The 115,251-nt window shown below is 44.5% G+C and overlaps 22 protein-coding genes across 29 annotated transcripts; 13 read left to right on the top strand and 9 right to left on the bottom strand.

Annotated features, from left to right (window-relative positions):
• The first annotated feature begins 12,021 nt into the window (after positions 1–12,021).
• On the top strand, positions 12,022–27,644 carry LOC128300719 (organic cation transporter protein). Its single transcript, XM_053036884.1, has 7 exons — positions 12,022–13,022; positions 20,139–20,373; positions 20,453–20,711; positions 25,095–25,287; positions 25,366–25,799; positions 25,879–26,227; positions 26,290–27,644. The coding sequence occupies exons 1-7, from the start codon at positions 12,559–12,561 to the stop codon at positions 26,492–26,494; spliced, it is 2,139 nt and encodes a 712-aa protein (XP_052892844.1). The 5' UTR covers positions 12,022–12,558; the 3' UTR covers positions 26,495–27,644.
• A 3,731-nt stretch (positions 27,645–31,375) lies between these two features.
• Positions 31,376–33,544, top strand: LOC128303999 (glutaminyl-peptide cyclotransferase-like). The gene is made up of 3 exons (XM_053041112.1): positions 31,376–31,550; positions 32,421–33,210; positions 33,278–33,544. Exons 1-3 carry the CDS (start codon positions 31,467–31,469, stop codon positions 33,463–33,465), a joined length of 1,062 nt encoding a protein of 353 aa, XP_052897072.1. The 5' UTR covers positions 31,376–31,466; the 3' UTR covers positions 33,466–33,544.
• A 642-nt stretch (positions 33,545–34,186) lies between these two features.
• LOC128301098 (E3 ubiquitin-protein ligase TRAIP) lies at positions 34,187–35,928 on the top strand. The gene is made up of 2 exons (XM_053037418.1): positions 34,187–34,580; positions 34,652–35,928. Exons 1-2 carry the CDS (start codon positions 34,468–34,470, stop codon positions 35,874–35,876), a joined length of 1,338 nt encoding a protein of 445 aa, XP_052893378.1. The 5' UTR covers positions 34,187–34,467; the 3' UTR covers positions 35,877–35,928.
• On the bottom strand, positions 35,917–36,601 carry LOC128301099 (60S ribosomal protein L29). The gene is made up of 4 exons (XM_053037419.1): positions 36,529–36,601; positions 36,395–36,454; positions 36,232–36,296; positions 35,917–36,156 (listed from the first exon to the last, which is right to left on the bottom strand). The coding sequence occupies exons 2-4, from the start codon at positions 36,429–36,431 to the stop codon at positions 36,028–36,030; spliced, it is 231 nt and encodes a 76-aa protein (XP_052893379.1). The 5' UTR covers positions 36,432–36,454; positions 36,529–36,601; the 3' UTR covers positions 35,917–36,027.
• Positions 36,602–36,941: 340 nt separating this feature from the next.
• On the top strand, positions 36,942–39,046 carry LOC128302306 (eukaryotic translation initiation factor 3 subunit J). Of its 2 annotated transcripts, none has more exons than XM_053039101.1 (6): positions 36,942–37,083; positions 37,304–37,389; positions 37,614–37,715; positions 37,779–38,085; positions 38,170–38,309; positions 38,386–39,046. In XM_053039101.1, the coding sequence occupies exons 1-6, from the start codon at positions 37,068–37,070 to the stop codon at positions 38,446–38,448; spliced, it is 714 nt and encodes a 237-aa protein (XP_052895061.1). In that variant the 5' UTR covers positions 36,942–37,067; the 3' UTR covers positions 38,449–39,046. The 2 variants fall into 2 exon arrangements, with proteins under 2 accessions (XP_052895061.1, XP_052895062.1); XM_053039102.1 differs by having other exon boundaries at positions 37,614–37,721.
• A 1,176-nt stretch (positions 39,047–40,222) lies between these two features.
• Positions 40,223–41,183, bottom strand: LOC128305415 (transcription factor BTF3 homolog 4). The gene is made up of 2 exons (XM_053042849.1): positions 41,154–41,183; positions 40,223–41,069 (listed from the first exon to the last, which is right to left on the bottom strand). The coding sequence occupies exon 2, from the start codon at positions 41,032–41,034 to the stop codon at positions 40,543–40,545; it is 492 nt and encodes a 163-aa protein (XP_052898809.1). The 5' UTR covers positions 41,035–41,069; positions 41,154–41,183; the 3' UTR covers positions 40,223–40,542.
• Positions 41,184–41,540: 357 nt separating this feature from the next.
• On the top strand, positions 41,541–44,247 carry LOC128305414 (peptidyl-prolyl cis-trans isomerase FKBP8). 3 transcript variants are annotated; one of them, XM_053042848.1, is made up of 7 exons: positions 41,541–41,572; positions 41,951–42,342; positions 42,432–42,812; positions 42,930–43,097; positions 43,166–43,255; positions 43,336–43,476; positions 43,549–44,247. In XM_053042848.1, exons 2-7 carry the CDS (start codon positions 41,971–41,973, stop codon positions 43,627–43,629), a joined length of 1,233 nt encoding a protein of 410 aa, XP_052898808.1. In that variant the 5' UTR covers positions 41,541–41,572; positions 41,951–41,970; the 3' UTR covers positions 43,630–44,247. The 3 variants fall into 3 exon arrangements, with proteins under 3 accessions (XP_052898808.1, XP_052898806.1, XP_052898807.1); XM_053042846.1 differs by having other exon boundaries at positions 43,336–44,247; XM_053042847.1 differs by lacking the exon at positions 41,541–41,572 and having other exon boundaries at positions 41,830–42,342; positions 43,336–44,247.
• Positions 44,248–44,770: 523 nt separating this feature from the next.
• On the bottom strand, positions 44,771–47,872 carry LOC128305412 (presequence protease, mitochondrial). The gene has a single exon (XM_053042844.1). The coding sequence runs from the start codon at positions 47,870–47,872 to the stop codon at positions 44,828–44,830; it is 3,045 nt and encodes a 1,014-aa protein (XP_052898804.1). The 3' UTR covers positions 44,771–44,827.
• Positions 47,873–48,386: 514 nt separating this feature from the next.
• On the top strand, positions 48,387–50,353 carry LOC128305413 (armadillo repeat-containing protein 6 homolog). Its single transcript, XM_053042845.1, has 3 exons — positions 48,387–48,937; positions 49,004–49,475; positions 49,533–50,353. Exons 1-3 carry the CDS (start codon positions 48,653–48,655, stop codon positions 50,165–50,167), a joined length of 1,392 nt encoding a protein of 463 aa, XP_052898805.1. The 5' UTR covers positions 48,387–48,652; the 3' UTR covers positions 50,168–50,353.
• A 314-nt stretch (positions 50,354–50,667) lies between these two features.
• Positions 50,668–52,132, top strand: LOC128301283 (uncharacterized). The gene is made up of 5 exons (XM_053037680.1): positions 50,668–50,705; positions 50,766–50,884; positions 50,944–51,131; positions 51,204–51,868; positions 51,928–52,132. Exons 1-5 carry the CDS (start codon positions 50,668–50,670, stop codon positions 52,106–52,108), a joined length of 1,191 nt encoding a protein of 396 aa, XP_052893640.1. The 3' UTR covers positions 52,109–52,132.
• Positions 52,129–52,979, bottom strand: LOC128301285 (ribosome biogenesis protein SLX9 homolog). The gene has a single exon (XM_053037683.1). It carries the CDS (start codon positions 52,898–52,900, stop codon positions 52,193–52,195), a length of 708 nt encoding a protein of 235 aa, XP_052893643.1. The 5' UTR covers positions 52,901–52,979; the 3' UTR covers positions 52,129–52,192.
• A 144-nt stretch (positions 52,980–53,123) lies between these two features.
• Positions 53,124–54,790, top strand: LOC128301284 (splicing factor C9orf78). Of its 2 annotated transcripts, none has more exons than XM_053037682.1 (4): positions 53,124–53,329; positions 53,426–53,532; positions 54,001–54,158; positions 54,232–54,790. In XM_053037682.1, the coding sequence occupies exons 1-4, from the start codon at positions 53,218–53,220 to the stop codon at positions 54,719–54,721; spliced, it is 867 nt and encodes a 288-aa protein (XP_052893642.1). In that variant the 5' UTR covers positions 53,124–53,217; the 3' UTR covers positions 54,722–54,790. The 2 variants fall into 2 exon arrangements, with proteins under 2 accessions (XP_052893642.1, XP_052893641.1); XM_053037681.1 differs by having other exon boundaries at positions 53,124–53,348; positions 53,418–53,532.
• Positions 54,744–61,059, bottom strand: LOC128301282 (serine-rich adhesin for platelets-like). The gene is made up of 2 exons (XM_053037679.1): positions 60,754–61,059; positions 54,744–60,672 (listed from the first exon to the last, which is right to left on the bottom strand). The coding sequence occupies exons 1-2, from the start codon at positions 60,857–60,859 to the stop codon at positions 56,984–56,986; spliced, it is 3,795 nt and encodes a 1,264-aa protein (XP_052893639.1). The 5' UTR covers positions 60,860–61,059; the 3' UTR covers positions 54,744–56,983.
• A 2,837-nt stretch (positions 61,060–63,896) lies between these two features.
• On the top strand, positions 63,897–64,349 carry LOC128301876 (calmodulin-beta-like). The gene has a single exon (XM_053038538.1). The coding sequence runs from the start codon at positions 63,897–63,899 to the stop codon at positions 64,347–64,349; it is 453 nt and encodes a 150-aa protein (XP_052894498.1).
• A 28-nt stretch (positions 64,350–64,377) lies between these two features.
• Positions 64,378–67,412, bottom strand: LOC128301875 (vacuolar protein sorting-associated protein 53 homolog). 2 transcript variants are annotated; one of them, XM_053038537.1, is made up of 5 exons: positions 66,582–67,412; positions 65,992–66,502; positions 65,629–65,907; positions 65,141–65,568; positions 64,378–65,059 (listed from the first exon to the last, which is right to left on the bottom strand). In XM_053038537.1, exons 1-5 carry the CDS (start codon positions 67,369–67,371, stop codon positions 64,464–64,466), a joined length of 2,604 nt encoding a protein of 867 aa, XP_052894497.1. In that variant the 5' UTR covers positions 67,372–67,412; the 3' UTR covers positions 64,378–64,463. The 2 variants fall into 2 exon arrangements, with proteins under 2 accessions (XP_052894497.1, XP_052894496.1); XM_053038536.1 differs by having other exon boundaries at positions 64,378–65,568.
• Positions 67,413–67,848: 436 nt separating this feature from the next.
• Positions 67,849–71,121, top strand: LOC128301831 (valine--tRNA ligase). Its single transcript, XM_053038468.1, has 4 exons — positions 67,849–67,942; positions 68,015–70,176; positions 70,245–70,895; positions 70,977–71,121. The coding sequence occupies exons 1-4, from the start codon at positions 67,849–67,851 to the stop codon at positions 71,025–71,027; spliced, it is 2,958 nt and encodes a 985-aa protein (XP_052894428.1). The 3' UTR covers positions 71,028–71,121.
• On the bottom strand, positions 70,932–72,391 carry LOC128301832 (coatomer subunit epsilon). The gene is made up of 4 exons (XM_053038470.1): positions 72,211–72,391; positions 71,850–72,124; positions 71,616–71,781; positions 70,932–71,544 (listed from the first exon to the last, which is right to left on the bottom strand). Exons 1-4 carry the CDS (start codon positions 72,307–72,309, stop codon positions 71,170–71,172), a joined length of 915 nt encoding a protein of 304 aa, XP_052894430.1. The 5' UTR covers positions 72,310–72,391; the 3' UTR covers positions 70,932–71,169.
• A 474-nt stretch (positions 72,392–72,865) lies between these two features.
• LOC128300371 (armadillo repeat-containing protein 8-like) lies at positions 72,866–77,956 on the top strand. The gene is made up of 9 exons (XM_053036399.1): positions 72,866–73,057; positions 73,503–73,923; positions 73,995–74,680; positions 74,748–74,819; positions 74,889–75,116; positions 75,193–75,375; positions 75,475–75,618; positions 75,683–75,840; positions 75,923–77,956. Exons 1-9 carry the CDS (start codon positions 73,034–73,036, stop codon positions 75,966–75,968), a joined length of 1,962 nt encoding a protein of 653 aa, XP_052892359.1. The 5' UTR covers positions 72,866–73,033; the 3' UTR covers positions 75,969–77,956.
• On the bottom strand, positions 77,434–79,332 carry LOC128300372 (islet cell autoantigen 1). Its single transcript, XM_053036400.1, has 4 exons — positions 79,229–79,332; positions 78,605–79,122; positions 78,251–78,529; positions 77,434–78,163 (listed from the first exon to the last, which is right to left on the bottom strand). The coding sequence occupies exons 1-4, from the start codon at positions 79,290–79,292 to the stop codon at positions 77,513–77,515; spliced, it is 1,512 nt and encodes a 503-aa protein (XP_052892360.1). The 5' UTR covers positions 79,293–79,332; the 3' UTR covers positions 77,434–77,512.
• Positions 79,333–80,970: 1,638 nt separating this feature from the next.
• Positions 80,971–89,670, top strand: LOC128300260 (regulator of G-protein signaling 7-like). Of its 3 annotated transcripts, XM_053036264.1 has the most exons (7): positions 80,971–81,762; positions 81,831–82,082; positions 86,096–86,692; positions 86,760–87,478; positions 87,756–87,869; positions 87,956–88,081; positions 88,158–89,670. In XM_053036264.1, the coding sequence occupies exons 3-7, from the start codon at positions 86,276–86,278 to the stop codon at positions 88,483–88,485; spliced, it is 1,704 nt and encodes a 567-aa protein (XP_052892224.1). In that variant the 5' UTR covers positions 80,971–81,762; positions 81,831–82,082; positions 86,096–86,275; the 3' UTR covers positions 88,486–89,670. The 3 variants fall into 3 exon arrangements, with proteins under 3 accessions (XP_052892224.1, XP_052892225.1, XP_052892223.1); XM_053036265.1 differs by lacking the exon at positions 81,831–82,082; XM_053036263.1 differs by having other exon boundaries at positions 80,971–82,082.
• A 291-nt stretch (positions 89,671–89,961) lies between these two features.
• LOC128304400 (uncharacterized) lies at positions 89,962–90,591 on the top strand. The gene is made up of 3 exons (XM_053041587.1): positions 89,962–90,127; positions 90,301–90,387; positions 90,465–90,591. Exons 1-3 carry the CDS (start codon positions 90,029–90,031, stop codon positions 90,489–90,491), a joined length of 213 nt encoding a protein of 70 aa, XP_052897547.1. The 5' UTR covers positions 89,962–90,028; the 3' UTR covers positions 90,492–90,591.
• A 10,568-nt stretch (positions 90,592–101,159) lies between these two features.
• Positions 101,160–107,762, bottom strand: LOC128304263 (uncharacterized). The gene is made up of 11 exons (XM_053041422.1): positions 107,656–107,762; positions 105,499–107,566; positions 104,981–105,436; positions 104,779–104,911; positions 104,337–104,708; positions 103,944–104,267; positions 103,684–103,870; positions 103,399–103,558; positions 103,194–103,320; positions 101,492–101,646; positions 101,160–101,360 (listed from the first exon to the last, which is right to left on the bottom strand). The coding sequence occupies exons 1-11, from the start codon at positions 107,760–107,762 to the stop codon at positions 101,160–101,162; spliced, it is 4,290 nt and encodes a 1,429-aa protein (XP_052897382.1).
• Between the last annotated feature and the right edge of the window lie 7,489 nt (positions 107,763–115,251).

Below are 115,251 nucleotides of genomic sequence, written 5' to 3'. Positions count from 1 at the left end.
AGTAGTGGTGCGACGAACAAACGAACAAAATATATCAAACAAATAACAAAGCGCGTATTGCAAGCTGTTGTGTCGTACCGAATATCGAATTTCAACACTTCAGATAGGACTGAATCAAATGAATCAAACTTGTAAACGAGCAACAACAAAAAAACCGGAATGGGTAGAAACCCGGCGTAGTTCGATAGGCGATAGGCAATGGAAAGTATTTTATGCTGAGCCGTAAATGTGCGGACCAGAGAGAGGGTGGTTTTGTGTAAGAGGGTCGGTATACCGCTGCGGGTATACAAGATATCTTACGGGGTTGGGTGGGTGCGGAAGTAATAAAGACGTTGAAAAAATAACATTAAAACGAACAAAGAAAGTTTGTGTTTTCGTATCCTACTGATGTCAAGCGTATTTTGCAGTATTGAAACATTGTTGTACAGGTAAGGATCGACGATCTAGATTTCTTTATAATGGCGTCTAATACTTTTTTGTTTAAACACTTTCCGAAGTACGTTACCAGTTGCAGGTAGTGTCTGGTGAAGAGGCGCCATTAGCCTGGTGCCGTGGAAGATTTTGGCGCGACGAAAGTAAACCACGAACATCCCGAGCTCGTTTTAGGCTTGGGATTTCTTTTCCACGAGAAATCATCGTTATGTTGCGATGTAATCGGCTCTCTTTTTTCTATAAATTTCTGTTCTGGCAACAATAACTCAAACAATACGAACGCCTAAAGACAATAAGCACTTCCGTTTGCCAGCATGAGACACATTTCCGTAGCCGTGATGTATAAACCGGTACGCGACAAGTGACTTAACACCTGTCGTGGCGAGAGTGTTGGCAGGAAATCGTTTTAACACTCAGGCGCTCAACGGAACCTAATTAAGCTTTTCGCACATTTCGCCTCAAGCAATTTCAGTGTGTCTTTGTTGCCGGCGATGTTGTGGCGATCGTGAACGCAAATGTTTAATGTTACTTTCCGTTTAAGATTGGATTGAGAAAAAAATCAAGTACAATAAACTAAACACATCGCCTAATCAACCATGACCAATCGCGACTAATTGTCTGGTAATTGACCCGCGGAGGAATATCATTAGCATCGAACATAGTGGTGCTATCCGATACACCCGACCTGATCGTGTCTATTATAAACACGACCAGACATCGTGTTAACGATCGAATTTCATACATCGAAGCTCTAGAACGGTATAGCTGATGATTCCTCGCCACATTCCAACCAATCGGCACGCCGGTCAACCGAAACGGAATCGGTAGGAAGAATATGTGTATACACCATTTGGGGTATTGGCTTTAATTAATGCCACACCGAAGAGCTCTCCCACAACAACGGGTTCGTCTGCTTGCGTCCGTTGACATAACGACCGGGCTATTAAGCAATAGCGTTGATAGCAATAGCGCACACTTTTAGGCTGTTCGATTTTATAGACTTACAACGGCAGTTTACATTCACCTCAAATAGTTGGGGGTGTTGCATATAACATTCAAGCAGTACGCACACGCCGTTCAATTAGTGCTCAATAGTTGCAATCAATGTTAATGGTCCTAACATGAATCACAACAAGCCATGGGTTTTGGGGATTTCCTAGCATTGGCTGACTGGTATAAGTTCGTCGGAGATTGTTGGAAGAAGCGGATTAACGGTAAAGTATTAATTCGGAGATCGATATAGCTCCACTGCACGTTTCATCCTCATCTGCATATTAATGGTGCACACGAGAGATGGTTAAGATAAATCCTACCTTTACCGCTACCAACCTTGACAGTGCTTCCTGCTTTAAGTCCGGGTGTCGCAATGGGCCTGATTTAACCCGAAATGGATTGTGCAGTTGCGAAACAAAAAACCACACACAATCTTGCCGAAATTCGTGAGTAATCAAATCCAAACTATCGCGGACCTTCGCCCACAGGGTCCCACGAGGGAGCTATACTAATGAACTTACCGCTTCTTGGTGAGCTGGACCTTGTATGGGTTGGGGGCCTGTTTGTAATAAACCGGAAGTAGGAAATGCGTATCGGAGAATAGTGGAGATCACGTCCCGTCCGGGAGAATAGAGTCATTGTCGTGTGAACTTGTCAGTTTTCCCACTGATCACGAAATTCACTAGAATAGGCACTTCGACGTGTAATATCTCTAGACGCTAAATGTTTGCGTACAAGGTCACTACCAACGGTATTAACGGTGGTAAAAGGTAAAACACGAAAGAATGATTAAAAATACAAGAACACAACGACTGACTGTGCGGGACGGGTGCGCGGTTAGGAGAAAAGCAGAAGGGAAAGGAGGCTAGTGATGCAGTGATTGGCACTCGGACGAGGAACAGGTCGATCATTTGTGATTTATTTCATCCAGATTAACTGCTTAGCCCATTATATACAGAGCGTATGAAATTGCATGCGCAAAAATACTCCCTTTTAAAACAGCTGCATTTCTGAAATTAATTAACTCAGCTTGTTTGATTAATGGTATCAGATAATAATTTAACATTGGCTTCGTGTGCTAATTATGGTCCTTTACGTAGTGTTTTCAAGTGTCCAAAGATTGGGAAAAATCTAATCGAAAACATAAGCATACAAAATGTCAATAATTCGATAGTTTACTTATTCTAAAATGATTGATTTATTTATTTTTTGTTTCGTTAGAACGGTCAAGTCGTATTGACTTATTTTTACCACGTAGTCGGATAGTCAGTCCTTGCTACGGATGTTTGGTCCGGATGGGAATCTAAATCGATTTGATTGGCGATAAAAAGATAACAAGCAAGCTATACAATATATTCTTGAACAAAAATCGAAGAAAATAAAGAACGTAACGTAATTTTTTATGCAAAAATTGAATTTTTGTTCTTCATGTATTAATAGCACTGAAGATGGCCAATTTGGGGCGGTCCGCTGGTACGCAGGACTGACTATCCCGCTACGGATAAATATAAAGACAGATAAAGTCAGAAATGGCAGGCCTCTAGACCTCTTCTTGATGTTATTTTGCTTTTCTAAAAGGACTAAAGTTTCATGCCATTTGGATGAAAAGATTTTGTTCGCTTGATATGTATTGAGTTAATAATTTTGTACTCGATAAATCTTCTTATTTTTTAAACATTTATTGAATAACTAAATACTAAATATTGAACAACTTCTCGTACATTTATGCAATGTTCATATGTTCCCTTTTGTGCATTGGACAACTGTTTAACCTTCCGGTTGTCAGGTTAAGCTCGTTCCGATTTAGATTCTCGCGTGTGTCTTATTTTTTACTTGAACTCTGTTCTAGCAAGCACTGCCAAAGGTGACAGTTTGAACGTAAGCGACATTCACGTTCAGTTCTATTCTTAACGGCATCCAAGTAAGACGTGTTTTATGTGTTAGAGAATAAAGGTTATAAGACGTAACAAATTGGCGACGAGGATCATCGAAACAACGAGTGCAGTTTGAAAATGACCGAACCAAACGAAATGTTGATGCGTATGATGACGCAATTTGCGGATATGATGCGGTCACAACAGGAAGCAAACCAACTGTTGGTGCAGCAGTTCACCACGGAGAAAGGAGGAGAATTTCTGTTAAAAACGCTTTTGGAATCGATCACGGAGTTTTCATACCAACCCGAGGAAGGTTTGACCTTCGATAAGTGGTATGCTCGTCACCGTGAGGTCATTGAAAAGGGTGGTGAAAAATTGAAAAGCAGCGAAAAAGTAAGGTTACTCACGCAGAAGCTAAGTGTTTTAGATCACGATAAGTATGTTAATTACATCCTTCCTAAAACACCCGAAGAGCTTAGTTTTCGACGAAACGATGAAAATACTGCAAACAATGTTCAATCGCACATCGTCCGTGTTTTTCAAAAGGTTTAGCTGCTGGCAAACTAAGAAAAAAGACGAAGAAGATATCGCGTCGTATGCAAGTGCAGTGAACAAAGCATGCGAAGAGTTCGATATTCGCAAAATCACACCCGACCAGTTCAAATGTCTTGTTTTTGTTGCTGGGTTAAAATCGGAAAAAGATAAAGACCTGCGAACAAGATTACTTTCCAAACTGGAGAATGAAAAAACCACAGATCCGATTACTCTCAATAAACTCCTGACAGAATGTCAGACTCTGCACAACTTAAAGCATGACACGGAAATAATAGAGAAGCCGAAGACGTTCGTCAAAGCTGTGCAAAAGGCGAACAACGAAAAAAAAGAAAGAGCTGAGACCTCAAATAAAATACTGCCACGACGACCATGCTGGCAGTGCGGAGGTATTCATTTTGTAAAAGATTGCCCATACAACTCGCACACTTGCCGAGTATGCGGGGCAGTGGGACACAAGGATGGGTACTGCAAATGTTGCCAGAAGCCTAACGAGCCTAGCGCCGCGACGCCTAGGAAAAAGGCTCAAACATTTGTTCGAAACAACGCTAACAGACAACGGTATGGAGCAACTAAAGGAGTGTTTGCGGTACAGAAGGATGATTTTCCGAGCACGCGAAAATACATCCGAATTTTGGTTAACGGAACATCGTTTGTTATGCAGTTAGATTGTGGATCTGATTTTACGATAATATCAGAAGACTCCTTAAAGGTGTTAGGTAACCCTAATACAACACCGACAGGACTACGAGTGCTAACCGCCGCAGGAACGCCCCTTCCACTTGTGAAAGAATTCGTAGCCGAGGTTACTATTCAGGGGTTAAAGAAGGAAGTCCTGTGTTATGTAACGTCCGTGCGAAAATTTAATGTACTAGGCAGCGATTGGATGCAAATTTTCGGGTTATATGACAAGCCTATAAGTTCTTACTGTATGCAGGTGAGAGGATCGGAAAATGAAATGGAGTCATGGAAATCGAAATGTCCAAAGGTATTCATGGACGGTCTTGGTTTGTGCACGAAAACGAAAGTGAAATTGTGTCTAAAAAAAGGAGCTACTCCGATTTTTAAGCAAAAACGTCCAGTTCCGTTTCACTCACAACGGCTGATCGAAAAGGAGCTCTCACGACTGGTACGTATGGAAGTTCTGGAGCCGGTTGATTTTTCTGAATGGGCGGCACCCATCGTTGCGGTGCGTAAAGCTCAAAAAGATGCTGACGGAGATCCAATAGTTCGCATCTGTGCGGACTACTCGACTGGACTCAATGCAGCATTAGAAATGAATAGCTATCCAATTCCCACACCGGAAGACATATTTGCAAAGATAGCTGGTAGCCAACGATTCTCAGTAATTGACCTCTCTGATGCGTATCTTCAAATGGAGGTGGATCAAGACTCGCAAAAGCTCTTGACTATAAACACCCACAAGGGATTGTTTCGATATAAACGGCTACCACCCGGAGTGAAAACCGCGCCAGGTGTGTTCCAGAGAGTTATCGACAGCATGCTCGGTGATTTGGAAGGTGCAGAAGCTTTTCTAGACGATATTCTGGTGTTTGGTCGAACGCAATTAGAACATGATAGGAATCTGGAAAACACACTAAAACGCATCGAGGACTATGGTTTCCGCATTAAAATAGAAAAGTGCAAGTTCAACATGTCGCATGTGAAATATTTGGGACATATTATCGACGAAAATGGATTACGCACAGACCCCGCTAAGGTAGCAGCCATTTCTCAAATGCCAGCACCGCGAAACATATCAGAGTTACGATCATTCCTGGGTGCAGTAAATTATTACTCCCGGTTTATAAAGGAAATGCACAATTTACGCCAGCCGCTAGATCAACTGTTACGTAAAGACGCAAGTTGGGTATGGTCTGACAAGTGCCAACAATCATTCGAACGCTTTAAGCAGGCTCTGAAATCAGACTTAATGTTAACTCACTACAACCCTAATCTACCAATCGTTGTAGCGGCTGATGCATCGAGCACGGGCATTGGAGCGAATATTCGACATATATTTCCAAATGGTGTCGAAAAGGTAATTCAACACGCGTCACGATCGTTAACTCAAGCAGAACGGAAGTATAGTCAAATTGATAAGGAGGCAGTGGCATTGGTTTACGCGGTAACCAAATTCCATCGTATGCTGCTAGGAAGGCATTTCATCCTAGAAACAGATCACAAGCCTCTGCTGCGCATATTTGGCTCGCAAAACGGTATTCCATCAACGACATCTAACAGGCTTCAGCGGCTAGGGCTCACACTGCTATGCTATGATTTTAGTGTCGAATACGTACCGACAGCAAAATTTGGATACGTAGATGTGTTGTCGAGGATGATAAATTCATCAGCAAGAACTGACGAAGAATATGTTATTGCTTCCGTCAAGTTAGAAGAAGACATACATGCTATCCTGGAAAGTGCAGTTGATCATACGCCGGTCACATCTAAAAAGATAGCCGCAGCTACTGCAACGGATAGTGTACTGAAGCAAGTGATGCATTGCTTGAAAACAGAGTGGCCTGCAACGGGAAAAACGATTACAGAAAAGGAATTCAAATCATTTTTCAACCGCAAAGAAAGTTTATCTGTAGAAGACGGATGTATTCTGTACGGGCAAAGAGTAGTAGTACCCAAGTGTTTCCAAAGACAGGTATTGCAGCAGTTACACTGGGGACACCCCGGTATAGGTCGCATGAAAAATCTCGCCAGAAGTTATGTATATTGGCCTAACATAGACTGCCAAATAGAGGAAAAAGTACGAGAATGTGGAAGTTGTGCAAGAGCCGCAAAATCACCACCACACTCACCTCCCGTAGACTGGCCAGCACCAGATGGTCCATGGCAACGCGTGCATGTGGATTATGCGGGACCAATCCAAGGGAAATATTTCCTCATCATAGTGGACGCGTACTCCCGATGGCCGGAGATTTTTGAAACATCGACTACCACTTCTACAAAAACTCTTCAATTGCTAAGGAGCTGTTTTGCACGGTTGGGTATTCCGGTAACAATCGTGACTGATAACGGAACTCATTTTACTAGCAGTGAATTCGACAATTTCTGCAAGGAAGTGGGTATCACCCCCATCCGTACGGCGCCATATCACCCACGATCGAACGGTCAGGCGGAGCGTTTTGTGGATTCTATGAAACGAGCGTTCAAGAAAATTAACATGGGGGAACCTCTACAAGAAACTCTAGATGTGTTCCTGGCCACTTATCGCTCAACACCAAGTGACACGACAAAAGGAAAGTCTCCAAGTGAACTCATGTTTGGAAGGAAGATACGAACAAGTCTCGATCTACTTCGACCAGTATTAGTGCACACTAATAACAGTATGCAGAACGGGCCATTAAAGCGACGATTTGTAGCAGGTGACACAGTGTTCGCTAAATTACACCACGGTAACAAATGGTCTTGGGAGCCTGGAACGATCATTGAAAAAATCGGAAATGTGATGTACAACGTATGGCTGGAAACATCGCGAGCTAGGTTGATACGGGTACATATCAATCAACTACAAAGTCGTAGTGAAGCATCAGAGGCTGGAACATACGATAAGGCTGGAGGAACATATCAACTGCCTTTGTCTGTTCTGATCGACGAATTCGGACTTCCACAGCAGCAGACGACAGACGAGGGCGCTGACAGTGGAAACGCCTTGGATAACGTACAGGCGCAACCCGAACGTGTTACAGCGGAAGAAACTACCAGCCGCATACCAGTAGCAGTAAGGACATCGAGTAGACGACCGATACGGCTGCCACCGCGTTTCGAACCCTACGTAATGTTTTAAAGGGGGAGATGTTCTAGCAAGCACTGCCAAAGGTGACAGTTTGAACGTAAGCGACATTCACGTTCAGTTCTATTCTTAACGGCATCCAAGTAAGACGTGTTTTATGTGTTAGAGAATAAAGGTTATAAGACGTAACAAACTCCCTTTCCACATCAAAATACGCGTCAAAAGCAGGTGCTTTCGGACGATTAGTTGCAAGGCAGCTTCGAATGAAAAGAGGAGAGCAAAAAACAAAAAACGCACACAAGATCAACTTATAATAATGTCAGGACCGTGTCCTCCCACATGGTCACCGAATGCCGGATGAAACGAGGAACGTGAGAAACGGTGGTAGCCGCATTGCCGGAACGGAACCGAACGGAAGCAAAGCATTCCACCAGAGCTTGAGACGATCAGACGTGAGGACGTTGGTGCGGTAGAGACCGGAAGGAGCAGCCGGACAATCTTGCGCGACCCGAACGGGGCATGACGGCAATTTCGTTCTGTCCTCGGGTAAGATCACCACTTTGACTTTGGCAGCTTTGGCGGCCCGGGCACACCACTGGTGCGTCGTTAATGAGACGATTGCGGATGCTTTAGGGGCAGCAGCAATTGGCACAATCGGGTGGGGGAGAACTAGTTAGATCGCGATGTTGTTTTCTTTCTTTGCGGTCGTGTTCGTTTCTCCGGTGAGAGAGCGCACTGTGAGTGTGATTATGGGTCGCAAGCACCAATCACATGGCGCAACCGCACGGGATGACCATCAGCACCGTTTGGAAGGTGCAATGGAACTAAAGTAAAACAATGCTACCATCATGTATCAATGAGTATCGCATGTACAAACGGGGGTTCAATCAAAGTGTGTCCCTCTGTCGGGTCATTTGGGCAGACCTTCCGGACCGTAAGCGGGAAGGACATTTACAATTAATGTTCATTATGGATTCGTCGAGAGCGTCGAGAGAGAGGAAAGTACATTTAGTAGCACTTGGTAGCACAAAAAAGGATATAAAAATTTAGCAGTCATTACAGACAGGCAATCTATACAATATGAGCATTTAGGAAGGAAGGAAGGTCCTTGATTTTCGTTTATATGTTGCTATTACTTTCCATTGAAGAAGAATGATCCATCATTGGTGCGAAAGAATAACCAATGATGGTGGGTAATTTTAGTAGACTTTGAAGGAGATGTTTTTTCGCCACTTGATTAACTTACTGAATGATCCAATAATTAAATAATTTATTTATTTCGTTGCGATCTTGAATATTTGTTCATACTGCTCGTAGTGAAGATGTTGGGGAAGATGTGTTTTCGGCAGACATTTAATTACATGTGGATGATAGGCGATCCAACTCCAAATTACAACTGAATATCTTCGTGGCTTTTAAGATTTATCTCACAAGTTCAGATTCATTGTGGAAGTTTGGAGAAGGTTTCGGAGCATATTCCATTAGCAGATGTTGTAAGTTGAATGTCGATAAAACATTTGAGTCCCAACACTCCAACACGCTCTTAGAGTATGAACCCCAATTAGTCACGATCGACATGAGTAATGTAGCAGGACTTTTGATTCAATATTTGTTGAAGGACAATGGAGAATCCACTATCTTGAAAAGCTTATTACGAGTCTGGATGACCTAACAACTGTACTGTAACTAATTGGACAGGCGAGCACCCGAGAGACTAGACATGTCAAGACAAAAATAAAAGGTGATCTACTCTTTTTTATTAAATGATTGAAAGAGATATCGTCGTATGCTCCGAATTATTGTTGTATGGTATGACTAAGGTAGTGAACGATGGAAATTAGGATATGATAACTTCAGGAGGATATGGATACTGAATAATCATCAATTCTAAATCTAGAATCGTAGTATTGGCTGCATGTACTACATGAAGTTTGGCAATATCGTTATGGTCATTTCAGTCCAGTACTTCCATTGACAAATAAATTGTTGCTCTCATGATCATGGAATAACCATCTTGGTGTCTGGATACATAGCAGGTAGCATATGCACCAGCTTTACCGTATATCTTGGGTCATTATCTGCTCATCTCAGGTATGCTGAGTGTTTATTAAACGGTTTACAATTTTAAGATGATTAGCTTCTCTTGCGATGAACGGTCTACGGCAGATCGTGGAGGTGATCTTCACTCCTTTTAGCCATTAAATCTGTCACTAAAAAATAAACAAGATGGTGATGAATGCAGTACTAACTAGAACATTATGCGTTTCTTGTAAATTGCTTGTAAAAGTGACCGAAACGCTAACATAAACAAATATGAAACAAATTTTTCATTAATGTCTAAATGTTCTGAAGAATTTTGTCTTCCATTCTTCTTCCTACAAACTATAATGGTACAGAAAAACTGTGTTTCTTTTCAAACCTGGCATGAAATGGGTATGTAACAGCCTACCCCCGTTGGCAAAAAAAAGCACGTACACGGGTAGACGCAATGGAAATCGAACCATAAAAAATACAGAACTCCGACCGTTCTCTTCCAGCTAGGCAAACAAGGAAATTGCAACCGAACAACGCTCATCCGTGCATAACACGGCGTAAAGTTCTCTTTGTTCCAACGGACGGAATCCGAAAAGCAAGATCCGAACCGTTTCGGAGATTGCGAGAAGAGGTTGTGTTGTTTGAAAAGGTAAAACACAGAGATGAACAGAAAAAAAAACAGACTGTGCAGTAAACTGTGCTAGACGCGTGTAGTTCAGGATTTTAAAAGGGATTTTTTGTATCGTTGCAACAGCACAACAAAAAACCCATTTTACCAAACGAGCTGACGGTTGGTCAGCATTTTCAAAAAATGTATATTTATACGGATGCAGTCACGGAATAATGGATCGTACCTGCGTGCTTAGTGGGTAACTCAGGGTGGTCTAAATATTATACACAATTTAACATTCACCAACCTTGTTTGAAAAGCATGGCTACATCCAAGAAGCCCGGTTAAATTAGTAATCATTTACCTGCAGCTCTGTATTCAATACGAGACGAATCAATAAAGCACGATCGGTGTTTGTATCCGTTGGCAACCACCGTGTGCACAACGTTACGGACACGGCCTACTAATAGCTAATTTCAATGTTTTCGACCCATTACGGGCCACGTGCGTGAGAGATGTTCGGGTTCTAATCGAACACAGATTTACTCGACAACACACAGCAGGGGGTTTTAATGCGTTCTGCTCCGGGATGGGAAATTTGCAGCCAAATCAAAACAATGAATGTAACAACACTTATGTGCTGTTTTTCCGATGTTCACAGCCCGCGATACATGTGCGCACGTGCATCAATCAAGCGCATGTGTTAAACTACGTGAAACCGAAATCACTTAAGAATGTAATTCAAAAACACTTTTGGAAATTAGCAGAACGTTTCTGAGAGACCGCCGTGCCAATATTTTGGCTCTATGTGCGCACCCGAGTACCGGCGGGAATTTACCGAGGGAAACATTTTTGCACGAATTGTTCGCTAGACATGTTGCTTTCAGAAGCGAAACTACTGAAAGACCCGATTTTCCCGAGGCAGATCGCGATCGCACCGGGGGTGAGTCATGTGTATACGGCAGCTCACACACAGCTAAGCCCATTATGTACACTTTAAACCGATTCCCAACCCGTGAGATCAGTTGTACAGGCTGGGAAATTCCAGCCATAAAGCAAGTCTCCGTTTTGGGTCATGCCTGCGAGGAAGTGTCCGTACAGACGACCCCCGACCAACCGATCCTCCGCTAGGATTAACCGTCTGGCACGGTTTGAGTGGTGCGCATTCACGATCGAGAGAGTGAGAGACGGTTCAGTAGCAAACGTTCTCCAAATAGACAACAGTGCGTGCTCGTGGAGGCATAAGCCGGATTGAACCGAACGCTAGGGGTACATATCGCCCATCGTGGTTTTATGTTGGTAGGGGTACGAAGGTACACGAAGCCACCTACAAATGCGCGGTAGAAGAATGTACCTCTTATTAGGTTGTAGCTACCTGCAACAACACAATAAGGTAAGCTCGGCAAAGGTGCTAAAAACCACCGGCAGACGAGCCTACGCATTGCTGGCAAGCGGAGAGTTCCGTAACACATCTGCGCGTTAACCTGCGTTCTGCTGCGGCCAGACCGAGACGGCGTACCGCTACGGATAGTCTCGGAAAAGCGTATCCTTCGGAGCGAGATCGAGGGTTGTCTAGACGCAGGGGGACAACATTCGAGAGATCATCGGACTGTCGTACAAACGCGCGCGCGCGTCTCTCACGCATCTACGACAAAACCCATTGCTCTCGGGCTCGGAGATCTCACGCTCTCCCGGCCAAACCCCGGCCAACTAAAGCCTATATATCCTCGGTGCGGCATCGAACCAGACTTCAATTAAACGTCCGATCCGCAGACTACCGTGTCGTCCGTGCAAGAGCGCTTTGAGTTGGGGGGCCGCTATAGATCCAGCCAGACACACTTGCGTGGTGCAGGAAAGAACAAGGAGACACCGATTTTCGCACTTATCGCGTACGGAGGGTTTTAGCGCGCAAAACTCCGTACTGGATAACGTTGCTAGAGCATTAAGAGAAAGCAAGAGGTGTCCAAAGCCACCACGAAAAGTGTGCCCGCTGTACGAGATCGCGTGCCGTTGCAAGCAAATCGTTGATTAGATGATCCTGTTAAGCGGCCAATAAATTTGCACCAACAGTAGTAAAGCCCCCAAAAAAACGTGACAGTTTTCGAGAAAGTGTTAGCAAAAAAGAGCGTTAACCTCTTTGCTACTAGTTCTTCTTGGGTGTATATCAAGTGAAAGTGAATATCCCATGTGTCTTGGGTGTGCGTGAGTGAATGAGTGTGCAACAAAACTATTAATTACTTGAAGAAAAGCGGGAAAAAAACATTACCAGTGATCTATCTATACAAGCAAATAAGCTATACACACAAAACAAAATGACGCCCAAACCAGAGGAAAGCATCCCTGTCGTCCATGTGGGCGACGAACGTGAGCTTGGCGAACCGGGACTAAACAACAGCACCAGTTTGAGCAACCTTAGCGCCAACCTAAAGCTAAACGCGTTCATCAACAATGGTTTCGTGACCGATTGTGCCCAGGCGGAAAAGTTGGCCGCAATGGAGCAGCACCACGAAGCGAAAAACACCAACCAGCAGCATGGCGTCCTGATGACCACCAACGGTAGTGCGGCAACAGTGGCCGAAAAACCGGTGGTAGACTTTGACGATCTGCTACCGCACGTCGGCGAATTCGGCCGTTACCAGAAGATACTGTTCCTGCTGATGATACCGTTCGCGTTTTTCGTGGCGTTCGTGTACTTTTCGCAGATATTCATCACCCTCGTGCCGGAGGAGCATTGGTGTTACGTGCCGGAACTGCAACACCTGTCCGTGGAGGAAAGGTACGTACGCGTATGCGAGGGTGTATGGGTGTGGCCTCCGCGGCAACCAACTAGTAGCACCGTTGCAGTGGGTTTAGTGGATGTTTCCTTCGTAAGGGGGTACTAGTGATCGTACCACAACCACACACGAAGGGAAGGTTATGGTTCGATGAAATCCGGGCCCAGCGCGTCCATCATATTTGCAGAGATGCGGTTTTTTTGTGTGTTGGTGGCAACTGCTTCACGTGAGCTAAAGCCATTTTGATACACTTCGTAAGTACCCGGTGGTTAAACACACCAACACGTAAGTGTGATACGGAGGTGCCTTATGTAGCCGCGATCGCAATCTGCCCCGATATGACGATCGGTTGTTTTGACCATAAAATTGTGGCGTCTTTGAACCAAGCCGCTAGAGCGTGGCACCAAACGCTTGGAGGGACGAAGAAAAACGATCGACGAAACGGTGGGCAGTGGCCGTAGTAGTAGTAGTAGTAGTAGTAGTACGCGATGACTCTGTCAAGGTTTTTTGGACGCTATGACGATGTTTGGAGTTTTTTATTCCACCTGTTTTCGTAAAAAAAAACCACAACCGTAATGCACCAATACGCGCCACATATCGTTGCATATTCGCTTTCCATTGATTTCGATCGATGAAGGATGCACGTACCGCTGGCTTGCAACGCATTAGACGAGTTCGACGAACAAACCTCAAAATAAAAAAAAAATCTCCAGCATGTTTAGGCCCTTTCAGGAATTCCTCGCTACGAAAACCGGCATTGGAAATTAGGTATCAAATTTTCCTGATTCAAACCTCTTCCGGGTAATGATATGACTTACCATTGAGCGGAGCGGGAATCACCTCGATCGTAGACGTCTGTAAAACACCAACCAGATGCTTGATGTTACTTCCTCGTTCCTCGTGAGTGAGACAAGGACCACGTTGCATTAAATGCAACCTTTTCTTCAAGAAATGCAATCCGCACTAGAGAACAGGGCAGACAGAGTAGAGAATTAATATTACATCGCAGTTTAACAACAACAAGAACAACAATTAAAAAAAACCCTCATATGCTTGGCACACAAAACGATGCATTGATTCCCCTCGTAGTAACATGCTGGCCCTCTCCTCTTCTCAGCGGTGTGTTGGAGCTCAGTGTACTTCCTTTTTGCCAATTCACATCGCATTTAGTATCGCTTTACACCATCGCACACACGATGAGCAATGCCATTCGGCAAAAAGGTACAACACACACGCGTCCGCGCTGTACTTACAAATAGCTGACCCGTGTAAAGTAGCCAACGAGCCGCCAAGTAGTACAAGATGGGTACACTATATGCCATATGCCGTGACATGATACAAATGTTGGTGGTTTTGGCCAACTTGATGCAATTTCGATTCGCAGCTTTAAAAGTCAAGCTGAACTAACGCAACACATAACCCTGAAGTGTCAATAGCGCACAGATGAACCCGCAATTATTCCCCAATTAGTGATGTTATTTGCTTCATGTATATTTAACAAACAATTGCAATATTTCGGGGTGTCGTGCCGTTATGCAACTACGTGGCGTCGCACTTTTCCACGGCCAGAGATCCCCTGTGGGGGGAGGCATTTGATTTTGCGTTCATCCACAACACAGTGTAATTATCTCTTCATTGGTCTTCTCTATCGATTAATCGCTCGATCGGCAACCGTACAGACTTTTTTTTTCTGTATTCCAAGGCACATGCGGTGGCTCTTCTATTTCCTAACATAAAATCGTCAACAACAAGAGAAAAAAAATAGCGCAGCATAGTGTGCGCGTGCTACTGCTTGAAAAGTTTCAACTTCAACTTGACCCAAATTCGAGGTAACGCACCGCCACCAAGCGACTCCACCGCGAACAACGTTCGCGACGCTTGCACGGTGGTCAAAGAATCGCAACGGATCACGCTAATTAAGCTGCAGCAGAATTGAAGTTCAAAGACGCAGTAGGCGAGAGCGACATGCCGGGAAATGAAGCCGGGCACACACTCACACTCTCTTTTTCCCAAGGTTTTGACAGATGTGAGTTTTTTTTCCTCCTCCTTCATCAAAGTGTCGAATCATCTTAACTAATATTGCCCATTTAGATGTGCTTTTCTAGTGCGTCGCACTATAAGGTCAACACGGAGTAGTTGGTGGCTCTGATGGTGGCCACTGTGCTGTGCCGCGCTCAAGCCTGTTTGACAGGTGCGTCATCGACTTCTAGCGCAGGTGTGCGTTCTGGAGAAAAATTGTACTCCGTACACCGAGAGAATTGCGTGCGCGAATTAGCGGAATCCACCACACCCAGGTTAAGGCCAGAATGATCGATAGACGAGCCGGAGTTTGCGCACCATCACCGGAGTAACCCGCCCGCTTTTTATCGCGCCTATATAGATAAAAGCGCATGCTGGCGCGACACTCCTGGTCAACGGCTGGAACTACTACTACATATTGGCTGGCTGTAGTAGGACGGTCCCCACCAGAAACAAGATGGCCTCATTTATCTATGCTCGTTGTGAAATAGTCATTTCGCAAGCACTACAAACCAAGTAGTAGCGACTCTCCCTCCAATGCGACTTCGGGCAGTATTGGCAGAAAACCCACCGCATTAGAGTGATTAGCGCAGCTTGCTGGCACGAATCATTGCGAAATTCGACGGAAAATAATTCATATATTGTACGAGCAGCATCTGCAGTACTGAAAGGGTAAGAACGCTCAACCTATGTTGATGATAAGGTGGATGCCGTTTTTCTCAAGCAGATGTTCCAACTCGCTACTGATCACGCGCGCATAACTTTGTTAACTTCTAATCCTTTCAAGTGATGGAATGCCTCCGATCGTGTGCCATGTTGAATGTGTTTATGCTGCAGCGCATGGCGCGCTCCGCCTTCGGCATTGTTTGCATTGGTTGCATTTTTTTTCTTCTGTTTGCTTCTTGCCACAGTAACCACAATGTTCGTCCAATATGCGCTCACCTGTGCGCGGGCATACGCCTCAGAAATGGATGAGCTTGCGTTGGTAGAATAAGACGAAAAATTGAGAACGGCTTGACGTGCGCCAGGCCTGAAGGTCGCAATTAAATTGTACCCCTCTCCCCCTCCCCCCCCCTCCCCCGAGTTTGGGTGTGTATGTTCGTGTGTTTGTCTGTTAAGCGAATGTTTGCAATGTTTGCAAAGAACTTGCCGCACACCTTTGTATCAACGCGTGCACGTGAAGTATGCGCGATGTTTTATGGAGTAGAAAAACCGGCCACACCATGCATCTATACCCACCTGCTGGAAATCCGGACCATTGTCAGGTGTGTGTGTATGCTTTGAGGGTCAAGCCACCACACAAGCATATTGGGTACGCGCGAGTGAAAGTCCGAGGTGAGTAAGTCAAGTCCAGCAGCTCGGCTAGAACTGGAACCCTTCTACCGCTATTACGGTGACTCCACCTAGCATTGCCACACGGGTTAGGCCAATTTGCTGTAATCGAACATTGATGCATTGTTACGCGCAGAGTGACGTAACGCGGGCGCGTGGAATTCCGGTCACACAAGGAAGTCCAGCACTGTGCAACGACCTATTTATCTTGACCCGCCGAAGTCATGGCCGGTCACGTGGTAAAAGGTAACGGCAATGCCGATTGGCTCATCGGCAGCACTAGGAAGTGTGTCAAGAATTGGTTCACGACATTTGACATCACCATTTTTTTGGTCACCCAATTGAGTTATCAAGATCCATTAAGGTGTGCGGTGTTGGTTTTCCGTACATCAACCCGCTGATCACCTGTCCCGGAAACTATAACAGGAAACACATCGACCGTATTAAGTTGAGAGTTACGGAGTTCCAATCGATTGACGGCAAATGTCTGTCATCGATGTAATACCTTCGTAACTCGGATGTTTCATGTGTGTGTGTGGATTGGATAATACGTTTTCTTCGTAAAACAGAAAAAAACGACTCTTATATTCGTGATTTCGGCATCCAACTGACGTCATTCTTCGACGTATTATTCCCAAAATGATGGAGTACAATTACAGGATACCTTTGGAGGAAATGTCCGAGATTTCTGTTGCTTGCGTCAAAGAAACCGTGCCCTAAAGCTGGTAAGGATGCTTGCCATGATCGCTCTTTGCTTGTCTGGAGATGATGTTACAGATTCGTGAACTTCGTGATTTCCTTAATCATTCTCAAGGTCAGGAGTGAGTACCTTTATTGCTATATTTAGACATACACGCCAATAGAAAATGAATTCCCTTTCCTTTAATTCTGATTAGAACATGAGTTTAAAGACTGAAGATTACTAGCCTACAAATTTTTAATGTTATGCCTAATGGCGCGAATTGTCTAATGACGATCTTCGATCGAATCTCAACTTAATCCGTTCCGATGTTGACAAAAAAGCCTGATGTAGAAATAAGAAAATATTTTAAACAGAAAGTACTTTGCCTATCATTTACTAAACATTGCGTTTATTAAAACATAATATTGCTATTCGTGGAACAAACAATTTCAACAGATAAATCCTGTTTGCCACCAAACATTGTCAACTACACGCTGGGGTCGCTTTTGACTGGCATGGCAACAAATCATACTGAACCTTACAAAACGAAAAAAAAGCCTTTTATGTGTCTTTTTTCCTTCCATCGCATTCTACCGGATTTAACCTACCCGAAAACCAACCAAACAAGTTACGAGGTGCGAGGTTTTTGGCTATCTTTAACGGTTTTGCGGTGGTCCAAACACGTCATCGTCGCTTTATCTCTTTGAATGCCTGCCTGAAAGATGCAAATTTATTGAGTCTCTTGAACGAAAGCTTGGCAACAACACAATGGCTTTGATGTCGAAACATTCGCCAAAAGGTGGGATGAGATAACATCAGTTGCTCGACCTGATCTTGCGTTGATAATAAATCATTCATATCTAGAAATATATCCATCAGGATCTAATAAAGTATAATCATGTGCCGAAAGAATGGTTTCATGAAACCGAAACGGTAGCATAACATTTATTGTACAGAACAAACCTAGCAAAAAAAATACTCCAAATGCCTTACTCCACTCCCCACACACCGCTCACAAAGGAACAACGCGTCTCAGAACACATGGACATGGCACGCAACAGATGCGGAAATGAACGATCGCCAGCAACAAAAAAAATGCGCCAACCGCGAACCTCCAACCAGCTCTCCTAACAGTTCGACCATAGCCGTGAAAAAGGGTTTCCCTTCAAATGGTTGTTCCGCGGTGCTCTGCGGGTACATCGACGGCAATCGACGCCGATTCTGTTAATAAACCTTGAAATTCGATTAAAATCCATTCCTCTGAGACGCGCGTTTTAATAAACCGAGCCGGGCTTTAAGTAGGCAAGAACAAGGGACTAACTCAGGTGGCTGAAGCGTTGGGCGATTCGGTTTTCTTGCGTGCAAAGCGACGTATCGTTTGCCTCGGAAGTTGTCCATGCTTGACGCCGACACTTCACCGCCATGACTAAACAGGTCGAGAATCCGGTTATTGTTGTAATTCAATTTCCGTCTTTAATGTGTCCAATGAGTTCTAGGATCTTGGATGAAGCATGATTTGCCATGAAGTGGACAGATGTCTGTAGATGGACCGCACGCTCATATCTCAATCGCCAGATCACGATCATCTGGCTATTAGATCGTGGGGGGATTTTGAGCAAAATATTGATTTTTCTTTTTCAATCAGTCATTTTAAAGCAATCTATTTATGGTGATCTTTAGTCACGAATTTGGGTAATTTGAATTAGGGGTTGAAAAAATAAAGTCATTTGATAAATATCCACAAACCCGTCCGGCGTTGGGTGAACTGGTTAATTGGAAGAACAATTGCCAAGCCTATAATTTATGCTGCCTTTCAGCATTTGTCTTTCAGCAAGTATGACATTTGTCATACAGCAGAGTTTTCAGTTTCCTGACTTCCTCTTGCTTACCATTTGACGAAGATTAAGGATTAATAACGTGTTTCCAAACACGAAAATGACAAACAAAACACTTTGCGCTAAACCTGTTTAACGGCCCTCCCAACCCAACAACATTCCCGCACATTGGGTACTAAATCTATAAAGGTTTTTTTCTTTGTTTTCTCTCGCGTCAATCTTTTATCAATGCCGACATTTCTGGCACTGCAGTCAAACGGCACGAGACGGGAACATTAATTATCCTCGTTGCTAATAAACCTCGTTGCTAAGCCAAACCCAATTCGCCATAGCCTTAAAACCGCATCTGGGTTAACTTAATGATGTCGGTTTCTACGGATCCGCTGCCGGTTTTTGTGAAGAATTCTTCCGAAACTTCCGGGTGCTACCGTCTAGCCGTCATGGCAAAACGGAACACGGTCACGCGCAGTGAGGTGAGCAGTGGCGAAGCAGTTGATTGATTTGCGATTCGTTCCATTTGTGGTTTATGGAGTGGCGATTTGAATGTTACTGCGGCCTGCAGAAAAAAAAAAAAGACAAACGAAGCGATTTGAGTCATCCCGGATCAGTGGAGTGTCCAATTACTGCAAATGAAAAGCACAACCTAATCAAACCCGATTATCGACCAGCTTTAAATTACTATAATTTGCCATTCTTCTCAATAACCTGTGAGAGTTCCCTCGTTTTTGGTCTAATCGGGGGAAGGTTTTGTGATCTAATAATAAATCTGCCTCCTTCCTGTCGATTTTGAAGAGCAAATATAGGGTGAACTTGAAAAAAAAGACCTGCCAACAATCGTACTCCCAACTATTCCTGGAACAACGTTCATGGTTCACTGACTGGTTTGGAGTGAAGGGAAACGAAATCCCGCCGGGAGCCACCGATACCCATTGGATCAATGACTTTCATAGCATCTCAAGGATGCCAGGCCATGGCAAACGATCGGGTTTCTTTGTTCGGTGCTGTAAGTGAACGTTTCTTGCAATGTTGATCATCATCTTCCATCGAATGGCTGGCTCGTGTTCCTAAACCGTATCATGATGACGGGGGGGAAAATGGCCGCACAAGGAGCAGCACGCCGCAACCTAGCCAATCACAGGAAGGTGTGATTAGCGCTAGTAAAGGTGGCCCAGCAATTCCCCTCTCGAACGCTAGCATCCCGTTTTTGCTAACCTGTATGTCTTCGCTTGTTTCGCTTTCCTTATCCACAGGCGTGCATTGGCCATTCCCGTCGAGGAATCGTTTGGAGCACACCTGGACGCGGGTGGTATCGGCGATGGGAGCTTACCGGTCAGCTACAGCAAATGCACGATGTATGCCGTTAACTTCACGGAGGTGCTCGCTAACAACATACGCAAGCCGGATCCATCCTGGCCAACGCAACCCTGCCGGCACGGTTGGGAGTACAACTTTACGGACGTACCGTACCAAACGGCAGCAACTGATGTAAGAACATCTCTCCGCAGCATGATGTCCGGAGCCGTATATCTAAGTGTATCTCTCTCTCTCCGTTTTCATCCAACAGTTCGAATGGGTCTGCGACCATGCGTACCTTCCAACGTTGGCGCAGTCTATCTTCTTCCTGGGTGCGATCGTCGGTGGACTGTTGTTCGGTTGGATTGCAGATCGATACGGACGCATTCCCGCACTCGCTGGTTGCAATATCGTCGGTTTTGCGGCCGGTGTCGCTACGGCATTCGTAGGCAACTTCTGGCAGTTTAGCCTGTGCCGGTTTCTGGTCGGATTTGCCTTCGATAACTGCTTCACCATGATGTACATCTTAGGTAAGTTGTTTCAAATACACAGTTTTTGTATTATGCATCAAATAGTATGCCGTCAAACTACCTCGGTACAAGACAATTCCAAAGTCCGCGTTTCCTAGCTAGTACTAGAACTAATTCTAAGCTATACACCATACCGTCCTGACACGACGCACAGTGTGAAACTGACGGACAGCGGTCAGCACCTGTACAACACATCATGCATACACAGTTTGCACGTTGATGCGACCTTATTATATGTATTTAGCTTCCACTGCCCCTGATTCTTGCGGGGCCTATAAATGCACATCCGAGCGGTTGGCGGTACATGGCTGTGTTGCAGCGGTTGGCGTTCGAAGGTGATCGCCTTGGAATGGGGAGGATTTATGGAAACGCAAACTTCAAACTGCAATCGGCGCCTTTTGTCGCAGTTTGCAATAGTAATTGGTGGCTGTGAACATAAAAATGCATGCACTGGGCCGCCCGCTACCGTTCCTATCCCGATTGTGTTGACCCGTGCTTGTAAACACGGGCAATAAATATCTTGATAAAAATGTCACGATTTAATTCAGATTGCAATACTTTAACAAGTCTTGGGGTTAATTGGTTCGCGTATCGGACATAGAGCTTTGACCGCTACTAGAACAACGTGTACTGATCATGTCGAAGAATGCGATCGGAAGTACGCGTTTAACCTGATTCCGTCACCTCGCGCCTTTACGAATCTACCGCATTATTGGGATCAAACAACAAACGGCTGTGGTCAGCATGATCGTGCTAGTGACTAATTAATTACACCACAGGTTTGTAATTTTACACCTAAACGCTACCAACGATACGAATCGAAATCGTGAGCGACTTTTTGATTGTAATGCAGCTCACTACCCAGAGCACGATCGCGTGGAATTGCTAATGAACAGGTGATAATCTCAGTGAGGTAACGAATCTATTTAGCTACGCTTAACGATAACCTAATTGACCATTTGTAAGGCAGCAAACAGGTGACTTATTGTACTGCAACTCGCGATGTTGCATATTGCTAACTGAAGCAAGTAATAAATATTGCCTACACCTGGTTCTGTACCTTTTGAACAAAGGGGAGAGCATTAAATTAATGCCTCAGCAGCAATTAGTAGGGCCATTTTTCGCTCCGGTGCGGGAAGTTACATCGTTTGACAGATTTATGATAACGGCAAACATAAAAAGGCCACCTATAATGAAAAAATTGAGTGGATCTCACGGTATGCCACACGCTGGCACCACACAACCCGTTAACGATGCTAATAAAAGAAAACGAAACTTTATACCGTTCCCCCGTTCCCGGCGTCGGAAGCCCTTGTCCAAGAACTCAGGAAGATTGCAGGATAAGGTGCAAAACTTTTATTGGCGAATGGTTCCTTCACTTACATTCATGTTTTCTTAAAAGCGTATGACTTCATCATACGCTGAGATAAGTTGGCGTTAATTACAATGCCAAGAATGGTCCCAACAACTCCACTATCATACCGCCACTTTAACAGATGCTGAGAGCTCGGATGCACCGTTGCAACGCTACGTAATGGTCGTCACGATTGTATAATCGTTTCCATGCGTCGGTTTTATGATCTCTTTATTAACATCAGTGCTCAATGGAACGCTGCCTCACTAGACGTCTCTCTCATTCCTCATTATCTAGCGGTTCGTCTCGGGTACGTTGGTCGACGTTTCCGGTGGTTATGGGTACACCTATCCAACGTCAACCGTTTGGAGTACGGCTCCATCATGTATCCGCTGTATCTGCACGCTAACCTGCGGTCACTAACCTAAACCCCCGCACCAAGTTCAAGTACGTTCGGCAACAGTTACATATGCCCCGGTTAAGGAATGTCAACACCGTAACTTAACCTAGGTTCGCGCAAGGTTATCTGCCCGCCGTGGCTACTTCTGCAGCGCTTTACTCCGAAGGGCACACCACTGCCATACGTGCCCGCTCAAGACGGGAAAGGTCTCCATTCCCTGAAGGTAGCACCTTTTCCTTTGATGTACTACACTTGTCCAAAAATTGTTCTTCACCTCGTTCCGTTTATGGCAAGTTTTTTTTTATTTTCGAAGCAGCCCGGACTTTTTTTCCTGAGTAGCTGATTTTCGTTCCGGTTTTATGGTTTCCGCTCCAATTTCGAATGTGAACGTTTCGGTGACCGCGAATTTTTTAAATCACTCATGCCCACCACTGCCTCTGAGCGACGACACGGCACTGTCCAAGGCCATCCGGAGCGTTTGGTGGTGGCTTGATGGGCAACTTGGCACTTGTAGTCGGTAAGGCTTCCAGTTTCAAGTGCAAAACTTGGCTGTGATTGTGCTTTGTAAGGCTAGACTTTGCAGCGGCCCACACAGATTCTTATGGACTACCACGAATATGCTTTTTAGCTTCTTCGATTCCGGCGCCCAAGGCTCCACCGTAAAGATAGGGGAGGTTGTTTGGTTACTTTGGGCAGCATCTTAATGGTCATTTGAATGTTTGGCTCTCCTCATTCCGTTTTCCTTTCACTTATACTTAGGCTTGATCTCCTCCCCCTCCGGCTTGATCTAGCATTCACTGGCATTGGTTCTTGCAAAGATCGTTCTCGCCGATTACACGAAGCGACCTCATTATTTTAGTTGGCGTGGTGAAGAAAAAGGCCGCTACTGTTCGGTACTGGACTGCAGACTGTTAAATTCTTGGTACCCGTACGAAGGTCACGCAAGAAAGGATCCCCAACGATTCATGCGGCAGACAAAGAACATTCAGCGATTGGAGGCAATTTGGATGAAGTAACGTTCTAATTTATGGTGTAAAAATCGGAAAAAAAAACTTGTCGAGTTTTGGAGCGGAATTTTTAAGCTTCAAATTAATGGTATTAAGTTTAAAAAATCGACCATCCAATACTCCACCCATACAGCGCGCATGTAAAGGTAGCAAAACAGATAAAATCAGACACTCGATGGTATTTGTCGTAAATTTGATCAACGTTCTAAGAGCTGTTTGCGTGTAACCGTTATTGGCAGTCGTTATTTATCGTCGATCATCTAGACAGCAGGGAACTTCGTCCTTCGTGCCTTTCACTGCTTGTCATGCAAATGTTACGATTTTGCCTACTTCTTATGGCACCTCTGTGTAGCAGCCCCCTTGCAAAATACTGATCTTCGACTACCTTCAGATCAATATCTAGCCTCATCCTTATGCGCCCCCCAATCAATAAACCCATTCGTGGTGTCAAACTGTGAACAAGTTCTGTTCTTGATTGAGGTCACTTGAGCAGTCCGTTGGGTTAGCAACAGAACTGAAACCGGCATTTCGCAGTCATCCATAATTCTGTCACTTTACAAAACGTGCGTTTGAATAGCCAATTGCCAATACGAAACCAGTTCGTTCGTAAAACGCATACCCAGTCGTCGAGGAAATTGAAAACGTACGCGGAATCTATTATAGCGACTGTAACTAATCATTATCTTGATGATCTACTGAGCATCAGCAACAGGTGTGCAGTTCCGGATTGCCATATTATTCTGGCGCTCTAATGGCACTTGCTGTTTCTAATTCTAATGGTGTTGTTCTTGCTCCAATTAGCATACCGTCTGGACGTTGCTTTTGCCAACGTTGCTCCCCGTAAGTATACGCTTTGCCCCCTGCCAGTCGGTGTATGCATTGGAACAAATCCGTCAGTACGCGTTAATAACGCTGAATGAACATTTAAGTAACACGGACACTGGGCACACATACACAAAAAAACAACAACAAAAATGTATATATAAGTGCAATCAAAACCGACCTTCCATCGTATGATGTGATGGAATAAATAAACATGTTAATTAATGGAGCAATGCGTGCGAGTGCAAAATAACATTTCCTCAAGCATTTTAATTCACACTGCCCACGCAAAGTGCCGCTTCAGTTTTTATCGGCAGAGCTCATATACAGGACAGTAGGAGCTGTTTGTCACTCTAAATGCTAGCATATAGGAACAAAAAAGCCCACCGTTGCTGCCGGTGAAAAGGTTTAAAGTTGTGATCGGTTACACCTTTGTCGATCGTAATAAATGTCCGGTGTGTATGATGTATATGCATTTGCTCCAGATGTGGGACTGTGTTGCGTGCCGTTATACAGGTTACACCTGTTGCCCTCAATCAATCATACACCTTTAAATGTAGTCTTATGAATATTTCATGCCCTCTGGTTTGCCGTACTTGTCTCGATGATTAAATTTGTCATCCAGAGCAAATAATAGGTAGTGTACATTAATCTTATCCGCCGCAAGGTGTAGGTCGTTCTAATGGAACACCTTCACACTATTTGAGCGCGCATGTTATTCAACTATGTTAGAGCAAAAAGACAGATCTTACTTTTATGTAGCAAACTAACATTTCTTTTCGCTGCCACTATCATTACAGTTTTGGAATACGTTGGCCCAAAATGGCGCACATTTGTCGCAAACATGTCGATCGCGCTGTTTTTCACCACCGCGTCCTGCGCATTGCCCTGGATTGCGTACTATCTGGCGGACTGGAAAACGTTCGCTATTGTCACATCGGCACCGCTAGCTTTGGCCATCCTTACCCCACTGTTGGTACCGGAATCGGCAAGGTAAGTTTTTGCAATGTGCACCCACTGTTCCGGTAAAGTGATACTAACTTATGTTTCCCTTGCACCTATTTTCCGCAGATGGCTCGTTTCGCAGGGTAAGATTGACAAAGCCATCGGAATCCTTAAGAAGTTCGAAACGATCAACAAGAAGACGATCGATGCCAAGGTGTATCAGGAATTCAGTGACAGCTGCGTGAGGCTTCAGGAGGAAGAGGCTGCCAATAGCAACTACTCTGTACTGGATCTGTTCAAGACGCCACGCCTGCGCAACATCACCATCCTGCTGATCGTCATCTGGATGGCCATTTCGCTCGTCTTCGATGGTCACGTGCGAAACGTGGGCTCGCTGGGGCTGGATCTCTTCTTCACCTTTACGGTTGCTGCTGCCACGGAGCTGCCGGCCGATACCTTCCTCACTCTGACGCTGGATCGTTGGGGACGGCGATGGTTAGCCTGCGGAACGATGGTTGCCAGCGGGCTGTTCAGTCTGTTCGCCACCATGGTACCGATGGGTAGGTGTCCCCCGTGAAGCTCTTTTTCTCACCGCGTCAACTGTGCTAACACCTCGCTTCCGTTACGTACCATTTCTAGGTGCCTACTCAGCGACATTGGCAATTTTGGGACGTTTCAGTGTGAACATTTCGTACAACATTGGTTTGCAGTACGCGGCCGAGCTGCTTCCCACGGTCGTCCGGGCACAAGGTGTCGCGTTCATCCACATCATGGGGTACGTGGCGAGCATTGTGGCCCCGTTCGTCGTTTATCTGGCCAACATCTCGCCCTCCCTGCCACTGATCGTGCTTGGCATTTTGGGTATCATCGGGGGATTGCTGTCCCTGCTGCTGCCTGAAACACTTGGACACGACCTGCCGCAAACGCTTGCCGATGGTGAAGATTTCGGACGAGGGCAAAAGATTTGGGACTTCCCCTGCCTAACGAAGTAAGTGCTTGGTTAGTGTGCGGATCCAACGTTACAGCGTGCTAACGCCGTTTCTTTTACAGGAAAGTGGATGACGTTGAAACCTGCGATGATCTGCCCGTAGAGCGGTTTACCCGTGCCACATCTAAGTCCTCAATCGGTGCTTCCCTTCGGGCTTCGACCCGAGGAGAGCTTCGGTCGAGCATGCTCAACCGTTCGATACGATCGCGCGTATCGGTCCGCTCGCTAGCGCAATGCAAGGAGGAACAGATTTCGGGCGGCGTATAGAGGTCTACCGACATATGTGAAGGTAGCGGAAGGAAGGCTAATCCAATCAGCTCAGCGCAGTTTTGGAGTATGCGGATCACTAAATTGTAGTTTGTCTGAGCGACAGCGGCATTGTAACATGTGTAGCTTTTAATGTGTTTTGTTTTAAACTCGTCAGCGTCGTGGTACAATTCTAGTCAACCGTATCGGATGATTTTCAGAGAGAAGTAACACACACTTGACATGATAGTAGTTTTATGCGTTGTCCAGGTGTGGCACCAACAGCGGCGGGAGATGCTGTTGTGCTGCAGTGCTAAAGCATTAAAGGGACTGAACATCTCCGCTGGCGTCATTTACGCAATAGAAACATCACGCGACCACAAGTTCCTAAATCCAGGAAATCGAACAAACCATTCGTCTTCTATTGTGAGCACAAATGCCATCATAAATGATACAAATCGTAGTGGCCAAAATCGTTGCATCGGAAAGTATTACGTTTCAATCGCACAGCATGCGCAGCAGCACTATCAAACAACCGGACGTACGGGAAGGCTGCAGCATCTCTCCATCAGAGCACGAAATCGGCACCACGGCATATCAAACTGGGGCGGAAACGATTGTTTCAGCAAACGAAAAGTATTACGAGTTCCCGGCAGCAAGATCGCGATCAGTGCTATATTTAATGATAGGAGTACTCACTATCACTAGGGAATAGAAGCTAATTTATGATACAGATACGTGTTAGGGTTAGCATGGGAGAAAGTATGGCAAAAAAGGTGTTAGTTGTTTGTAAGGCTGTTGGATCCAACAGCAAACTAATCCTTGTCGATTACGAGGAAGCTAGACGTTAAGAAGAAGCTATCAACTATCTACATACGAACGCAAAACGGTGGACGTGATCAAAAAGGAAAAGAGATTTCACTAAATGAAGCTCCAACAGGTGCGGGAGCTCCCACAACGATGGACAGGCATTAATGTTACGAAAAGTTTTATTTATTCGCTAATCCTTACCAAACGTCGCAACAGTTCGCAAGCGCAATCGCTTCGAAAGTGGAACGGCGCTTTATGTGATACGTAGGATTCGGGCAAATGAAAGGTTGTGAGTGGTAAAATTGTTGTAATTTATCCAATGTAGTCTCACCGTATCAAAAGAAAATACAATTTGAGCAAAGAAGAACCTATTGCGTTGCGTACTTTTTGTGTTGTGGGAAATTTATACACTTTACTTGTTCCGTTCCCAAAATTTCTTTCTTGATCGGTTAGTGTTACGGTTTCGTTTAAATTGTACCATCGCTACTGGAGTGCAGGTGTGTCAAACCTTTTTAACGCCAAAAAATCTTTTCACGAATCGCACGCTACGGAGCAAAAAGGGGGTAAGGTATTTACATAAATTTACAGTTCGTTGCACACAGTCTCGCTGCAAATAACGGATTATTCGGACAGCGGTCATTCCAGCGAGGGGAGATTTGCACTGTTATTGATGTAAAGGTAGGCATGTTATGCTGTTAAAACATAGCTTTTGTTTTACAAATTCCATACGCAAAACATACGCCCTGATGCATCCGGTTCGGTTCGGAGTTCGGAGTTTTGATTGGGGTGTTGTTTTTTCCGCTCTTGTATGTTTTACTTTTAGCCAAATTTTGTGACGGTCCGTGAGTATTTAGGGCGAGGTCTGCGAGAATGTCTACAAAAGTTCATTATTACGGTGCGGCAATTTTCACTAAGTAAGCAAATTCTAGTAACAAATCCGTAGCCATTTCTGAATTGTTTTTAAGTTAATGTGCAATGTGTTGATGTAAAGATATAGATATAGAAGATCTTTCACACCTGTTCACATGAGTTTGATGCCGTTAAAAACTGTTTGAGCCATTTGAAATATATTAAAGTGTTAAGTGAGAATTTGAATTCGCACAGTAACGAATAAACCTTGCAAAAACATAAAAATGTGAAATATTTTCAAAAATACATATAACAGTTCTACTCGAATATAATCCAGTTAGTGTTCCAATTGCATGCAAAGTTGAGGCCATTTTTGGGTTAGGTGCAAGTTGAATTGTAAAGTGTCGTGGGAGAACTGTAATTCTTCCCACTTCCTGGAACTTTCCCAAATTGAAACCCATGAAACGTGTGAAGGATTCTAAAATGTACCCCGATACATTCTACTCAAACTTGAACAAAATTCGGACATGGAGACAAACTTTGATAATCTGTTGGGGTATTACAAGGTTTTCGAGTTCAAGCACTATAAGTCATTGCTGGTCCAAATAGACGTTGACTTTGCCTGGCGTAATCTTAATTTTCTCACTTGCATATGAAATGCATAGATGACTGTAGACATAATGCCATTCATTCAAAACTGTTCCACTACACTCTAATTAAAAATGCACATGCATAAGAGTAATTTTAATTACGATAAGAATTTAATTTAAATTAATAATTAATTATAAGAGCGATATTGATTACGTGATACTTGACTAATATTAATAATTGCATTAAGAGACAGAAAACTTTATAATTTTTATCGTTTTTGGAATTGTTAATGACCTGTTGATTTTTGGTTTATGAGAAAGTTTAAAATTTGTTGGTGTTATTGTTAGGAAGTAGCCGGTTGATCTGATCATTTTATTTATGTACCACAGGGAAAGTGCTTACTCTCACTAATATCTAGAGAAAAATACCAAAAACGCTTGGAGGAGAGACCAAATACGCCACAGCATGTTGCGGATGCCTATTTCAGGATTAATTTCTCTAATGTAATACACGGTAGCATCTCTACCAACCAACGACAACATTTAGCGTCTGTATAAGTACAAAAATCCCTCATAGCATTGCATTCTCGTTCCGGATTTGGCGATTTAAACTGACCCTTGATATGAAATCTTTATGAGACCATGATGCTAGCGATCACATCTTGTCCATCTAATCGTCAAACACAGGAATCTTCAGAAACATTTTCAAAACCAACGGGTGCTATTAATACGTCTGGAATTAGGTTGTACGGATAATATTTCAACAAATGTTCCCATTTCCATGTTCTCGACAGGCCATATTAATAAAACGTAATGGATTTGACATTTAATTTGAAGTAAAACGGTGGGTGGTCGTTTGATTGAGGTCCACGAACACAGCGGATATCAACCACTCTACATCTTGTGCCATTATCATTATCGACGCACAAAACCGATAACGACGTTATCTTAAAAGCAATACAAAACAATTGCAGTTGATTGTGAATCAACAAACATAATTAAGTAATTGTTTTGACACCATCAACAAATAACTTCATTCAAGACCTTATGAATGCAAAACTTTGGAAATAAAAACAAAACGTCCTGCAGGGAGCGACTACGGTACCCTTGTGTACGTCCTATGTGACGTGCTTTACTTGTTAAGCCAATGTATGGCGGATAAGTTTGATTATTAAATAAAATAAATAAAATAAAACAAAAACTCGCCCCACAAGAGCGACCACTTTGCGTACATGAATATTTAACAAACTTCGTAATCGAATCCTTTGTATTATTAATCGTGTGACACAAAAACTGGCTCATTTTCCAGCATCAATAACAGATGATTTGCTAGGATTACCCGCAGCATGCGGTAGTTGAGCGTGGGATGAGCAAACGAAACTCTGCTCCAAACACCGATTACCGTCTATCATAAGCAAGACCACAGCTCTCCCTGTCTCCAAGGGACACAACATTCCACAACGCCCGATGCGCACTGCCACAACGGTTGGGTGCTTCTGTATCCTTGAATCGTCCTTTAATCTGTTTTCCTTCGTTCCATGCCACGACGCATCCTTTCCGGTTTGTCTCACAGTTCGGTAGCACAACTATCGGTCCTTGCTCCAGTTCATCGCCTAGCGAAATAGGTCCCACTGTTGTTTGTTCGATTTTAAGACGATGATATCGTCCCTTACTTTACACCCAGCCGTACTGCTCATCATCCCCTAAAACGGTGGCGTCTTGATTTGCGATTCATTCTGCCGTCTGTTCCTGTTTTAGCCGGCCTTTCTTCGTGTCTTTTTTTACTCATTTCGCTCTCTTTTCGCCCTGATGGGTGTGCTTTATTTGTCACGGTCGCTCTACTCTTCTCGTTATCAGTTTCTAGTCCTTAAAATGTGATAACGCATGGGTGAGCACCCACGTGCCAAATGAAACGACAGTGCGTAACCAAGACAACATAACAGCCAGCCATCCATCCATCAGTTCTTGCAAGTCGGGTTTGGTAATTACGCTAAATTTTGTACCCATTTTATAATGTTTTGTTTGGTAATAATTTTTTATAATGTTTGCTGTTTACAGTAAATTATTTATTTTAAAAATACGTAATGCTCGCTATTAATATTGCTTTTAATAAAACTAATAAGATACTACAACGAAAAAATACTGCATAGAAAAATTATTCTGCACTGTTTTAACGAAGGAGGCTGTGTTTGGTGAAGCGGCTGGAAATTCCTCGTATGCATCGTACGCCGGCAGCTCCAAAGCGATGGAGCAAGACATAAAACTGTCCTCCCCCCCCTGTGTTAGTGGGGATGGGGAGCAGTATACCCCCGTCAAGTCAGCATGCCAGCACGACTTACATGCAGTGAGTGCGTTGTTCGTGTTTCCCATTCAATGTTTGCACGTCATCGCGCTCGGTCGGTCGTGTTGGGTAACTTTCACTCGAGTCTCAAACTCGATCGTTGGTGTGATTTTTGCGTAGTTTTGTAACCTGTCGCTACTGTAGCTCACATACTACTAATCGATGTCTTATTACCACGGTATCTGAATGGTAGAAAGAGTCTCGAATAGTGTGGTGTACTAGAAGTTTAGTTAATAATACTCACTAGAATACAACACTACAATGAGCAGCGTAGATTAGCAGTGATTCGTGTGTTTCGCATAAAAGATTCGGGGCCGGTTTGTTATCAATTGCGTGAACAACCTACTGTGATACTTACTCTTTCCATAAAGTACGAACAACACACGCAAATCGTACAGCGAAAATGTTCAACACCAGCAGAATGGAGTGGTTGCTGCGATTCGTTTCCTGCCTTCTACTGACCTTCACAATATTACCGATTCAACAGGTAGGAATGCTTCTAACGCTTGTTGTTGTTGGTGGGAAATGGAGCCTGTTTGCTACTCGCAGTGTGGTTATGCGATCCGTTTCACTTTCATCGTCTGTTAACGGCGCTAGGCTGTTCTTTTTCCAATCAAGCAGCAAACAATTATATCATTTTTATAGACTTTCTTTTATAAAAGTTAAAATCTTTTTTTCCGTTTTAAAGATGAATTATTTGCATATTAAACAGCTTCAATTTTAGAAACTGATCCTTTTTTATTTCCTCCTTTCCCTTGTTGTGAAAAATAAACATACTACCATTAGCCAGACTTCCAGCTGATACGTCGTACATACGCAAAATGATCCGTACCCAACACTTGCATTATCATTAAGGCTCCACTGGGGGTGGGTCGGACATGAACATGTTTAAAGCGTAGACTAGAAGGAAAGACTGAATACTTGTTTTGTTGAAATGTTACAAAATCAAACAACACAAAAACATGATGATATTTAACATATTGCATAGAGAAGAGAAAGTAGACTTTGCCGGTCATGATGTAATCTACTACTTCCCAGTACACTTTTTATGCATAAAAGAACGGCCACTTCCTGGTACCATTTGCATAGAATAAAAAAGCATAAAATGAATAGCTACTGCCTACAATTGTTTAACGCATTTGTTAATTTCCGCAATGAGTTCAATGTACCCAGAATGTTGTTGCGATACCATATTGTCATAGTGCAACAAATTTCCATCGTTTGGTCGCCTGATGTTGTTATTCCATCTTTTCATCAAAATAATAATAAGAAATAAGATGTAAATAGTTTATTCATAACATGAGCTCGAGTATAACGTTCAATTGAATAATTTGTCCTGTTTTTTTTTATTTTTCAGTCTAATGCACAATTAACACTTGAACAAATGCGTATAGTGTCGACGCGAACGAATGAATCACATTTCGAAAGTATGCTAAAAAGCATCCTCAAGCCCCGTATCGTTGGCACCGCCACGCATAGTGAAGTTAAGCGAAGCATCATCAACGAACTTCAAACCCTTGGCTTCACCGTGGAACTGGACGAGTTTAACCAAAAGGCACCACATTTTGGAACGCTAAAGTTTACCAACATCGTTGGCAAACTGAATCCCGCGGCAGATAAGTATCTTGCCCTGGCCTGCCATTACGATAGCAAATACTTTCGCGAGCATGCCTTCGTCGGTGCCGTCGATTCGGCCGTCCCCTGTGCGATGATGCTGAATTTGGCAAAAACGACCGATTCGGCGCTGAAGCTTTTGCGCAACAATACGGACCTGAGTCTGATGCTGTTGTTCTTCGATGGTGAGGAAGCGTTCCGGAAGTGGTCGGCAACGGACTCGCTGTACGGTTCGAAGCATTTGGCAACCAAATGGACTACGGCTCCGTACGTTTCGAAAGCATTGGGTAAATCGATGCGTGAAATTGATCGTGTCCAGCTGCTCGTGCTGTTGGATTTGATTGGAAGTGAAGAACCCAAGTTTTACAACTTTTTCCCCAACACGCGTAACTACCACCGACGGTTGAGCAAAATCGAGAATAGTCTGCGGCAGAACAAGCTTCTTGTGAAAGATCCCAAAAGTGGTACTATGTTCCTCGATCAAACCCTTTACAACCGGATCGAAGATGATCATCTACCTTTTCTGAAAAGAAGTATGATGTTCTTTGCATATGATTTAAGGAAAACGATGCTCATCTTTTTTCCCTCTCCTTCTTTCAGATATTCCAGTGCTGCATTTAATTCCAGTACCATTCCCAAAATACTGGCACAAACCGGAAGACAACGAGGCAAATCTGAGTCGACCAACGATCAAGAACATTAATGCTATCTTACGGATATTTATGCTCGAGCATTTAACGTTTTGCAACAGTAAATATGGCCGATCGGTGCAAACTTGCTTACAGTAATGCAAAGCATAGTAGTTCGTAATTTTGCTGAGAGACGTACAAGAAACTTGATCTCATCGTGTCCAGCAGTATTGTTTTACAGTACATTTGTATTTAAGAAGTGAAATATACTAAACTGTTAATTTTGTGTGCTTGTCCAAAACTTCATGGGTTCATGGGTTACTTATTACGGGTCGTTTTATGTTGCTATGGCAATCCGAAGAATGGTTTAAGATTCTAATGTTGGGGGTATTTTTTGAAATAGATTAGCCTTTACCTAGCCGCATCATATTTCCGTCATTCGCCTAGTTTACCTTAGTTTACGCTTGGTTTATAATGTTCTTTAAAACCCGTACTACTACTTTATAATATCTAGTTTTCATTTCCAAGAAACACATACCTCTGCTATGACGGTCTGAGGCCGAACTTGCACTCGGTCCATTGTTCATTTGTTTCCATTCTCCTGACGATAGCTATTTATCATTTCACAACCGATGGCCAACCACAATCAATATGTCGTTCGTACGCTATAGTTTCACTAACTTTTACTTTTCATCAGCATCTCTTGCCTAAAACTCATAGCCTAATACCAAAACGAATGAGAAGCACTGGCTTTCCGGTAAAAACACGAATCTGTTTTGACCGCCGTGTGATTGCCAAGTAATCAACAGAACCTTCTCAACAAACGTTTGACAGTTAATGCAGTATCAAAATTAAACTGCCAGTTTTCCAAAACATTGGCCGCTGGTGCGTTCCGCAAATTGGGTTTTCCAAACCATGCAAAGCCATTTAAAGTCACAAATCACCAAAAATAATGTGCAATATAAATAGATCTTTGCATTCAAGCTGTTAAACCTATCGCTCTCATCGAAAATATGATAAGCAGGCTGTAATTTTCGATACTTCGCTGACGGTCATTCGAGAAGAAGCTCACGAAGAAGAAGTCTTGTCTTGGAACGAAGCGGACGCGCGCGAATCCCGTGTTTATTAGTTGTATTTTTTTACCGTGGTATTAGGATTAATATGAATTTAGTTTGTCCCATTTGTTCGGATCTATTTGTACCATCGGCCGAAGTAAATATTACGCCATGTGGTCACATGTTCCACCACCTGTGCCTGTTGCAATGGCTAGAACGGTAAGATTATGTTCATACAGCTGCTCGGAAGAAAGATACAAAACATTTTGTAACCGGACTATCGCTTCCAGGTCCAAAACATGTCCGCAGTGTCGTGACCGATGCATCGCAACACGGCTCATCAAAGTGTATTTCAATGTAACGACGAATCTAGACACGACCGAAGATAATGCTGCGTTGCTGGACAAACTGGACAATCTTACGTTAAAAGTTCGCGAGCAGGAAAAACAGTTGAAATCATTTGAAACCAGTTCAGCCGAACATAAAAATGAGCAGAAAAAAATGCGGAAAACTTTATTGGGTTTGGAAGAGGAGGTGCGGTCCAAAAATTCAGCAATGTTTGCCCTCAGACATGAAATGGACATGATGCGAGGCGATCGGAAAACATTGACCAAGGTGCAGGAAGAGTTGGAAAGCGTGCGAACGAAGCTACAGTTGTATATGTTGGTTAAGCAGGCGCTGGATGATACCGTGCAGGAAGTGGAACAGATGCTCAGCAATAATACAAGTCGGGAAGCGGCCATTACGTTAGCCGTGGCTTTGAAACGTGAGCTACAAGCGCAAGAGATAAAGCGAAAGAAGCAATCGGATCGGATCACGCATCTTCAAAATGATCTGATCGAATATCGAAGAAAAATCAAAACATTGGAAGACACTCTGTCGACGTGTGAAAGCGAAATTTTTCGACAGGAGCTACTTATCGCGCAACAGGCAAAAGAGAAAAGCACCAATACGTCAACCGAAAGCTATGGTTCTCCGGATGAAATTGTGCCCAACACTCCTGACCAACGTCCAACAGCAGGTCGGAAACGTCCAATAACAGACCTCAACAAAAGTACACCTTTATCGGAAAAGGTTCGTAAAATTATAGACTCAAATTCGCCCTATCTTCGAGTAAAGACGAGCAGCATTGGACTTGCGCCACTCATGCGCGGTGGTTTAAGTGCAAATCCACAAATGATCTTACCCACTGCAAATGTGAAGGAAAAGCCAAAAGCAAACGGCTTTTCTGCCGAATATTCCATCTTTTCGAAAAAAGCAATATCTGAGTCAGTAGCTGGATTTTCAACGATGTGGAAAACTTCCTCCAACGCACAGGATGAGAACAAGCGCAAAAATAACGAAGAGGAGGAAAGCACTTTGGCTGGACCACGATTTAAGCTAACGTCCTCTACCGTAACGGCTCGTCTTAAGGCTGGCAAACTAACCAGGCATCCTTCTACGACGATCAGTCCCAAGAAAGCAGAGGATTTCAATTTAGATGATTTTACCGAATTAGAAAATGTTATTGAATAAGCACCTGTGTGCGGCAGCCTTCGAGAGTACTTTTAATAAACACTTTGTTATACTTTTAGACGTAGCTTTATTCTTTCACATCCATCCTCACTCTGCCCGTGTTGTACGCACATTCATGGAAATTTGTACGGTAACCTTTTCGCCGTACTTTCTACAGCTTGACGGGAGCGGGCTGTCCAGCGTATTTCGCCTTACGTGCCTCGGCGCGCTTCAGGGATTCCTCGTGCGAAACGTTTCCCTTCTTCGAGAACCGAAGATTACGCAGGAACTTCTGGCACATCTGTTAACATGAAAGAAAACAAACCGGTACGATTAACCACCCGGAACACACCTGTGCCCGTGAAGGTTTACTTACACCACGCTTCGATTCATGACGCTTGCGCTTGGGCTTCTTGATACCGTTCTTGTGAGCCTTTTGGTCTGGAATGAAAATAAAACATCAATACGCTGTTAAGTGGCGTTTTCCGGCACCATCACCAACATCACATCGAGTTTAAATCTGTGGTGTCTCAACTTACTCTGATTGTGATTGGTGTGATTCTTGGACTTGGCCATCTCGGCTGGTTATTCGTTTACACCTGTAAGGATATGGACAAGTGATCAGTCACTGAATAGCACAGAAGAATGAAGAAAATAATTCTTTCAGACCTACCTGAATCAAAAAATCCTTTTTGATCGTACCGAAAACAACCTTCCAAGCGAAAGTTGGCAACCGGAAAGAGAGCCAAGAACTATTGACATTGTTAACGTCAGATTACGGAAATCGAACTGTCAAGCTCTACTTCCAAACCTGGTATAAAATATCAGTGTAGCGAATTTGGTCGCCTGGAAGATGAATCACGTATGGTTATTCAAATATTTTTTAGCAGAAAAATGCAAAAGATAGTTGATACTTGTTGAAAATAGATGCAAATCTTTTGCATAAAAACGGGAATTATTTTATATTTTATTTTGTAATAGATGGTACGACACCACGCGACAAACGATGGCACATTTGAAGTTCGTAAGTTTTTTTCTTCAAGACCTGTCAAGAAGATGTAAAAAATACACAATCGAAAAAAGAAAGGCAAAAATTATCCACGACATTTGTTCTGCTTGGAGGAGGGTTTTCTCGAAGTAAAAGATACAACAATCTACTTGTGAATAGTGAAACGCTGCCAACTACCGTGTTGCGAACCCCTTTTCTGCACGATGGAGGAAGATTGGGGTACGTTGTGATTGTTTCTTTTTTCTGCACACCTATATCCTGGTTGCAATGTTTTTCCGTGCTTTGACCAGCAGTGCCACGACGGTGATATCACAGGATTGGATTGCGCGACGGTGGCAATGTTTGAAAATGGCACACCACACGAGCCAGCCCAATGCAGTGGTGCACTGTGTGACAGACTATAAATAATTTAGCTCTAACGTAATATGCATCTTTACAGAAGCATTGGCGGAACAAAAGTCCGAGCAGCTGTTTGCCAAGCCAGACGTGAACAAGTGGGCTGGCGAGGACGAGGATGATGTAAAGGTATGTGAACCGTTCACATCGTGCATGCGTGTGCATGCTTCGTGGTCCAGTAGTGGAAAGCTATTGGCACTTACCGTGACTGTAATCAAAGTAGCCCCCACCTACTAACAGCTAATAGCGATTGGCGTCACCAGTACTTGCTAGTTGCCACACTTCTCGATACAGGGTAGAATACGTATGATTACGTCCTTGTGTTCTTCTTTTTCTATTTTTTTGCTGTACAGGACAATTGGGAGGATGATGATGAGGAGGAAGAGAAGAAGGATGCACCCAAGGAAGATACACCTACTAAAAATGCCAAACCGAAGAAAACTGCCCAACAAAAGGTGTTAGCGAAAGAAATAACTTACCATGCATTATTGTCTTACCTTGTTTTGTTTTGTTTGTAGAAACAAGAGGAATTGGAACGACTTCAAAGAGAAGAGGAGGAGGAAGCCAATCTAACGCCGGAACAGAGGTTGGCCGAAAAGCGAAGGTTGCAGAAGCTGCAGGAAGAGAATGACCTTAAAACGGCCATGGAAACGCTAGGCATCAGTCCCATGTCATCTGGAAACGGTATCGACGGAATGCATCCGACCACCAAGGAGGAATTTACCGAACTAGCAGAAGCGATAAGCAAAAAGCTCTCGAACTACCGTGCCCATACTGAATATCAAGGATTTTTAGAAGAGCTGTTACTAAAGTTATTTGCCAGCTGTAAGTATGATTGAACAAGCAACTGCACACCAAAGAGACCCCGATGGTTTATGTTCTATTTTTCTGGATTCGACTCTGTTACAGTATCATCAAATAACATCAGGAAAGCTAAAACTACCTTAGACAACTTGTACTTGGAAAAGCAGAAGGTCGAGAAAGGTGATAAGCCAAAGAAGACCAAGGGAATTAAAGTGAAAGCAAAGCTGCGCGTCGAAGGAGAGAATGTGAGTGCATCGTTTGGCAGCATCAACCATACAAAGAATGATAAGTGTAATGTAATTTTGGTACCGTTATTTTCAGTCTACTTTGAACGAATATACCACCAAGTATGATGATTACGATGATTACGACGATTTCATGTAACGGTGCATGTTGGTGCACCTGTCGGTTGGAACCTGCAGCATCAATGCCCATGTCGTCATTAGAAGCACACCATCGCCATCACCATCACCCCGGGTCTCGGAGGAATCGTGTGGAAGAAGTTGATCGCAGTCATATACGGCCCCCCGCCAGGACGGTACAGCGGATAGGAGAAATTGAAAATACACTCGCACAGGCATACAACATGGTTATGCGCGGGGGAGTGTAGGGTAGGGAAGATTATTTACATTAGCTGTGTATATTCTCAGTGTTACTCGATACAGTTTTGTTACATTTCAACTCGTTTTTGATAACTATAGCATGACAGTCTCCGAAGGTAGAAGGCAGCGAAAGAAGATACCCTATATAGGATAGGAAAATGTACGCCAACAAGGCGACAGTGTAATGGAGGGTTATAATATCGTACGTACCGTTAATAACCACCAGCCAGGATTAAAATTACCTTCACGTTTGGCAATTACTGTAGTAGCAACGTTCTAGCGAAGAGTATAAAGGGTTCCATTCTTAGCATACAAAATAAATCTTCGAGAATACTGCTGACATTAAGAGACGACCAATTTGAGTGTAAATAAAAGGGGGAGATCGCACGTGGCTTGTTCTGAGTGCAATGTTCTGCAGTTGATGACAAATGCATCTGTAAGACACTTTTTGTGGTTGTACATTATCACAACTTATGGGGTTCGTTCTTTAATTTCAACTGTAGAAAATAAATTCGTTCTTCAACCTTGGGGGAAATTTACTCATGGTGTAGCCATGCCGCAGGATGGATCGATATCAGTATGACCACATGTCCTTAATTTTCCAGCCAAAACAAGCGCGCGCACCAGGCAAATGCGGAAGTAATGTCATTCACACATACCTACACGTGCTATACACGGTCGCATATTAGCAATAAACAGGCTGCTTTGTTTAGGGTTTCTTATCAGGAAAAGATTCATCATAAGCGAGTGGTTAACCGCATTTCCGATTGCGGTATGTAGTTTCGATTGCGGTTTGTAGCGTAGTACAGCAAGTAACAATGAAACAAATGTTTGCGAAGACAGCAAACTATTTTTAGCTATATTGATTGCCGGGTGTACATAACCTCCATGCGAGTTGACAGATCTTGGCGTTCCGGAGAACAATGTGGGAGATGCAATAATGACTATTACATTTACCATAATTGGCCGTAGTCTACGGTTTTATTACTTCTTTACGCATTTATCCTTTAAACATTTCATGCACATTTATGTGGCAGGATACAAATACACGCAAGGGACAAACCTTGTTTATAGGTACGCCTTACCTATTCGCTACATAACCTAGCTTATTCGTTCGTGATTCATTTTCATATTTTTGCATCAATATCATGATATATGTATAAAGCGTACGATTGGTATTTACGAACCACTGTCGTTCAAACCAGGCCCTAAACAATTACGGCGTCCAACCACTCGCAGCATTTGAATAGTTCTTGTAGTGGTTGGTTTGCTCATTCGAGAGTTATAGCCCATTCCTTTTCTCATTATTCCCTTTCATACGAAACGAAAATGAAACCATGTAACCAATAAATGCCATCATTACAGTTACCCTACCTCGAAGCACGCGTCGTCACATGACGGACGGAGGAGATAGTTACAATAGTTTTTAATTCTTAAAATGTCACCATACTTTCGAACATACATTCCAGCCACGGAAACTTGCGTCCGTACAACTTGGTTGTTCAACAAAGCATTTCCATTCCCATGGCTTACAGAAGAAACACTATCCGACAATCTAAGGAGGCGTAGTGTGCGGAGTCGTGTTTGTTAAGAAATACACAATGCGAAGATGAATTCAGAGACCAGCAGGCAAGCCGAATGCAATATGATTTGTGATGGGAGAGTGGGAGACCATTGCTCTCGTTGTTATGGGGAGCTACACGATGTGTTTTGTTTACTGCGCGATGTTTCGGCTTGCCGTGTCCACTGTGTGTCCGGTGGCGCGCACCCTCGGAAATAAAAGAATCGGGTTATACTAGAGCAAGGGGAAGCTTGTATTACTTAAGAGCAGAGCCTGTGTATGTGTAGTGGGTGTGTATGAGGGAGGGGTCAGAGCTTATGAAGAAGCGGGAACCTCTGGCGCCTTGGAGCTGGCAGCGGCGGCAGCTTCTTTCGTTTCCGCATCCTTCTTCGACACCTCCTCAAAGTTCTCGGTCAGCTCTGGTACATCGTCGTCCTCTTCGGCGGCGGCCGCCGTGGCCAACTTTTTCAGCTGATTCAAACCCTCCGGTCCGAGCTGCGAGATGATGTTGGGCAGCATTTCCGTGATCATTTTCGTTTCGCTGTGGCCGGTAATGGCAAACGTATTGGTGCCCAGGGAAGCCTGTGTCTTTGGGTTATTGAAGTGGATCACGGAGCCATCGTTTTTGATCATGTTCACCTCCTCGATGCCGGGGATTGTATTGACGCCGAGCTTTTTCAGCGACAGCTGCAGTTTCTTGTCGTCGACGGCCGAGCTCGTGTGGACGATCTTCTTCTTACGGCGGGGCATGCCCTTGCCGCCGATGCGCACCTCGCTCTGCATTTTCTTCAGCTTTTCCGGATTCATCTTGCTATCACACTGGCCGGTGCGTCGCTTTTACACTGCAATGGCGTAATTTGGAAAACGGTGGAACAACAATTAATCAATGAAAATTGCAATTTTTACTCGGAGCAGCAGAAACGCACATGTGAAAATTGAGGCAATTGCCGTAGAAAGAGACAGAATGGCAGACAAAAGGAAAATTTGACAGCACAAACGTAACTTTGGCAGCAGACGTTTGGCAGGAACAGACGTTCGGGGCTGCAAGCAGACGATAGACTTTTTTAAATATCTTTTCAAGTGGCGTTGCAAATAAGTTTTATTCGCGGTTAAGAATTCAAACATAGTGCTTTACATAGATCTACAAAAGTTTTATGCAGATAAGTAAAAACACGAAGAGAAAAATACATTATGTTCAAACTGGACCTTTTTGTACTTTGATCGATTATTCATTTCGTCGTGTATTGCTGTTTTGCTGTTTCATCGAATCTGTCAAACCCACATTATTATTAGCATTTGTTTTTCTGCTAATACTGCGGACAGAAAAACTTGTGTTTCGTTGAAGGTAAGTCGCTGGCTGTGTACATATTTTTCGTACTTTTCGTGTTTTCAACCTTGCAAGTAGCCAATTAAATGTGGTAGACATGTACGGTGGCCATCGATGTGCATTTTGTTAATTGTTCAGAAAGTTCACCCATCACCATTTCAATTTAGTCTCGAGTGCCATTTTTTGACGACGTCATTGCGCAGAATGTTCGATAGAGGCCACGGCGAAAGCCTGTTTTGCCAAGTGTTGTAATAGCGTTGATCTCCAGTTTGTTTGTTGGATCTGAAGTGAAGGGTATTATCTAGTTTACTCGAATGCGGGAGGGGGTCGGGACGCGATTGCGTGATAACGGCCGTTTCTGGATTGTGTTTTTTTTTATGTACCTGCTCGTTACAGTTAACTTCTCGTGAGTCATCATGGATGCGGAAAAGTCAAGCAGCAGTTCCTTCGAAGACCTTTCGAACCTGAACGAACAGGAGCGGGCAGAGTTGGCTTCATCTGTGCTCGACCCTACGCACATGAAAGCACCCGAAACAAGCCACTCCACAGCCGAACAACAGCAAAAGAATGAATGCGAACCGAATCCATCGGAGGAAAATGAGGCAGACTCCGAATGCATGGACATTCTTGGCAATGGAACACTGTTAAAGAAGGTGCTGAAGAAAGGACGCTCGGAGCTGAGGCCCGAAAGTAAAGATCTTGTGACCATCACATATACGGGAAAGCTCGAGGATGGAACGGTGGTTGAAGAACACAGTAATGTTGTGGTGCAAATCGATGATGTAGAGGTATGTAGGCATCGATATATGATAACGATACGTTTATCATTAATTGTTTCTCTTCCCTTTCCCCCACTGTAACCTCTTCCGTTCCACAGGTGGTACAAGGGTTAGATATGGCGTTGAAGCTAATGAATGAGGGCGAAGTTGCGGAAGTGATTGTAAATCCTCGGTTCGCGTACGGCGAGCTTGGATTGAAAGATCCCACCGAGTTGGACCCGGTAATACGGTCCGTTCCGCCAAATGCGACCATAACGTACACGGTTACGCTGGTGTCGATGCGAGAGGAAAGCGACATCGAAGCGCGAACGTACACATCCCGGAAGGAAATTGGTAACAAGAAACGATTGCGCGGCAACTACTGGATGAAGCGCCAGGAGTACAACCTGGCGATACAGAGCTATCGACGAGCGTTGGAGTATCTTGATGATACGGTAAGTGCCGGAGGCATGATGGAATCCGGTGCCGGTTCGGTTGAGGTAAGCTAATTACGAGACAGACAAGAATGAAACGAAAAGCCGTTTCTCTTATCAATGAAAGCCATGTCTAAAGACTGCATTCTTTTTTTTCTTCAACTAAAAAAAAATCCTTATCAGTTATCCACCACAGAGCTGCAGGATTTGCTGGAAGATCGTATGAAAGTGTACAATAACCTCGCGTTGGCTCAGCTTAAAATATCAGCCCACGAAGCTGCCCTCAAGTCGGTTGATCATGTACTAAAGTGCCAGCCAAACAACGCCAAGGCTCTGTTTCGTAAGGGCAAGGTAAGCCCAAAAAAAAAACTCGAATTGAAACGTACGGTGGTCTCATAATTTTTTGTTATATTATACAGATCTTGGATGCTAAAGGGGATACTGCAGGCGCTATAACGCTTCTTCAAAAAGCAGCTACGAGCGACGTCGACGATAAGCTAATACAGTCGGTAAGTGGAAGAACAAAATCAATTGTCTCAAGCTTGTCGGATTGCTTGGTAAAATGGTTATTATGCCCCCCGTTTGACAGGAATTATCCAAATTGATCTTAAAATCTAAGCGTGAGGCTCGTAACGAACGGGACCTGTATCAGAAGATGCTTGGCCAGGCACAGAAGCTGGAACAAAAGACGAAAACTGCACCAGCCGTGCAAAACAATGAATCGTCCAAGGTAAAATGTTCCAGCGGGCAAAAACTCTTATCTCTTATTTATCTTATTTTTTCTAACAATCTAATCCTTCAGATGATGATGTGGGGTTACCTCGTGGGCACAATCCTGATCGGAGTGGTCGGTGTCGCGATCTTCCGGTACAATAATCCATAAATTCGACACAATTGGAAGAGTTGATTGTACTAGCGCACCAATAGCTGCTATTGCCCCCACACATAAGCTGAACAGATGCATTAGAATACGTGAACGATCGGAAGGCAAACGAAACGTGCTAGGTAGGAATTTCTTGAACAAAACGAAAACAGGGTGCGTGTTTTTCTACGAGCATCTACAAGCGTAGAAGTAATGAATTGTTTAATCTAGGGTGTATGGCGATTTAAATGACACGCTTCCCACGTGCGCGAGTGCTTAAGTATCGTGGTGCGGTGCAAGAAAGAGTACAAGAAAGTTAGTGGCGGTTCCGATTGCGTTACATGTAACATTTTATGCGTACGTTTTGTGCAAAAAAGAATTAGAAGCTAGTGTTTCAACGAGACCATCATTAGGTCCTTCTGTGGGTGCGCACATTTACCTAAAGCACTTGCTTGGGTATACGCTTTTTGAATTACTGGAACTTGGACATCCGATCCAAATATGTTTTATCGTAAAACAAATTGTTGGCAAACAGCCACCAAACGGGAGATGATTTGTTTGAAAAAAAAAAAACATTATCAAACAAGCAGGTTAAAAGCAAAAGATGATTTTTAATTCACTCTTCCTCGCAAGCAGGAATGAGAACCGTGCGATCGTGTCCAGTAATTCTTGTCCACCCTGAAATGGTTTTAGACTCCATTGGCAGAGCACAGAACAACGCATGGCGCAGGAAAAGAGAGCTTCTTCCATCCAACGAACTCTTCCCGAGCATTTTGCGGGGCATGTCAGTCATGCAGCGTAAGAATATATAAACACGACATCATTCCACAGTTGGTATCCTGCATTTATGGAACACGCGGGGAAAACGGTGGAGGGAAGGGTGTGTTTTCTTGTTTCTATATATAAATTTAGCAACGATTTTCTGGTATCATATATATATACTCTCCCACAACTCCCTGAAACGAGACGAAATAGGGTTAAATGTGTAAGAACGGTTTTTGTCTGCAATTTTTGTTAGTGTTTTCATTTCTATGAGTAAATTATGCAAACCCCAATGTATACATGAATGAATGGTTATTTTGTTGTAAAGTGGTTTGTTTTAATTGTGCGTTCGGGTGCTACATGGATGAGAAACACATTTTCTGGTTCGATTAATAGAAACATATCGGTTTTATTTTATCTTCTATTTGCTATACAGCGCACGCTTTTCAGGCGCACATTACAAAGCAACCGTTGTCCACGTTTCAGCATCTTTGGGAAGGTTTTTGTTTTCCGGCCCTAGTACTGATTTTCCGACCACCTTGACGGCACCCGGTTTCAAATAGTGTTCATTCACCTCCAGCAAAAGCTCCTTGCTTACATCAAGGACAGCAGCGCGATGGCTTCCAAACAGCTCGTCGGAAATACCCTGCCGGAACAGATCCATGCCACGCTCGAGCGGTGCAATCGGAACGTCCAGTTGCTGTAACACACCCAGTTTAGCTTCAAACAGCGTTTGTTCGTCCATCTTTGGTACGGTTTGTACATTCCAGCCGTATGCCTCATCGAACACGTTCAGCGTGGTGCGGGAATTGGGATCCCGGTAGCTGAAGAAATTAAACAAACCGTCCGACGTAATTTTAGCACCCGCACCATAAGCTCCATTTTGTTCACGTACAACCGGTAGCAAATATTTTGCGGATAGGTATTTTGCCAACACCTTCAGTGGTGCGTAATGGCGGTGCGTGTAGGGTACGGTTAGGATCGACTTTGCACAATAGTTAACCGGAATGTTCATGATCGTATGGCGACAGGAGGAACCGGAATCGGTTCCTAGCGGTTCCGAAACGTTCCACACTTTGACCGTGCTACGAAGAGCAATGCCATCGATGAACTTACGATAGTTCTGTGCCGTTTGATCTTCCGATGTGGGAGTAAAGTTGAGTGCACAGCGCATTCCCGATTCTTCGAAGAGTTTCGTAATCGAGCGGCATTTATCCAGTATTTCTCCCGCGTTGTGACGTTGCGCCAAATCCTTCATAAACGCTAAATGCTCAATGCCCATCAATCGTTCCCTTAGTCGGCCCGATTCGGTCACCAAACCGTTGGCATTCTGCATCGCGTACATGTGTCCCGATTGTGCGATTCCGACCGACATCTCCGAAAGATAGTTTTCTAGCAACATCTCGAACCGTTTAACGTCGTTCAGCTCGAGTTCGTTGAAAATGCGTCGAAAGATATCGAACATGTTTGGTACATTCTTATCTAGTGCGTACGTACCGAAATACAGCCCAAACTCGTACTGCTGCATATTGTGCACATTTTCTACCAGATGGGTAGAGAATCCGATGCCAGCCGTCTTGGAACTCATCAGCTGATCGAACGCCCTATAATCGATGCCTTTCGTGCCGAACTGTGTTACGATCGTATTGAAGAGAGGGAGCAAAAGCTTTTGTTCCGTCGTTAAACCATTCACGTCCAGTATACCGCGGAAGTAAACGACCCCATTCGTATCCACACGACAAAGCTGTGTTGGAACATTTGCAACCAGCTGCTGTTCCACTTTTGTTTCGGGAACCTTTTTTTCGATTTCGTTCAAGCGCAAACATGGTAGAATGTCCGTATTTGGGTGTGCTTTCTGTGATTCCGACAGTTCGATTCCTTCCCGATAGATGCGTTCCTTGTCTGTTTCGTTGAGTTGTGTGATTTTTTGTTGCAGATTCTTGCGTTCCGCATCCATAAACTGCTTCTCGTAGTGTTCGTCCGGCGACATGGTCATCGTAAGCCGATGTTTATTATTCCGGAAATAGTATTCCACTTTGTTCTGCAAATACTTTGGACTGTTGGCTATGTTTTCACGTAGCATCCGCACTGATTCGCTAACGTTCATCGCCCGCACCAAATCTCCATCATGGTTCCAGAGCGGAGTAAGATTAAACAACAGCCCGAGACCAAACTTGCTCGTCTGATGCTTCATGGTCAGCTCGATGCTGTGCAGTACGCTTTCAATGTGTGCCGGATCGAAGCCTTTTTCGATCACTTCCTCAACCGTGTGGTCGAATATTGTTGTAACGCGCTCAAAATCATCGACCGCTAGATCCTGCAACCCAACCACAAACATTGTGTCGCGAATGTGCGAATCGAAGCCGGTTAATTGATTGTATCCACCGGATATGTTTGGCTCGATGAGGTTTTTGTAAAAGAAAGAATTTGGTCCCTTTACCAACAGTTCAGTGAGTATGTGCAAAAGGAACGTCTCGTAAACGTCGGTTATATCCGTCATCAGGTAACCGATGGCGATTTGGTTCTGTTTCTCTAGCGGAGCACCCATGTTGTCGTAGCGACAACGTACGTGGTCTTTCTTCGCAATGCTCCATCGTTTCTGCGGTGGTATCACACTGTACCGTGTATCGATTCGATCGTAATCACGCAAATATTGCTCATCCACGAAAGCCATCGTTTTGTCAAGATTAAAGCAACCGTAGCTGAAAATGCGCGCATTGCTTGGATGGTAGTACTTCTGATGGAAGTTTACCAAATCTTGATGGTTCAGCTGTGGAATATCAAGCGGATCGCCGCCCGACACGTATCCGTACGTGTGGTCTGGTAGGATTTTGTTGAAGAATTTCTGCCCAAAAACGGCTCCATTTTCCGAGAACGCACCTTTCATCTCGTTATAAACGACTCCCTTAAACACATACTCAGATTGTGGGTTGGTTAGCTCGGCATGCTCCAACCGCCAACCTTCCTGCAGAAAATCCAGATACTTTAGATTCGGTCGAAATGCCGCATCCATGTAGATGGTTTGCAAATTGCGATAGTCAATCTCGTTCGTTGAGCTAAACGGGTACAGCGTGTAATCGGGCCCGGTCATAGCGTTCATGAACGTGGCCAAGCTGCGATTCAACATCTTGAAGAATGGATCCCGGACCGGAAACTTTTGCGAGCCACACAGCACATTATGTTCCAAGATGTGAGGCAATCCGGTCGAATCGAACGGGGTTGTACGGAAATTGATCGAAAACACGTTGTTCGTATCTTGCCGGTCAATGTGCAGATACTGGAGGCCAGTTTTCTCGTGGCGGAACATATACGCCGTCATGTTGAAATCCGCAATATACTGTGCTTGGGTGCAGATGAAACCATGGTACCGATTGCCCGGTTTGTATCGGTCGGAAGCTTTTATGTTTGCTAGGATGGCCGGATTTACTTTCGGTGCCGGGGTCGATGAAAGCCATCGGCGGCTGGAAAACGCACGCTTCATCGACGATATCTGCCGCAACATTTTGTGGATATACTGTTTAGGAGGGAACTCACAGTAGAATTATTAAAATTAACACTGACCGGTGCGGAAAACGAAAAAATACTTACATTTTTCAGCAACTCACAAATTACAACTGTGCACGAAACAATTTCATAACAAGACTGGATTGTTGCGAGTGTGACAGATGTATTTGCGGCTGCAGCTGTCAATTTTGGGCCACGATGGGGTTCAAATTTGGTGTTTTCCATTGGTAGAGAATGTATGAATGAAAATTAGCTCTTATTTGTACAATAACAATTTTATAAGCTTTATGGATGTCTCTCAGATTGATTCCGATTACAGGATTTCCTCTTTTAAAGTTTCAAATGTTACTATTTCTGGAAAACATTGTGCAACGTTATCCAATTTGTAATGCACCCCAAATGCATTCATGCAAAATGTCACTGTATTGTTTTGATCGTGTTTTTGGTACTTCGTCTACTCCACAGCCGAAGAAAGGGTGAAAGTTTAGCAAGCTTTGTTTGGCAGTAAAACACCGTGGCTTTCTCGTGATTTAAACATTTTAATGCGTCCACAGTTACGTAGGGCTTCTGTTTCATAATTTTATACAAGTTGGGGTGAAAATTTGTCCGTGCTGAATTGCAACAGCTTTTGTGGCACTCGTGCGTGGGTAACACTGAGTCACCGTAATTTCCTTTTTTCATTTCGATTTCGACATCATCAAAAAAGGTAAGGTTTAATGGGGCTTACTTCCGTCAATGATATCTTTCTGATTGTGGGTTTCATTTGCAGCTAGCCACAATGGCAAAAGTGATCACACAAGAAACATTCGATGATGTGGTTAAAGAGAACATAGTGGAATTTTCTATGTCCATCGAGGAAGCTAGAGAGGAAACGATAAAGCAATTTGAAGCCCAAGGTATTCATCTGGGTAACATTATTAAAGATCTTAACGTTAATCCCGACACGGGTGTGCCTTTGTTGAATGAGAGCGTAGAACAACTGAAACGGGTGATCGAAACGAAGGATGCGGATCCGCAAACGGTGTTCCAGCATCTGGCCGTAATCACCGAAGAATGCAAACTGGTAACACTTGAACGAAGGATATGGAGATGTCACTTCATTTTAATTCAATGTCTGCTTTCTTCACAGAGCGTTCCCCATCGTGTGTTAGCAGCTAAACTGGGTGCTTACGAGTTCATAGTAAAACGACTGAATTGTGACGATAAACTGGATAGTGAGGCTTTGCTTAAACTACTCACTGCCGCCAACTCAATCGTCAACAAGCAACCAGACGTGTTCAGCCATGAATCGTTGGCCGCTGCTTTGAAGATTTTAAAAGCTGCTCCCGACACGAAAGTGGCATGTGAAGCAATGAAGTGGCTACAAAAGGCATGCATACTTCACGAAATGAATCGTCAGATGATAATGGAAGAAAACCAAACAATTCCCACCATCAAACCGTTCCTTGCCCGAACCGAACCGGATGTAATCCGTAACACCTGCACACTTTTCCGTTACTTGATTCTGGATGACGACATACGGGTGGAGTTTGGCAAGGCTCACGAGCACGCCCGTCAGCTTGCTGGCGAAACACTCACGGAGATAACGCAATTGCTTACTAGTAAGTAAAATAATATTGTTTGGTTATTTTGAATCAATTTTTTAAATACGATTTTAGAGTGCAAATCTGACCCCGACTTAATCAGCGACTTGATGTTAACGATCGCCTCTCTAACTGTGCGTAACGAATTTTGCCAAACGGTAGAGGAAGCCGGTGGCCTAAAGTTCATTCTGGATGCGATGGTTGAGTTTCCCGACTCGATGAAAATCATTCGCGAAGCGTGCAAGCTGCTCAAAGCACTTGCCGGAAATGACACGGTAAAGCAGCACATAATCCAGTGCGGAGCAGCCCCATTGCTAGAGTCGGCACTTAACCGTCACAAAGATAATGAAACATTTGCCCGTCATGCGCTAGCGTGCATCTCGACACTGGCATTACGGGAGCCCAACAATAGTAAGGCCCTGTTTGAGACAGGCATTTCCGAGACAGTTATTCAAACGATGAAAATCCATCCGAAGAGCAAGATAATTCAGCGCAATGCTGCATGGGCTGTGCGGAACATGGTGTCGCGATCGCGAGATCAGTGCGACACATTCGTGGCACAAGGCATCGAAGATGTGCTTAATCAAGCACTGATAGATCATCCCAGCATCACGCAGGATGTGAAATCAGCACTTAGAGATTTGGGTTGTAAGGTGCAGCTGAACGAAGAGTGGAAAGCCACATCGGAGATTCAGATAAAAAATGACTAAAATAGGCGAGTACGTTTGTTGATCCAATCGACAACGCTAATTATTTATCATATACTGTGTACTAGGTACTATGTAACTGCGCAATCTACTCATCTGCACCACATCATTGAAGCTTGTACTGCCACTGAGAAGGTAATTTTTACTTTTGTCTAACTCACATTTGTGTGCTGAAATTTATTTTCTAAATTTAACCTTCCAAATAATAATATCTTGTATTTTGTTGTTTACTAAATGTGGGCCTATTTCATTAAACTTTTGAAAGAAAATAGAGAATGCCATGTTGAGGAAGTAAGGCTTTAAAAATTAAAGTAAAAAAGAAGTGGACAAAACTCCTTTTCTAAATAGATAAAAAAAACTATTTGCTTGCGTGCGTGTGCAAACGTCAACGTTTGTTTACCAAAACAATGGATGAATGTGCAACCGAAACATGCGATCTTTGCAGGCGTTTTCAGAAGCGTGACCACAACCGGCAGCACCAGTAGCCTTCGCACAGCCAAATTATGGCATCGACCAGTGAGCAAAAATGGGGACTCCTTAGGTATGATGCCAGTGTACGTTGCAAGTAGGTAAATTAAAGTCTATATTCGTCTCGTTACAGTGGACAAGAAATGGTCAAACATCATACCGAATCCTACGAAGTACAAGCGCAGTTCAACAGGCTAGTTTCGCTGGACGAATTTGACGAATCGCGGCAAGCAGATCTGGAACGAATGAATGGTAACCAAGGATAACATGCCGTTATAGGCGAGATATTTTAAATGAGACTTATTCATCAGACCAGTTTCGTCGATTGCTGTCGCAAGAAAGAGTGAATAAAACGGATGGCATCTCGGAAGGAGTGTGGGAAAATGATCATCGTCGGATACGCATTACAAGAGTGGAAGGAAAATGGCAATCGTTCGGATATGAGGATTCCACTGGCAAATATGTGGAAAATCATGAAGGATTATTTCTCATGGAAATGGTATAAAATGCGACATTCATTTAAGCAACATCTCGACTGTTCTTAAGCATTGTTTCATTTGCTTCCTTCCAGAATCGATTGGTAGTTAGATGGAACGGCATGGTAATGTCAATCGAGCAAGGATACAGCTTATTGCTTGGCCATTCCGGAACACTCACGCTTGAAGAGTACCAAGCCTACTCAATTCTAGTGCGGGCTAGCTATTACGTTCTGCGGTATGATTCGTCGCGAAAGTATTGCACTGTTGAACCAGATCTGCCCAGTGCCGAAGAACGGTGTGTGTGGAGCAATCTGTACGCAATGCTGAATCAACCAAACCCTCGAGCAAATGTTTATCCCAAAGAGGACTCGAAACTGTACCAGTCGGTAAGGAGGTCAATGCAAAACTATTGTAATATAATTAGAAAACCATCGTCTTCAAAACACGTGCCAAGCGCTTCAACTTGTGAAGAAGGGCCGATGTCTTCCGGTGAACCAGCCGTAAAGAAACAAAAACCTGAAACCTCAGCATTAAATGAAACGGAAAATGACGGATTTAAAAGAATTGAACATTTTCGTCGGATGTTCGATCGATTCGATATAGTTCAGAGTTTAATCGAAGAGGACCTTCCGTCGGAAATGATTGCGTTGGAACAGGAGAGCAATTTAAATCTCACTTTCGACCTGTTTGCAACAGAATCTCACGTATTCAAAAAGTCACTTCCTCCTCTGCCGATTGCGCGAATTATTGTGCGAAGGTAATGAACCACGTAAGCTGATATTAGCAGTAGTTCTAATGATTTTCATTCATCCACAGATCATCCCAACCATTGCCTCATGTTTCAGAGCTGTTAAGATTGTATCGACAGCAGAAAACTTCAGCTCCATTGATGTTAATGCTCGTTTCGGAGAATTTATCCGTTCACTGTTTTCTGTACGACATTAGACGTGTTACGCGGAACATTATTGCGATCTCAGATGAATTTTCGGCGAGATAAATAATGAAACATTTTATGCCATCCATGAAACCACATCTATGTGTATTTCTGTACATTAATTACGAAAACTTGCGTTCCATGCTTTTATGAAGTACTTTTCAACAACAATTCAGACTGTTCCTTGCGTGCATTCTTTATATAGTCGGCGATCATTTTTTTGGGATCTTTTTTGAATGCTTGATCGTTTAGCACCCGTTTGATGGTACGACAGCGCTTCATGAGTTCGCGCTTGTTTTTGTTCCAACGTAGCGTTTGTCGCTGTTTTTTCGTTCTCGGTTCAGCCTTTTTGTCGTACTCGGGTACACCCGTTTTAAGTGCAGCGGCTGATTTCACCTCAATTAGAGACTCTACCGAAGGTAACGCATCAAGCAATGGTTTCAAATCGCCGGTGATGGCCGTCTGTTCGCGTTTCTTACGTTCCTTATCTTGTCGGAAAGCTTGCTTCGTTAGTTCGACTTTTTTCAACATTTCCTTTTTGCGGAACTGTTTCTTTTCCTTTTTGGATAGTCGCGAAATGGCCAGCTTGCGAAGCTTTTTCGTTTTTGTTTCATTTTCTGGCTCATTGAGTGGTGGGCCTAGTTTTTGTTGCGGATTTTCTGTTGTTGTACGCTTCGTTGCACTTTCCTTCTTCTTCGGTTTACTGTCTGCTACCTTGAAACTGGTTGGTTCCGGACCGTTTAGTTGAACCGGTGTCGATCGATAGATGGGGAAAGGTCCTTTGATTTTGTTGCTATCATCAGTAGGTTTCGAAGTCAGCTTAGGTTTTGGAGATTTTTTGTTAATTTTCCCCATTTTGCAGGGACTACCGTGTGTTGTATCGGCTCCAAAAAGAACGATGTTTGTTTTGAACGTGCAATCTCGAGTGCCATGCGTGTTGTTGATAGACAGGGTACGGGTTGGTACTGGAATAGTAATTTGACAATAGAATACCCACTACTCTGGCGCAATGTGTGTGAATCTTGGTCGCAATTGTCAAAGCGAAGGATTGTTTTGTTTTGGAAGAACAGCGAGAAAAAAACGCGTTTTGTTTACATTGTAGTTAAGCCAGAGATTTTTACGATTTTACATTGCCTGTAGATTGCTTTTAAATATTGAAGGAGTTGAGAGAGATGTCTGAAAGCGAAGAAGTCCAAGTGAAAGTGGAATTCAAGAAGAAAGGCAAGAAACAACTCCGGCAACGGAAACCTTCCGATAGTGAAGACGACGATGGACAGGAACAAGATAGGGAAGCTGAGCATTTGTACGAGTCTTGATACGATTATAACAAAAGCACATACTCACAGACTCTGTACATTTTCTGTTCTTTCAGAACCAAACTAGAGGAAACCAAAGAACGGCAGAGGCTACGTAATAGGCGCAATGGTGTAAACGTTCTCAGCTTGGCGGCTGGTAAAAAAATATCCGTCGAAGAAGAGGTTACAGTGGTACGTATGTGCGGCATTGCATTCCACGATGTGTGATATCGTTAATAGACAAAACACAAACTTTTGGGGCATTGTAAATCCCAAAAAGATCTTCGAAGAGGCACTGCATTCCCCCCGAAAGTACTAATTGGTGTAGGATTTATGATGCAAGGAACCTTGTTATTTTTGTAGGCGAAACGACTGTTGATTCCTGCAAGAAGGAGCAACAAGTCATATATCGTTTGGCCACAGATGAATTTTGTATCATATTCTCAAATTGGCGGCTATCGATATATCGTAATTTTGACCGGCCGGCTAATAGTTCCCTTGATTTAATCGCACCATACTTATGGGTATATACCAAGGGAAAGGTTTACGTCGGTAAATCAACCATATTCCAATCGCTCAAGGCGAACTCAAGCCCGAAATATAATTGTCATTCGTTGTATTATCTCAATACGAGTGTCATGAAAACTTTTCTAATTGCAGAAAGATCCGTTCAATATTAAAACAGGCGGCATGGTAAATATGCAAGCATTAAAGGCAGGAAAGCTGAAAGCCGCAGTCGAAGATCCATACGATACAGGGATAGGTACACAGTTTTCGGCGGAAACAAATAAACGCGACGAGGACGAGGAAATGATGAAGTATGTTAAAACGATCGGTCTTTTGAAGGTGAAGGTGAATGTCTTCTTTACTTACTTTTCTTAACAACTTTAGATACATTGAAGAGGAACTCGGCAAACGAAAAGGTATAGCGCAAGAACAGGACAATCAGATGGAGGGCGAATCTTCCACCAAGTATCTGAGCCCGGAAGAGGCAGCTCTACTTTCACTCCCGGCACATCTCAGCCAAACGTCGTCCCAGCGTTCGGAAGAAATGTTGTCCAATCAAATGCTCAGCGGTATCCCCGAGATTGATTTAGGCATTGAGGCAAAAATTAAGAACATCGAAGCAACAGAAGAAGCCAAACTGAAGTATATGCAGGAGCAGCAAAGGAAGAAAGATCTCCCGTCCCACTTTGTCCCGTCGAATATGGCAGTCAACTTTATGCAGCACAACCGTTATCGGATCGAGAATCCTGCCCCGACGAAGCGACGATACCAAGAGGAACATCAGCGCGATCAGCGCGGTGATGATCGTGTTCCGAAAAAGGCGACGGATGATTATCATTTCGATAAATTCAAAAAGCAATATCGACGTCATTAAAGAAAGGCGGGGTTCTCTTTATGTGTATGTGTGTATCTAATAAACAATAAGCCTTTAGGTTTAGCAACGGACGTAAAGTTTATAGTGAACCACCGTTTATTAATAGCATTGAAGTTGAGATATTGAAACGCACTTTGAAGTTGAACTTTTCCATAAAACATGTAGAGTTTTCCTCGCTCTGGTGGCTTCTTCTTAACCATTGTGAGCTGGTTTCACCAATAACATTTACTTGTAGCTAGGTAATCAGTGAAGTACATGGTAAACGCATCCTGTAACGTAATAGCTTTCCGATCTTGGTTTGTAGCATAGCTGTTCTATTCCAATTTCTAGTATATGTACCCTTCCTTTGTGGCTCAAAAATTGCTCTGTTCTTTTACATAGTACTGAAAAAGCGCTTAATAAGGCTTCTTTTTTGAATCTATACAAATCGTTCCATACATTGGCATGCATACCATCTCAATATCTACTGGCTGACTCTCTGTGACTGCAAAGCTCGTTAAGCTAACGGGTCAAACCAGACAGTTGCAAACATGCAGATAGCAACTGCATTACTGATTCGCTAGTGTGTTTTGTTATTTTTCTGTTCGTTTGGGTTTGTGCCCTCACCATCATTGAAGTCTTTTGATAAATGGTTCGTACACAACGGTAACCAAAATGTGTAACCTGTAAGGAAATTGTAGTACTTTTCTTCAGACGTTCATTACAAATTGTTGCCCAAATTTTGTGTCTCAATTGCACGGTTCCGTGATAAACACACTGTGCCGTCCAGCGACATCACAATAGTGACGAAAGCGATCCACCGCTTGTATGTCGTTCAGTGGTGATGTATTCCAAGAACTCACAAATCAAACGCAACACTGTGTTTTCAGAACTATACATTTTACGGTGCGTATGTCCCGCTTTGCGAGTAGTGTTCGCAATCTGTACTGCAGCCGTAAAGAGATAAAAACTGTGTGAAACATACTGAGGGCTAACACTACGAATACCGAGCCTAAGACATTATGACTCGTACGCTTCCTTTTAATCAAACCGATTTTGTGGTTTTCAACCATTCGACCATAGTTGATTTTTACATTTCTATTATATCGCACGAACTTCAAAAGATAATAGAACATAATCCAGCTTTTCGAAATTATTGAAAAAGTAACGACCAATATAGGAAGCGCTGTGTAGTTCTAGTGTTGAAGTTACTGTCTAATGTTCTAGCAAACAAACGGCGCCTCTCAACACGATTGCAGTTTCGTTTGGACCATCACGCAAAACAGAATTTTCTCAACCAATGCCAAAAGAACAGTGTTTCCAGTCTATGTTTTTTTTGTTTATCCTTGTGTAAGTCTAGATTCTGTGTTTTTTTGTTGTTGATAACTAGTTTTGTTTTAAATTGTTACTTATAATCTTATATATATAGTCTTGCATTATAGCCTAAAATACGTTAAAGTGAACTACGAGCCTAACGAACTAACTATCACACTCCCTTGAAACTTATTTCTCCAGTAAGGAGAAAGCGCCTGTATATCGGTCAAAACACAAGGCTTTGCAGGACAAATTCGTACTCCGTGAATAATCATAGTAGTCTAGTGATGATCCGGGGCTTGCTGGGATAGGCATTCTGGTTGCCTACGTGCCAGCAAACACACCAGGAAAGAAGAACAATATTCGTCTCACGCTAGTTACAGTCATATTTTCCATCAAACTACACACAATACGCACACTCACACAACACGCAAACACACACACACGTACGTACCACCTGGTGTATGGAGCATAACACGTGCTGGAAGGGAAGGGGGCAGAATTGTTTTTACTGGTTTCAATTATTTTTTTTTAAAGAATAATTGTTTGCCAAAGCCAATACTGGGATAATATTGTTCGCGCTCGGCATACACTTGATGCTAAAACATGTAGTATCGATAATGCATCAGAAAGCGTTTATCCTTCCTCCCGGGGAGCTCGTGTACGTGTATGTGTCCATTGGTTACTCAGATGGGCGAAAGCGTTGAGGTGAGAATAATAATAAAATAGCTCCTGCACAATTAACTAATGTCTTGTGTCGCCTTTGAAGCAAACTGTCCCTCTTTGGGTTTAGAAATATATACAATTGCGCCTCTGCATTTTAGACACACGCTTTAGAACAAGGTTCTAATCAACTCGTTTCTTCCGTTTTGGCAATCTCTGCTCGGGCTCAGTATGAATGTCCCGCAACAGGGACCATCCGGCTGACAAGCCTGTGGTCATCGTAAGGATCAGCACGAGTAGTAGTGATTATAATACTTTCGACTTATTTTTTCCACCGCTACCACCGCCACTTCCCTGCAGCAGAACCGACGGTGGCGCGGTCGAACTATGTAGATTGTTGATGATCTTCATCCGTTTGTTCGATAGTGTTGTGAGCGATGATGCACTTCGTTTCATCGAATGTATTGCGCGCTTAGCAGTTAATATGCTAGCAGCATCGGCAGTATCATCCACACTCTTAACTGTAGCACTGTTCTGGTGGTGTATTTCTTTCGTTTGCTGCATCGAAGAGATGAGACCCTTGAAATAGGCATTACTGAGCAGGCAGGACAACTTTTCCGACCGCCCCTGGTGCTGCTGGGGCGCTAGAATTAATCGCCGCTGACCCCGATGGGAGGAACTGTTTCGATTGATGGCCGCATTGCTGCCACCACTACTTCCGGTAGGGCTTCCCAAACCACCGGCACCACCGTTCATGCTGTTTACCGGATCGTTTATCTTCCCTTTACCGGCACCGGTCGGGGATGCCAACGAAGCAAGCAGGATATCGCTCCCAGTACGACCACCGATTAGTGTGCCGGTTCTTGTACCACTTGCACCTAGCGGCGAATGAGGTGTACCGGATGAGAGCAGCGAACTTGCCGTGGTGCCGCCGGGCGACGCTAACCGTTTCCCGTCCAGACCAGCGGTTTCGTGTAGAAGATTGCGTCGAATATTTAGCAGCTTGCGGTTCATCACATATCCTCCGGCTAGACGGCGCAATTGGAAATTATTCACGTGTAGCGGCTTTGGTAACGAACTGTACCACATTTTAACGCCACGAGCCTCATCAAGCGGGCCTACTGTGTGGGAAAAGGCCTGTTGTTGCTGCATTTGCTGCAGCTGTCTTTCCTTAAGGAATTCTTCATCCACCTTCTTTAGCAGCATCAACTTCGATATGTCAACTGGACCGTTCACGGTAAGCGGATCTATCTCGGATACTGATTTCAGACCCGAAATGTTGTCGATAAAGTGTTGCTCGACCAAGGAAAGGCTAGACAACTGATTTGGCGTTAGTATGATAGAATCGGCCAGGTCACCCTGCAGCTGCGGTATGACCAGAGGGTTGGTAGCCGTTGGGAGAAGATTTATGGTCGGCACTATATCATCGATACTGTCCACCAAATCGACCTGACCCGTCGCCTGTGGCTGAACACCGGACAGGTGTTGCCGCTGTTGAATGTGCTGCTGCTGCTGTACAGCGTCGGCCGATTGGGCGAGATTTTGGGCAAATGTTTGCAAGGTGTAATTAATCTGATCATTGTACGATGGTATGGTCAGATCGGTAAGCCCATTCGAAGCCTGACCCGGCGCCGTAGCCGCATGTGTGGCCAACCGATAGGCAGCACTGGGATCATGCAACTCATTCCCATTCGGTGCCACAAGCGGCAGCTGATCGATTAGTTCGGCAGGAATGAACGCGGTTTGCTCGGTACTTCCACAATCAACGACTCCGGGCGGCAGCATGGCGTTTGGCCCATTGGGAACCGCATTAGAAACGATTTGTCCTGCAACGGTCGCACCAACGTCGCCTCCTGCCGGTGTGCCATGCGTCATGTTGACCAAGTTTGTGCCGGCCAGATTCATTGAGGATATCACAGATAATGGAAGGGTTACCGTTAACCCGTCAGTTTGCATTAGATTGGTCGTTCCGTACTGCTGTGAACCATCGTTACCATCAACGGTGCCTCCGGAATGCAACTGCCCAGAAACAGACAACTTCAAGAGATTCGTATTTGGGTCCATAACGATCGCAGTGTGGTCCGGGAGCACTGTATTTGTCCCGATCGATTCTTCACTAGCAAATTGTGATCCAAGCATATCGGCAGAAATCATTTGCTGTGGTCCTAGCGCTTGTTGCGTTAATCCAGTTGAAAGCGTTGTTGGTTGCTGTGCTGGCGTGTCACGCGATTGTCCATGCTTGATCGACCCCTGTCTATGATGAGCGTTAGATGACTTTGACTGTGCATGACTTGCCGAACCGCTGGCTGAGCTGTGCGATCGGGAGGAAGTTTTGTGCTTCGAACGCTCGCTTGATGGTAACTTGGATGAGTGATGCGAGCTTTTACTGCTTTCACCTGCCGTACCGTGCCCGCGACCTATTGCAGCATCATGCCCAATGCTCCCCGTTTGCGATGTGGAAGATCGGATAGTGTTCTCTCCCGAAACAGTGTTCCGTCCACTAACGTCGAATCCGGTAGAGGAGCTACTACTCGATTCCATAACATCCAAAAAGGCTGGTGAAGGTCCTGTATCATCCTTCTGTGTCGAAGAAGAAACACCAGTGGCCAGACCATGTCCGCGCATTTCCGCTATTAGTTTGTCCAACGTTTTACTTCTACCCGGCACAGCTCGACGCTGCGAAAGTGAGTGTGATTTACAGGTAATGGGACGAGTGCAGTGCCGTTTGCCGTCAGGTGTTACCACCCCGCAGTGTCGATCAGGATCGAATTCTCGTGCGCGCGAGTCACTCTTCCGGTCCGATGACAATTTCAACTGTTGCGCTATGTTGCCAGAACTGCTGCTGCTGCTGCTACTACTGCTACTGCTGCTACTGCTAGATGATGACGAGGACGAAGAGGACGATGACGACGATGAGGATGAAGACGACGATGAGGACGATGGTGAGGAACTGGATGAGGAAGAGGAAGCTTGCTTCGAGCCACGTTTCGAAGACGATTTCACAGACTGATTCGCACCGGAGCTGGACGAAGCGTCACCGGGCGCGTTCGAATTGCCGATAGCAAAGGTTGCTTTTTTCTCCAGCACGCCTGAACAGTTGCTCATCAGGACTAAAGGTACTCCGCTGCTACCGATCGCACCACCAGCAGGGAATTCACGTCCAAACTCGGCCGCAGCACCTGCACCATTGTTTTCTGCCACGGTATGAGTCGATGTCGATATCGATGCTTTCGAAAACGATGACGAAAGCGTACTATTGTTGCTGCCATACCCGGAAGATGATTTGGAGGAAGAAGAGGACGATGAAGTATTTCCTGCGGCGTGTGCGGAAATATTCTTTGCGGTTTTACTCTTAACTTTTCCACTACCCGAAGAGCGTATCTTTACCGGTGGAACTGTGATGACGGCCGGTTCTAGCAGTGGTACATCGTCATTCTGTGTACCATAGGAACTCGATATCGTTTTGCCATCCGAGCGGGCAACCGAAGAAATTTCACTGTTTGTACCGCTGCGTATCATGCCTTCAGTCTTTTCTGTCGATGCATAGCTGTTGCTTAGGTGTTGCTGCTCCGATAGTGAGCTATTGCTGCCCTTGCTGTTTCCACCGATGGTGGCCATGGTCGTGCTGGCACTGTTGTTCCCATTGGCGTTCAGTTTGGCCGTGTTATTGATCAACGAATGGTGTCTGTTCGTCATGTGCTTTTGCAATCCCTGCGGTTTCACCACACTATTACAGATATCACAGATCACCGCATAGAACGGGTCCGTCTCGGGGCAGATACCGTACAGGCCCATGTCGGCTTTATCAAGGCGCATCACACTCCCCCGTGAGCGGTTAGGTATCAGCGTTGGGTCGGTCGACGATTCTGATGAAGCGACCTGTTTCGTGCCGGCGTACGCTGCCAAGTTGTTTTGTCCAGAAACTCCGCCGTACGTTTTAACATGTTTTTGTTGTTCACTATTCAGCTCAAACATTCCTTCATCATCGTAGTCGGCTATGATGTTGGGTGCGTAAAAATGGGTAAGTTACACTTGAGTATGACAAACCCTGTGGGAAAGCTCATTGATATACCTACCACCAAACGTGGGTGACCCATTTGCGGTCCGGTCTATGAAAAATTTCCATGTCTGTCCCTTCAGTTTGGATAGACCTCCCTCAACAGCGTGACAGTCGCGATTCATTGTTAAACGTAGTGTTTTTTTCTCAAGCCCCCTGGAATATTACGGTTATGCAAAGATGCTTCTTCCTTTGTGGAAATGAGGTTCTTATTCTGTTTGCTGCTCGTGCGTGTACCGCAATTGCGTTTAAATTTCGCTGTTTGTGTAAAAGGGCATCAGCTTATGGATTATTAATCGTCCATGGATTTGAATGGTTTTCTCTCTCGTTATGCCGCGTAGCGAACCCCGTTGACTTTTTGCGATACAGTTCCTACGAGCGCTTTGGGCGCTTGTTTAATGACGGCGCAAGACGATTTTCTGGAAGTAGAATAAAACAACAAATAAAAATATTAAAATATTAAGCCACCACACGTTAAAAGCTCTAAGCTTGATTACAATACACCCAAGTTCCGTCATATTATGTTCTGCCTTCTGTCTGAAATTAGAAAAAGCAGCTTCACCGGAGCGAAACATCAGCTGATAGTAGTCACGCACACACAAGCGCAATCGTACGCAAGAGCAGCAAAAGAACAATTCTCGCGGCGGCGTAGGAACACACCAAGGCTGCCCCGTAACGAAACACAACGCAGAACGGAACGCATGAATGAACGAATGTGTGCTGTCGTGGTAGTTGGAGTTGCTCTCGTGTTTAATTATGCTCAGTGAGAATGAGCCCACTGATTGCGATTGTTTCACTATGCCTCGGTAACCCTACTACTACACACATTAAAAAGCACAATCCTAGAACAATAGGTAAGCGGTAGTAAGGAAATATATCTATAAAAGGTGAAGAAAACGAAGCCTGTACTTTACACCTTCGTTACGCTTATTTAAGAGAAGTACAACGCTTAGAAAGGTGTATCCCTTATGCTTCGGAGTCGAAGCAATGAGGGTTCTGTGCGATGCTCTTCCTTCACACAGTGGAATGGTGGGGCAAGATAAACACGATAAGTAATTCAATTAAGATACGTTCAATTATGTTCTCATGCATGGTTGGACAGTGGAGCACGAAGTAAAAGTTGCCGTACTACAAAATGTTTAATGGAAAATTTTAGTGGATCCGTGCAATTTACAAAAACATCCTACAAATTGGAAAACGTAATTTTGATATTCTCCAAATTTTTCCAAATTACAAACACAAAGTCTGCTAGGATTTCTCTTTCACCCAATTCACTGATAGTATGCCCAGATTGCTATGCAACCATCACTATATGCAGTAACTGGGATCTTCAACGGACTCCTTTGTTCATGTTCAGTACGAGTCTTCTATATGCCGTACATGTCACTATCACCACAAATGAAGGAAAGATGTTCAAAAGCTCCGGTAGTACCAGCAACAGCAAAAAATGTTAACACTTGCGGTTGACGATACCTTGCTCACTACTACCCCGACTGTATCATGCCAAAGGTTAACTGGGGACTTCACAGACCGGAGCACCGATTACCCAAGCATACGTTATGTTTCGGGTTCTTTCACGACGGACCACATATACGCCACACACCATGTTGCGAAACAGAGATGAAACATCGCTCTCTCTCTAAACAAAACTTGACATTCGGAGCATAGGTCAGTACGCTCGGATCTTTACACACACCCACAGAGCCGACGGGGATGATGATGATGATGGGGATGCTGGGTTTTTGCAAGGACGAAAAAGAGAGCATAAAGAAAAGCACGAAAGTTGTGGGGAGCATCAAATTCGCCCTACCACCCACTCGCCCCACTCTTTTTTGTTGAGAAACCGAGAGCGAGGCGATCGCCGTAGTGAAGAAATCGGCAATGTAACACCACTAACAATAGCAGCAGACGGCGGAGACGACGGCTATCACATTATCGACTTTTAAACCCTTTCCGCAACGCACCACATATTTCTTACGAACGTAGGGGATATGCACGCACCATCCAATGCTCACTATTTCAGCAACACTAAACACTGGGCAGCCGGACGAGAAACGGTAACCCTGGCGTAGCTGGTTGGTTGGCTCCGTAACACTCTGGCAGCAGGCTGTGGGATTCGCAAGAAGGGGTTGCTGGGACAACCGCTCACTTCCCTTCAGGTGACGTACACATCGATGCTGTCCAAGTTCCAGGTGCGTATGTTGCTGTATGATTTGTTTTTCTGGCAACCTACCCGTTGTGGGACGGGCACAAAAATCAGAGCAAAGGGCTTACCATCTCTAAAATTGGTACGAGAGACGAGTTCACCACGCTCTAGCCCGTTCTGTGTGTATGATGTTTTTTTTATGTTGATGTTTTTAGCTGTCACCGATTTACACCGTTCCCCGTAAGTTCATAGTACATGGTTAAGCGCTTGGCTTTTAACGAAGCCAGCGTACAATGGGCGGGATTTGTGTGCCATTCCGGACACGTGCATAATTATTGATTTCTAAAAATTTTTCTAATTCTTGTATAAAAAGGATAAATTAAAAGGAAGGCGGAACTGGATTATGTTCATCGAACTGTTGCTAGAATAATTGAACCAACAAATTTTGTATCTACATATATTGCACGCAAGCCTAGTGTAAATGTTTGCTAACCTATCTGGTGCTGCTGAAGTGCTTCTTGTTCCAGGCTTGTTCCTTGCAGGAGTCCTTTAAACCACTCGCGGTTAAGCGTCTTTGATTGCCAATTCAATATCCTGGGTTTTCTTTTGGACCGTTTAACGCTCTCATTCCATCTCCATTTGTGGCCATAGCCTACCATGCCTTATCTTTTCATGTAGACAACCTAAAAGGACTTACGCTGGACTAGGTTGGCCGGTGTCATTCTAATGACATGGCCAAGTGCAACTTATCATACCTCGCCATAGCCAATATTGTATTGGACTATTTAGTACCAACTTCGATTGGGTAGTAGGATAAATTATATGAAATATCATTTTTTTTCCTTCAAAATATATTAAATACATTACAATACATTACTCCAAAGAAACGATTAAGGTAGGCTATTTCTTCTGCCCAAGCTGCTCTATTGGCAGTATAGTTTTCCGGTTTTCGTACACTGCAGTTCGTTTGATATAAACAAATTGAAAAATTCTCTCTAATTATCCAAATTTTGACTATGATGACCGAGTCAGAACTTTCCGAAATGCAGGAACAACAGTTTCGTGAAATGTTCGAATTGTTTGATCGTGATGGCAGTGGTTCGATCTCGACGACCGAGCTCGGTGATCTAATGCGAGTCCTAGGACTGAACCCAACAATGGCCGAACTCGAGCAAATGATTTACGAAGTCGATTCCGATGGCAATGGACGCATTGAGTGGGAAGAGTTTGTGGCTTTGATGAAAAGAAAATCGCGTGAACCGGTGGATGAGAAAGAGCTTTACTCGGCCTTCAAAGTGTTTGACAAAAATGGCGATGGATTCCTGTCCGTTGAGGAGCTTTCAGATGTGATGCAAAACTTTGGAGAACGCCTAACCCCGAAGGAATTGCAAGATTTGCTTGCTGAGGCCGACATCGATGGAGACGGTAGAATTAACTATGAAGAATTTGTTTACATGTTGCTGAAGTAAACTTAATAGAAGAGGAATTGCGCAAATATCCGCTGGAATATATAATGGATTATTTTATTAAGATCGAACCCGCTAAGCTTATGGTTTTCCCGTTTTGACGATCTATACCCGGCACTAGTTGGGTAGCCGATTTTTGATTAAATTCTCTATCTTCTTAATTCTTCCCTTATCCATGAGGGAGTCTCCCAAGGCCATAATACTGGAACCGGCGCCACTGATAGCGGCCGCAGCAGCCGCTATTTGCTGCGATTGGGTTGAATTTCCACCCGATGTTGTTTCGCTTGGCTGAGAAACGTTTCCACTCTCGGCGTGGTGGGTCCCAGAAGAAGAGGAAGTCGTCGGAGTTTGTTGCTGCTGCAGCTGAGGGCATGCTCGTTTATATGCTTCTACCAGCTGCTGTTGTTCAATCTTGCGAACATTCTTCATCTCCAGTATCTTGTGGAACTCGACCACGCTACTTTCTGGCATCAACTTTAGGTATTGTTCGATGTAGAGTGAAGCCGGATGGACGGGTTGCATTACGACTTTAATGATCATTTCCGCCTTTGCCATACCTTTCACCACTACCTTGGTGTAGCTGGCGGGTGGTTTTCGTTGAACCTGCGATCCGATCGAGGGCAGGTCCATCAGCACCGTCTTCAGACTGTGCGTATCGAGCAGAAGCTGCTCACAGCCTAGAATGTTACCGCCTGACGTCGTACTATTACCACCTTCCGCGAGATTGGAACTGGAAGCACTCGCAACCAGTGCCGCCGACCCTGAGGCGGACGACGACCCAGAAGAGGTCGGACGGAGCCGGTACAGCGTGTTGATGTACTTTGGAATGAATGAGTTTACGAACTTGTGGCAAAACTGTGTGTAATACTTGCGACTGTTGGCTAAATTGTCGCGAATCACGGGTACCGTTTGTTTGAGATTCGTTATGATCTGGTTAACGAAGCCACTCTGATCGCCCACATTGCTGATACTGTGCCAGGCGATCTTTGTCATCAGCAGCAACGACTGCTCGCAGGCTGCATCCAGATCATGCACTAACAGTTGGATGCAGTTGGAAATTATTCGATGATACACATCTTTCTCGTCCGAAAGGTCTACCTTCGAGATGTACTGTTTGTCGATTTTCTCCTTCAGCTTGTCTTCCAGCTGTTGCACCGTTTCGAGGCAATATTCGGCGGTAGCCAGAATATAACAAATCTTCCGCATATCTTCCGAAGAAAATCTAAAAAAAAATGTGTTGTTGGTTAATTATTGTAAAGATAGTTTGATAGTAGCATAGTACCTTGGCGTTTCGCCTTCCTTCAAGAAATTGTGAATCACCTGCCCAGCTGCGGTCGATAAGTTTTGAAAGTCTTTCGTTAGCAGCGACATGCTAGAACTGATCGACGAAGTGGTTGTGTTCGGGGGCTGTGGTTTAGGTATACGAGCCTCCAGCACTTTGATTGCATACTCCCGAAGGTACCTTTTAAAAAGCAGCACCAAATCGTACATGGGCTTTTCGTTGCTTAGCTGCATACATTGCACCATGCACTTCTTATAAAATACGAACAAATCTGCACAGCTGCAAATAAAGCAAATGCAAATTTGTTATTTATCTTCCCAATGTGTGTGAGTCTGTGAGTGTGTGTGTCCACAGGGTACTTGCTTCGGTATGATTCCGGGATTAATTTCCTTCGGTACGACCATCTGTTGATTCTGCTGGGCAAATTGATCGATGAGTGCAGTCAATTCCCGATCGATGCTATCCGTGTATATATCCAGATATGGTTTAAAGCAGCTACCGATTAAATTGTTAAACGAGCCGCGCTCCTGTCGCACTTCCTCGCTAGTAGCTTCTACGAGCGTCGTTCCGTTAAATCGTTTATCGAGGAGCTGTTCAAAGTTAGCTGTTTTTTGTATGGCAAACAACAACAGTTTCACGTCGATTTCCGTCTTCCGACGGGCAATAATTTTAGACAGCTCTTCCCGCGTATTCGTGCAAAACTGTACCGTGATGCGTTCCGACACTTCCCAATCGGTAGGGAAAACGGTTCCAAACTTTTCCTCAAAATCTAGCAAATGTCGCTTCACCCAGGCGTACCGCTTGTCAATCTTATCCAGCCAAGCTATGTCTTGATTTTCGTGGAACAGCTGCATGTACTCCTGGAGCTGAAGATCTACAAACGGGATAGAAGAACAAATTGATCAACGGGGATGAACTATTCGAACAACCCAAAATTTTAACGCAAAGCTTACTAATAAACCATTTGAGAATGTTCTTTTTAACCGGTTTATCCAACACAGATGCAACCTGACACGCATCCTTGAGTTGCGTTAGGGTCATGCGATTCGCATTGCTGTGGCTCGTGGGCGAGAAGAAGTTCTTAAAATCATCCGTAATCTGCGTGGCCAGTTCGGACTGAATTTGCTGCACCTGTGCGGAAAGCGTTTGGATTTGCGATATCTCCGAGTATTGTTGAAAGTGTTGATTGACTTCGATGATGGCCTGCAGCGGATTGAGCACCTCTCCATACTGTCTGCGTTCCGAGAGTCGCTTCAAGTTCTCAACCCCACCCACCAGCATGTGCAGATGGTTCAGGGTGGTGATGGCGTAGGTGAGATTGTTTTTGGCCGAATCGAGCTGCTTGATATCGCGCGTTATTTCCTTTACCATGTCTTCGGTCTTTTCCGCACGGCTCTTGATGTCAGTTATAAGGGAAAACAGCTGCGTAAGGGACTGTTGCGCTTCCTTCAGTGCAACGCGCCCATTTTCGCCAGTGTTTACCTGACCGCGCACCACACTACGGATGTTGTCGTCTATCAGGCTTATGTCGCATTCCATCTTGGATATCACCTCATCGATATTGGAGAGTGACTGTTCGTTTGGAAACAGCTGGTTGATGTAATCGGTCGGATTGAAGTCCGGTTGGTCGAGTGGGTCGGAACTTTGCAACACCTGTTCGATGGCGCGCTGCACGTCTTCCGACAGGACGATTTCGTTAATGTGATCCTTTTTCTGGCCATTTTCTTCCTCGATTAAATTCATGTTGGAATGTTTTGTGTAATTTGCTGTTTTTGCAGCAAATTTTGTGCAACCCTCCCGAGCAGAAACTACACGTAATAACAACAAAGGTCCGCTGTCAAAACAGAATGCAATTTCTAGGCCAAGGTAGCTAGGCACTTGTTTCACCATTTGTATCAAGGTTAGTAGTTAACGGAATTCATCAACACATCTATTGCTCATGCTGTTGACCAACTATAATGTTCGATTGTTTTTAAAATTGCCAATAAAATTCATTATTTTTTGATGATTTAAACGAAAGCAGATTACTTCACTTGTTGCCAACAAACCAAAGAAAAGCTGAAAGTCCAAATGTTGTTACATTGCACCATTCGGGCATGCATGCTGTGGTTGTCAAAAAGATAAACACTCGGATGGTGTTTTGAAACGGGCCGGTCTTTTCCGCGCCGACACCTATAACTTTTTCGGTAGCTAATGAGATAACCTATTGCGGGGCTAAACATGCTCCGTGTCTTCCGCCGGAATGTGTCTTTACGCTGGACGGGAGGTGGAACAGCAACAAGTTTTATCGTACGAGGATATGGATCTCCACGTGGTGAGAAAATGAAAAATAGCAAATAGTGAACAAATCTATGGGATTTGATTTTTAACCATTCGCAATCAACAGATATTGCCTCCGCCTATCAACCATCGCAGGTGGAACGACATTGCAATTCCGGAACTGTGCCTCAGTTACCGGCTGAGTATAGTCAGAAATTGGAAATGCCTTTCAATCTGCTTCTACCCCCACCAAATGTGACCGGAGATCTTCATTTAGGGCACGCGCTTACATGCGCCATACAGGATGCTTTGGTAAGGCAGGCACGACTGTCCGGAGGACGAGCGACTTGGATTCCTGGCATGGATCACGCTGGCATTGCGACACAAGTGGTCGTGGAGAAACGACTGTTCAAAGAACGAAACCTGACCCGACATAATCTCGGACGAGAAAAGTTCCTGCAGGAAGTAATGCGCTGGAAAGGTGAAAAGGAAGAAAGTATCCGGGTGGCACTGAAGAAACTCGGTTGTTCGATGGATTGGAGTAAGGAGTATTTTACAATGGATCCACATCAGTCGGTAGCGGTGAAGGAAGCGTTTGTGCAGCTGTTCGACAAGGGCCTCATATACCGCGATCGCTCAGTAGTAAACTGGTCCTGTACGTTGGAGTCAGCCATTTCGGATGTGGAGGTAGAGAATGTAGAAATTGAAGGTCCTACGGAAGTATCCGTACCGGGATACAATAGAAACATTACTTTCGGCCGAATGGTGGACATAGCATACAAGGTGCAAGGATCGACGGAAGAGATCGTTGTTTCGACCACACGCCCGGAAACGTTTCTCGGCGATGTTGCTGTTGCCGTCCACCCGGACGATGGACGGTATTCGCATCTGCGAAACAAAGTCACCCTACTATGGCATCCCGTTAGGAAGGAGGAAATTCCGCTCATCTTCGACAGAGCGGTCGATCGTTCGTTTGGGACGGGAGCGGTCAAGATAACACCCGCGCACGATCGGTTTGACTTCGAGATGGCACGCCGCCATCATCTGGCAACGGTCGAGGTCATCGATGAGCGAGGAATTGTGCAGCATAATTTCGGACCATTCACAGGTTTGCCTCGTTACGAAGCACGTGAAAGATTGATGGACTATCTGACGAAGCTTTCGTTAGTGCGTGGTGTAAGGTCACACACGATGATTTTACCACTATGTTCACGATCCAAAGATGTTGTGGAGCTTCTACTGCGACCACAGTGGTTCATAAGATGCCGAGAAATGGCACAACGTGCGATAGCGGCAGTACAAGATAACAATCTCGTGATCGTTCCCAAAACGTTCGAAAGAGAGTGGTTCCGTTGGTTGGAAAATTGTCACGATTGGTGTATATCGAGGCAGCTCTGGTGGGGCCACCGTATACCGGCGTATGTTATTCGCCACGAAAATACAAAGGAACTGTGGATAGCGGCCCGTTCTATAGAGGAAGCTCGGGAAAAATGTGCTACGATGCTACCAAATATCCCGCAGGATGCAATATCGATCGAGCAGGACCACGATGTACTGGATACATGGTTTTCCTCGGCTTTGTTGCCATTTTCGACTACGGGATGGCCCGGAGAACTTTCCACCGAGTTTTATCCCCTACAGCTGATGGAAACTGGACATGATATACTATTTTTTTGGGTTGCACGTATGGTGATGCTTGGCCAGGAACTAACAGGAAAGCTGCCCTTCGGAAACATTCTTTTACATGGCATCATTTGCGATGAGTTTGGTAGGAAAATGTCCAAAAGTTTGGGAAATGTGATAAAGCCGGACCATGTCATACATGGTATCTCGCTGGATAAACTACAAGCAGAAGCGGAAGCATCACACCGGCAAGGCATTTTATCGAAGCACGAACTATCGAAATCAATAGCCGGGCAGCGCAAAATGTTTCCCAAGGGTATACCGGAATGTGGCATCGATGCGTTGCGCTTTACGCTGTGTTCTTCGAATGTAAAGAATCACTTTATACACTTTAACGTGCAGGAAGCGCACACAAACAAGCTATTTTTTAACAAAATTTGGCAAGCAACACGATACACGCTCGGATGTACGGAACGTTTTGATGTTTCGAACGATTTGGATTTGCGAAAAGAAGCGAATCGGCTAACGGTGATGGATCGTTGGATATTAAGCCGGCTGGGAAATACGGTTCAACAGTGTCGAGAAGCGTTTGAAGGCTATAATTTTCATTTGGCAACTGCTGCGTTAAAAACGTTTTTCTACAGCAACTTGTGTGATGTATATCTGGTGAGTACACTGCACGCACACGTCTTCTTGTCTATTTGCAACGCAATCATCAAATATGTATTTTTCAGGAAGCGACAAAGATCAACACGAAACCGGATGGTGCTTCTAATGTTGCAGCGTTACATTGTGCCGTGTTAAGGTACTGTCTCACAGTGGGTCTGCTTCAATTGGAACCATTCACTCCGTACCTGGCACAAGAGCTTTTGAAGCATTTATCTCCATCGAGCACGTTGGGGGACGACTGGGCTGGCGCCACCAGTTGGATAGATCCGCAGCTAGAGGAAAGCATTGTCGGTATGCTGCACATATGTCAACAGATTAGGCAATCGAAAAATGAACACAATCCACCGATCGTACGGAAGCATAATCCGATCGTGCACATACACGCTAAGGCGCGGGATCTTGCCGATTTGTTGCAAACCCAACAGGACACGGTGCAGCAGCTGACCCACTGCAATGGGATCATTCTACATGCAGACGAACGTGCATTCAGCAAAGTACTATTCGTTGTGAAATGTGCGCCAAGCCATAATTGTATTGTTGGAATTGTGGCTGAATCGATGGATGCGACAGTGGGCCTAGAAAAAGCGGCTAGTGGAGGAACCAAAAAGATGCTAGCAAAAGTAGATGCAGAAATAGAGAAGCTGCTGACGACTATCGGTAATGAAGGATATAAAAAATCGGCCAACGAAAGTGTGCAGAAACGTCACCAGGAAAAGGTAACCAATTCTGACCGTGATTGTGTGGTTGGTTTCGTCAGTTCGCGTGACTCAAAAAGGCTTTTGTTTCTCTCGTTTTAGCTTAACAGGTTACAGCAGCAAAGAGAAGAGATGCTAAAAATAACGTCCTAATGTTGCCGTTTCTCGAAGGAGAAGTCTAGTCAGATTGCTATGTTACTCAAAATAAAGTGGTCAAAACCAACTACTAGTAGGCAGTACAGATGGTTGGAATACATTTTAAATTTATACGTGTTACACATAAAAGATGTTTACTTTAAGCGACTATTTCATCGATCGCTTTGGTATTGGAAGGACCAAATTGTAGCACCAGCCGATCAAACTCGGCCTGTCTTTTGTTGTATGCCGACACCAAGCTGCTGCCCTTATGGTCGTCCAGTATTTGGGCCAGGTAGCGACTGAACTGGCTGCTGTTTTTGTCCCGCTGCTGAGACAGTGCCAGCAGGTTGATCAACGTATCGTAGTTGTTGGGATCACGATTTAAGCATTCGCGCAGTACCTGTTCCGCATCGTCATACTTTTGCTGTCCGATGTAGCACACGGCTTGACCGTTTAGCAGCAGCAGCGTGGGCGAAAACTTGTCGCATAGATCTTGAAAGATGAAGAATGCATCCTGAAGCTTCTCTCCACCCTGGAAAATTCAAAATGGATCGGGATGAGCATTCCGTGTGCGGAGTACAGGAGCGCCACTGCTATACTAACGATTTGAATGTTAAGCCATGCTTGAGACAGCTGCGTCAGTGTGGCATCATCATCCTTTTCCTGCATCGTTGTGGCAACCTGTTTCGCCAGATCTACTCGAGCCATTTTCAGCAAACAGTGCATGTGCAGGGAAAGACATTCGAGGTTGAAATTTCCTACCAGCACCCTTCATTTGGTGGGAAGAAACACAATAGTAAGAATCACATTTGACAAAAGGGCACCTTGCACGCTTACTTCATAGCCGTTTCGTACGTTTCCTCGTTGCAGTAAATGATAGCGCCAACGATGATCCACACGACATGCAGCTCGTTGATATCTCCTTGGAACTTTTCATCGAACATCGACACGATCGCTTCCTTCCGTCCACTATTGGACATGTATTCGGCCAGATAGCGCAAGGCAAGGAGCGGCGTATCGTTTGTCGCCTTGATTTCGTCCAACACCACTCGATACTTGTGCTGTGCTATATAGGAGCGGTACATGAAGATATCCTTCTCGAGCGATGGTTTCTGCAAATGGGTGTGAAAGGATGGTTGTTAATGTGGTAAGCTTGCAATGGAGCCCGTCTGGGAAGGGCACGCATATATACTCGTACCGATAATTTGTTACACTCGTTTATGCACGTCTGGTAGTTGCCGATGTAGAACGCATTTTCCACATCGATCAGTTCCGACACTTCGTTGTTTCTATTCATTTTCAGTGCGATACGCTGTAGAGCTCAGAAAATGCTAGGAATGTTGATATTTGTGTTGAAACTGGGTGATTTTGGAACAAAATTATCGCTGAAAATGACGTGGAATGATGATTTGTGTAGAATTATTCCGGTCGGATCGTATGGAATGTTGTGACAGTTGGTCAGTTAATCCCTAGTCCCATTTCACAAAACTCCACAAAGGGCATCAGTGTTTAGAACACTTTAGATTTGTTTCAAATTAGATTATATTTACCCAAATCGGGTTTCGACCCAACACGAATCTCGAACGATTTGAGAATAAAATTGAGGAGTGGTTATTCTTGACAGTATGTAGCAATAACATAAATTACATTATCATTATCAACACAATTGATCAAATAAATGTTCGAAAGTCCTGCGTGGGATTTTTTTCAAAAATTGGATCTCATTTCCTGGAAGCTTCGGTGGTTGTCAATTTACAATCCAAGATGGTGGCCCATTTCTCAGCGCTAGCCAAAAGTGATCGAGCCTCCCGTTTGTGAGTGCTGTGTCGGCTGTCAAACGAGAAATGTGAAAAATCAAACTGCGTGTGTTTTGGATTTCTTTTCCCTTGTAAACCCGCAATAAAATAATTTGCAAAAGTAGCCGCAACCCTTTCGCTCTGTTCGGCTTCTGTTCGCCGTAAGCTCCCGGGATCGGTTCACGGAACGGTTTTGCAGTTCACGAAATAAGCCCAATCTACAGAATGGAACCGTTCACTTGCTTCATGGTAAGTCCCAAATTCCGCGGTTCCGGTGTGTTTGGTGCGTAATATGTGGTTCGGCTGCTTTGAAAATGGTTCGCGGTCGGGTACATGTTGCGAATATTGCATCCCAGTGAACAAATGGTCATTTTGTGGATCCTTTTTAGTAATTACGAAGCCGGGCTTGGGGTTGAAATGTTTGATAGATCTTGTTTGAAAGGTGTTGGTGTACACTCGTGTGGGTAACGGCGGGGGACGGGGAAATGACAAAAACATAGTGCACTGCGATGGATATTTTTTTATAACCTCAACCTCAGCGCAATTGGTCCCCCCTATAAACAAACGCAACCAATGTTGTTGCTTTCTCTTTAGTATTGGTGCATTTTTGTGCGAGAGATTTGTCGAGAAACATCCATCCGGACCTGAAGCTAACATGTCCCATTTACTTTCCATCAACCGTATCCACAAACAGGATGTGGAAAATTCCCGCTCCTACATTGACGAGCTATACTCGGAGGAAAACTGCAAGTGTCAGGAAGCGATCGTCTGCCTCAAGAATGCCGTCATCGGTTCGAACAAAAAGAAAGGATCAATCATATCGCAGGGAATTGTGCCGCGTTTGATCGCGTTACTGTGCAACGGCGGGAAGCCGCTGCAGCTGCGTATCGATGCCGGCATCGTGCTCGGTTCGCTTGCCAAGGGTACCGAATCGCAGGTCCACTCCCTGATGCGCTTCAACACGGTCGACGTGCTGATAACGATCATCTTCGATCCCAACACGAACGAACGGCTGATGGAAACATGTCTGGGAGCACTGCAAACGATCGTGCAGTATCCTTTTGCACCGTTGGATTTAATTCATTCGGATATCAACAACATCAAACGTTTGATTCGTAAGTATTTAAGCACTTGGCTAGGCCAACGTCTTACTGAATCGTTTCTAATGTATGCTCTCTGTTCGTAGAAATTGCATCACCCAGAAGCAGCTTTGCGTGTCAGATGTATGTGGTAAACATTTTCGTTCCTCTCTGCCACTCCTCGCATCAACAGAAGAACCTATGCCAGGCGGATGTGATACCGTTTCTAGCGCGTCTCATGATCTGCGACAACACGACGCTGCAAGTACCTGCACTGAAATGTTTGGCAGCGATGTGCTTCACTAACAAGTCGGTGTCGAACATCGTTCACGCGACGTACCACGCCGATCGATCGATTCTGGACATTTTGACCGCGCTGCTCTCCCGAACGCGTGACGTCCAGGTGCAGCTGTCCGCTAGCCGTTGTCTAACGTATTTGCATCGTGCCGGTTCATTACCGGCCGAGGACTATCGAATCGTTTACAAAACGTTACCCTGCCTGGCCCGGCTCTGTTCGGACGAGTTTGAGGAGGATACGCGTGCGACGGCCGCGGAAACGCTCGCCTATCTGGCCGAAATCGACTCCGAGTTGCAGCGGTTGGCCGCGATCAGCAATCACTTGATCGTGTCGCTAGCGAATCTGGTCAAATGCCCGTCGGTCTTGTCGAGACAGGGCGCTTTCCGCTGTTTTGCTTCTCTCGCGGCCAATGATGAAGAAATTAGAAAGCGCATTATAGAGATGGACGGTTTAATGGAGGAGGTGCTAAGTGGATTGAAGGATGGATGTCCGGAGGTGAGTATTTAACGCGATGGTATTGGAACAAATTGCTTGTTGCTAACACGCGATGTATTTCTTGCAGGTTCGACTATCGGCGGTACGATGTCTTCATTCACTTTCTCGCTCGGTGCAACTACTTAGAACCACTTTTCAGGTATGATAAGCGAACTGTGGCTAGTTTTTTTTGGGTGCACAGATGCTGACAACACTTTCTCGTTCACAGGATCATTCGGTGTGGCGCCCGCTGATGGATTTGTTGTCCGGCGATCCGTCGCTTGAGTTGCAAACCGTTGTCACGTCGACGATTTGTAATTTGCTGCTAGAATTCTCACCTGCCAAGGAACCAATGCTCGAATCCGGTGCCGTCGAGATGCTTTGCGAGCTTACCAAACATCCCGACCCAGCGCTCAGGCTGAACGGAAGTTGGGCATTGATGAACATGGCCTTCCAGGTATGTAGTGCGCTGAAAAGCCTGCGCCAAATAGCCGAGCTGAAGAATGAGCACTCATATTGTTTACTGATTGCAGGCCGAACAGCATGTGAAAACAAAAATAATCAACACACTAGGAACGGATAGGATATTTCAATTGCTGGGCGATCGGGATGAGCGTGTCATTATGAAAACGCTCGGACTGTTGCGCAATTTGCTGAGCAATACTCTCCATATCGAAACGATCATGTCGGAACATTCGAGTGAAGTTTTGAGGGCGGTAAGTGAAATTGAACTACACGTTCTCTTTACCTAACGAGACCTTCATTTTCATCTGTTTTTGTTCTTTTCTTTTAAACTAAACACTCTCGCCAACCAGGTGAGTCTCGTGCTAGACGACCCACACCCACCGGAAGTGAAGGAACAAGCTATAATAATCATAGGTAACATAACGGCGGGCGCACAGGATGAAGATTATGTACTGCAGGATGAAAAGATTGTCAAGAAGATCAGGGATTTTTTGGTAAGCCAACGCCACGGCTAGCGTTTCCACAGTGCACAGTACACTAACACAGTTTCACGCGTAGGTCGCCAACGACAATAAACTACAGATGGGTGCCGTGTTTGTCGTGCGAAATCTGTTAGATAAGAGCGGCCGGCAGCATATACTGCGACAGTGGGGTTTTCTCGAAAATCTCGAACAGCTACTACACATGACACCGCAACACTCGCAGTTCTATGAGGAGTAAGTATAGCACATTAGGCTAGAGATATTTGAAATTTCGGTAACCCTAATTATGGTTTTGTTTTTCTCTTCGTTTCCACAGCATTCGGGATGAAATTTTAAGGTTTGACTACTCAGAAGACCATTGAAAGCTATTTGTTGTTATCGTTTTGTTACTATTATGTTCTCCTTCCTTTTCGTCCATCCTTCTGATTTCTTTGTGCGCGTAACGATCGTGTCCACGATGGGTTGTGTTTCCTTGACCAGATATGCCCCACTAATGCCTTTCGCGCTTTGTACCATGAACTCGCCTAGCGATAATGTCCCAAAATGAAAGGTTATTGTAATGTTTTCATTCATGAACAGATTTTGCATAAGGTTTTAACCTCTCGTGATGCTACGGATACGATGTATGTTAATATTTGTTCTACATGTGTTGAAAAAACAACTTCACCACTAGTTTGCTAGTACATTTGTAGATGGTCAGGAAACACATACTCACATACAAAAAGCACACCTTATTTACCAGAAAAAGATATTTCAATGCTAAGCAAACAGATCGAAGACAAATCAAACAGGTAGTGACGAACTTTCAAATGTAAAATGCTCTACGCCACAGAAGTTTGTAAATATCCGCGAGATTCGCCACGCTCTACCCATTTGTGGGCAAACAGACTTTATGCAATGTGAATGGAAGGATAGGTCCTGTATGCCAAACGGTTCTGTAACTATCCGTGGAAATGATGTTTTTGTTTCCAAACCACTAATCCGCTAGAGGAGTACAATGCGGTGTCGCCGAGCGCTTGTTAAGTTTACTCTAATTTTATTAATTTATTTAGGAAACGGTTTTCAAAAATTAAAAAAAAAACAAACAATACACACTATAATCAGAACCAGTGAATTTGATCAGGCCTGTTCTACTACAAATGACGCGGAGGGAATGATCCGGTGTGAGCGGTATAGCATTTCTGTAGCAAAAATCAGATCAATTCATTCGGAGCAATTTTAAACTTCCTTTTCCACCCCGGCAGATAGGTGTAAAATGGATCGAGAACAGAGCAGCATAGGCACGGTACCGTTCAACGTGTATCGATCGAGTATGTGTTTCACATTTTACTTTTCCCACAAAACTAAGCCACCCAGTGTGTACCGCACATGGAAGCAACAGTCTCTCTCTCCCTTTGTGCTGGTGGTATGGAATGAATGTGATCGTTGTTTTGTTTTGTTGTTTGTAGAAGCAGAAGGAAACACATGCCTTTTTTGATACAAACATCACGATTGTTGGTAGCAAAAGGGAGCCATGTGGGCGCTGAGCTAAGGAAGGAGAGGAGATACGCAAAAACAAATAAAAAAAACTGGATAGAAGAGAAGACACCCACAATAAAACGGATAAAAGAACATAAAACGAAGCATGAATGTCACGAAAATACCACATAGAGAAAGTTTCGCCAGGTTGTTTGTAAGTAGACACTTTGTTTTATTCACCCTCGGATAAAGGTACAGCGATAATCAAATGGTACGATGCAACGAACAACGGATGAGGGTACTCCTCTGAAAGATATATCGACGACAGTAAGCAAACACGAAAAATCCAACAAAAAAAAACCAGACACAGAAAGGAAGGAATTGAAGAAATAAAAAAAAGGACAATTAAATGAAGCATTCCGGACCCAGAACTATTCTGAGCGAGCACTCAAGCAGCCATACTATTGTTGGGTGCATCCGTTTTCGACGGTATTGCGTCCGGATTGGAGAGTGGATCCAGTTCGGCAAATAGTTGATACCATCCGCTAAGATCTTTACCCATTGATTTGCTGCTGCTGCTGCTGTTGTTCAACTTGCCTTGCTTCATTGCAGCTGAACCAGAATCGGCATTGCTTCCTGTGGTTCCAGTGGAGGGCCCTTGCTTGGAAAACGATTGTAACAAGCTGCTAAAGATGTCGGTCGCTTTTTCGGACGATTTACCACCGTTCGTGCCGATCCGTTCGGGCTCGTGCTGTTGAAGCTCTTGCTGCATCGGGTCAACACACTCGGACAAGCTGGCGGCAAAATCAAACCCACCCTCGTCGGTAAGGATGCAGTTCGTCAGCAGCGTCGAAGGCAAAAATGGTGCCGGAGCCGACATGAAGTCGGAAAATTCATCATCCAAGCTAAGACCGAGCAGATCCGATCCGGCGTCGTTCTGCAGTTGGTGCGATTTGGTCGTCGGTCCAGCCTCCGCACTCAGTTCCGGAACACCCGACAGAAGGGCATCGATTTCTAATGCGACGTCCTTTAGGACGTTTTGCTTAGCGATAGTTTGCTGTTCTGTCACCTTTGTCCCCACGTCATCCTTGTAATCGTCCTGTTTGCGAGGGGGAGGGAAGGAAAAAAATCGATAGTTTATCGATGTGTCGTGCTACAAACACCCGTGCACCGGTGTTGGGACTACCTTAAAGAACAGCATCTGATCGTCATCGGTCGGTGCTGCGTCGGGTTGGGTTTCAACAAGCTGTTGCTCCCCGGATGCACCATCCTTCTCTTCCTCGTTGGGGTTTGCCTGCGTCAATTCCTTCAGTACGGAGAAACTATAGTGTGGATCTTTAGCTAAGTTCTTGAGCGTATTCCTGTAGGTTTCGTCCGTCTTCTTCGCAAACTGCAGGATGGCATTCTGATAACCAACGAGTGCATGCGAAAACATATTGCACCTTGCCGCTGCCAGAAGATCAATCTATAACCGATGGGACGAAGGAAACCGAGTTAAATAATTAGCCTTTTCCACCACACGGCAGTTGAGTTAGTTTACCTTCTCCAAACAGTCCAGCGTGTACTTGTCGAACTTGGTTTTGGCCGACTTAACGTGCCGTTGCGCTTTGCGAAACTTTTCCAACCCTCGGCCCGTGTCGGGATCCAGCTGAATGCTGACGGACTTCATCCAGCTCAGTGCCGCCCGATACTCGGTGCGTTCCTTTTCCATCAGCTGTATCGTATGGTGTGTGTCCGCAATGGCTCGCCCCTTGAACGTGTGTACGTCGTGGTGCAGCCGCAACAGTGGCACCCGAATGGCAATACGTTGCTGGCCGCAGTATGAAATCGCTTTCCCGGTGGTGGACATCATCTTGCCGGTGGTGGGACTTTCTTTGCTTACTTCGCGCAAAAATTTCCCCAGCGAGTTCTCCTCCTGTGCCAGTATGCATACCCGTTCCTGATACTGATCGATTATGCGGTACAGTTTGCTGCAACTTTCTGCCACCGAACGGAAAAGTTCTATCTTCGAATCCAACTCCCCATCAGATGCCACTATGTTTTCATCTTCCTTGCTGCCTACAAATAGGAAACAAACACAAGCATTATTACTCAACCGCTTGTTTGTCGGAATCGGACGATTTTCGCGAGATTACGATTAGCGTATACGCAGTCATTGCCGCACCTAATTTCCTTTGTACCGCTTTCTTTGTCACCCAGAATTGGTGCTGAAACTCTGACTTTAGCATTATGCACGTCGTTGATTTTCGTTTCAAACGTTCCACCGAATGTATCACTCCGTTCTCGTGCCTGCTGTTAAAGCTGTTTGCAAACGCGCTATGCCCAGGTATGACAGTGTAGTGTTATTTTCATTGCTCCATCCCGTTCGGAAATATCGATTTTTCACAGCGCTACAATGCATTAAGTGACAGTTTTGCAACAAAAGGGATTCCCCCCTTTTCCGAAGGGAAAATACGTTATTTGATAAGGAGAGGTTGCGTATGCGCAAAATGCACCGAAAGCGTTTCCATTCGGTTTTGAAACCCATCCAACGTTTACGTTTATCGTGAGAACACGTGGCGTAAACAAATGTCCTGCTGGCAGAAGGGTTTTACAGCGTGGTCATACCCAACAATTTAGCTTTCTTTATTTATTCATTTTCGTTTAAATACGTGCATGCAGGTTCTTATATTGCATATTTCTAATTGTTCTTGCGTTGCTTTGCAATTTTGTACCGATCCAGCGTGCTATTCAAATTTCGACGAAGCGTTTTTCCAAGCGTTTAGGCAGTGGTCTATAGAAATGGCTGATGGAATTTGTGCATATTGCGTGTATTATATCTGTTATCTGTATATTAATTTAATAATAAATAGTAGTCTGGAGGAATTATATTTCAAGTTGTCAGATTTGTGGGGTGTTTAGTGACACTCGACTTCACTCGAAAATGAAATGTAATGTCACAATAATGCAGAGCTCCTGTAGCGTTAATGCAGCACTAATTCAGCGTTAATGGCGTCCCTACTTTAGCGCTAGTACCACGCTACTATAACGTAAATGCAGCCCCCAACAGCACTAATGCAGTGATTATGCAGCATCAATCCCGTGCTCTTGCGTCTTCGCTCCTCGCCCAATATCGAAATCTTTCGCTACGGCAAAATAAACGCTGTAAAATGTTTTAATAGACATAATTATCATAAAAACACTGTGACAGATGCATTATGAATCGATCGAACCGTTTGGCACAGTTTGACGAAGAACATGGTTCGAGTATGTAAATTAGCAGATCACAACTTTATCTGTCAATTAACTGACGTTAGTTGGGACAAAAAGAAACCGCCCGCACTGTTTTGTCGCTTGGGTGCTGTGCGCTGCATAGTGTGACAGCTGCAGAAACGCTTCCCCGCAGTTTAGTTGTGTTTGGGAGCGCAGAATGCAGTTCGTTCATTCCTTATTTCCTTCGTAAATGTACATTTTTAACTATCTTTCGCTTTCCTTTCAACACTCCGCTGTTCTCTTTGCTGAACTTTATCGGTTGTAGGCTGCAAAAACGAATAGAATGAAAAAACGAACGCCGCTACATTCGGTAGAACGATTCTTGGATAATTCTACCCACGCCAGGACCCGTGTGCTGTAAGTTACCAGGCAGAACAGAGCGTAGAGAAGGGCAGTGCAAACACAGGACGCGACCGTTCGCAGGACTTGCTGGTGATGCTGTTTGCTGCGATAAGGGTTGTCATCGCATCGTGCTGTGCGCTTGAATGCACGTTTTGCGTTCTCCCTTTTGCGGATGTGGGAATCGAAACGAAGCTGAAAACGCAGCAGTGATTGGTGTGCATTTTTCAGCTTAAGCAGTGGTCATTCTTCATTTCATCCCGGTTGAAGAGCAGCGTGAAGTGTTTTTCACAGCGCCAATGTATGTAGGTGGGTGTGTGCGGGTGCGAATGGAAATCTCTGCTCAACCTTGTCCAGATCGTAGTGCAACTGCAAGCCAATTTTCCTCCAAGTGAAACCATCCGAACGATGAAGCGGTCTCACGTCGGCGGAGTGACCTTTTGGAGGAGGTAAAAATAAAGCAGTGGATTTATAGTGCATGCATAGTGTATGTGTGTGTGTGTGTTGGAGGGATGGAAAGTTGGAAAAGTTCGCAATTATGTTGCAGTCATGCCGCTCAAGTGAACCAAACAGAGGAACGTGATAAGCTGTTCCGCGAATCCCTGCACGGGCAAATGAGGTGAAAGCGAAGCGATATCGCACTCTCTCTATCGCCCCTCCAGACATCGTACTGGGTTGGAGCAAAACGTGTTAAACAGAACCGTGCTTTAGTCGAGTTTTTGGGCCATGCTAGAATCAAATCCTTGAAGGGTGTTTTGCATGAGTATGAAATGTGCGGCAAATAGCTTCCGGCGGCCGGAACGAGCAAAGTCTAGGTGTTAATGAGAAATCTTTCCACGGCACAGAGTGTTCGGTGTGTTGGTGTTGGCAAAAGCAAACGAATCTCGAAAAGCCGTGAGCATAGAAGCGTAAATAATTCAAGCCAGACGATCGGAATGCAAGGACACCGCGCGCTAGCGTTTTCCAATCGACAGCAGAAGCAGTGTGGCGAAGTAGGCGGCGAACATATCACGCTGAAAACCGCGTCCCCGGGAAAGCAGAAGGCAAGCCCGATAGAGCTCCAATAGCAACAGCGCGCATCGTCGATTGCTACGGAATGATAAAAACGTAAGTATGGGAAAGCTAATACGAAACCAAAGTCCCAAATCCCTCCACCCAGCCTCCTACACGTACAGTGACACATTAGCACAGTCGGGACGAGGAAACGAGGACGGGGAGAGCTGTGTGTATTGTCGGAGATAGGGAGGAGACCAAATGAATTGGTCGAAGGATAAAGCATGCTGACGACGGGCCAGCGCGCCAAGTAGTGTCAAGGAAGGCTGGAAAAACGATTTGCTCTTCGGCTTATGGCAGATACGATACCGCACGCGGAAAAAGGTGGTGGCAGGCAATCGGTTTTATTAGTCAAAGGCGGCTTGAAACACGGGGTAAGCATAAATAAGGTTCCTACGCGTCCGTGTGCGTGCGTGTGTGTATGTGCATGTTTGTGTATGTGCCCTACAGAGATGACCGAGAGCAGATAGGACGATGCTGCTGACGACTATCGCCACCAGAAAGATGGCAGTTCGATGTGGATGGAAGAAACGAAGCGAACACACGCTATAAAACAGTTTTCTAAAAGATTGCCGCTGGAAGATGAGAAAAGCAACCGTCGCAATTGGCTCCGTCGTCGGGCGATGTACGTCAAAGGACACGGGCAACTGCATACTTTCTTGTTTGCGATGGTGAGAAACAAGTGAGTAGCAGGGAAAATTCGCTCACCCTCTGATTGTTTTCTCACCGTATATCCTGTTCTTCCGTACGGAGAGCAGCAAATGCTCCCCAATCGCATATGTATCCAAGTTCAGTGAGCGTTAGCGTCCGTGGAGCAACTTTTCCTTTGGAGAGGCGAACAAAAAAAAAACTCCCTTTCGTTGGACAGAAGTTCCAATGTGTGTACGTGAGGAGTAGGCGTCTCCATCTCCATCTGCTGGTGCGTGTTTACTGCGATGCTACTTTGATCTCCTGTTTTGGACGAGAAAGTAATGGGAAAAGAAACCCCAACCCCATTGGCAATTCCAAAACCACACAACCTTGCTCTCTTCATGCAACATTCGCTTTGATGGTGGTGAACTTTTGACTGGACTTGCCCTCTCGTGTGTTCACACACGAACCCGGAAGTGTGGACGGAAGGCCAAAGACGGTGGGATGGTTTCTGCTCCATTTCGGTAGCAATTTAACCTTTGTCCACCTTGTCAGATTCAGGCGCAACGTCACCCACAACGTTTGACGCACAGCTGGCGACTTTCCCGTCTGATGTGTGGTGACTCCATGTCTAGCCACCCAGAGTAGCATTAGCATGTTTACTAGCAGTACGTTTGCCACTGGTTCGGTTTGCTGAAACCCAGTGCATGATTTCGTTACTGCTTTTTTTGTAGTGTACATTCGCATCACGAAAACAGGATGTTAGGAAACATACATTTAACAAAAATTTGGTTGCTATGTTAGCGAAGGTTTGTTGATTTTACTGCCCACTCGACACGCATGTTGTACATTCGTTCTGCGCGGCAAAACCACAACGATTTTGTCTGTGGATGCGATGAGACCCTTTGCCGGCGATCGCTGTGTGTCATCGACGAAGCAATCGTTGAAGATTGCCGGGGGAATGATTGATTACAAGCCGCGGTACACACTCACGGGCAGAGGCAACCGCACATCGTGCTTGTTTGAGAAACAGAGCGATGAACGACGAAACCGATGACGACGTCGATTTGACAAGGCAGTGTAGTGCCGGGGAACAAGATGGTACAAGATCTTTACGCGATGATAATTAGGCTCGGCACCACGTACAACGCTTTCCGCAGATGAAACGCTTTTCAGGGCAATTAATCGCAACAAGGAATGGTCGGAATGTTACATGCTTTGCATTTGCGACAGAATTGAGTGCACGTCGGCACTTCTTCATTGATGGAATGCATTTCCCGCTCAACCCCGTACCCCTCCGAATATGTCTCTCGGAAATGAGCATTCTGGTTGAATTATCATGTGGCTTTTTAATACGTTCAGCTCTGCATCTCCGAAATTTGGGTGATGCCTTATGGAAATTGCTTTAAACGATTCTGACATGGCGTGGAACGTGTTAAGCATCATGTATAATTTTTTTTTTGTTGCGAGTTCGCATTATTGATCAGAATATCGTCAATTTGATTGATAAATGGTGATCAGCATTATCGGAAATTGATGACGGGAAATTTTATAGCGTAGATGATTCAATTATCTTTGGTAGCATTGGATGAATCTGATTCGGAATCATGAGTCTTTTAACTGATTTAATGAATCTGAATCTCTAATCCAAAGATTCATGAATGCTGAAGTATGAATCGTTAAGGATTTATGTATGTGTTGAGAGACGACTACTGATTTGAATGAGTCCTCACTAAAAATGCTGATGACTGACCTTTCTTGAAAGATTCATTAAGCGCAACACTAATTTGTAGAATATGTCATAAACATAGAAATTTTATTGTTTAAAATTATCTGTAGAGTTTTAATTAAAATTAATAAAAGTGATTGTAAAATGAGTCTTCTGTTGAGAATTGTAAACGAATCCTTTTTTTTCATTTATTGCTTTTGTTGACCATCTCCGTATATCTCCGTAGCAAATATTCGATACGGGATACGAAGTTTACAGTCAATGGGTGTGAGAGTTCTAGTGTTTGATTGCTAAACAAGCGATGAAACTCATGAAACATACGTAATGTTCGTATGACTAAAGGTGAAAAGCTCAAACGTTCCAAATTTCACATACTGCTATAAGTGGATCAGTAGAGTTCTACCACATGCGTGAAGAATTTCTAGATGAGTACCATATGCCTTTTTCAAAGAAATATTCCGGTAGTCTCCGAAATAAATTGTTAATACCGGATCATGGCGGTCCTCGAGTATGTCGAAACCGACTGCAATCTCGTTCGTACTGCTTAATGTCGGAATGTGGAAAGAAGCGACATTAACGCAAAAATATTGTATTTATTTTTATTTAAATTCCATTATGACGGCAATGCCGTATTTTCAACACCGCTTGTGTTGAATGAAAATAACAAATTTTTGTCACAAGGCATTTCCTCCGCAAGGCAAAATATTGTATTGTAAGAGTATTTAATGTGATATTTTTAATCTAAAACAATGAATTGTAAGCATCAAAATCGGTTAACTTCGCTACGCTCTTAGTCAAACGATAAGAAATGTGAGTCATTTTGTGGATATAAATTTAAGTTTAGTAATTTTAAATATGGAATCTTTTATTTTAAAGTTAATAATTCTCATCTGTTAAATAATGTTAAATTTTAATGATCAATATCTTTCCATACTTTGAGAATGTTATTCGGATATGCGGATCCTCGCGTATATCCGTGCTTCGCTTTAACCGTGTTTATCTCAAGGACTAATATACCCGTTAATGTAATAATTAGTGCAATGGTCATAATTGGTAACAGCTACCCTTAATTCCACCACCCTAAAATGGCATTAAACTTTGGACTAAATTCCTAAAAAAACAGAGAGCCACAATGGTACCGGCTCAAAATCTTACTCGGACACTGGTTCTACTTCTTGCATAACTTACCGCACAATGCTTAACTAAGAGTAAATAAACAAACCTAAAGTAAGCCACAAATGGCACATCAAAAACAAAAACTTCATGTTGGGCTGTTGTGTTGTTGAAGTGACAACAAAAAAACCCAAGAAAGAAAGGGTCTTAAAAGAATAAAGATCCCGAATTGTATACTCAACTCGCTTATCAACTTGTCCTTTCTTTTGTGAATCGCAACGTTCCAGTTAGTAATGAAGAACACGTGCTCAGATTGAAAACATTTGCGAATAAATGCGATAAAAAACGTGGGTTTTTGTAGGATTTGTCGCATGTTAGGCAATGGAGGTCGTACGCTCAGCAATTATGTCACGGGTTATTTTTAAGTGCACAGTGTACCGTGGCACACAGGCACAGAGAGGGGACCGGGGATCGTTCGATCGGTTCCGGCAGGAATGGCTGTATTTGGGTCCACGGGCAAGTGGTTATTTACGATCGAACGCAGCACGGTGGCCATAAAATAATCGTAAATTTCACCACCACCACCACCAATCAAGTGATGGCTGCTGATGGGTTTTCAATATTTTGATTGCCGTACCAGCTGCTGCAGAGCAACAATCTGCCCCGACACACAGCCGAAACGGGGGGGTGTCCGGCTTTATCAAAAAGTGATGGAACGCAGTAGCAGTAATTGGACGACGTCAGTTAAACAGGGCCCGGGGTTTCATCTGCATACTTCAACTTCTCCGAGAGTGGCATGTTTTTCCCTGTTTTGCCAACAACTACAACACACACACACAATACAGACACACATGCACACATGTAAAACGTACGAAAAGGCAATTCCCAACTAAAACCCCATTTCCTCGTTTACAGATTCAAAAATGCATTATTTGATTAAGCACTTCCGGTTTCGGTAGACCCCACGACCAAGAACTGGGTGAGGCGACAGAGAAGGGACGGTGTTGATCGGATCGGTGCAGGAAAGGGGGAAACCGGTGGCAGTAAAGCCTCCGGCCGACCGGGGGTGGGTGTGCGACGGTTTTGGGGGAGACGATGGTAACGATGACCACGGAAGTTGATAAAGACAAGGCAGTGACAGTAGTGATAAGTGCACCGAAAAAGATGAACGTAAACCGCAACGAAAAGGACATAGAGCGGGACCGGGAAATGGTGGCGGGACATGAAGGTGGTGGTAGTGCCGAGGAGGGTGAGGGTACAGTTATTATCGTACCGGTGTTACAGCAGGGCGGCCCAACGGGGAATAGTATCGGTGCGCCACCACCTGTCAGTACTAGCAGCAGTACTAGTACGGCAACGGCAACAACGACGGTCGCGGTGACCTCCTGTACGGGTGCGTCCGCTGCTGGTTCGAGCGGGTCGTCCGGTAAACCGAGCAGCCAACCCTCCCACGCCCAGGCAACTCAGGCGGCACTGAATCAGGATGCGCCGAACATTTTAGTATATAAAAAGGTAAGAACGTTCGCTCTTGAAACTTAATACGAAATTGCTTATGTTCTCCGTACCCTCGCCTTTGCAGATGGAAGCTATCGTCGAGCGGATGCAGGGTGAGGAGGGTGGCGTCTCGGTACGCACCATCAAAGCCTTCATGAGCAAAGTACCGTCCGTATTCACTGGTGCCGATCTGATCGCGTGGATTATGAAGAATCTCAGCATAGACGACGTGAACGAGGCGCTGCATCTGGCCCATCTGCTCGCGTCCCACGGTTACCTGTTCCCGATCGATGACCATCAGCTGACGGTGAAGAACGACGGTACGTTCTACCGCTTCCAAACACCGTACTTCTGGCCCTCGAATTGCTGGGAACCGGAAAACACCGACTACGCCGTGTACCTGTGCAAGCGCACGATGCAGAACAAGACGCGCCTGGAGCTGGCGGACTATGAGGCGGAAAATTTGGCCAAGCTGCAGAAGATGTTTTCGCGCAAATGGGAGTTTATCTTTATGCAGGCGGAGGCACAGAGCAAGGTGGACAAAAAGCGGGACAAGCTGGAGCGTAAGGTGCTGGATTCGCAGGAGCGTGCATTTTGGGACGTTCATCGGCCGATGCCGGGTTGCGTCAATACGACCGAGGTCGATATCAAGAAGGCGTATCGGCGCGGTGCGTCCAGCCTTGGGTCAGGTTCGTCTGGGACGGCCGGCAACAGCAATCCGGTGGAGCAGCTGACGCGCCAGATAAAGCTGCTAAAGTTGAAGCTCGAGCGACGCACGATCAAAATCTCCAAAGTGGCCGAATCGTAAGTGGCGGTGGCCGTTGTGCGCTTTCGTTTGCAAACTTTGAATGCGTTGTTATATTTAAATGATTTTGTTTTTTTTTCTGATTTTTGTTCCTATTTTTAAGGTTGAATGAGTTTTGGTTTTGTTTCAAAAATTGCGCCTTTGCTTTCACTAATTTTTCCTGTTATATTTTTCCTTTTATGTCTTTCCTTTTCTTTTGATCTGTTATTGCCAACTTTCGATCATTTACACATCATATACATTTTAAGAACATTTTTGTTTCTGTTTTCGTTACAGTTACACTTCATATTTTGAGCAATACAATGAGTACGATAGCTTTCTAAACCCACCCGATCAACCGAACCCTTGGATCACGGACAATACCGAGATGTGGGACGCCGATCGAACTGCGTAAGTTGCGCATCCGAAACCTCCGTAATATGACAGGAACGTACGATTAATGCCGTTTTTTGCCATCGTTCTCCTTCCCATTGCAGCAAAGACGTATCGCTGAAGCGTGTAAAGCGATGGGGCTTTAGCTTGCGTGAGCTTTTGAACGATCCCGTCGGTCGGGAACAGTTTTCAAAATTCCTGGATAAAGAATTTAGTGGTGAAAATCTCAAGTAAGTCACGAATCTTTATAAAAATGACGTAACATGTGCTCTATCGTGTGTCTTCTTTCATTTCCGCTTCTTGCAGGTTCTGGGAATCGGTACAGAGCATGAAGGCACAACCACAGTCCAAGGTGAAGGATGCGGCCCATGCCATCTATCTGGAGTTCCTTGCCCCGGACGCACCCTGTCCCGTGAACGTGGATTCGAAATCGATGGAATTGGCACGGGAAGCGGTTAGCAGCTCGGCACCACCGAATCGCTGGTGTTTCGATGTGGCTGCCGCCCACGTGTATCATCTGATGAAGAGTGACTCCTACTCACGCTACCTGCGCTCCGACATGTACAAGGAGTATCTGAACGGATCGAAAAAGAAGATCAAATCCATACCGAATCTGTTCGGTGTGAAGCGCTAAGGAGTATGAGCACCCCCGATAGAACACTGAGAAGTAATCTTACTTCCGCAAAGCGACCCACAACAGGCGTTCGTTATTCAAATTTTAATGATGGGAACGTGGCAGAGGCACTGATATCGTACTCCTCGAATGAATAGAATGTATAAGGTAGAATAGGTTAAACCGGCTTGTTATATTTTCGTTTCGATCGAAGACATATGCGTGCTAGTGTGTGTTCATAGAACGTTTGTTTTCGCATCAGTGACCGCCATAGCAGATTGATAAGCTAATAAGTAAGCAAAAGCGTGAGGTGGAATGAAGTTATACCACACACGCACACAAACGCACACTCACGAAACATGCGTTTCGTGTTTATTGATGCCATTTAGTGTAAACGGAATTGCCAGTCAAGCGGGCAGAGACCGCCAGATACCAATAGCAAAGCAACAACCAACCCAAAATGCAACCAAACTAAGGAATTGTTGATGAATTTCATCGAACAGATAGCGTTTATTTCGTATGCGTATCGCGAATAGATGCGTTTAGCATTACGATGTATCTCATGTAGCGTAAAAGAGAAACTAGTGAAATATCTATAATATGTAAGGGACTGTGAGGAAAATGGTAGAAAGGGGCAGGAAAACGAAGCGCTAAGAAGTGCAGTGAGAACGGGTAGCAATGCCATTAGAATAATTCAAAAACAGATACAATGCATGTAGGTATAAATGGAAACGCAACAACAACAAGACAAGAGCAAATATTATTATATTAAAAAAATATATATTATACAATATCATATACACATGGATCGCCCCTCACACGTATAAACCCACCCATCCAACCACATCGTGAGCCATATGAGCTGGAAAACCCCCCGGCCTGCCAGCGATGGGAAGGAAACGATTTAAAACGAATACCACAGTACGCACACACAGACACACAAATAGCCTGAACTGTAAACATTCCTAGAGGAAAGCATTAGCACGTGGAAGCGCCGTGCCGGGATGTCCTAATGGGAGGGACGACAGGGGTTTACAGTGCGGAAACATAAGTGAGAAGATACCAGTAAACTAGAACTGTAGCGTATAGTATTGATTGACAACAATAACACCGAATGGAAGGGTAGAAACAAAACAAAAATGTTACAATACTATTACAAATCCGTTAGAACACAAGAGGAGACCGTTCATTATTATAATGGAATAAATGAAAATGAGAAACTGAACATTTTATGTCCTGTGTTGTTCTGGTTGTTCCTGGTGTAATTAACGGCTCGCAAAACAATGCTGGTTTGCTGAGGATGTCCAAGCGAAAGAAATTGTTTGCAGCTAGCTGCATAAAAGCTTGTTAGTCTTTAAATAAGGTATGTGCTCTGGGTTTTCGATTGCCTGTTGCAGCATGGCGAATGGCTGCCATGCAGCATTTTTGTACCCTGGGTTTGCAAAGATTTCTCTAAGCACCTTGGGCACAGTGTCATTTTGACAGCTGTGAAGAAAACATTTCCCCTTTGCGCGAGCTCGGTGGTTGGGAAGTTTTGGTGTAAGTTTTGCAATCAAAACACAAAATGTGGTTCGAAATTTTACCCTCGTTTGGAATAATTGCGACCGTATTGTCCGTGCCCGGGTTTGCCCTGTACGGACTGCACAAGCTAACACTGGATAATGTAAGTAAAACGTGCGCCGTGTGTGGATGTCGGCAGTTTGGTTTTAGCCGTACACAGCGGTGTGTTTGTTGTTGGACTTTACATAACCAACCGATACGCGGAATCATCGTAGACGATGCAGATAGATTCTTTGGGACAGGAAAATGATTAATATTTACCTCATTTTTATGCAGGCGTACCGGCGTAATACGGATGAAAGATGGGAACGTATCATGTACACCAGGGACATGCGATTGACCGGCAACCCGTACAAGGGCAACGTAAGGTTTTAAACTGTTCAATTCCTGGCCGTGTCAAAAGGCAATCCTTAATTGTTTCACTTTCTTCATAATTCTAGGGTCTCGAATCTATTTCGGATAAATAGAAAGTTTCCTGAGCAGTGGCAAGAAGAAGTGCAAATGTATCATTACTGGGTGTAGAATAAATCGTTCGAGACAACCGTGTGCAAACAGGTTAATCGCAAGAGCGTGTCCTTATTGCAAAAAGCAAAGAAAGCACGATCGCAACCACACCGTTTGTTTCAGTCGGCCTGCATTGCCTAATGACTGGCTACTTTGTGATCTTAATAACGTATTGCTGAATACCCCTATCAGTGCAGCGTATGGAAGACGCACAGTGCAGTCCAGAACTGAGCCTTAACTTTTCCACAAAAATCTAGACCAGGGGTCTCCAAACCGCGGCCTTCGAGAGCCTCCGGCCTCTGTGTAAATGGCCCCCAACTACGGTAGTTTCAACCAATGTGGACCGATAACTAAAAAGTTTGGAGACCCCAGATCTAGGCGATCGCTTTTGGATATTCACAGAAACATCCTTTGAATGCGTTGCAACCTACGCAATACACCTATATCGTGTGTATCAGCTGGGATACAGTGTTGGGCAAAATATTAGGAACACTTATGTGAGCTGCAAATGGATTGCTCTATTATTGTATTGAAACACCACTGCGTGATGTCCGGACTGTGCACCTGACTGCTCAGTAACGTTTTTAATCGGAAAGTAAAATTTGTAAGCCTTCTGATCCAGCTGTTGCTGTTCTGGCAAATTAAATTGACACTGATATGGATAAGCGACCATGTCAAAATAGCATTCTTTGCGTGGGCATGGGTCAGCATGGTTCATCACGACTCCGCATCACTTATGTATGTCTTGTAGTAAAACCAGTATTAATGTTACACATTAATTTGATTTGCGAGGATGTCCCCGCATGCACTAACGCAAACTTTAATAAGCTTATGCTGAGCTACGGTGGAATGATAGCAACGATCTGCAAGTTGCTTTTTAGTTTCGGATATGTATAACCGTGATCGTTATACACCCACACCCACGATTTTAGTACCAATATTTTGCTTGGGCTCGGTTTGTAGTATATTTTGGCGATCTGCTTTCGCCCACAACATATCACTATGGCGACAAATTCCACAACAAGGAATGCAAATTCATTCCTAGCTCATGCACAAATGCGATCAGCTGTCAACTTACAAACGTTAATATCATAATTCATCCACGTTTATGTAAGCATTCCAACCGATGGAGGATATTATTAGAGGGCGATCATAATGTTTTGTCGGTTATTGTATTGGTAAAAAGCGAATGATAAGTTAGCCACAAGTTCGACAGCGAATAATCACTCGTTGGCTTACTCAGCTGAATTAAATCGGAGTGAGTGAGTTATAATTAAGAGAAAATTCTCACTCCTTTTGGATAGTTATTCTCTGATGCCATACCTTTCTGTTCGTTTCGGATGTTTAACTTTTATTGTCTTTTGTTTTGCTCCCCTAACACTTATTGGGTCACGGCGTTGAATTAACCCAATCATGAGGTGAGTGATTTAACTCACTCACTCATCACTCAAGAAGATTCGACGCGGGCGCGGGCTTCGACATCAGGGGCACGATTTTTACCCGGTCTCTCCAATTCCTAGGCTTCGCGGATGATATCGACATCATCGGACGGACATCTGCGGCGGTGTGCGAGGCCGCTAGGATTGGATTGCGGATCAATGCGACGAAGACAAAGTACCTGCTTGCCGGGGGCTCTGATCGTGATAGAACCCGACTCGGAAGCAGAGTATCGGTTGACGGCGACGATCTCGAGGTGGTAGAGGAGATCGTGCTACCTTGGCACGATCGTAATTTCGGACAACAACGTAAGCAGCGAAATCCGAAGCCGCATTGTTCAGGGAAATCGTGCATACTACGGGCTCCACAAACTCCTGCGATCCAGAAGGCTCCAGCAACACACGAAATGCACGATATACCGCACACTGATACACGGACAATGCGGGCGGAGGACGCCAACGCTCTCGCCATTTTCGAGCGGCGAGTGCTACGGACTATCTTTGGCGGTATTTTTGAGCAGAGAGTGTGGAGAAGGAGAATGAACCACGAGCTATCTGAGCTGTTTGGCGGAGCAGACATCCTAACGGTGGCTAAGGCCGGAAGGATACGATAACTGGGGCACGTGATGAGGATGCCGGACTCATGCCCCACCAGGACGGTGCTCGCCAGTGACCCGTTCGGCACGAGGCGCAGAGGAGCGCAGCGAGTTCGTTGGCTGGATCAAGTGGAGTAAGACCTGTCGGAGATCGGGTGCAGCCGGGGGTGGAGGAATGCAGCCCTGGACCGAGTTTTCTGGAAACGGATTGGTGACCTAGCCATGTCAGTACGACGTGCTCAATTGTGAGCGGGCCAAGAAGAAGAAGACTCATCACTAGTTCGGACATGTGCTGTGAAAGCATTGGACGCACACACGATCCGTTTTCTTACATAAAAAGCGTTCTACAATTTTATTTTCATTAGTTGTTGTTTCAATTGTTTCAGTGTCTATTGTCATTGCACATTTGTTAGTTTTTTTTTTCTTCAGATGGCTTTTTGTTTTAAACATTACATACATCGTTTGTGATCGCCTAAGTTTTTGTTTGCTTCCTTCCTCTGGGCGTTTAGTTTTGTATACAAGTAGCGACTCTAGTGTGTATCCGTCTGCGTTCCAATAGCGGTAAGTTACATTCTCACTTTGCGGAGGTTAGGTAAAGCGGTAAAATACTGCTTTTGGGGGGGGGGAGCTCTTTTGCTTCTCGGTTTTGGCAACACGCACACATTTACAGGTAAGGGCAGTACACATTGAGCTCCTGCCGTTCCCTGCCCTGTGCGCCTTACTCTCCTGCTCATTTGAAATACAAGTAGGGATGTGACGGTATTTGCCGGTGGCTGCTTCCCATATTCTATAATCCATTCTAGTTTTAATTTGTTACTGTGGCGTAAAACCAACCGCTAGTGGTAGGCCTGTCCAGCCTCTAAACAACACACTCCTTGGGAGGATGTCCATCCATTACGCTGCCTTTTTGCAGCTAATTCTTCCTGTACCCTACATTTCACACCGATCATCAACCAGCGTATGTGTTTGCCTCAACATAGAGTGGATTGAATTGGTTGCTCTACTGGTTTAATTCATGATTGTAACTACACGTGTTGCAATTGAATGCCAACCCCGCGTGCCCGGTTTGGTGGGCATCTGGTAAACGGCAATGTGTTTGATAATTGATTTATTGTCCTTTCACTCGTCTATGATAAAGTTTGAAAACCTCGTGGTTCGTACATAAGACGTTATAGGGATGCTCCAACCCTCGGCTGTCCGTTGATCATTCGCTTCCCACGTGTGCCCTGTAGCACACACGGTACTCCCTCCTATCGTTCTATTTTCTATCCCAGCCAAGCTTACTTTCTCACACAGAAAACATTTCATGCTACAACCAAAAAATCAAACCCCAAACTGTCTAAACTGTTTTTCCCATGCCGGCGGGTTGATGACTCCGCGAGGTCCAGCCGAGGGTTGCTGTAGGAGTGTCCTGCAACACACTCTAGAATTGACACGGTACTTTAAGAGTAGGTGAACAAACATTTAACGCACACACACGCACACGAACACATACACAAGAGTGGTATAAAAATAAGGGCAATTTAGTACACATAAGCCTTTTCTCCTCTACCTACTCCCTGCTTGCCTAAAGAGAAAGTATACGGAATAAACGCAATTCATCATCCAGCGGGGGACACACACAAATGTTTTCTATTATATGAGTGCGCTGATTAGTTCTTTTCCTTTACAACATTATCCCTGTTTCTAAAGCCTCCACAATCGATCTAACCTCCGTGTGTACCTCTTTTGCTAGTAATTTCCCATTTCCCACTGTTTATATTCCTTCCTCCGGTACTCGCCGTGTGTATGTGTTTGATTTTATAATGAAAACCTGTTTTGTTTTGCGGCTATGTGTGTGTCTTCACCATTTTTATCTTACATTAGTTTGAACGAAACCAACTCTACTAGTAAGTTCTAGTGGGTTTGTCCGAGTTTAGTACACACTTAGTACACAGTTAGTAAATGGTTGTACGCATGGGTTGTACTAATAACACAAAACTGATCGTTGCAATCTAACAACAAAGCATATGCTCACTCACACACTGATAATGATTTCCCGTTTGGGAAACAGTGGCCCAGGTGTATACTAGCAAAGCAAGAAAAAAAAACTGCTACTAACAACCGGAACGGAACTGCTGGCTCCTGTTCGTCGCGGGAGCTTGAACTGTTTGATAGTGGTTGGGTTTGCCGTTGCTGCTACTATATGTTTTGTTTTATACTTAAGCCCAACAAATATGTACAACACTGTTACAATAATGAAGCATTCTATCGCTTAATTGAAGCCTGTTGTAAGCTGTACCATTGTGCAAAACATCGCTGTGGCCTCTTTTGGGGCTTGTCCCTAAACTTGAACACGACACTAATGACACTGGTTTGATGCGTTTACTTGCTGTGCTGTGCTGCCAAATAATGTGCTGTAGCAAAAGTTGTTTTCAAACCCTCCATTCTAGTGTAAAAGGTACAATATCTAATGTATGAACATAACCTTACGGGTGCGGTTTAAGTGTCGTTCAATTAGTCGCTCTCAAACTGCACACTCGACGGGGGGGTAGTGTCGTTTCTTCCTAACGGGTAAAGTACCTTCTACAGCTTCCATTTGCTCTGTATGACAGATATATACGATAATTTTTATGGAACATTTGCTGTGTGTGTGTTTTTTTTTTAATTTCATTCAGATCCTAATCAACCTCCTATATAGGACAGTGATATATGTATGTATAAGTATATATATATTTTCTTTTATGCCTATGCTCCACAATGGTTATATGAGGAACCATCTCGCTACACAGTGAAGCTCCCGCCGGGAATTTGTTCTTTTGTTTGTATGTAATTGTTTACTTGCTTGGGGAATATTTCTTTGTTTTCTCTCTTTTTATCTCTCTCTCTCTCCTTCTATATATGTATATATATATATGGTTTAGTTTTTAAACTTGTATTAAAAAGATATGCTTGTCTCTCTGTATATGAAGAAATACATAAAATCTATCATTTTCTTTTCTCTCTATTTGATTCGCGTGAATAGTTAGTGTGTGCGTGTGTTTTGGGTTTTGGGTTTTGTTTTGTTGTTTCCTTCCTTTACTTTAGCTAGCTTCTTAGGACAAGGAAGTGTTGGTATAGTAGTAATATTTAACACTACCGTATCTACTTACATACCGTTTATACGTTTTGCCAAAAAACCTGCTTACTAATTTACCAATTGTATTTTTAGTATGTTTCGGGATTTGCGGGTTTTGTCCCCCGCCTTGCACACACTGTACCATCGTTTTGTGGGATTTTCTTTATGTTAAGATGGAAGTGAAACGAAAAGCTTCATTTTTATCTGTGATTCCCTTTTTTCTGTTTTGTACAATACAAACTACGTACGTAGTGGCGATGTGTGAGTGTTTTACATTGATATGTACCTATAGGGCGTTCTTACTGAATGATCTTTGCTTAAAACTTTTGTTTAAACATGAAACATAAATCCTAGATTGTTTCACCATGCTATTACATTACTATTGTATTTTGATGTAGGTGCATTGTTTTGTTTGTAGTCTTCGGGCAGGCGATGTACATTCTTACAAACAGTCAACCGGAATTCGGTTGGCTTGAGTGTGTGATTTTTCCCATCTTGTTTTGTTCACTTGCACAAACTGCTCTATGACATAGTTAAAGCTGAAACCCACGCATATATATATATATGTATGTATTTTTAGTGATATTACTATTTTTCCATCTGTGTTTTGTTATACTTATTTAAAATGGTTAATTGTTTGGTTTTTGTTTTGTTTGTAAAACATTTGTCGTTTAAGCACTCTTGTTTTCTTATGGCTAAAAAAATACCCCAGCGTTTGAAGCAAGATTTGTATTTTTGACATTCATTTGAAGTAACACAGAAAACGAATTTTAACATGGTTATAAAAAAACAATTAACGATCTAGCTTTTACTGTAGTTTGGTTTGTTTTACTCTGCGCATTATTGTCATTATTCTTCTCTGTGAGCGTAATATGTTTATTGTTCATCGATCTACCCTGCCATTCAGTAGTTTGCTTTTGGCTAACATTGATAGAACGAATGAAATGAGAACGCGCTGAAACGCATTCAAACATGTCCACACACTGTCACTTTCACCCAGTCAATTAAACCGAAAAACTGGAAGCCATTACATTGTCCCTCGGCTAAGTGGGGAGCTGCTCTGTGTATGAACGTTTTAAAAGGTTAGTTATACTTTCAACCACCAATAGCCTAAAACGCGTTGGTGGGTGCTGTAAAGTGTAAACAGGAGAAGTGGTGTTTTGATCCACGTAAAGATATGTTGTACGTGTGTCTGTACGCGTGCATGTGTGTATACGAGTGCACTGTGAGTAGTGCAGGTGTTAACGGATAAATAGCAACTACCTCTGTTACTACGATATACCTTTCATTCCACATATGGTTTTTAGTACTTTTGTTCTAAAAAAATAAGAGACTACACATAAAAGTTTGTTCAACCGCTGATCAGATCTTCACCATGCCACAGATGCTAAGAAAATAGCGGACCAACAGCATCACCCTTTCCATCTCTTTAATGATTTCAAGGTAAAAAAGTTACGACGCAATTAGTTCTTTCTAGAAATCCCGGCCAAATTTACCAGACTCATACGAAAGATCAACGACTCAGGTCAGGTGACGACGATCAGAAGATTTTCAGTTTGTTACCATCAAGTGTCTGCGCCAAGGAGATGGGCTAACTTGTCTGTTCTTCAACTTAACGTTAGCTGATCACATAGACACCATTGGTTTCTATCTCATCTACATAGCTAATTCTTGCTAGAGAATCGAATACCACCAGTGGCCTTAGTATAAAATCTGTTGACTCACACAAGGGAGACGTACACAGATAGGTTGAAGTACTTTAGACATCGTCCAAAATTAACCAAAGTCAGCGAGTTAAAGGACAGGTCCGACAATGGCATTGAAGTTGAGATACGCGCTGGGAGAGTGCTGGCAACCAACAGGTCTTTCTTTAGTGTGAGGAAACTTCTCTTCTCAAAACATCTGTCGTGACTAGCCGACTTAAGCTCACTAATGTACAGCGAATTAGATTCAGCTTGTTCCGATGGGATGGTCATGTCATTACAATGACACCTGACGATCCAGCCCGTAGCACGCTTTTAGATCATCCACATAGACAGAGGAGGCGTTGAAGGTCCAATCTGAGATTGGCAGACGATGGCACTCGACCTTTAGCGATTTAGGAAACTCCTAATTCAAGTCGCGACCAAGAAACGGTTGTAGCCCCGCGAAAGTAAGGAAGTATGTAAAATATGATCAAAAATCATTCCCGTTTTCCTTGCAGTTTGTGTAAGATTCTTTAAAAACAATGACCTTCCCTCTTGGGGTTGTGTGTGTTGAATTGTTATAATCTTTATGAAGGTTGGTATGCGAATGGGTTGTTTGGTTGTGCGTGTATAAAAATGGAGAAATGATTGCGCAAGTGAGAACTCACTCTAGTCGCCATGGGAACGCCACTGATGTGTTTCACTCGTTTAATGAGCCACTATGCACGTTGAGCTTTCCTAATGTAATAATATCCTAGCACACCGTAGCGTGTGCGTATTATTCTTACAGTTTGTTTTTAGAGGGGGTTTTACGTTGGGTTCTAAGTGCCATTAAGTTGCAGCTAATATTATACGATAAAGTTCTATCATTCAGTGTTTGATAAAAGGTCTACTGTGTGTGGTTTTGTTTCGCCAATATCACTCGCTACAAAATCGTGACGGGTGTTTTCCCTTCATTTCCTGCCTGGTTTTTCATTTACCTTGTTGTGTCTAAAGCTACCACGTGCTTACACGGATATGGTTTATTCAAATTTGTACATAATTCTAAGCGACTTACGCACGCACACACATACAGCTTACACATCCATTTTGCATACATTCAGACTAAGTTGCGCGTGTGTTTCGGTGAGGAGATTACCAAGCCGGTACCGGGGGTTACTATCGTATCCTTCTACACAAAAGCTTGCTTCGAGGAAAAGCACAACTATAACACACGCTACGTCATGCCTGTCGCATGGCGATTCCCATTTGCCAGGTTCGTGCCCATGCCCACGGAGAGTATATACGGGTAAAAAATGAGTCTTCATCACTAGGCGACAACATTACCATGGTAACATGTGCAAATTTCTTACGATATTCCATCATTGTTCACATTTATATTACGCTTACGAACAAAACATAAACCAAACAGCAAAACGGATCGCTTTGGCGGAAATACTGCTTGAACTTGGGCTCGGTTGTGGTGTGTTGCATGTTTAAATGCATTCGATCCATAAATACCCTACTGTCTAGGATGTGTTTATTGTCCCTGCGCACTGGCGGATGTGTGTTTTGTAATGCGAAAAAACAATATTTCTCCACCATTTGTTTTAAATATATCTTCCGCATAGTATCGTGTTGTAGAACGCGTCTTCCTAACATTGAAATTTGGTTTGTTGATAACAGTAGCACGATGTTTTAAAAATATGTATTGTCCATTGGTTAGCGGAACAGTAAAACATCACCAGTCGTTCGAATACATTGCGTGGGGAAAAAATTACCTCAAACAGGAAAAAAGGGAAACCAAAATCATTTGCCGTTCTAATAAAGGTTCGTTTCATGAGCCAGAAATTCACAACTATTGCAACACACTTATCAGTACAACATACAAAATGGTGCTGTGGCCATTCCTTCACTATTAGTCTAGCCCATCCCGTGTAAAACTGGAATGTCCAGCAAAACAATCCTCTCCATCCTTTAAAGCAACGCATATCTGCACATCGATCTGCTCGGATAACCATTAAACTTATTTCGTTTTTAAAAATACACCATTCAGCCATGTCGATAACTAATTGCATGTGCGTAAACCGTGCGAATGGCGCAACGCCCTACAAAGCAAACCTACAGACAACTTGCTGAGCGTCGTGCCGTGGAATAAATAGTGGCCATTTTTTGTTTCCATTCCTACCCCTTACCATTACAGTTTTCCCTTAAATTCTCATCCAAATGCATCAACAGTCGATAGCTCTAGTAATGGGGCTTTACCTTGTCTTGCGGTAATCGTAACGATAATAATAGTTCTGATCAATATAATTTACCATTGTACAGGCTAATGTGGTAATATAGGTGTGTGTGTTTGCATTATGTGCCAAAATGTTTCTATTTACTGCTGTTTGTGTATGATTGTATAGAATATAAACGATTTCTTTGCTAGCGTAACATTGTGGGTGTTTGTATTGGTTTGCCTCACCCGTGCCTCATTCCGTGTCCCTGCCGGTTAGGTAATCCATTCCACGGCATTAAAATCCATGCAAAAAGTGGGGCCCCACTAAAATGGAACCCCGTCTGCTGTTTAACTATTGTTTAACGCGTTTTCCACAACCGAAGCTAACAGTACACCAATAAATATAAGGACAGCACTCGCTTAGTATCGCTTCCTCTGGTTGGGGTATTAAACTTTAAAGTGTTGTGTGTTACAATACAATCTACTGGGGCGTTGTGCGTTCTCACCTCCCCGAATGCTACCGTAATACCCTATTTTCCATTATTCGAGTTCGAGTTTTACTCGTTATTGTCACCATTCACACACCTGACTGCTGCTAATCAAAATAGATGTATTATCACCAAACGGGCTTTGCGCATTATTGTCGGGATCAACTGCATTCCTGCACCTCAGTAAATAAACCCCTCCGCCCGATATGATCGAGCTCTGTACGCTGAGAGTTGCGCGTTGTGTCACTATCGTTATCCTTCCGCGCCAAACATTGTGCATTGTCTTAACGTGTGCAGCTATTTCGTACAATTATTATTGTCCAACAGTTATTGTCATTGGGTTTCTTTTTATGGCTTCGTTGGGTTACCTTACCAACCTTTCTATTAAAATTGACTCCTTATTTTACCTTCGTGTATGAAAATGTTGTACGGCTCGTGGAGTGGGTGGCTAGGCCTTGCTACACCAACGACAACGACAAGGGTTCTACGCTAGCGATATTTGAACAACAGATTAGTATGCGCACCGTATGTAGAAGGGAAAGTTTTCGTTTCAGTACGGTTCATTCGGCATTCGTATTAATTCGGGTTTGCGCGTACGTGTTTTTGCGCACTCCGCATGGCACACTGATTGACAGACATGGTTGACGGTGAACATCCGTCCCATAGCCGTCTGGCCGGATATTGTCGTTGCGTAACCGGGTACAGAGCACACACATACATACAAAAGAAAGCAACACTATCTACCACCGGCCAGATGAATGATTCATTGCTTCCGGTGGTGTTTCCTGTCCCGAAGCGATTCTCATTCCTCCCCATGCTCACCTTTCGCCACGATTCTTAAAGGATGTCCCATACTAGCGACATCGAGACCATGCGAGAGGGATCCGGGAAGTCTTCTTGATAAGTTCATCGTTCTCGTCACTAAAAGTGTATGTGGAATGTTATGTGGTAGCAGTGGTGGTAAATAAATAGATCCCGTGTGCCATAACCATATATTGTTCAAATATCACTAGAGAAACACTGCACTACTGGGCTGTACAACGTGAAACTGTTTGCTAGTGTACACGTACCCCATTTCTAAATAAAAAAAACCTTTCCTAACACCATCCGGTTCACCCGGTCCCCCTTATCGGCCTATTGTATCGGTCTGCAAGACGGAGTGATTGTTGATTTGTGACAGAATCCATGGTATAAATTTGGGCACGTTGGCGTACACACCGGGCAGCTTTGGATGGGCACACCGTACGCCCCAGGAGACGATACCCCCAACGTACCAGCGGTCCTTCTCGTTCGGATACGGACACAGCAGTGGACCACCGGAATCACCCTGTGCGTCGTGTGGTCGCGTAACCGGAGATAAGCAGTAGGAATTAGTGAAATGCTTATAAATCGAAATTCGATATCTTTTTTTCTGTTGTTGTTGCATCAATTAAGAGTTGTTTGAAAAACCACACTTACCTGACACGCATCCCGGCCACCTTCTTGATAGCCGGCACAAATCATGCCCTCGGTCACGTTGAACGATTCCAACCAATCGATGCACACATCCCGACTTACGATCGGTACGTTGACTTCGTTGAGCGTCGGTTCGTACGATGCACCATTTGGAGTTGCTGAAAGTGGAGTAGGAATTAGAGAGATTACTAACCCATGCAGCTAAGCTTCTTCAGAATACGAATGAGTATAACTGGACGAAAGCCATTTAATATCTCTTACGAAAAACGAAAAGGAATTCATATTCCTCTTGCTTTTTTCATCACTCGTTCGATACAGAATTTCTGAACTGGAAAGCTTTTAAAGCTGCAGTGGAAGTAATCAGTAAACGTACTTCACTCCACCCTCAAAACGATAATAGTTGGAGCCCCAAACGTAACGAGTCACAGGTTACAGGAAACCGAACGTCAGGTCTATCGGAATTCTACGCGATTACCGCTTGTCCAACTAAAATTCGTTACCATGGCCCCCCCCTGGCGTATTAGACGACAAATGCTCATGTATCTACCGGAAATTGAATTTCACTCATCTATTTCCAATCAATGGACACACTGGTTTTACTGTAAGATATTTAGCTTTGATTCTTTTGTCTGTTGTTTTCCACTAACGCACACCACTCTGGGGTTGGGGTTTTGTTGTGTTAGTCGAACTCTTTTACCACCTGTCGGGAAGTAGATTTAATGGTTTATCCCGTAGCTATGGATCACGTTCACGGGAGAGAACACATTCTGATATTCTTTGTACATTGAAACACTGGCGCACCATGGTACGTTCTGTGTGCTGTTACTTAAGGGGGCTTCTCTTGTCGCTTCGAATTGCATCTTTGATTCTTAGAACTAAGCTTCAACTGTAAAGGAAGTCATTGGGAGTCTTATCGGATGGTAGGAACATGCGGTTACTGCGATTGATGCGGTTACATCACCAGTTGGAATACCATTAAACAAGGGTTTTTTTCGCAAGTTTCCGTTTGAAAAGCTGTTAAAGAGATATTTTGAAAAGTTCAGTTGGACATTGGCTAGGACACTAAGGCTGTCACTAAACACGGGAACGAAAGGTGCCAGTGCTTGTAGTATGCTGGAGTGCAAAGTGTGTATTCAACTATTTACTATGCCTTCAATATTGGATTGAGGATCAAGGCGACGAAGATTAAGCCAGAGGTTCTGATCTTGATAGGGCCAGCCTGCCCCTTCAGAGTGTCAGTTGAAAAGCATTCAAAATCTGTCCAGCACAAATCACGAAGACCAAAAAGGAAATGCATGAAATTTGTAAAGTCTATAATGGACTGACAATTCTAGAGATGTCCTAGGAACACAGTGCGGTTGACCTTATCGACCGCATTATTGTGTTGCTCGTTAAGACCAAGACCTAGTTACTTGACTATGTTCTAACGAATGAGTCACTACATAGGATACGCGATCACAAACTTCCTAAAGACCACCATCAGAACGAGGTCTTGCTTATCAGTACAGTGACGTCGACTCAAACAGTGTGTTATCGTACGCACATTAAAATACTTGGAATTGAAAGAACGCCTTCCAACATAATGCCCTTATCGAGTATGCAACGAAAGGCCAAGGCCAAGTGGCCTAGGTGTTGAATTAACGCAAACTATTGTCAAATGTCTCCGGTTCATTGCTGGACGGAACGGAATGTACGCAGTACTTACAGTTACGCTCTTCCCGTTTGCCCCATCCTACAACGGTGCAGTTAATACCCGTCGGTAGTTCCCGAATGTGCGGTGGCGGAAGGCAGACTGGAAGCAGATGCTCGTGGAATGCTACCCTGGTGGCAAGCTGGAGATGGGCAAAGCAGTGTTCGGTTAGTCGGTAAATAGTATTCCAAAAGCCATACGTCAAGTTCACTCCTCTTACCTGGAACAGCGCAATGTCGTTGTCGTGCGGAATGTGCAGATTGTACATCGGATGTGGTATGACCGTCTTGACCTTCACCTTCTGTCCGTAGTAGGTGTGGGAGTGCCGTCGAGTAATGCCCAGCTGAATAGTCCAATCGTTGACGTTTCGCATCGTGTGGCTAATGAGTAATACATACAAATTGATATGAAATCGTTAAGTCATGGCCACCACCAGCGTCATAAAGTGAGGGTTTTCGATTGCTCGACATCACAGTAGCATATGCCGCTTCGGGACGATACTTACTTGCCGATGCAATGCGAAGCCGTCAAGACCCACTGGTCTGCGATCAGTACACCGGCACAGTAGAACACTTCCTCCGGACCACCAAGAATGGCTGCAACGAATGGCCAGTCGCCCGGGTTTGATGTCAATCCGCCAACGATCCGTTTCGTTGCCTTGAAGTTCTTTTTGTTCCGAACCTTGCCACACTCTGTTTGGAGATAGATATGCATGTACACTCAACATAAACCATTCATCTTGCGGGAGAGCTTTAGCTTCCGTACCATAATTAGAACACGTCAGCTCTGCCACCGGGTACCGTGAGTTGATGTCACAGCTATTGAACTCCTTGATCAGGTTAACGTCCTTCTTTTGGTACATACGCCACATGGACGAGGCATCCTTCGTGCTGATTAGCGTCCGGTTCGAACCTCGCATTGCCGTGCGGCTGGAGTTGACCGAGCTGTAACCCAAGAGGGAACAGATCATGGTAGGAGACGTCGCCGGATCCCAGTTTTTCACGCACGCCGGTGCCCACTGTTTCAGGTCTGCCTTATAGACTTCCAAGGTGCCACGGCCGAGATCACCATTTCTTTCGCTAAGTCGTACTGTATAACAAAAATGGAATAGAATGAGGGCCAGGGCTGACTTGGTTTTACACCTCATGATGGACTTACTGCAATTCCTTTCATCCTGTCCGTACGGACAATTCACCGTACCATCGCATACATGCTTTTGGCTCATACACTGCCCCTGTCCACAGTGGATGGCATCGTCTCCGCAGAAGTCACAGTGTGCCTCATCCGTCTGATCCAGACAGTCCACGTGTCCGTCACACTTCCAGTCGTTCGGTATGCACCGTCGCTTGTCACAGAGAAAGCCCGAGCAAACCATTGGCCGGCGGGATCGTATAATCGATTCCTTGTACTCAGCCATCCCAACGCACTCCTCCTGATCCGATACGGCATCGTTGAATATAGAGCAGCGCAGATACTCTGGCAGCTCCAGTCCAAACACGTCGAAGAAGAAGCTGCATCGACGCATTGTTTCTGCGAGGGTTTGGTAAAGGAAAACATACTCAAGCACATGGTAGAGCACAGGGCTCGGGAAGTTACTTACCAATACACAAACTTTTACATGGCGGTACGGTTAAACCGGAATTACCGCATTTAGGCACAAACAGAGAGCATAAGAACAGTGGAACAAGCTCGTAACACTGCACATCGACCAGCGCTTCGAAGAGATCGATCTCCTGCAAAATCGTCACACACTACGTTAGAGGTTTGTTCGGTTGGAGTTGCGATCACGCGACACTACTTACGGACTGTGCCTCCGGCTGGGCGAAATGTCCAATGTAGTTCGGAAAGACGGTATAGTTGTAGGGGACCCGATGCTGCTGGCAGAACTTCACGATCACCGGTAGACAGACGCCGGGTGCTGGATTACGATCGCCACGGTATCCACCGGTGTGATCCAGTGATGTGCGTCCGGGTGATCCGGCAGCTGGCACTCCGGATCCGGAGGATGGTACCGACGACAGAACACCGGCACCGGCCGATGCACTGCCACCTCCGGGGGACGACGGTGGAACGGCCGTCCGGGTGATGGTTTGATTGACAAACTTGATCGTCGGGTAGGCGTTGAAGTAGGCCGCTAGTCCACCGGCAATCGCTAGCAAACCGACGGCATTCAGCAGTATCTGGCAAAGGCGGAACTTTAACCGTCCGCTAGTAACGTAGGGGTTGGAGTTTTTGCGTGCTTTTAAAATTTGAAACTTCTGCAAATAAGTGTGGTTAGTTGGGTACGGTGATCATCTGTCTGCATGCGCCCTCTTCTTACCTTGTGCTGTAGACTAACGTTTGATCCGTTGGACAGTCGCACGATCGTCTGCAGGCTGGCCGGGGTGGATGCGCTCTTGATGATCGCGGCCGTTCCGTTCACGTCCGCAGGCGATTCCTTCGTAATTTCGTCCAGATTCTTCGCGATCGGTTTCGACACCTTGGGCATCTTGGCGGCGTGCGATAGGAGCGGAGCTTCCATGATTTTGGAGTTGTAGCTGGGGCTAGACGTTTGGCTAAAGCTGTCGCTGGATATACTGGAGTCTTGTCGCATGCTTACACGCGGCGGTACGGATCGCATCGTACTGCCGGTAACACCGATTCCACCCACACCATCGCCAGTGGCGTTCGCCGAAGTAACCGATCCCGGGGTGATGGACGTAGGAGTAACACTGGGCCCTCCCGGTGTAGCTCCTGCCGAGTTCAGAATAGCCGTCAGATTGTTGGGTGTAGCGTTCGGGCCGGCAATACCGCCAGTCGGCGTGTCCATCGTGACCTTGCCGCGTATGGTCGAACGGTTAAACTTGGAAGTGGTATGTTGCTGCAGCAGCGAGCTCTCCATCGCTTTGTTGTGAAAGCCCGGGCTTGAGGTAATGGAGAAGCTGTCGTTCGAGATGGTCGAGTCTTGGCGTTGGCCAATCATCGAACCTTTCGCCCCGCCGATCATCTGCTGCTGTTGGCTGAGCGGTGGTGGCCGGTGTATGTTGCGCCGTATACCAAGCGGTCTGCTGTACAGCTCCTGCAAACTTTCCAGCGCCGTTTTGTGCACCGAGGCTACATTGTTGAGCTGCGTTTGCTGCTGTTGCTGCTGCTGCTGCTGCTGAGCTTGCTGTAGCTTCTGTAGCTTCCGTGTCTCGAATGCCTGCTGGGACCGTGACGGTGGAAGTGGCGGTGTCATGCGACTGCTGCTACCACCGCTAGCACTACCCGGCGGTGGAAGTTTCGGCTGCATCACGATACCACTGGCGGGACCCTTGCGCGTCGGCACGGTCGGTAGCTTCCGGGAGCCCTTGCTCTCGATGCTTCGGGGCGAACAGTTGTCCAGCTTTTCGTCGATAGAGTTCGGCGAAACGGTGCTGCTGCCGCGGATGAGCGGCGACGTTTTCAGATCGAAATTGAACACATTCTTCTTCAGACTAAAGGGCGAATCGTTCAACGGTAGTGAATCGATCGTATCGGTACGGTGTAGCTCGGACGAGAGAAAACTGTCCAGCGAGGACTGCGTATCCTCGGAGGAGAACCGGCTGCGAAAGGAGGACGCACCGCCCTTCGCCGACGAGCAGCTGCCACCGGTCAGTATGGAACGGTCGGTTTCGTTGGCCGACACATACCCGGTGTCGATGGTGGTTTGCGATTTGTTCGAATCGCTCGACGAACGGTTCGACTCGATCGAGGCCATCTTCTTGCTGAACAGCACAAAGTCATCCGGTTCGGCCAGATCGTCAAAGCTGGTCGCGCTGACACTGTGACAGGTGCCGCCACCGGTACCGATGCCCGCACCACTACTTTTCGCACTTTTCGGTGCCGGATAGTAGCCGAACGTTTGATCCTCGAAGGCGGACTTGCAGATGCGCTCGGCGCGGGCAAATTGAGCGTAGGTTTGTTGTTGCTGCTGCTGCTGCTGAGCTTGCTGCTGCTGTTGATGTTGCAGCTGCTGCTGCAGTTGCTGCTGTAACTGTTGCACCTGCTGCTGCTGTGCCTGTAACTGTTGCTGCTGTTGCTGCTGCTGCTGCTGATAGCTGTCCAGGGCGAGCAGCGAGGCACGCTTCTGCACCTCGAACGCGTCCGGTGGTTTGCGCGGAAAGTTACCCTGAAAGGTGCGCTTTGGTACGGGCGGTGGAACTAGCGGGCCGGGTGTTAAAGCTTGGGCCGACTTTTTGCTCTGTCGCTGCGGTATCTGAAAGCTGTCATTCTCGATCATCGGGAACGAATCGGACGAATGGCGCCGGGTACCATTGCCCTTCGGCGGTGGCGTTAGGTGGATTGTGTCGTACAGTTTCTGCTTCTGCTCCAACAGATCCAGCAGCGTGTGGTTCGGTAGGGCTAGGCTGGATGCACGCGTCACTCCGCTGCGTTGAAGCAAGGTGGAAAAGAAAAATGTGTTAACGAAAGTTGCACTGGAGGATCACTGCCACTGCCAGCAACGGATGCTACGTACCGTTTGTCTCGATCGTCCAGCAGACTGCGCTCGCCGTAGTTGAATGGGTTCGCGTCGCCAGCACTCGGATCGGGCGCGTAGGAGCAATTAGCGAACGACGACGCCATCGCTGCGCCGTCGTCGTTTGTTAGTGTTGATAATGACAATCACAGACGCTGGGCTAATGAAGATCATTCCGGTTGCGGGTTGCGGGGGGGCAAATCCGGTACGATGATACGAGAAGGAGAAAATATGGAATAGCGCAATGAGTAAAATCAGCGTTTAATGTGTTATAGCACAATCTTAGCGTGTGACAAGCGCAGTGACAGTGGCGTGTTTTGAGGTTGGTGTGCGCAGACGTACTGCCAGAAAGAGAGATCGGAACGTGGGTTCCGGTTTCGGAGACGGTGGTTCTGACTCAAACAGCTCAACAACTCAACTTGTTTGGCCAGGCAGACACTTCGTCTCGCTGGTTCGCTGGACAGTAAATCAATTACGCATTGTACTCCCATCAAGCCAAGCCAGTCCAGCCAGTTGTCGCCTTAAGTTTTGTGTGAGTTATGTACGATTGGCTGCACGGAACTACTAGTCCACGATTTCGCTTACCAGGATGGTGCGTTTGAAGTATGATTTGTTATTTATCTAGGATTTAAAAAAAAGCATAACGATCACTGGTGTTTAAAATTCACACTACTGCTCGTGATGCGTCATATGGAGCCTGCCGGTTCGTTCCGTAACACTTTGTAGCATAAGCAGATTACGTATTCCCGTTTGCACCAGCGTTCATTTACCTTCGTGCGTAGAGGTATTTTATCATCCAACAGCGAAAGCACAGCCTTGACAATGATGCTTAACAATGGGAACCGATTGTGTAACAGGCCCGACAAAAAACTCGCTCAAGTACGAACCGTATCAGTGGCGAGATCACATCTGTGCGGCCAAATAGAGGGCAAATCGCTAGTACCAGGCCGGCGGAAGAATTGCGGCGGGATGCAACCGCTGTGTGTGTGTGTTCCCCGTTTGCCGTCGCCGGATATCGCTTTCATGTTTTTCAGCGCACGTTTTGCTGTACTGCACCCGGCTATTGTCGTTGAGTGAGATATCTGTCGCTTAAAGGCTGACATTGTGCCGAGCGAAGGAAAGTTATCACATGCAGAGCGTGGCGCTGACAAGCATCTTTCAAAGACCGACCGCTGGGACGGAATAGAAGAGAGTCAACTCAACAGAAAAAAACGGAGGAGGAGGAAACATATTGAGATGTTTCATGCCGTCGGTCGGATGGATGGATGGATGGATGGCTGTAAGTAGGCACTGTTACACTTAAACATGCTGAAGAACCATGCTGGTTTTTCTTTGCAATGTTATGTTTCACGTTCTTCACTGTGCCAATTCTACAATATGCAACATCACACCTAGCACCGACGGAAATGTGACGTTTTTGTTGCTGTTTCTTCGCTTCCAAGACAATATAAACGAAAAAAAAAAAAAAAATACAACATATCCCTACGTATGTTAAATATTTTCTATGTTTTTGCAGCCGATTTTGGTGTTTTTGGAGCGGATCACACATTGTGTCAAGCGCAGCATCTTTTGGTGTGAGAACCTGTATGGCGTTATCGATAGTACAACTGGATGAGCACTAGTGGAGTAACACATGCTCGTACAAATACAAGGCGGGTTGCGCGTAATGTAATTGAGTACTGTAGAATAACTTTGTACGAATATTTGTCTTGATTAAGGAAAAGTCCATGTTTCAAGTACATCTCTAATAAAGTACTTGTACTTGTGTTTCCAAGTATCGTGTATCGAATCTGAGTATCATAGAAACTTGACAAGTCTTATGGTAAAAAAGAAACAATTGGTCATTTGTTAACTCGTCTACTCATTTTGTGGAAAAAAAACCTTAATAAGAAAAGATTCATTTTTTTAAAGATTAATGTTTCTTAATGTCTGATAAAGCTTACCAGATGAAGTTGTAAAAAAAATAATTTGATCGTTCAGTTCCTGGTGTAGATGGACGGTAATTAACTCTCAAGGCTTGTTGTTTACATCTGGAAATGAAATCCTCGAAGACGTATTATACGTTTTACGTAATTCTGACAATATGGCTCCTCAAACTTATTCAGAATTTTTCTAGATGAACGTTCCTATGAATCATTGCTGCACTACTTCCTTGCCGTTCTCGGGCAATGATCTTTAATACAAGGAACCTAATGGTAATATACTATTTAGATTCTTCAAGAAGGATGATAATAATGTGAAATTTCACCTCAAATTCCAATCAATGTTCGAAAATAATGAAATTATCTTTAAAGCATTTAAATTCTAAATCATGTTTTAATTATCCATACAATAGTCAAATGATTTGCCGCAAACCCCGTTGAATTGGTAGCGGATCCGGTCTGTACACAACAGGATCGGTCCAAAATCCCATCCGAACCAAACCTCCGTACGCACGGCTTTCCCGCTAAGGGTCAATAAGGTCAAAGAAAGCCAGAAATGGCAGGCTTCTAGGCCGCTTGAGATTGTTGTGCCTCTAAAGAAGAAAATCAAGTTCTAGTAGTTGTGACACACTGTTCCAAGCATATGAGCAGCAGTTCAGACCAACATGGCGTCAGGAAACTACCAGCTGGACAGGAAAATGTAATGTGTTTAAGATTTCTCACTGAAAACTTCAAAGCACAAATATTGCTGAGACCGTGCCAGGTTGCATGGTTCAGTTCTAAAGCGTCCACTTAAACACTCGAATATCCACTTCTATGCATGCGTGTCTTCAATCCTTGACGCCTCACGTAAATGATCAACAAACAAGTATCTGGTATCTTTAATGTTTGCAGGCATATTATTATATATTTGGATTATCTTGCGAAATAAAGAGTTCCTAGCTCTCAGGGAAATCAGGTGCGGAAATCTTAGTGAACCGCACTGAACTCTCCAAGGAATGCAGAGAACATTCGCTAATCTACTCGTCACTTCTCGCTTTTTGCTAACTTAGAGGTTGACTCAGTCTAGGACAAAGTAGAATTTCATTTAATCATCCAGTAGGGCCCTTATGGGTTTGAACGATTCGATCCGAATTAACGACGATATCCAATCCACTCACAGACGTTAAGGTTAGGAGAGAGAATCTAAATCCCTTGTGGGTTATTCGAGTCACTAAAATGCCAACGGAGGTCTCAGATAATAAGGTCCTTAGAATGCTAGTTACGACGAGATTCTCTACTTATTCTATATTCGTCGCTCTATTATAGTCATAAACGTGGAGGCCTTGGTCAGTGTACAAACATAAGCTGCATGCATAGATTATTCAGAAGCGTTTACGGTTTGAGACACCTCGTTTAATTTGAAAGCGAAATATCTCTGCTTAGTGTTGAGCAGCTCAAATAGGTCTTCATCCGTAAATACAGTGGGAAAGAGTCTTCAGGAATTTGATATCTCACGAAGGTTTCATACTAGACCACTATGTGTGGAAGATCCTGAACGCGAAGCTGGAGGCGAAGATTGCCTGAATCAACCACTCCTGCATTCATCCTATTCTAGTTTCCCAACCACATATCCCTGTAGACTCCATACGATCACGTTTGTTTAGCAGGAATTCTTTATCAGATTATCACATTGCCTGCATGAGCTCCTTCTCGGAACTCATGCTGGGCGTTTGCCTCAAGACGAAGCAATGTGGCACCCGTTCCACTTAAATAGAGCATGCGGGAACATCACGTTTGGTGCGTGAGCAAGCACGGGATGCATTCTCGGAATCGTTTAGATAATGTTTACACTACGGACCGGAACACTTCCTTGGAATGTTGTTGGGAAATGTGTTGTAAATTGAAAATGTTCGACGTGTGGTTTGATATGCGATTTGGAAGGCGTCAATGGACCGTATGCCTGAACGCGCGCGCGTGTGTGTGTTTGTTGTAGTATGTAAATCGGTACATCGCTTCCAGTTGGGAATGCTGGAATTGGTATTTACCTTACCGATTCGCGCGCGGTATATCTGCCTCGACGGATTCTTATTCAATCATCAATCTCACTTTCACGAAAAAGAACTTTCTCGCAAAATTGTTCCCCCGGTGTTGGCGATATGCAACACGTTTCAACCATCCCATCCGTACTACTGCTACTACTGTCAAACCCCCAACCTACTTGAGGCGAGCAATAAATCAACGCAGAAATGAGGTCCCGATGATGATGATGATGAGGTGCAGCCCACGACACGGTACACGGTCCATTGAGTTCCGGCGTATCGGAATCGAAAACTCGCAGAGGCAGAAAAATGGGAAAATTATCATCGGATCGAGCAACGAAGGCCCCAAAACGGAGGCAAAGCATTTTTCTGCGGGAAAGTTTGTGCCTCAATCGTTTTTTTGTTGCTGTTTGCGCCCCAGCGATCGATGGGGTGTTTTCTTGGGGGTGGCTTTGCTTGAAAGCAGTTCGACTTTTTGTTTCCTCCGGCGTAGCCTTCTTTTGCCTATTTACGTTCGGCATCATCGTGTCCGCGCCCGAAAGGAAATATTAATTTGATGCCCGTTGTCCTAGGTCTCATGCCGCCGCCTTGAAGGCAGGAATGTTTGCGGGTGCGTTCTTTATATGTTTGCCTATTTTTTGTGGTTTCTTTCTCGTTTCGTCCCTTAACACATCATTTGCGTTCGCTCTCTGCGCGCCTTTGTTTGTCCAGTTTTGGTGGTTTGTTGGTTGGTATTTAGCGGTCATCCCCTGTTAGGCCCCATGTTCCACCGGGAGTCACCACGATAAATGGTGCGCGGTACCGGTACGAACCAAACCGATCGGGAATGCGATAGCGAGCGAAGATTTTGGTATGTTTTTTGATATGTTTTTTTTTTTATTGATGAAAATCGCGCAATGGTTGCAGAATGTGCTGGGGTGCGCGGTCAGGGAAGCGAAACTGATTTTGTACCTTCCCCATCCATTTTCCGCCCAGCAGGAGGAAAATCGATTATCTTTGAGTGGATCGCGCGTTTTTTTACGCTTTCCTTCTTCTTCTTCTTCTTCTTCTTGCTCTTGCCACCATTTTGTGACCCTTGTGTGGCGAAAATGAAGAGGGCATTCGTTTTCATCGGGCCACTCGGGAAATACCCTTGCATCCACTCGATATCGCCTCGGTACCGCCCGGTGTGCCCATTATCATCATTGAAGCATCCGGGGTGCTGTTTTGCCGTGGCTTCCATCCCGCCAGCCAGGGGAAGGACGTAACATAACGCGCTGTCATCATCATCCCATCGAGCGCGGCTTCACATTCCACGGCTGTGGCACTATGTGGCACGAGGTACCGAACAGGGACGAATGTATGGAGGGCAGAATATTTTAGCCTATCGCGTTACGGTTTAATCCTGCATTGCGTTATGCGGGCCATTGTCTGATGGAGAAGAAGATGGTGGGGACCGTTTGCCAATCGGGTATCGGTTTGAAATTGGCATCCGAAGACACATCACTCCCCCCACATTTGCTCCCGGTTGGAAGACGGAAAATTGATGGGACGGAACCCTTTTTGTCCCCGGCCCGCGTGTCTTGAGAGCGCGAACGGAACGAGAAAGCACTTGGAATAGCTCGAATGCTCGTCTGCTTGAAACCCTTTTTCCAATAACTGTCATCTTGGGAGTATGGCAGGATTTCAATTGCCAAATCGGTACCGAATCGGTGTTTGTCGTGGTATCGGATGGGATGGGCCGGTGGGATAAGCGAATCAATCGAGCATCGAAGGATGGAATCGTAATGCAAAACTGTCTGCCTTTGTGTGCGAGTGTTATGTTTCGAGAGGCATTTGTTAACGCGAAACAAAGTGAACAATAGCTGATGATGTTGCGCTGTAAATTAATGAAGGATGGAAAATGTTCATATAACATTATCTGTGGTGCTTATTGCATGAAGGTTATGTATGTGCGTAGCAGTGCTACATGGTGCAGCAGGATAAAATACGAAATAGTATGGTACAAAGTAAACCCGCTGTTAACGACTTACTAAAATCGATTCGATTAAAATCGTTATTATCAATAACATTCCTCGCCGGCACAGCAACTTCAAGAGGTCTAGGTCAGTCTTTTCGGGCTTTCTTTAACCACATTTACCTGCAGCTAGATTGTCAGTCTTGCCTTAGGATCTGCTTAATAAACTGAGTTGTTTTTTCTTGTGAAACGATGTGAAACTAATTAATTTTAGTGACGCTTAAGGATATGGTGGAGCGAGTAAGATGCATCGTTAGTTAGGATTATCAAGTCTTTGCCTAGTAGTTTGTTATATGTTTTAATCTTAATATCTGGATTTCGCGTATAGCGAATTTCCAAAGCCATATCGTTGATAATTCATATTGAAGAGTAAGAAATATAACCATGATCAAGGGGTTAGATAAAATGTCGTAATTAAATTACCTTGAACTAATAGGAATGAGCTTATTTTTCGTCCCTTTTATCCAAACAATTAATGTATGTTTTTCAATGCATTTCAGTATTTAGAGGACTGCCATAAGCAGAATACCTTTATCAAAATATCGCGTATATCGAGTACAGCGTACTGCGGGGACTTGCTGTATTTTGTAACCATGAATCATCGGTCACACACATATCGAAGTAGCACATCTATACAGCAACAAAGCACACTCAGTTAGCGTTGCCAGGTCCAGGTTAACTAAACCCAAAGTCTATATATTATAGTATACAGGTCGACGCAAAGCCCAGATCTAGTTCGCCATTTTGAGCTTGAAATTGACATTTAGATGAAAAACTATTTACAATGCCGTAGGAGCCGCCAGTATTTATTTGTAACTTTCTCACTAGAAGCTCGGATCTCTAAATGACCGATTAGTCTGTTCTTCGGAAGAACCCCTCGCCTCTGCGTTGTATGGGCAATAAACGTAAACAATTTTTTATCTAACTGTCAAAACAGTTCCCACGGCTACTTGTTAATTTACTTAATTAATTTAATTTGCATCGACCTGTATACTATTTAGACTTTGACTAAACATTCCAGAACAGATTGAAAGATCCAAAGAAAAGTTCCCATTCGTTGGTCAATCAATCGTAACAGAAGTTAATTTGCGAGCGTACACTATGTATTACTCATGCAAATAGGTATTAATGTATAGTGTCTGCTGTTATCGAAACACCAACACTGTGATTATTTTCGAGGCTTTACCATTTCGCTAGAAGAGAACAGATCTTGAAATACTTGATCATACTAACAAAAAGTGTTTCCTGAATGTTTCTCGATTTCGTAAGGAGGTTGCAGTACAAACAAACCATCGAGTGGCAATGGCTATTACAAATTAAGTAAAATCCCTTTCACAATATTCCCTGTGCACAATGGCACTCAACACTATCTGTCCAGGTGCCAATAATGTCCCGGTCTGACATATTATTGAATTCGTTTTCCAGCAACATTAATAATCATCAACAAATAGATAAATAACAAGGAATTCGTGTGAAAATCTTTTATCTAATTGATTTTTCATATGACATATATAACATTTATTATACTAAATTTATTTAAATGACATTATAAAATGCTAAATCAAATTCAACCTTCTTGGAAGTTACGTAACACAAAGTTGAACCCTTTCGATTGCTTCTATGCAACACATCGTAATGCTGGTACTAGCTTAATTAT

This window comes from Anopheles moucheti, chromosome 3, assembly GCF_943734755.1.
Source record: "Anopheles moucheti chromosome 3, idAnoMoucSN_F20_07, whole genome shotgun sequence".
NCBI lineage: Eukaryota > Metazoa > Arthropoda > Insecta > Diptera > Culicidae > Anopheles > Anopheles moucheti.
This window is presented reverse-complemented; position numbering and strand designations above follow the sequence as displayed.

Bases quoted from the DNA above. Each gene is read 5' to 3' on its own strand.
- LOC128300719 (XM_053036884.1), top strand. From the start codon at position 12,559: ATGACGCCCAAACCAGAGGAAAGCATCCCTGTCGTCCATGTGGGCGAC. The intron at 20,712-25,094 runs GTAAGTTGTTTC...CTATCATTACAG, and splicing joins CACCATGATGTACATCTTAG to TTTTGGAATACGTTGGCCCA. The intron at 26,228-26,289 runs GTAAGTGCTTGG...TTTCTTTTACAG, and splicing joins GACTTCCCCTGCCTAACGAA to GAAAGTGGATGACGTTGAAA.
- LOC128303999 (XM_053041112.1), top strand. From the start codon at position 31,467: ATGTTCAACACCAGCAGAATGGAGTGGTTGCTGCGATTCGTTTCCTGC. The intron at 31,551-32,420 runs GTAGGAATGCTT...TTTATTTTTCAG, and splicing joins CAATATTACCGATTCAACAG to TCTAATGCACAATTAACACT. The intron at 33,211-33,277 runs GTATGATGTTCT...TCCTTCTTTCAG, and splicing joins TCTACCTTTTCTGAAAAGAA to ATATTCCAGTGCTGCATTTA.
- LOC128301098 (XM_053037418.1), top strand. From the start codon at position 34,468: ATGAATTTAGTTTGTCCCATTTGTTCGGATCTATTTGTACCATCGGCC. The intron at 34,581-34,651 runs GTAAGATTATGT...TATCGCTTCCAG, and splicing joins CTGTTGCAATGGCTAGAACG to GTCCAAAACATGTCCGCAGT.
- LOC128301099 (XM_053037419.1), bottom strand. From the start codon at position 36,431: ATGGCCAAGTCCAAGAATCACACCAATCACAATCAGA. The intron at 36,297-36,394 runs GTAAGTTGAGAC...TTTTCATTCCAG, and splicing joins TCACACCAATCACAATCAGA to ACCAAAAGGCTCACAAGAAC. The intron at 36,157-36,231 runs GTAAGTAAACCT...TCATGTTAACAG, and splicing joins GTCATGAATCGAAGCGTGGT to ATGTGCCAGAAGTTCCTGCG.
- LOC128302306 (XM_053039102.1), top strand. The intron at 37,390-37,613 runs GTATGTGAACCG...TTTGCTGTACAG, and splicing joins AGGACGAGGATGATGTAAAG to GACAATTGGGAGGATGATGA. The intron at 38,086-38,169 runs GTAAGTATGATT...ACTCTGTTACAG, and splicing joins ACTAAAGTTATTTGCCAGCT to TATCATCAAATAACATCAGG.
- LOC128305415 (XM_053042849.1), bottom strand. From the start codon at position 41,034: ATGAATCCGGAAAAGCTGAAGAAAATGCAGAGCGAGGTGCGCATCGGC.
- LOC128305414 (XM_053042846.1), top strand. From the start codon at position 41,971: ATGGATGCGGAAAAGTCAAGCAGCAGTTCCTTCGAAGACCTTTCGAAC. The intron at 43,098-43,165 runs GTAAGCCCAAAA...TATATTATACAG, and splicing joins CTCTGTTTCGTAAGGGCAAG to ATCTTGGATGCTAAAGGGGA. The intron at 43,256-43,335 runs GTAAGTGGAAGA...CCCGTTTGACAG, and splicing joins ACGATAAGCTAATACAGTCG to GAATTATCCAAATTGATCTT.
- LOC128305412 (XM_053042844.1), bottom strand. From the start codon at position 47,872: ATGTTGCGGCAGATATCGTCGATGAAGCGTGCGTTTTCCAGCCGCCGA.
- LOC128305413 (XM_053042845.1), top strand. From the start codon at position 48,653: ATGGCAAAAGTGATCACACAAGAAACATTCGATGATGTGGTTAAAGAG. The intron at 48,938-49,003 runs GTAACACTTGAA...CTTTCTTCACAG, and splicing joins TCACCGAAGAATGCAAACTG to AGCGTTCCCCATCGTGTGTT. The intron at 49,476-49,532 runs GTAAGTAAAATA...ATACGATTTTAG, and splicing joins GATAACGCAATTGCTTACTA to AGTGCAAATCTGACCCCGAC.
- LOC128301283 (XM_053037680.1), top strand. From the start codon at position 50,668: ATGGCATCGACCAGTGAGCAAAAATGGGGACTCCTTAG. The intron at 50,706-50,765 runs GTATGATGCCAG...GTCTCGTTACAG, and splicing joins CAAAAATGGGGACTCCTTAG to TGGACAAGAAATGGTCAAAC. The intron at 51,869-51,927 runs GTAATGAACCAC...ATTCATCCACAG, and splicing joins GCGCGAATTATTGTGCGAAG to ATCATCCCAACCATTGCCTC.
- LOC128301285 (XM_053037683.1), bottom strand. From the start codon at position 52,900: ATGGGGAAAATTAACAAAAAATCTCCAAAACCTAAGCTGACTTCGAAA.
- LOC128301284 (XM_053037681.1), top strand. From the start codon at position 53,218: ATGTCTGAAAGCGAAGAAGTCCAAGTGAAAGTGGAATTCAAGAAGAAA. The intron at 53,533-54,000 runs GTACGTATGTGC...TTCTAATTGCAG, and splicing joins TCGAAGAAGAGGTTACAGTG to AAAGATCCGTTCAATATTAA. The intron at 54,159-54,231 runs GTATGTTAAAAC...TAACAACTTTAG, and splicing joins GAGGACGAGGAAATGATGAA to ATACATTGAAGAGGAACTCG.
- LOC128301282 (XM_053037679.1), bottom strand. From the start codon at position 60,859: ATGAATCGCGACTGTCACGCTGTTGAGGGAGGTCTATCCAAACTGAAG. The intron at 60,673-60,753 runs GTAGGTATATCA...CCAACATCATAG, and splicing joins TGGGTCACCCACGTTTGGTG to CCGACTACGATGATGAAGGA.
- LOC128301876 (XM_053038538.1), top strand. From the start codon at position 63,897: ATGATGACCGAGTCAGAACTTTCCGAAATGCAGGAACAACAGTTTCGT.
- LOC128301875 (XM_053038536.1), bottom strand. From the start codon at position 67,371: ATGAATTTAATCGAGGAAGAAAATGGCCAGAAAAAGGATCACATTAAC. The intron at 66,503-66,581 runs GTAAGCTTTGCG...TCCCGTTTGTAG, and splicing joins CATTCTCAAATGGTTTATTA to ATCTTCAGCTCCAGGAGTAC. The intron at 65,908-65,991 runs GCAAGTACCCTG...CTTTATTTGCAG, and splicing joins AATCCCGGAATCATACCGAA to CTGTGCAGATTTGTTCGTAT.
- LOC128301831 (XM_053038468.1), top strand. From the start codon at position 67,849: ATGCTCCGTGTCTTCCGCCGGAATGTGTCTTTACGCTGGACGGGAGGT. The intron at 67,943-68,014 runs GTGAGAAAATGA...CGCAATCAACAG, and splicing joins AGGATATGGATCTCCACGTG to ATATTGCCTCCGCCTATCAA. The intron at 70,177-70,244 runs GTGAGTACACTG...TGTATTTTTCAG, and splicing joins ACTTGTGTGATGTATATCTG to GAAGCGACAAAGATCAACAC.
- LOC128301832 (XM_053038470.1), bottom strand. From the start codon at position 72,309: ATGAATAGAAACAACGAAGTGTCGGAACTGATCGATGTGGAAAATGCG. The intron at 71,782-71,849 runs GTAAGCGTGCAA...CACCAAATGAAG, and splicing joins ACGTACGAAACGGCTATGAA to GGTGCTGGTAGGAAATTTCA. The intron at 71,545-71,615 runs GTTAGTATAGCA...TGAATTTTCCAG, and splicing joins CATGGCTTAACATTCAAATC to GGTGGAGAGAAGCTTCAGGA.
- LOC128300371 (XM_053036399.1), top strand. From the start codon at position 73,034: ATGGAACCGTTCACTTGCTTCATG. The intron at 73,924-73,994 runs GTAAGTATTTAA...CTCTGTTCGTAG, and splicing joins CAACATCAAACGTTTGATTC to AAATTGCATCACCCAGAAGC. The intron at 74,820-74,888 runs GTATGATAAGCG...TCTCGTTCACAG, and splicing joins TACTTAGAACCACTTTTCAG to GATCATTCGGTGTGGCGCCC.
- LOC128300372 (XM_053036400.1), bottom strand. From the start codon at position 79,292: ATGCTAAAGTCAGAGTTTCAGCACCAATTCTGGGTGACAAAGAAAGCG. The intron at 79,123-79,228 runs GTGCGGCAATGA...TCCTATTTGTAG, and splicing joins AGCGGTACAAAGGAAATTAG to GCAGCAAGGAAGATGAAAAC. The intron at 78,164-78,250 runs GTAGTCCCAACA...CCTCGCAAACAG, and splicing joins ATCAGATGCTGTTCTTTAAG to GACGATTACAAGGATGACGT.
- LOC128300260 (XM_053036265.1), top strand. From the start codon at position 86,276: ATGGTAACGATGACCACGGAAGTTGATAAAGACAAGGCAGTGACAGTA. The intron at 87,479-87,755 runs GTAAGTGGCGGT...TTTTCGTTACAG, and splicing joins ATCTCCAAAGTGGCCGAATC to TTACACTTCATATTTTGAGC. The intron at 87,870-87,955 runs GTAAGTTGCGCA...TTCCCATTGCAG, and splicing joins TGGGACGCCGATCGAACTGC to CAAAGACGTATCGCTGAAGC.
- LOC128304400 (XM_053041587.1), top strand. From the start codon at position 90,029: ATGTGGTTCGAAATTTTACCCTCGTTTGGAATAATTGCGACCGTATTG. The intron at 90,128-90,300 runs GTAAGTAAAACG...ATTTTTATGCAG, and splicing joins ACAAGCTAACACTGGATAAT to GCGTACCGGCGTAATACGGA. The intron at 90,388-90,464 runs GTAAGGTTTTAA...TCATAATTCTAG, and splicing joins GCAACCCGTACAAGGGCAAC to GGTCTCGAATCTATTTCGGA.
- LOC128304263 (XM_053041422.1), bottom strand. From the start codon at position 107,762: ATGGCGTCGTCGTTCGCTAATTGCTCCTACGCGCCCGATCCGAGTGCT. The intron at 104,912-104,980 runs GTAAGTAGTGTC...ACGATTTTGCAG, and splicing joins CCCAGCCGGAGGCACAGTCC to GAGATCGATCTCTTCGAAGC. The intron at 103,871-103,943 runs GTACGGAAGCTA...ATCTCCAAACAG, and splicing joins GCTGACGTGTTCTAATTATG to AGTGTGGCAAGGTTCGGAAC.